We start from the raw sequence: 144,179 nt of genomic DNA, 5'->3' as shown, positions 1-144,179 counted from the left end.
ACACAAACAATAACCAAAAAGGGCAGGTGTCGCTATATTAATATCAGGCAAAATAGACTTTAAATGCAAAACTCTTGTGAGAGACAAAGATGAATACTACATACTAGTGAAAGAGATAATCCTTCAAGAAGAAAGCACAATCATAAACATTTATGCCCTTAACAAGGGCACCTCCAAATATGTGAGGCAAAAGCAGGAGAATCTAAGTGAAGGAATAGATGTTTCTACAGTTATAGTGGGGGATTTTAACATACCACTATCACCATTAGACAGAACATCTCCCAAGGGATCAATAAAGAAACAAAGATTTTGTACAATATATTAGAGGATCTGGACCTAATAGACATATATAGAACATTACACCCAAATAAAGCAGGATACAGGATACACATTTTTCTCAAGTGCACATGGATCATTCTCCAAGATAGACCACAATCTAGGCCAAAAAGAAAGTCTCCATGAATTCAGAAAGATTGAAATCATACAAAATAATTTCTCTGACCACAGTGGCGTGAAGCTGGAAATCTGCAAGGGCCAGAGGCCCAGATTTGGCACCAAGATATGTAAGTTAAACCACACACTCTTAGAAAAACAGTGGCTCAAGGAGAAAATCTCAACAGAAATCAATAACTACCTTGAAACTAATGAAAATAATAACACAACATATGAAAACTTATGGGATGCAGCAAAAGATGTACTGAGAGGGAAATTCAGAGCCATAAATTCATACATCAAAAAAGAAGAAAGAGCTAAACTTGAAGAACTAACTGAACAATTGGAGGAATTAGTAAAACAACAACAAACTAACCTCAAAGAAAGAAGAAAGAAAAAAATAACAAATATCAGAGTAGAACTGAATGAAATAGGAAATAGGAAAGCACTCAAAAAAACAAACAAAACAAAAAGCTGGTTCTTTGAGAAGGTCAGTAAAATTGATAAACCTTTACCTAGACTGACAAAGAAAAAAGAGTGAAGATGCAAATACAAAAAATAAGAAATGAGAAGGGTGATATTACCACTAATGCCAGTGAAATAAAGATTATCATAAGAGGATAATTTGAAAAACTGTATTCCAACAGGAAAACAATTTAGAGGAAATGGACAAATTCCTAGAAACACATAAGCAGCCTACATTGACAAAAGAAGAAATTGATGGTCTCAAGAAACCAATCACAAGAGATAGAATCAGTCATTTGAAACCTCCCACTTAAGAAGAGCCCTGGGCCAGATGGCTTCACAGGTTAATTCTACAAAACATTATGGAAAGAAATAACACAAATTTTGCTTAACTCTTCCAGAAAATTGAAATAGAAGGAGCACTGCCTAATTCATTTTATGATGCCAACATTACCCTAATACCAAAACAAAGACACCACAAGAATGGAAAATTACAGACCAATCTCTCTAATGAACCTAGATGTGAAACTCCTCAACAAAATACTTGCTAATCACATTCAACAACACAGTAAACAAATTATACACCACGACTAAGTGGGCTTCATTCCTGATATGCAAGGATGGTTCAACATAAGAAAATCAATTAATGTAATACACCACATAAATCAACAGATTGAAGGAAAAAAATCACATGACAATATATATAGATGCAAAAAAAATTTTGACAAAATACAGCACCCTTTCTTGATAAGAGCACTGCAAAAGATGGGAATAGAAGGAAACTTCCTGAACATAATAAAAGGTATATATGAAAAACCCACAGCTAACATCATTTACAATGGTGAAATCCTAAAATCTTTCCCTCTAAGATGAGGAACAAGACAAGGATGCCCACTATCACCCCTTCTATTTAACACTGTGTTAGAAGTACTAGCTCAAGTGCTGAGGCAAGACTCAGATATAAAAGGCATCCAAATAGGAAAGGAATGAAGTCAAAATTTCACTATTTGCAAATGACATGATCCTATACATAGAAAGCCCTGAGAAGTCTACAATAAAGATTCCAGAACTTGTAAGTGTGTTCAGTGAAGTCACAGGGTATAAGATCAATGCACAGAAATCAGTAGCATTTCTGTACACTGATGATGAGCAATCTGAGGAAGAAATCAAGGAACAAATACCATTTACAAAAGTGAATTAAAAAATTCAAATACCTAAGAATAAATTTAACCAAATATGTAAAAGACTTATACATAGAAAACTACACAAAACTGTTCAAGGAAATCAAAGACTACCTAAACAAATGGAAGAATATTCCCTGTTCATGGATAGGAAGACTAAATATTATTAAGATGTCTATCCTACCAAAACTGATCTACAGATTCAACGCAATCTCAATAAAAATCAACACAGAATTTTTTAATGAACTAGAAAAGCTAACTATGAAATTTATTTGGAAAGGAAAGAGGCCCTGAATAGCCAAAGATATATTGAAAAAGAAAAATGAAATTAGAGGAACCACACTATGAGACTTCAAAACATACTACAAAGCTACAGTAGTGAAAACAGCATGGTATTGGTACAAAGATAGACACACTGATCAATGTAACTGAATTGAGAGTTCTGATATAGATCTTCATATATACAGTCATCTGATATTCAACAAGGCCACCAGGCCCACTCAACTGGGAAAGAATGGCCTCTTCAACAAATGATGTCTAGAGAATTGGGTATCAATATGCAAAAGAAGGAAAGAGGATTACCATCTCACACCTTATACAAAAATCAACTCAAGATGAATCAAAGACCTAAATGTAAGAACCAAGACCATAAAGACCTTTGAAAACAATGTAGGGAAGCATCTACTGGGCCTTGTAATAGTAAATGGCTTCATGAACTTCACACTCAAAGCATGGGCAGCTAAAAAGCAAATGAATGTGACTTCCTCAAAATTAAAGCCTTTTGCATCTCAAAAGAGTTTGTCATGAAAGTGGAAAGAGAGCCTACCGAATGGGAGAAAATATTCGGTAACTACATATCTGATAGGAAACTTATATCCTGCATGTATAAAAAACTCCTGTATCTTGAATATCAAAAGACAAACAACCCATTTAAAAAATGGGGAAAAAATTTGAACAGACAGTTCTCCAAAGAAGAAATACAAATGGCTAAAAAACACATGAAAAAATGCTCAAAATCACCAGCTATTAGGGAAATGCAAATCAAAACTACAATGAGATACCATCTTACTCCCATAAGACTGGTAACTTTCAAACAAACAGAAGACTACAATTGTTAGAGAGGATGTGGAGGAATGGGAACAGGCATTCACTGCTGGTGGGAATGCAGAAGGATCCAGCTATTCTCAAGGACTGGCGGTTTCTCAAAAAGTTAACTGTAGATTTGCCATATGACCCAGCAATTCCACTGCTGGATATATACCCAGAAGATCTGAAAATAAGGACACAAACCGATATGTGTACATCAATGTTCATAGCAGCATTATACACTATTGCCAAAAGTTGGAATCAATGCCCATCAATGGATGAATGGATAAATGCCCATCATTGGATGAATGGATAAATAAAATGTGGTACATACATATAATGGAATACTACTCAGCTAAAAGGAGGAATGCAGTACAAATATATGTGATAACGTGGATGAATCTTGAGGACCTTACGTTGAATGAAGCAAGCCAGGCATTGAAGGACAAATACTACAAGAGCTCTCTTATATGAAATAAGCAAACCGAGCTGTCTCAGAGAGCTAAAGAATGCAAGATAGACTTAAAGGAATCTGGGCGGGGGGGGGGGGTGGTGAGGAAGGTTGTGAGCTGACACCTACATGGGTGAAGTCTATGAAAAGCTGGAGGTAAGTATCTGTACAGGGAAAGGATAAGATGGGGACATGGGGATACCTTTGGGTGGGGCTTTGTGGGCTTGAGGGGGGCTAGGGTTGGGAGGATGGGTCAGATGTCTCAAAGAATTGGGGGAAAGGTTGGGGGAACTGTTGAATATGGGAAAATGTGAGGTATATGTTTGAAACTATACTGTTGAGGAAACTCTTTAGAAAATATAATCAGGAAGGATAATGTGTTTAAGGTGCTGGGGGGAATCTGGTACACGGGCAAGCTTCTGGGGATGAGGGCTCATTTTGCCATAGTGTGTTACATCATTAGGTGGAAACCCATACAATGAGTGTGAAGGTGTACCCACATCCTGGGGAGACCTGATGTTCCCAAAGAGAGGGAATTGTGTCTCTCAAGAGGATTGAGAGGATCATTGGCTCCCAATTAGTTAGGGCAGTCTAATATGTCAAGCCCTCAACATTGTTGCACTATCTGTAAATCTGGTTCCTCAAGTAGTAGGGATTTAGGGTCACAGTGTGCCCTGAGGAGAGGGGGAGAGAGGTATAGCATGGATGGAAGCAGGGAACTGGGAGGCAATGGAAGTGCTCCACAAGATTATGCAATGATGGACATGTCAACTTACATCTAAATGTATAAAAGTGTATAAATTAGAATGTAAACTATAATGTAAAACATAAGGTTACTAAAAATTTAGAAATTTGTATAGTCTAAAATATAAATAATAATTTAGACCAAAATGGAACCATGTTTGATAGCTATGTTTCAAAATCTGTACATCAGTTGCAGCAAATATAACTTGAACATGTAAAATGATCATTCCTGGGGAAAGGGGTAAAGGATTTAATGTTGGATATCTGAGCATCCCCTATATTGTGTATGTGAATTACTGTGATTTAAAACTTTTTTGAAGACAAAATTAAAAATTAGAAAAAAAAAGAAAAAAAGAAAGGATATAGACACCGAGGAAGAAATGAAAATGCCTTGCCACTGTACATACAGGGCAAAACCTGTTACAATGATGAAAGGCAAAGTGTTAGAAACAATGCTTTATAATATTTTTCATTTTATTAATACACCAATTTATTTTTACTTTATTTTAGTATTTCTAAATTACTATGTATTCTATTTCTAAACTTTAAATCCATCGCTGTATTTCAATTTTCTATTAATTGAATTTGGCAATATATTAGGATTCATTGTTGAAGAAGTTTTGGACCACAAAGAGGTTCAACTATGGCAGGGGAAGAACTCTGGTGTGGGGTGTTATTGACTGGTTGGGGGGAGTTCTCCAGGGTATGTATATAGGGGACATAAATATGTTAGGATATATGTTGGGTATTTTCCTAGTAGTTATGGTTACAATGTCAACTGAGGGAGTGCTGAGTTCCCACCCAGGGGAGCTCTGGCACACTCCCCAATGGAACAACAATAATCTTCCCAGTGCAATGGCAAAGATCAACAAGGAAGGATGGTCCAAAATGAGCCCTTGATACTGATGACTGTCCTTAGGAGTCTGTGTGGCTGAAACATGAACTAGGTCTAGAGCTGTAGGGTGCCTAAGAGTTACCTCCTGAGAGCCTCCTTGTTGTTCAAATGTGGCCACTCTATAAGCCAAACTCAGTATGTAAATGCATTACCTTCCCCCCAACATGGAACATGACTCCTGGGTATGAGCCTCCCTAGCGCCGAGGGATTACTACCAATCACTAACTGGAGAAGCAACTAGAAAGAATAAAAGGGTCAACTCAGACCAGCCGAATATCTCAGCCTACATGTTGGATAAAGTGTTGAAACCTGCTCTTTGACCTTGAATAAAAAAGGTAAATGGCAAAGACAAATAAGTTAATATAGTTAAGAATCTTCCAAAAATAGTCGAGAGGTAATCAAAGGAGCTGTGCCTATGCATAACTCAGCAGGACCCGAGAAAAAGCCAAAATAGATACAATCCTAGGTACTGTTCTCCTAAAGGCTATGGAGATTTACAGGGTCTATAGTCATGGCGGATGGATTTGGAGTTCTGTGCCATGTCAGAGGGCCCTACTTTGGAGTTTGTGCTCCTGAGTTTGACAGAGCTGGACTCAGATGTGATTTTCTATACATGCCTCTTCTGTCACTTTTACTGAACCAGTGGTTAGCACTAGGGATGGTCCATACTCAGGAGACTTTAATCTCTGGACTGCCCAAGTGCCATCTGGACCCTGAGCCTCAGCAGAGTGGCGACTCCTACTCTCTGGTTTGTTAGTCTTACCCAGGTCAGCTAATGGGGAGGTGAAGATAGTCAACCACAACACCAGGGAATCAAGAGTGCCTACAACTGTAAGCAGAGGAATTGGATCCATCATCCATGTAGAATCTAAGCCCCCTCTTGATCTAGAGGTGGAGGGAACATCGCTATCCCAGGGTCCACAGAATAGAGGAACAAAATATGGACTAGAGTAGATTACTGATATTCTACTATAAAACTATTGAGTAATGGAAGAAATTTTAGCATCCAGTGGCCACAGTAGTTGCTGAGGGCAGGGAGAGCTTAGAAGAGATGTGATGCGGGGGTATTTTTGGGATTTTGAGTTGTTCTAATGATATTACAGGGTCAGATGCTGGACCTTATATATCCTGCCATAACCCACTGAATGTACTGGGGGAGAGCGCAAACTACAGGATAAACTATTATCTGTGTAGTGCAACAGTGCCCCAAAATGTGTTCACTGAGTGCTATGAGTGTGCCGCAATCATGAAGGAGGTTGTTGGTGTGGGAGGACTGGGGTGGGGGGGTAGGGCGTATACAGGAACCTCATACTTTTTAGTGTAACATTTTCTGTGAGGTGTATATCTTCACAAAATACAATTTACAAAAATGATGTGGTGGGGGTGGGAAGTGGGTTATATGGAGACCTCTTACGTTTCTTGTTTTTTTGTGTTTTTTTAATGTAACATTCCTTGTGACCTATTAACTTTAATTTTAAAAAATTAAAAAAATATATATATATACAAAAAAATGGATAGATTATTCTCTGAAGCCAACCAAGAGGGATCCATAAATATAATGTCAATAAAGATGAGGATTCAAGAGCATCAATCCACAATCTTGGGTAAGGAAAATCTTCACTGGGATCTATGTACCTTGAAATTTAAACAACCATATATATTGTATCTATTTTGCTTAGTTTTTGAAAAAAATAAAACAATATAATAATGCAAAAATTATAATAGTAAGCAAAGGTTTGTCAACTAAAAATTCATAAATACTTGCATCTCACCTTGAATTAAATATTTCCTTAAAACAAATTAAAAAATAATTAGATATAATAAGAATATTTTTCTACTTTTCTTTTCCACCCATTTTGTTCTTTTCCATTTTAAATGTTTCTACATTTTGCTTGGTTTTCATTTGTAACCCTAATCAAAAAGCTTCTGTTTTCATTTCAATTCAAATGATAAATTTTTGTTCCCTTTATTTATATTGCTCTATAATTGGATAACTTTTTTGTAATGTTTTATAATAAAAAGTAGTTTTATATTTTATATTAAAAAGTAAATTTATATTAACAAATTGGGAGTTAGAAAAATAAGTTTATAAGGAGGTAAAACATCACATGATGGGTTTAAAGGTTAGATATAGATTACATAGAAATTTAGAAAAATTAAATAAAGGAAAAATAAATTGGGGTATCAAAGAAATGAAAAAATGAAAAAGCTTTGTTGATGGACTCAGATATAACCTTTCTACACGTGCCTCTTCTGTAACTTTTACCAGACCTGTGGTGGGCATTTGGTTTGGTGTATGCTCAGGAGACCTGGATCTCTGAACTGTCCCTGTGACAGCCAGGCTCTGGGCCTCAGCAGACTTGCAGCTCCTACCCTCTGGTTTTTGGTTTTACCCTGGCCAGCTGACAGGATGGTGAAGAGGGTCAATCACCACACCAGGGAACCAAGAATGCCTACAGCTTCAAGCAGGAGAATTGCATCCACCATCCGTGTGGAATCTATACCTCCTCTTGATGTAGAGGGGCACTGGATGTAGTCATCCCAGGTCCACAAGATGGAGGAATAGGGTATGGATTAGAGTAGACTTAACTGGTGTTCTGCTGGGGAAGTATTGTGATTAGAAAGGGAAAAAATTGTAGTAGTGGTGTGGAAAGGGTGACCACAGTGGCTGCTGATGCTTGGGAGAGGGAAGAAGAGATATGGTGTGGGGGCATTTTCAGGATTTGGAGTTGTCCTAGGTGGTGCTGCAGGGATGGATGCTGGATGTTGTGTGTCCTGTCATGGCTCACTGGGTGGACTGGGGGAGAGAGAGGACTACAATGTGGACCACTGTTTATGTGGTGCAGCGGTTCTCCAGAATGTATTTGCTGGGTGCAGTGGATGTGTCACAATGATAGAAGAGTTTGTTGATGGGGGGGGTGTGGTATGGGTGGGATGGGGGAATATATGGGAACCTCTTATTTTTTGAATGTAACATTTAAAAGAAAATTTAAAAAAATAAAAAATTTACACCAGAAATGTATAGGGGCCTATAGGCTAAAATGTAAATCATAACATAAAACATAAGATAAATAAAAATTTAGAAAATTGAAAAAAACATTAAATGAATAAATGATTTCTTTAGGCCTCTGAAAGTAAACTTAAGGAAGACAGAATAAAACAGAAATTAATGATTTATAGTGTTTCTTATTTAATTTTACAACATTATTTTTAAGAAGTCTTAAAATAAGGCTTTTGTAAGATTACTTTTATGGGTTGCATTGTGGTTCTGGGACTTTATTCTTGTCCTGTAATGGTAAACAAAGATTTAAATGAAGGTACAAGTCTTACTCTTTTTTTTTTTTTTTTTGCTGTTGTTCATATTGTTTGTTTATTTTTGGAATAAAGATAAACAAAAATTTTTGGTTTATTTAAACAGCTTCAAGTATGAAAGATTTTACCTTGCTTTGGAACTTTCAGTGAGAAGGTATTCCAAATATAAGTAAATATCACAACTGAGACCATTTCTTTACAGTTCCTAATGCATTAAAAGTCTCAAGTTTGGAAAACCAGTCAGATGGCGGTGGAGTAAGGAGCTCCTAGAGTCAGTTTGTGCTACAGGGCAGTTAGCAAACACCCAGAGCTCTCTGGAGCTAGCTGCAGCACCAGTTTGGGGGCTCCAAGAGACCAGAAGAGCATCCTGCAACATGCTTGAAGGAATGGAAGGAGAAGACTGCCCATCTGCTGAGAAGACTCATAAGTACAGCGCTCCATGCCCTGGAGGCTAGTACCCATCCTCCACTGAGGCACAAACCACCTCAGGAGCTGTTCCATGGCTGGAATTGAAGGCTCCATTTCCCAAAAATTGGGGAGGAAGAGACAGTTGGGCACCAACATGAGCTACTCATGAGTAAATTCAGCAGGCTACAGTATAATCCTGAGACTAGCTAAAGTTTGAGCCTGTCCAACTCAGAAAGAGGCTGGGAGCCTCCATCTTAACTCTGTGCCTGACACAAGGGAAAGCAGGGCAGACTGAGAATCACAGTGCTGGTGGGGAATGGCATTTTTCCATCCAGAACAGATTGCAGCTCTAGCTTAGGGCACAGTGCCACCTCTGACATGAAGGAAGCTGCAGAAACCTGCACCAGACTCTCCAGAAAATTACTGGCAAAGCCACAGAGGCTGGTGATTATCCTACTCTGATGGTGAAAGCTGCCCCAAGAGCTATTCTGTGGCTGGAATTGGAAGCTCCATTTCCCAAAAACAGGGGAGGAGGAGGCAGTTGGCTACCAGTTTCAGCTACTGATTAGTAGACTCTACTAGCTAAGGTATAACCCCAGGAACTCCTGGGTTGTGACTCTGCCCAAGTTGGGAAGAGGCCAGTGGCAGCCATTTTGACTCCATCCCCAGCTTGAGGGGAAGCCGGCTGACCGAAAATCACAGTGATGGGAGGAAATGATTTCTTTCACCCAGATTGGTCTGCAGCCCTAGACTGGGATTCAGCCCCCCCGGGCAGGGAGGAGGCTGTCAGGGCCTGCACCGGCCTATCCAGGTAACTTTAGGGACATTTGAATGGCTTACCAGGGCAACTGCAGTCATCTTGGACCCACACTGCTGCCCACACCTGCAGATCTTCCCTCATCCCAGGTAGGGGATAAGGAGCATGAAACTTCATCTGTCTCTCTGGGCAACTACAGTCTAGGCCTGGATGACTTGGATTATTCCACATAGCTGTGACTCTGTCCCTACCTCTTGCAAAGGTGAAAGTCGGGAAAAGCTTCATCAGTCCCTAGGGCATTGAGGGCAGCTTGAGTCTCCACAGCTTATAGTACCAATCACATCCTTGGTTCCTACTGCACAACCAGCAAGAGTAAAATGGCAGGTAACCCCAAACTAAAGAGAAAAATTGCACCCAGAATAAATACTCTAGTAAGCCAGATGCCAAGATACCAACAAAAAATTACAATTCACACAAAGAAACAGGAAGCTATGGTCCAGTTTAAGAACAAGATAAGCCTCCAGATGACATAAGGGAGCTGAGACAACTAATCATAGATGTTCAAACAAATCTCCTTAATAAATTCAATGAGATGGATAAAGAGATTAAGGATATTAAGAAGATATTGGATGAGCATAAAGAAGAATTTGAAAGCATACGTAGAAAAATGGCAGATCTTATGGGAATGAAAGTTGCAATAAATGAAATTACAAAACATTGAAATCATAAAATAGCAGATTTGAAGAGGCAGAAGAAAGGAGGTGTGAGCTTGAAGAAATGGCCTCTGAAAGTGAACATACAAAAGAACACATAAAAAGAATGGAAAAAATGGAACAAGTTCTCAGGGAAGAAAATGACAGCAAAATGTATGCAAACATACATGTCATGAGTGGCCCAGAAGGAGAAGAGAAGGGCAAAAAGGGAGAAGGAATATATGAAGAAATAATGGTAGAAAATTTCCCAACTGTAGTGAAAGGCATAGATATCCATGTCCAAGAAGCATAATGTACTCCCATCTGAAAATTTCCTGATAGACCAACTCGAAGACACATACTAATCAGAATGTCAAATGCCAAAGACAAAGAGAGAATTCTGAGAACAGCAAGAGAAAAGCAACGTATAATATATAAGGGATACCCAATAAAATTAAGTGCTGATTTTGCACCAGAAACCATGGAGAGAAGACGACTGTGGTCTGATATATTTAAGATACTACAAGAAAAATACTTCCAACCAAGAATTTTATATCCAGCAAGATTGTCTTTCAAAAATGAGGACGAGATTCAAATATTCACAGATAAACAGAAACTGAGAGAATTCCTTAGCAAGAGACCAGATTTTCAGGAAAATTAAAGGGTGTACTATATCCTAAAAAGAAAAGACAGAAGAGAGGGGTCTGGAAGAAAGTCTTGAAATGAAGATTATACCAATAAAAGTAACTAAAGGGTCAAAAGAGTGGTGAAAATAAAATATGACAGATAAAACTCAAAAAGTCAGGAATAAACTAAACCAACAATGTAAAACACTTGTATTCAGAAAATTGCAACTCGATGTGAAAAGAAATTTTAAAAAGGTCTAATTAACTGGGAGAACATTCCATGGTCATGGATTGGAAGATAAAATATCAATATGTCAATTCTACTCAAATTGATATAAAGAGTCAATGCAATCCTGATAAAAATTCCACCAGCATTAAAAAAAAATTGAAAACATGATTATCAACTTTATTTGGAAGGGTAAGGCATCCTGAATAGCCAGAATCATCAAAAAAAAAAAAAGGAAAAGTGAACCCTCATCTCCAGACTTTATATCATATTACCTAGCTATAGTGGTAAAAACAGCAGGGTACTGGCATAAAGACAAACACATAGACAAATGCAATCAAATTGATGGTTCAGAAACAGACCCTCACATGCTAGGTCAAGTGATTTTTGACCAGCCTGTAAAACCCACACAGTTTGGGCAGAACAGTCTATTCAACAAATCATGCTGAAAGAACTGATATTCATAGCCAAAAGAAGGAAAGAGGACCTCTGTCTCACACCTTATCCAAAAAATTAACTCAAAATGGATCAAAAACCTAAAAATAAAATCAAGAACCATAAAACTTCTAGAAGAAATTGTAGGAAAATATCTTCAAGACCTGGTGGTATGTGGTGGATTCTTAAAGGAGATAAGAGGAAGACTGAGATGGACCTCTGATGTTTAATGTATGTAGAAGTTTTAATTAGCTTTACTGTGAAAGTATGGAAATGTATAGAGTGGATTGTAACAAATATTGAGTAACAGCTAGTTTATAAATGGGGATGTGGTTGAAAATGTTAGTCTAGGGGTGTAAATGCCAATTGACAGAATGCTAGAGATAATCTAGAAACTGAATAGTGCTGTAATCCAAGAGGTGGATGAGAATTGTGGTTGATGGCACAGATGCAAGAGTGTCTTTTGTGAGCTAGAGCAAATTTACATCACTACTGCAGGGTGTTGGGAATGTGGAGAAGCATGGGAAAAATACAACTGGAGTTACCTATGTACTGTAGTTAGTAGTAATAATATACTATTCTTGCATTTATGCCAAAGATGTACTGTGTTGATCATGGGGCATTATGGAAAATATGAGCCAAATATACACTATGGATGTGGTAACAATCAGATGATATTATCTTATCTGTAGCAAATATTCCACCACAGTGTGGTGTCTTGATAGAGTGGTGTATTGGGAATTCTGCACATGTTCATGATTGTTTTATAAGTTTACTCTTCTGTCATAAAAAATATATTTAAACTATAATAATAGGTGCGTTGGAGGTAAGACACACCAAATATAAGATAATGACTATAATTATTAGTAAGATATTGACAATATTCTTTTGTCAATATTCGATTTGTAACAAAAGTCTCATAACAATGCAAGGTGTTGGTGGAGGGTTGATGTAAGGGACCCCTGTATAATGTTATGCATGTTTGCTTTGTAAGATTACAACTTTTAATGTACACTTAATTGTTTATGTATGTTCATATATAAATGATATAAAGATTATAATAATAGGGATTGGTTGCAGAAAAATACTTTGTTTAGTAGTAGTATTTTGACAATGCTCTTTAATCATTAATTAAAAAGTTTTAACAACAATGCAAGGTACTGGTGGTAGGATGAGTTATGAGAGTCTTGTATGATGTTATATATGTTTGTTTTGTAAGTTCACAACTATTACTATACATTTATTGTTTAAGTATGTTTATGTATGAGTGGAAAATTTAAACCTACATATATCTGCAGCCACAAAGTCAAATATTACAACACAAAGTAACAAAGCAATCATTTTGATTTTGAAGACTTTTCCACTTATGCAGAAACTAGGAATTGATGATGTTTGTTAGAACATCTTTTTAAATATTTTTAGTATACCTTTATGAATAATATAATGACTACATTATGCAGATTTATTTTGAATTGTGATGATCAATTAATTAAATAATCAAAAGTCTCATCAATTCATTTATACTATTCTGGTTCTTAAAGATGAATTTTTGACTGAATCCAGCCACACAGATTAAAACATAATTCCACTCAGAATTTAGTGCATTGTGGGGAGCCACCCGCTGTGAAATCTATTTACAGCCTCCAACAACATGGGCGGATTTCACAACTACCTCAGCCCTGCCCCTCCATTTCCTTCTTTTTCCTCCTTGTTTCTTTGTTCTCCCCTTCCCGCCACAACTCTGGTGACCACAGCAAGCATGCATGCACAAGGCGCGAAAGTCTGCAGACCCAGCACGAACTTTCAGCCAATCCCCTCCTTGGACATCTGCCACCCACAAGACCAGCCTACCACCCGTGGACACGTTCCCTCCCCTCAATATAAATCCTCTTGTTCTACCCCCAATAAACGAGGCTTGATCAGAACCCTGTCTTGCCTCCATTCTTCTCTTGACTCCTGCCCCTACCCCTGTTTCTTCCCACAGGCGCCTGGACTCGCCCCTGCTGGTTTCAGGCAAGTGGCACCCTACGTGAATTGGACCCGGGGAAGAAGCAAGCCGATACACAGGAAAACCTGCGCAGGTGGTTTTTGCGAATAAGGAAGACCTGAGAATTCTTGGGTGGAAAACCTGAGCCTTCAGCTTGGGAGGAAGACCTAGGCTGTCGGCCTGGGCGGAAGACCTGAGCTTTCAGCTTGGGCAGAGGAGACCTTCAGGGGACTGCCTATTCGCTGGAAGATGTCTCGGTAAGTGATCGGCTACAATGGGGCAGGGCTCCTCTAGTAATAGTTCCCTTTTCCTATCCGGCCTGCAGGCCGCGCTTAAGATGAGAGGAGTAAAGGTTAATTTTAAAGAACTCTCTAAATTCTTTGCCTTCCTGAAAGAAGTTTATTCCTAGTTTCCACAGGAAGGGAGCATTTACAACTCATAAAGGAGCTAGAGCAGCTAAAAGAATTAAAACACCACTAATGCAGAAAGGCAGTTAACCACAATCCTTTTATCACCTTCCCGCCCACCTGCCTGCTTAGAAAGGCCACCCAGGCCTGCATCCCCTGTCGTGATAAAAAAACCCCCCTTTTTTGCATAACCGGTCACCGAGAGGCAAACCGAGGGGCAAAACAATGAGGCAGATGGTGAGGTGAAGGTACTTCGTGTGCATTCCACTTTCCCCTTTAAATCTTTAAAAGAGTTTAAAACCGCTGCTTCCACCTATGGGCCCACTGCTCCGTAACAGGCTCGGGAGATTATGAAAGCACTGTGCAACAAGCAAGATATGACCCCACCCTTTTCTCCCAAATTCAAACTGCAGCTCTTAGGGCTTGCAAAAGGTTGCCCACAAAGGAATGCTCTGCTTCCTCCCTCACTAATATTAAGCAGGGGCCAGAGTAACCCTTTTCAAATTTTGTAGGCAGATTGTGCACAGCTGCAGAAAGACTGTTTGACGATACCAACACAGAAACAGACTATGTAAAGCAAATTGCCTTTGAATATGCAAATGTGGCTTGTCAGGCCATGGTTACACCTTATAGAAAGGAGAACTTGTCTGGTTACTTCAGGCTTTGTTTTGAAATTGTCCCCGCCTATCAACAAAGCCTTGCTCGGGCAAAAGCTTTTACAGCCACAGTAAAGTGGCTATCAGTCCCAAACCAACATGCAGGGACAACCTCTCCCTCCCCATCAGGGAAACGGGAGGCAGGGCCAGCCACAGGCCCTGAAATCCTTTCACAACTCTTCGGGCTTCCTGCTGTCTACATTACAATGTAGCTCTCGGCTAGTGAAGGCTAATATAGTTAATCCACTGGAAAGAGAGAAACGTGGCAACATTTGTGTTTTGTTTTGTTTCCATTCTTCCATTCTAGTTCTGATTGGGCTTGCTTGACCAAGATAATAAAATTGGTACCAAGTTTTTATCAAGGTCTAAAGGAAGTTTTCGGTTTTGAATCAGTAGTTTTCTCCAGAACTTCAAGTCTCAGTTTAATCTTACAGTAATAATCCAAAACTGTGTGTTAATGGTCTGTCTAAACTGCAAAATGAAAACTACATTTATGCTGCTCAAGTTATTTTAACTGATTGCTGATAACTAATAAAAATGCTTCCAAGCACAAGCTTGCATATTACAGGCAACATGAATTCCAGAAGAAATCTTAAGAGGTACAATCTAAGATGTGCTATATGACAGAATTTAAAAGCAGCTATACCAAGAAAGTAAGAATTATGAGTCGATTGTAAATAAATTCTATGTTTCTGTTAATGTGTTGTAATTGTTTTGTGTTTGTCTCTCTGTTCATTCAATGTTAGTGTATATTGTGATACCTCCAGATAGTAATATAAATTAATAAAAAAAAAGAGTTCTATTCAAATGGCCAAAAATTAAATAAGCACTTATATTAATACTTAAGTTTATTATATTAATACATAAGTTTAAATGTTAATAAGATATCTACAATAGTAAAAATTGTAAGTCTTGATTAACAAAATTACCTATACATCTTCATAAAAGGTTGTTCTTGCCTAGATTGAAATGAATAACTTATTTTTCTTCACAGGATAATATGAAGAATGTAAAACTTAAATGAATATTGAAAAGGTTAAAAGTTTGTGAAAATGCTAACTGAAATTTAATAAGTTTTGCAAAAAGGCTTATTTTGTCCTAAAGTAGGATGGCTAATTTTTCATAAACTCTTGAAACTTAATTTGCATGTGGCAAGTTGTAGAAGGTATTGTGATAACTTTAAGTAAGGGAAGGTGTTCTGTAAAGATAAAATTTGTCTTAAAATGATATAATTATAGTCTATATGGTTATAAATAATTATAAAAGGTCTTATGAAGCATTGTTTACATTAAAGTGTTTAAGTGGATAATTCCAAAAGGTCATTATTAAACAAACCTGAATTAATAATAATAATAACAATAATAAAAGGTAATTCCATAACAGGAAAGATTGACAGCAGCCAGCCTCCCTTCACAACTTGCTTCTAGAAAACTGTTTCTGATATTGCATGCTACTAAGTATTTAAAGAAAAGTTCATTATTTTAACAAGCTTGTTTAGTGTTCACGGTATTATGTTATAAAAGGTTTGCTTGATAACTTTGTATGTGGGCTATATGGAATGTGTTTTTATTATTAAGGAAACAGAAGATGATTTTGTTCTGAGATAAAATGATTGATTACTGGAAAGAGTAGAGTGTGGGACAAAACCTCAGTGAATACTAAAAGTGCAAAAGGTTCATGAAAAAGGAATTTTTATAATTAAAGTTGAATAAGATTTGATAGGTCTATCTATAAAATTTTAAAGGCTTTAGTATCAAGTAGTATGCTGATGCAAAGTTAAAAATTTTTATTCTTTCTCAAGGCTTCTCATCATTAATTTGTTTTGGTAAAAGTTCTTATCCTCAATAATCAGTATACAAAGAAAGTCTGTCTTATCAAAATAGCTTCTTGTGCTTCTTGTGCTTATCATTTCCTCGGTGTTCCAAGAAGGAAACTTTTATCTCTTTTAAAGGAACATAATGTTCAAAACTGCTTTCTCAAAACCAAATCCTGAACAGTGGCCTTTCATTCCAAACTAATTATAAGAGATTTGTTCTTCTACCTTTAAGGAAAAATTAAATAAAATAATTAAGTTCATTTAATATGTTATAAGTTAAATAAAATGTGTTTTACAGTGTTATAAAATTAACAAGTTTTTCTTCCCTTAAACCCTCTATTAAATAAAGTCATATGAATAGAAGGTTCCTATGAATGCTTAAAAGTGTATAAAGTTACCAATATTTCAGCATAATATTAAAGAGAAGTACAATGTGGTTATTTGTGGTTTTAATTATTATAAAAGAGTGTGTGTCACAGAAACAACCTCTTATCATAGATTAAAGTAGCAACACTAGTATGCAGCAATCCAAACACTGCTAGTTTGTTGCAAAAAGTTAAAGTCCAGCTGTATGGCTATCACTTTGTTTTAAAACTTGCTAAGACATTCTTTAGTGTCTTCTTAGACAAATCAAGCCAGTTGCATTCCTCTATCCGTAAAAAACCCAACAATAAACTTTTGCAGTGCTTTTCAGGGCTATGTGCATAGCCCAACCATCCTGTACAGTATTTACTGATAGTAATAGTAATGGAAAAGCAGCATACGTTACTTCTCAAAAAGAACAGGTTTGGCAAACTCCTTATTTGTCTGCTCAATGCACAGAGCTTTCAGCTGTCATTCAAGTTTTACAAATGCTTAAAGAGGCCTTGAACATTGTCTCTGACTCTAAATATGTAAGTCTTACTGTCAAGCATATTAAAACAGCTCATATCTTTGCTACTGATGAGTTATCTCAACTTTTCACTGACTTGCAACATCTCATCAGGTTAAAACAGCATCCTATTTACGTTACTCACATACACTCTCATACCTCTTTGCCTAGTCCTATGACAGCAAATAATGCTCGAGCCGATTTATTAGTAGGGTGTTTACAAAGTGCTCATGATTACCATGCTCTAACTCACATTAATGCTAAAGGCCTGCAAAATAAATATCAAAAGTTAATAAAACTACAGGCACAAAAAATTATTCACACTTGTCCTACTTATGAACCACTAACAGTGGTGCCTTTTCAGGCTGAAACTAATCCCAGAGGCCTAACTCCTAATCAATTATGACAGATGGATGTTACTCACATACCATCCTTTGGTAAATTACAATATGTTCATGTTTGTATTGACACTTATTCTCATTTTTTGTGGGCTACTGCTCAAAGTGGGGAACGGTTTCATCATGTTCGCTCAAACCTCTGGTCTGCTTTTGCTGTAAGGAGATGCCCTCTGAAAATTAAAACTGATAATAAACCTTCTTATATTAGTAAATCCTTTGAATCTTTGTTTTAAAATATGGTACTGAACATGTTACCAGCATTCCTAATAATCCTACAGGTCAAGCCATAGTTGAATGCAGCCATCATACCCTAAAAACTATGATTTTAAAACAAAAAGGGGGAGATGATGGTACTATGACACCAAAAGATTAATAGCAAAAGCTTCATTTACTTTACATTTTCTTAATGTTTATAATTCTTTAACACCTGTGGAATGTCACTTTGAAAAATGTCAAACATCTACAGTGAACGGAGAAAATGAAGATCAACCAATATTGTAGAAGGATATTTTAAGCAATGAATGGGAAAAAAGACAGGATTAAAGTAAGGGAGTGAGGCTATGCTCTTATCATTTCAGAAAATGGAGAACAAATTTAGTTATCTGCAAAAAGGGTTAAACCCCAGAATGAAGAGATGGAGTCTTCTACAACTTCTGATGATGGTGATCGTAAGTAATGAGGAAGCTGCTGGTAATTACACTTATTAGGCCTATATACCTAACCCCCCATTACTTAGAATGTTAACCTGGAAATATCCATTCTTTCATATATATCTGAATAAAACCCATATATTCCCTATACCAATTGATAATCGATTGCCAATTAAACCCTATAAAGAAAAAGAATCGATAATCTCATATTACCATTGGATTATCAACCCTTATGCATTAGTAACCATCCTTCCTGTATGTAGGTTAAAAATCGGGCCATAAATATCTTTAAAAATAATAATACTCAGTTTATTGTGACTTTATTTCCCTCTTCCAATTTATTCATGACCAAAAATCCTACTTATGATTGTCCGCAAAAAGACAGTAGGGATAAAGAAGGATGGCAAGAGTGCCATATAGGAAGAGGATCTGTCATTTTTTAATGATCGCTATGGAATAGTGTGGGAAAGTGCCCCTATGGGGAGTCCCATTGAATATAATGACAGATTTATTTGGCATGGTCTAAATAGTAAAGGACAACAAAAAATAATTTTTACTAAAAATTATATTTGGAAACAGAAAGGGAAATGGATCCCTTCTCCATGGTGTAACATTACATCTATACACAAGCAGAAGAATCTGTGGAAAGTTTTTCTAGGAATAGCTCCTACTATAGAATGGATTGGGAATAATAGTAAGAATGGTCAATATCTGCATTTATTTTTTTTATTGACTTTGTAATAATATTACATTAAAAATATATATGTGAGGTCCCATTCAACCCCACCCCCCACCCCCCCTCTCCCCCCCCCCAACAACACTCGTTCCCATCATCATGACACATCCATTGGATTTGGTAAGTACATCTTTGGGCACCTCTGCACCTCATAGACAATGGTCCACATCATGGCCCATACTCTCCTCCATTCCATCCAGTGGGCCCTGTGAGGATTTACAATGTCCAGTGATTACCTCTGAAGCACCATCCAGGGCAGCTCCATGTCCCAAAGACGCCTCCACCTCTCATCTCTTCCTGCCTTTCCCCATACCCATCGTCCACCATGTCCACTTTTCCCAATCCAATGCCACCTCTTCTATGTGGACATTGGATTGGTTGTGTCCATTGCACCTCTATGTCAAGAGGGGGCTCAGATTCCACATGGATGCTGGATGCAATCCTCCCACTTTCAGTTGTAATCACTCTAGGCTCCATGGTGTGGTGGTTGTCCTTCTTCAACTCCATCTTAGCTGAGTGTGGTAAGTCCAATAGATCAGATTGTAGGTGCTGGAGTCTGTTGAGGCTCAGGACCTGGCTATCACATTGTCAGTCCAGAGATTCAAATCCCCTAAATATATCTTAAACCCCAACATTAACTGCACCTCCAGCACATTAGCATGAAAGTCTTATGAAGGGAGATCCCATCTGAGTCCAGATTCATCACACATAAACACCATTTCCAAAGAGGGGCCATCTGCCCTGGTAGTTAACCCCATCGGCCATGACCATAACTCCCATGGGTCTCTTTAGCCCTCAAAGGAACCAATATCTGGGGGTTGTATCTGCTTTATCTGTCTCTCTGACTCTGCTCAGTTGTGCATGAGGGCAATCCTTCTGCCAGCCTCCAGACTCTTTTTTAGAAACTCGTAGCCATATAAACTCATTTCTCCTTTCCATTTCCCCCTTACTTTAGGTCAAACAGCATTTTAAAGTCATGTTATTTTATGTAGACATGGATATTCTGCTGATCTGCATTGAACCTTCCGTATAAGGTCATTTTCCAGTTGCATCATCAGTTGGTAGTTGATAGTGGTCCCTCGTTGCCAGGGAGGCTCATCCCTGGGTGTCATGTCCCACGCTGGGGGGAAGGCATTGCATTTACATGCTGAGTTTGGCTTCGAGACTGGCCACATTTGAGTAACATGAAGGCTGACAGGAGGAAATTCCCAGGCACAATGTTGCTCTAGGCCTTGTTCTTATTTTAGGTTTATCAGCTCACAAGAATAGTCATTAGCATCAGGGGCTCACTGTTGAACCCTCACTCCCTCCCAGTCCCTGCCGCTGTACCTGGGAGACTGTCGCTGCTCCCCTAGGGACCACGACAGAGCGCCACTGGCCAGGAACCCAGTACCCCCCCTGCTGTGGTTTTTAATTGTTGCCACTATGAGTATATCCAAACATTACCTTGCACCCTGGACATATGTTCTGTACAGCTCCCTGTCAGCCATATATCACCTGTCATTGGTATCCCATACCAGTATCCCTCCATTGCCATTGTTGGAACACTCTGTGATCCAGAACTCCCCGAAATTTGAAGCCCAATATAATATCATGGTCCCTTACTAGGGAATGGCATATAGCGATGGGTTTAAAGGATAGATAAAGAACTTGGATAAAGTTAGATAAAGAACTTAATATCTGCATTTAAATCAAATTCATCTTCAGGCATGTGTAAGAGATCCTTATGTGTTTGTGGTTGGAAAATTAACTATATATAACCCAAAAATGCTCTATTCTATAAAAATGAGGCCTTGCATCCTAGTAGCCATTACCCTGCAACTAACATACTATGGAGAAGGCAAATTAAAACTTTTACTATCCCCATCTGTGTCAAAGAGAGCTGCCTTCCTCCCTATATTGGTAAAAAATTAGCCTCACAGGTTCAGTCGCTGCACTGCCACAGCACGTGGTGCTCTTTGTCATGGCCTCATCAGCTTGCAATACTTTAAACAACAATGACAAATTAGCCTAGAATCCAGTGCGCAGTCTCTTGCCTCTCTGCAGCAGCAACTAACATCTGTCGCCCAAGTAGCCAAGGCCTTAAACTTACTCACACCTGAAAAAGGAGGAACCTGCCTCTTTCTCCAGGAGGAATGCTGCTACTATATAAATGAATCTGATATTGTTGAGCAAAATGTTAAGAAATTGCGAGAATTGCGGGAAGGAATACTGCCCTCCCAATCAACCTCCTCCTTGTCTGCCTGGCTCACCTCTCCCCTCATGACCTGGCTAGGTCCCCTCCTCAGCCCCCTAATCACTCTCCTTTTAATCTGTGCATTTGCACCTTGCCTTCTTAAATTCCTCCAAGAAAGGATGAAGCAAATCTCTGCCCACGTGATGTTTCTTGCCACTGTTCGTCAATACCAGCCTATCCAGACCAAAGAACAACCAACTAACCTTTGAAAATGCAAATCTCTTATGTTGCCTTTGTCAACTTGTACCCTAATGGTGTTTCCTTGCCTGTTCTTCCTGCCCATGGTCACAACTGCCCCTATCGCAGCTAACCCTTCTCTGTTTAATTAATATCGCTGAACAGCTTCGGTAAGGAAAACAGCTTCAGTGAGGAGTTTAGTGGCTCAAATGAGCAGCAGGTGCCCTAGCCAAACAAGACCAGGGTGGGTGTGGCCTCACCCACTAATCTCAGTACATCATGCATGTCATGTGTGGTGTAGAACTCCCCGCTATAGCTTACTTGTCACTGAGGCGCTGGACTTGTTAGCCAATGATGGGCAACTGGGCTGACCCATCGGTCAACCTAAGACAGGGATGGGGCCTTTCACAGCCATGATTCCCAATGACGGGTAAGACTGATCACTTAGCAGGTGCAGCACCTACCTAAGACAGGCACAGCCCCCCTCAGTACGGGAGCACCTTGCAGCCGCACGTCACCACTGAGTATAAACCCTGCCCAATATGAGCCATCACCAGCTGTTCTTCACTTCAGTTCCTAGCATATTAAACAGAGAAGGGGGACCTGTGGGGAGCCACCCGCTGTGAAATCTATTTACAGCCTCCAACAACATGGGCAGATTTCACAACTACCTCAGCCCTGCCCCTCCATTTCCTTCTTCTTCCTCCTTGTTTCTTTGTTCTCTCCTTCCTGCCACAACTCTGGTGACCACAGCAAGCACGCATGCACGAGGCATGGAACTCTGCAGACCTGGCACGAACTTTCAGCCAATCTCCTCCTTGGACATCTGCCACCCGCAAGACCAGCCTACCACCTGTGGACACGTTCCCTCCCCTCAGTATAAATCCCCTTGTTCTACCCCCAATAAACGAGGCTTGATCAGAACCCTGTCTTGCCTCCATTCTTCTCTCGACTCCTGCCCCTACCCTTGCTTCTTCCCACAGGCCCCTGGACTTGCCCCCACCAGTTTCAGGCAGTGCATAAAGTTTATTGTTTTGTAATTTAATCATACTAATGGTTATAATTCCATTTCTGTGAAATTCATCAAAAGGCAAAACCATAGAAGTAAGTAGCAGGCTGAATAATGCCCCCAAAAAACATCAGGTGTCCCTGCAACCTGTAATAAGTTACCAAATTTGAAAAAGGGTCTTTGCAGGTATAACTAAATTAAGGACTTTGAGATGTGATTATCCTGGAACACCTGAGTGGGTTCTAATGCATTGCCATATGTCCTTATAAGAAGAAAGTTCAGGGAGATTTGACAAAGAAACAGAAGAGAAGAAAGCAATGCAGTGATGGAAGCAGAGATTAGAATGATGCAGACATCATGCTAGGAATGCTGGCAGCTACAAGAAGCTGAAAGACACAATGTATGGGGATTTCCCTAGAGTTAAGGGTGTGGTGCATTCATTGCACTTGATGAATAAATTTTGGAACACTGCTGCATAGCAAGGATTATAGTTTATATTGTAGTGTACACTCTCTCCCAGTCCGTTCAGTGGGTTATGGCATGATATATAATGTCTTGCACCTTACTTGCAGTATCATTCAGGACAACTCCAAGTCCTGAAAATGCCCCCATATCACACCTCTTTTTCCCTCTCCCTGCCTTCAGCAACTCCAGTGGCCACTGTCTCCACATCAATGATATAACTTCTTCCATTGCTAGAGTCACAATAATTCTATAGTAGAATACCAGTAAGTCTACTCTAATTCATATTTTATTACTCCATCCTGAGGATACTGAGATGGTGATGTCCACTCCACCTCTAAATTGATACAGGCTTTGATCTCACATGGCTGATGAATGGGTTTCTCCTGCTTACAGTTGTAGACTCTCTTCTTTCCTTGGTGTGGTGATTGACCATCCTGACTTCCTTGTTAGCTGACCTGGGTAAATCCAATGAACTGGAGAGTAAGTGATGCAACTCTACTGTGGCACAGGGCCTAGCTGGCACATGGACAGTCCAAGGATTCAAGTGTCCTGGCATGCGCCAGCCCCAATGCCAACCACAGGTTCAGTAAAAGTGGTGGAAGAGGCATGTGTAGAGAAGTCACATCTGAGTCCACCTCCATCACACTCAGGAACACAAGTTCCAAAATAGGGTCCACTGGCAAGGCACTGAACTCCAGAACTATCTGCCATGACTGTCAGACCTGGCTGTCTCCATAGCCCTCAGGAGCACCACTACCTGAGGTTGTATCTACTTTGGCTGTCTCTGAGATCCTGCTGAGACGTGTGTAAGTGTGACCCCTCTAATGACCTCCAGACTCTAAGAAGTCTCTTAGCCAAATGAAGTCAAACCACTGATATTCACTTTGGACTTCTGACCACTCCAGAACTGTGAGGGAATACATTACTGCTGTTTTAAGACACCTAGTTTGTGGTGCCTTATTACAGAGAAGCCACATGAAACTAATAGGAACAGGAAACAGAACAGTTCCTGCCAGACTCTGGAGATGGAGAAGGAGTTCATTAAGAGTAATATGGGCAACATTCTTTGTTAATGGCAGTTTTCTATAAGTTGATAATAGTGTTAGTTATGTAACTATGCGTTTGTCAACATTTCCATTTTGGTATCTAAAAGGGAGAATTTTATTATAAAAATTATGCCATAAAAATGGAAAAATGTTGATGAAATGGACAAATTCATAGAAACACAAGAACAACCCACAGTGATCCTAGAACAAAAAGAAGAACTCAACAAACCAATCACATGTAAAGAAATTGAAATAGTCATCAAAAACCTTCCCAAAATGAAAAGTCCAGGACCAAATGGTTTGACAGCTAAATTCTACTAATCATTTAAAGATTTGATACCAGTCCTGCTCAAACACTTCCAAAAATTGAGCAGGAAGGAATTCTATCAAATTCATTCTATGAAGCCAACACTACCCTCATACCATAGCCAATAATGATATTATGAAAAATGAAAATTACAGACCAATTTCTTTAATGAATATAGATGCAAAAATTTTCAACAAAATACTTTCTAAAACTGAATCCAAAAGCACTTTAAAAATTATTCATCATGATCAAGTGGGCTCTATAACAGGTATGCAAGGAAAATAAATCAGGGGAATACACCACATTAATAACTTTAGAAGAAAAACCACATGGTCATCTCAATAGATGTGGAAAAGGCATTTGACAGCATTCTTTCTTAAAGAGCATCCTGAGAGACAGGAATAGAAGAAGACTTTCTCATTATGATAAAGAGCATATATGAAAAACTCAGAGTTAATGTTGTATTCAATAGTGAAAACTGAAAGCTTTCCCACTGAAGTCAAGAACAAGAAATGGATGCATACTGTCTTGACTCTACTGTTATTCAATATTATGCTAGGCATTCTAGGTATAGAAATTAGGCAAGAAAAAGAAATAAAATGTACCCAAATAAGAAAGGGAATAAGTAAAACTTTCACTATTCACTGATGAAATGATCCTATACATAGAAATCCCAAAATATTCACAATGAAACTACTAGAACTAATAGAAGATTTCAGCAAAATGGCAGGATACATTATTTATGTTCAAAAATCAATAGTGTTTCTATATACTAATAATGAGCAATTTGAGGAGAAATTCAGAAAAACAATCTATTTACAATAGTGAATAAAAATTAAATATTTAGGAAGAAACTTAAGCAAGGGCATAAAGTACCTGTGTTGAGAAAATTATAAAACATTGCTAAAAGAAACCACAGATCTAAATAAATGGAGAGGTGTTCTGTGTTCATGGGTTGCAAAACTAAATATCATTAAGATGTCAATTCTACCTAAACTGATTACTGATTCAATGCAATCCCCCTGGAAAAATTCCAACAGCCTTCATTGTAGAATTGGAAGAGCCAGTACCAAATTTATCTGCAAGGGTAAGAGACTCTGAATAGTCAAAAATATCTTATAAAATAACAAGTTTGGAAGGCTCTCACTTTCCGGCTATAAAGAGTATTATCTAGCTATAGTGGTATAAACAGCATGGTACTGGCATGAAGATAGACTGACAAAAGAAATCAAACTGAGAATTAGGAAATAGACCCTCACATCTATGGTCAAGTCATTTTTGACAAGGCTGTCCAACCCACTCAGCTGGGTTGGAACAGCCTATTCAACAAATGGTGCTTGGAAAACTGGAAATCCATATCTGTGAAAAGAAAGAGGATGCCTATCTCATGCACTGTACAAAAATTAACTCAAATTGGATCAAGGATCTAAATATGAAAACTAGAACCATAAAACACCCAGAAGAAAATGTAGTAAAATATCTTCAAGAACCTGTGGTAGGTAGTGGTTTCTTAGACCTTAACCAAAGCATGAGCAATGAAAGGAAAAAAGTAGGCAAATAGAACTTCCTCAAAATTAAACACTTTGTGTTTTAAGTCATTTTCTTAATAATGTGAAAATGCAGCCAACTCAATGGTAAAAAAAATCTTCAGGAACCCCATTTTCAACACAGTTTTGATTTCCATGTTACATAAAGAGATCACATAATTTAATGACAAAAAGATAAGCAACCCATTTTAAAAATGGGAAAAGACCTTAATGGACATTTTTCCAAAAAGTCAATACAAATGGCCAAAAGACACATGAAATGATTCTCAACATAACTAGATATTATGGAAATGCAAATCAAAATGAGAAATAGATATTATTTACAATTTATAGAATGACCTTTATTAAACAAAACAAAATCTGAAAACTAAAAGAGCTGGAGAGGATGTGGGGAAATAGGAACACTTCTTCATTTTTGGTGGGAGGGTAAAATGATGTAGCCTCTGTGGAAGATGAAATACAGAACTGCCATGGGATCTGGCAATCCTGCTACTAGGAATATACTTAGGAGAACTAAAAGCAAGGTTACAAACATTTTTGCATACGGTGTTCATAATGGCATTATTCACAATTGTTATAATATAGAAACAACCCAAGTGACTGTCAAATGATGAATGGGTAAACGAAATGTGGAAATACATATGATGGAATGCTATTCAGCTGTAAGGAGGAATAGAATATGGATTAGAGTGGACTTACTGATATTCTATTCATGAACTATTGTGATTAGTAATTGAAGAAAATGTGGCATTGGTGTGGAGAAAGTGGCCATGGTGGCTGCTGGGGCTAAGGAATGGGAGGAAGAGATGAGATGTGGGGGCTTTTTCAGGACTTGGAGTTGTCCTGCGTGGTGCTGCAGGGATAGTTACTGGACACTGTATGTCCTCTCATGGCCCACTGTGTGGAATGTGGGAGAGTGAGGGCTATGATGTGGACCATTGACCATGAGGTGCAGCGGTGCTCAGAGATGTGTTCACCAAATGCAATGAATGTCTCATGATGATGGAGAATGTTGTTATGGGGGAGAAGTGGGGTGAGGGGGGTGGGGGGTATATGGGACCTCATATTTTTTGAATGTAATATTGAAAAAATAAAGACAAAAAAAGAAGTAACGAATTGCTGAAGTACATGAAAACATGGAGGAACCTTGAGAACATTATGTTATGTGAAATAAGCCAGACACAAAAGGATGAATATTGGATGGTCTCATTAATATGAACTAAATATAATGACTAGATGTACAAAGTTGGACTATGGAGGATAGGTTGTTGGAAAATGGATTGTGGGTTGGGAAGGGGAAACAGATGCTGGATGTATGTAGAATATTTAATAATGTTAACTGTAAATATGTGGCATTGGATGGAATTAATGGTAACATATTACAATGAATGGAATAAACACTGCTCATTTATGGATGTGATTGTGACTGAAATGGGTAGTCTAGGGAGGTTAATGTTATTTCAGTGGCAACTGAAGGATAACCTAGGAACTGAATAACAGTTATTTGGTGGTATATGATGACTGCAATTAATAATATAAATACAGGAATGTTCTACTACAAGGATTTAAGAATGTGGTGCTATATGGGAAAAGCGTAACTAATGTTACTTACAGAATACAGTTAATAATAACCTTGTAATATTTTTATGGTAAGAGCTAAAAAAGTATAACAATACTAAAGGTTAAAAAAAAGAATATGGGATTAGTTTTATGAGATATGAATATGATTAACCAGTTTTTTCTTCTTTATTTTCTTCATGAATAAGGAGACCTTGATCATGTCACTGAACCAATCTATGCTCATCTGTGTCTCTTTCTGAACACTGGAGGAACAACTAAATCATTTTCAGGATTAGATAAAAGTGCCTGGGGAAGCAGACTTGGCCCAGTGGATAGGGCATCCGTCTACCACATGGGAGGTCCATGGTTCAAACCCTGGGCTTCCTTGACCCGTGTGCAGCTGTCCCACGTGTAGTGCTGATGCACGCAAGGAGTGCCCTGCCATGCAAGGGTGCCCCCCAAGTAGGGGAGCCCCACGCACAAGGAGTGCACTTATAAGGAGAGCAGCCCAGTGTGAAAGAAAATGCAGCCTGCCCAGGAATGGCGCCACACACACAGAGAGCTGACACACAAGATGACGCAACAAAAAGAAACACAGATTCCCATGTTGCTGACAACAGAAGTGGACAAAGAAGAACTTGCAGCAAAATGAACACAGAGAGCAGACAACAGGGGGGTTAGGGGGGGAAATGAAAGAGAAATAAATAAAAAATAAACCTTAAAAAAAAAAAAGTGCCTGAAAAGAAATCTTTGGAGTAATGCTGCTATAATTTAAGCTGCCTTTTGTTTGACTTTTTATTTTTTGAATTTGAAATAGTTTACTTAAAAAAATGGAAAAGGATTTCATACCATAAATCATTATTCAATACTTTATATAATAATTTCTCTTCTTCATATGCATTACTTAATATTATCATTCCTATTTTTGATTAATTGATTAGCAAGTTGTTTCATATTTATTATATTACTTATCATTTCTATTATTTTCTTTTTGAAACAATCATGTTATGATTGTATGGTGTGGTCAATTTTAGTCTTTTTATATTGTCTAATTCAATTTTTTTTCTTTTTATCTATATTATTGCTTCATGTCTGAATTTCAAAATTGTTTTTTCTAATTCTTTTTCATAGCCTTAGCAGCCCATTTTAAATTAAGTGATGAAAGTATCTAAGGCTGTCAATTTGCCTCTTGCTACAGTGTTGCTCACATACCTGATTTTTAAGTATAATATTCTAATTTTTCTTTTTTCTAAATAATTCATTGTTGTAATATTGACATCACATTTGATCTGTTAGCTTTTATAACACTATTAATTTACAAATATGGTTTCTTGATTTATTTATACTTTTTCTTTAAGGTTAAAATTTCATTTAATAGTGGTCAGTAGAGCTTTGGAATCTGGAAATTTATTAGATTGGTGTGTGTGTGTGACTTCATCGAGGTAAGTTGCACATCAATCGTCAAAGAGTCCCTTTGATTTTACATTTTAAATTTATAAATAAAATGATATTTTATTCATGAACTATTGTGGTTAATAATCAAGAAAATGTGGCATTGGTGTGGAAAAAGTGGCCATGGTGGCTGCTGGGTGCGGGGAATGGGAGGAAGAGATGAGATGTGGAGGCATTTTCGGGACTTGGAGATGTCCTGAGTGGTGCTGCAGGGACAATTGCCGGACTTTGTGTGTCCTTCCACTGGATGGAACGTGGGAGAGTGTGGGCTATGGTGTGGACCACAGGCCATGGGGTGCAGCGATGCCCAGAGATGTACTCACCAGATGCAATGGATGTGTCATGATGATGGGGGAGAGTGTTACTGTGGGGGGAGTGGTGGGGTGGGGGCGGTGGGGGTGAATGGGGACCTCATATTTTTTGAATGTAATATATTTTTAAAAATGAATAAATAAAATTAAATTTAAAAAATTTATACAAAGCATGGTTTTAAATTTCTGCTCTTCATATTTAATATCTACTCTTTTATTAGTTTTATATTTTTGTATCTTTCCCCTTAATTATAGGAAAGCATCTTAATGTGTGTTTTCTATTCTCTGATTTAATTTTTGTCAATAGTAAAATGGAAGGTAATCATAATAATAATCTTTAAAGAGTATACAAATGCAATATTAATAAAAGAACAGATTACAAAAAACCCAAACCAAGATAGCAAACTTAGGAGATGGAGAAGTACATGTTAAAATATGGTAGAAGTCTCATTTCTGTGATAGATTTTTGCAAATCAAACTTTTTTTTTGGTAAATGGTAAAATTATGATCTTTCCAACTTTCCAAATAACACAAAGAATCAAGAGGTCTCCATATTTTGAAGTATGAGTAAAATGTACAATTTTTTGAGAAATCAAGTTGCCAAAATCGACCTATCAAAAAATAGTCATTCATGATGATTTGATGTTTACAAATATAGCTAATACATATATTCCTTCTAAAATGTGTCCTGTTGCAATGAGTTTTCAGTTTTGTTCCAGTTCAGTATTTTCTGGGGTCTTCTCCTCAGTTAGCTTGCTAGGCATTTTTTTCTTTCATTTAAGTGGACAGTTTTCATACTGTATCATAAAAGGTTTTATAACTTGAACATTTTCCACCCAGTACAAGGGCCCACACACTTATGAGGCAGTGCTTATAAGAGTAGGACTAAAATATGTTCCTTTAGCCTCCCAAATGCAGATTTGGTCTTTGGTAATATATATGTAGGTTAAAATGGCCCTAAAAATTCTCAAAATGTGGTGAATGTGAGTATCAGATCTGGACAGCATTTCTGGGTTAAATAGTAGTTTATTGGATTAGAAAATTTCTGAGTTCAAAATGCCTTTTTAGCCCATATTTTCCTTTAAAAAACTTATATTCATGAAACTATTGCTCTCATAGGTGAATAGTAAAATGAATCTTGGAAGATGTTTGTTTTAATTTTGATTGAAGGCTTAGAAATATCATATTGTATAGATTCTCATTTATAGGCCTACTTCATTTTCTTCACAAAATTTGTGTTTAAAATTATTTATAATTGTCTTTTAGTAACTCCCAGTTTAATTAGTAAATATTCTGTGAATTAATTTATAGGAGTGTGGAAATGAGTATTTATTCCTTGTCTCATTGAGAACCTACTGTCATTTGTTAAAGCCTTTATAGAATTAGAATAGAAAATTTGTTAAACATGGAGTCCTAGACAGGTTTACCAGTTATCATTAACACTATAGAAATCTCATAGGAGTTTAGAAACAAAGTTTTTAGCTTATTTGCCAAGTAAATATGTCTTTATGTTTTCTAGTAAATAATTAATTGAAAGTAGGTACATCCTCAACTTTTAGTTGTTTGCCCAGGGAAGGCCCTAGAACTGGAGTATAGAAGTTGACTGTATATCCTCTAGATTTCAGGGTTCAACCAGCATCTGAGCAATCCATAGCCTATTAGTCTCTGAGAACTATACGTAACAGGTAAATTGAAAATTATAGATTCAAATAAAAGGAGTAGAAAATCATGATTAGGGAATTTATAAATGGGTATATCAATGTTCTATTGGGGAGAGAAATTTACATAAATTTCCAGATAGGGCCCACTAAGGCGGTATTGATTTGATGAGGCCCTGTTGCTTGCCTATGGTGTTCCTAGGGCCCTCAGGAGCACTTTTGCTTGAGGCTTTGTTTGCTGTGACAGTTTGTGAAATCTGGCTTCTATGTGATCTCCTGACTCACTTTGAAATCTCCTAGCCATAAAATTCTATTTTTTTAAAAATATTTCCCCTTTTCGATCACATCCTATTTCCATAAATGATGAGAATGGACCAACCCCACAACAAAAACAAGGGGTATTTTAAACAGCAAGCAAAACAATTCCCTTCTTCTGTCCCATAATATCTGTGTCCTTCTCAGCTGGCAGTCAGAGCACACATTGTTCCAAGCCCTCAAGACTGAGGCATGAGCAAAAATGTGAGAGGTGGAGTGCAACCACCTCCCAAGGCAGATTTATTGTTATTGTAGTTATTGATTAACTTCAAATATTGATACAAGTAATACTTTATTTAAAAGTTTTAAAATGTGGGTAAACCTTAACAGTGCTAGTAGATTCAGTTTAACTTCAGAGCAGGCTCTAGTCACTTTATTTTTATATTTGTTTACTTTTATTGGTGAAATTTCTATTTCAAGAATGAATGAAATAGCCATTCCAAAGAAATCATGGTCTATTTTAAACTCCTTAATCCTTTTTATTTATTTTTATTGTTTATTTATATGATAAAAATTTCCATTTTTACTGTTTTAAATGTATAGTTCAAAGCCATTAATTACATGGTTCCACAATATTGTGTAACTATCAGCACCAAACCTTATAAAAATTTGTCATCACCTCAAAATGGAACTCTATACAGTTTAAGCTGTAAATCCCCATTCCTTCCTCACCCCTAGTCTGTGGTAGTCCCTTAATCTACTTTCTGTATCTATAATTTTTCTTGTATTTCTTTTATTTCATATAAGTGGAATCATAAATACTTGCCCTTTTCTGTCTGGCTTATTTTACTACAAGATTTGTCCATACAGCATATACTAGAACTTCACTACTTTTTACAGCTGAATAATATTCCATTATATGTATATTCCACTTTTACTTTATTCATTTATCTGTTAATGGGCAGATGGGTTGTTTACACCTTTTAGCTATTGTGAATCATGTCAACCACTGAATTATAAGTTTCTGTTTCAGATCCCTGTTTTCAGTGTTTTTGGCATGTATCTAAGAATGGAATTGCTGGGTCATAGGATAATTCTATGTGCAACATTTGAAGAATTTCCAAATATTTTTCCACAGTGGCTACACCATTTTACATTTCCATTTTGCATTTCTACCCTCGATACTTAAATTAAGGGTCCTCATTTCTTCAGATCCTTGCCAAAATTTATTACTTTTTTTTTTCTTTTTATAATAGTAGTCATCCTAGTGGGTGTGAAAGGCTATCTCATTGTGGTTTTGATTTGTATTTTCCTAATGGCTAATGAGGTTGAGCACCTTTTCATGAACATGTCGGCCATTCATATAGCTTCTTTAGAGAAATGTCTATTCAGATCCTTTGCCCATTATTTAAATGGACTGTGTGTTTTTTGTTGTTGAGTTGTGGCAGTTCTTTATATATTTCACAGATTAAACCATTATCACATATAGTATTTCAATTATTTTCTTCCAATCTGTTTGTTGTCTTTTACTTTTTTATATGTCTTTTGATGCACAAAAGTCATCAATTTTGATGAAGTTCAATATATTTTTCTATTTTTTCCATGTGTTTTTGATATCATGATAAGAATCCATTGCCAAATACAAGATCATGAAGATTTTCCCCTATGTTTTCTTCTATATTTTCAGTTCTTATATCTAGATTTTTGATTCAGTCTTCCTGTTTATTGATGAGTTCCAATATGTGATATAATATTTCATACTTCCAAAGTGATTTTCACTATGATAAACCCTTTAGAATAAGGATGGAAATAGAATAAAGAAAATCATTAAGAAGTTATAAATTTTAAGACTGTTTAAAGGAAACAGATGCATTTTCAGTGATATTTTTAATGGTAATTACAAAAAATGTTCTCAGACATTAATTTTTATTAGTTCCATTTTATGTGAACTCATAATAGTGACAGTTTTTACAAATAAAAACCCTTTTTATATATCCTATGATTAAAATTTAATGGGTAGTTGTTTTGCTTATTTGTTTTGGTGAGGATTAAATTTTGAAAATTAACAGCTACTAGGAGTTCTATAAGTACTTCAGCTTGAAATGAAACATCCATTTCCCATCCAAGTCCACAATACACATATCAAGAATGCAGATTTGACAAAAAGAAGCAAAATATTTCCTATTAAATAGCAAAGCATATATGAGACTCCTTTTCATTTTCCACTTCATTTTATGATTATTTATAGTGATACTATTGGAACTTTAAGATTGAAAACATCTCGAGATTTTTAAAAATTATTTCTTATTAATTAAAGACAAAGTGGCAAAATGTTTCTCACAAGACAATCTATAATTACTTATGCATACCATATAAATATGTATTAAATATGCTATACATGCAGTATATTTATCTATCCTTCATATTTATATAGTGCATGTAGTTTCCTAACTTGTGAAAATACTTGACAAGCAACACAGTAAAAGATCAAAATAGGTAATAAATTATGCATATTATCCACCAAGCAAACTGCTTGAGCATAGATTCATTTACTATTGCAACATTGGAATTCTTAATTCAATAGCCAACATCTGTTCTCAGGATCTGTATTAGATGCTATAATAAAGATAGCCAAATGATCATGGCTCAAGAAGATAAATTATTTCTCTCTCATTTAGTAATTTAGAAGTTGTATGATCTGGAGTGGATAGGTAACCCTGGTTCACAAATTGATCCAGGAATGTAAATCCCTTCTAACTTGTTATTTTACTATCCTCAAAATTTTATTTTTGTCAACATTTCCAAGGCTGATTTACATAATTTTAATTGTGTTTGGCCCATAGAGAGAATAAAATAGGTTTGTGGGGGGCTAATAGTTTCTTTTTAAAAAATATATAGTGCAGAAGTTGCATGCATGGATTCTGGTCTCATCTTATTGACTAGAATTTAATTACATTGACAAAGTTAGCAACATGAGAACTTGGATAATATAATCTGTAGTTGTATAGTCATGGACCTTTTTTAATTTAGGGGAATCTTTTACTAAAAGAAAGAGAAAGAAAAAGAAAAATTAGACCTGGTGGTGGTCAGCTTGTAAGGCAAGTCTAGAGTGATGAATCCCTCAGCTTTGTTTATCTGGGACTACCTTAATATGTCCCTCATCTTGTAAGTCTATCCTGCCAGATTTAAACACTTCCTTTGAAATTATTTCCTTTCAGCCCTTTAAATGCCACCACTAGACCCTGAAGTATCAACAATGCTAAACAAAATTCTTCAGATTGAAATCAAGGGACACTAGATAGTGGTTCCAGAGGGAAATGATTTCTCATCATAAACCACTGAGACAAAAAGGCAATGGGATCCTGCTGAGATGTGCATATGTGTAACCTCTGGAATGACCTCCTGAGTCACTTTGAAGTCTTCAAGCCATATAAACTCATTTGTCTTTACCTTTCCCCCTTTTTGGTCAAGGTCTATATCCAGTTGCATTGCTAGTTGGTGCTTGGCAGTAATGCCTTGGTACCAGGGAGGCTCATCCCTGGAGTCATGTCTCACACTGGGGAGAAGATAAGGCATTTATATGCTGAGTTTGGCTTAGAAAGAGGCTACATTTGAGCAACATGAAGGTTCTCAAGAGCTAACTCTTTGATACTATGTAATACCAGGCTAAGTTTCTATTTCAAAAGTAAAGGTTCATAAGTAAAACTATCAATATCAAATGCCTGTCAATGGACCATCCTCCTCCACTAGTCATTGCCCCTGTACTCAGGGGTTTCTTGCTGTTCCATTAGAGAAGGTGGCAGAGCTCCCCAGCATGGAAATCTGATATTCTTCTGGTTATTATGTGAATCTCCACCCACTGTAACAATGCCCCATGAACACTTGAACGCAATTATATGCCTCACGTGTATGCCCCCGGTGAACCTCCTCCAATGTATTCCCCATCACTGACACCCTGCACCAATGATCCTCCCCTGTCATGGATGTAACCCTTCTGTGACTCAAAACTTCCTCAAAAATGAGGCCAACAAAATAACCAAACACAATTAATAAGAAAAAGAAATAATAATGAGTTTTAAAAATAAGAAATAAAATACAAAAAAATAAAAAATTTGGAATAATTAAAAACTAATTAAAATATTTTTAAAAATTTTAAAAAAGCACTATGTCTTTCATCACTCTAAGATCTATTGTCTTCTATGTACAGTGACATTTCCTTATGTTTATTCTCCCAGTGTCTTACTTTTTTCATTTTGTCTTCAAAGAAGTTTTAGCTTACAGAAAAGTCACACACAAAATATAGGGGATTCCCATATATCCAATATCCTCTCCCTTTTTTCCCTTTCTCCTAATAATAACATTGTATATGTGGATGGTACATTTGTTACAATCGATGCAAAAATATTGAACATAGCTATTAACCATCACCAATGGTTTACATTATGGTTTACATTTTGGACCATACACTTTCATGAATTTTGATCCAACTTTAACATGGCATGTATCTATCATTGCATGACCATGTAGAACACTTCCATTATCCCCAAAATGCCTGATGTTCTATTTATTCTATTCCTCCCTCCTTCTCCCCATGGGGACCACAGCAACCAAGAGGCTTCACTCCTTGAACAACAAGATTCATAGTTACTTGCAACAACATTGAGGGCTTGACATACTGGTCTGTCCTCTATTAGGCACTGCCTATGTTCTTGAGAGCCTTCTGCCCCTCTGAGAACATAGCAGGACAACCCAGGATGGAAATCCAAAACCTTCCTGCTCATTATGTGGGCCTCCACCCACTGATATAACACACTATGACAAGATGAACACTGACACACTCCCTAGAAACCTGCACATGTGTGCCTTGTCCCAAGTGTGCGCCACATCCAACCCCCTAAACCAGTAACCCTCCCCTGCCATATTGACAATAGAACATCCCCAAAGTTGTAGTTTCAACCACATACCTACAGATCCCCAGTGTTCATCTGCTCTCTCCTCCAACCCTACCCCAGTTCCATGGACAGTCCAACAACCAGCTCTGCCCAACCCGATAATATCACTGCACCACTGCTGTGCCCTCCCACTGCACAGCTACACAATTCCACCTTATCACAGATTTCATCCACATAGACTTTGGTTCACAGCCTTCTTCTCCTTTTCTATCTCCTGTTACCCTATCTTTCAGACCCTACCTCTGTGAGTTTCCTCAGTTTGCTTAATTCATATCAGTGAGGTCATGTAATATTTGTCCTTCATTGCCTGGCTTGCTTCACTCAATGTAAGATCTTCAAGAGTCATCCATATTATCCTGTGTATTAATATTGCATTATTTCTTTTTTTAATTATTAGATTGTCTTTTTTAAAAAAGATATGTAAATCACAAAAGATGTTACATTAAAAAAATATGAGGTTCCCACATACCCCACACCACACACTCCCACTCCTTCCACATCGACAACTTCTTTTATCATTGTGGCACATTCCTTGCATTTGGTGAATACATTTTGGAGTGCTGCTGCACTTCATGGATTATAGTTTACATTGTAGTTTACACTCTCCTCCAGTACATTCAGTGGTTTATGGCAGGATATATAATGTCCTACATCTGTCCCTATAATATCATTTTGGACAACTCCAAATCCCAAAAATGCCCCCACATCTCATCTCTACTTCCCCATCCCTGCTCTCAGCAACTACCTTAGCCACTTTCTCCAGATCACTCATTCTTTCTTTAGCTAAGTAATATTCCATTGTATGTATATACCACAATTTGTTTATCTATTCATGTGTTGATTGGCATTCGGGTTTTCATTGACTGCTAGGGTAATTATTACCTCAAATAACAGAGCTCCCGAGAGCTCTAGAGACATCAGACATTATAGTCAGGGCAGACAACTCAGGAATTTAGTGCCTTGCCAGTAGACCCTGCTTTGGAATTTATGTTCCCCAGTATGACAGAATTGGACTCAGATGTGGTTTCCTTACACCTGGATCTTTTGACCCTTCTATTTGAACCTATAATTAGTACTAAAGTTGATAGGTGTATGTCCAAAAGACTTACAACCTTGGGCTCTCCATGTACCAGCTGGCCCCTGAATCTCAACAGAGTTGCAACTCCTACTCTTGAGTTTATTCTACTCACCCAAGACAAATAACAAGGTGATGATGATATAGACAACAACCATCCTAAGGAACTGAGAGTCTAAAATGCAAGCTAAAGAATCCCTGCATTCACTCTATGAGACTGAAACCCCCTCTGAGTTGGAGGTGGAGAGGGCATCACCATCCCCCAATCCTCAGGATTGGGTAATGAACTATGGACTAAAGTAGACTTACTGGTATCCTCCTATAGATTTATTATGATTTTAGCAATGGAAGAACTTATATCAGATATGGAAGCCATGGCCACTGGAGGTTCTGAGGACAGGGTGAGGAAAAATTAGGTGTAATATGGGGACATTTTCAGGGCTTGGGAATTGTCCTAAAAAACACTGCAATGACAGATACAGGCCATTATATATTTTTCCATAACCTACAAAATTGTGCAGGAGAGAGTGTAAGCTACAATGTAAACTATAATCCTTGCTTAATGACAATGCTCCAAAATGTGTTCATCAATTGTAATTAATGTACCACACTAAGGAAGGATGTTGTTAATGTGGGAAGATGTGGGTGGTGTAGGGAGTGGGGTATTTGGGAATTCCCTATATTTTTAATATAACGTTTATGCAATCTAAGTATCTTTTAAATATATATATATTTTTAAAAGGTAATGGGCAAGATTCTCTTTACTATATCCTACTTGGTATTCATCAGGTTTCTTATATGTGTATATTCATATTTTTCACTAAATTTGGGAAGTTTTCAGCCATTGTTCCTTTGAATATTCTTTCTGCCCCTTTCTCTCACTCCTTCTGGGACTTTCTTAATGCATATATTAGTATACTTGGTGGTGTCGCACGTATCTCTTAGACTCTGTTCACTTCTTTCTTTTGTTTACTTTTTGCTTCTTAGTCTGAATCATTTCAATCATTCTTTCCCTGAATTTTTCTTCTGCTTGCCCCAATCTGCTATTGAATCCCTCTAGAGACCTTTTTATTTAATTTATCATGGTCTTTAACTCCAGTATTTCTGCTTGATAACTTTTAAAAATTTATCTGTCTTTATAAGGTTCTTATGTTGTTCATTCCTTGTTTTTATGATATACTTTAGTTCTTTCTCTGCCTTTTCCTTTATCTTCTGGAGCATGGTGATGATCTTTCTAAAGTCTTTGTTGACAGTTTCCCAAGTTTGGTCTTTGTCATTGATTGTTTCTGAATTTTCATCATGTTCCTTTGAATGGGCAATCACTTCCTGTTTACTTGTCTTGTAAACTTTTGTTGCCTTTTGCACGTTTTAATGTTTTAAGGTATTTACTCTGGGAATTAATCCCTTAGCAGTCTGTTCCATACATTTGTATCCAGATATCCTTAAGTGCTAGGAACTAACAAAAACAAGCAATGTTATCTGAAAACAAAACAAAATAACAACAACAACAACAACAAAAATCTTTCATGGTCTCTGCAAATTGAGTGTGTTGGCTTGTGATCTTGAGTGTTCAGCTCTCCTATCTAGTAGATCAGCCTGAGAAGTGAAATGTAGCATCCTCTCAGTCTTTTCTTTGCCTGAGCTTTGTCCTATCCTTGTGCTTCCTCCTATCCTTAGGAATTCTTAATTTACATGAGCCTGAATATCCCTTTACTCCTTATGAAATAGACTTTCCTCCTTCTGGGAGTGCTGTTGTAAATTTTAAATCCTTTGCCCCACATTGCTTTGAATGTACTGTTTCTTAACTAATTTACCTGTTGCAAGCTTCTGCCAGTACAGCAAGTTCTGAGAGTTAGAACCAGAGGTGAATCTCCAGGTTCAGTCTTTCATACTTCCTCAAGATAGATTGGCAGTGACCTACAGTTATGTCAGTATGCTCATAGGGGCAACGCCTTCTGGAACAGGGGCAGGGACCCACAATGGGAATATAGACTGAGTCTACTCAGCACTGAGGAAGGTGTGGGGGAGAGGCAACAAGTGTACCAGGAGCTACTCTTGCTGTTTTTAAAGCTGTTTTTGCTTTGCTTTGTTTTGTTTTTTGACACTCTCCCACTTACTGCAGTCTTTTATAACTGTTTTCTGAAGTTTTGAAGAAGATGGCTTTGCTAATTTTTGCTAGTTGTTAAAAAATTCAGTGGGGTAACATCACCCTGGAGTGTCTTATATTGCCATCTTGGTCAATGGATGTCTGCATTCTTCTTTTTTTTTTAAAGGTTTATTTTATTTATTTCTCACCCCTCTTCTCCCTCCCCTCCCCCCATAGTCTGCTCTCTGTGTCCATTAGCTGCTTGTTCTTCTGTGTCCACTTGTATTTTTGTCAGGTGGTACAGGGAATCTGTGTCTCTCTTTGTTTTACCATCTTGTTGCATCAGCTCTCCATGTGTGCAGCACTACTCCTGGGCTGGTTGCACTTTTTTCACACAGGGCAACTGTCCCTACATGGTGCACTTCTTGCATGTGGGGCACCCCTATGTAGGAGCACCCCTATGTGGCACGGCACTCCTTGTGTGAGCTAGCATACCACATGGGTCAGGAAGCCCTGGGGATTGAACCCTGTACCCTCCATATGGCAGATGGATGCTGTCAGTTGAGCCATGTCTGCTTCCCTATATTATTCTTTGAGGGAGACATAGTTCTATTTACATTAAGGAAGAAAAAAATGTAATAATTATGATATGAAGACCAGTTAAGAAACAATTAAAATAAAATAGACTTGAATGAATAAAAGACTGAAATACAGCAGTAGCAGTAATGTGAAAAGAGGAGATCACATATAATAGATATGGAGGGAGAGCACTTGCAGAATTATGAGCCTACATATAATGGTGAAAAAGAAGGAAATGAACATTTTGAGCCCCAAATGACTAGGGAGAAAGTGATATTAACTTAAATAGATACAAAGAATGGTCTTGATGTAAATGGTGATGAGTTCTGTTTTAGTTCTTCTGAAGATGAGTCTTGTGGAGAACCTATATGATTATCTAGTGGCTGGAAAACAGGCCTGAAGCTTGTAAGACTGGTCAGATATAGGGATATATTTTGGAGATCATCCATCCTTTTTGTCAATGAATGGCAAGAGTGGAATTCCAGTACTTGCATATTTCCTATTTCATGGACATACCTCAGATATTATCCATCTCTTGGTCTTTCTGATGGTGCTGTCCTCTAGTTCCTTGTTTCTCTTCTTCTAAATTCCTTTGCCTCCCTTATTTATATGGGTACTCAGGCAGTAGCTTTGGTATCATCAAAGTGATGCTTTCCTCCCAAAGACTGATATTCTGGGACAGGCTGCCTGTGATCCTTGGTCCTTGACTCCTCCATCTTAACAATGCTCATGATAGCCTCTCCAGCCTTTCCTTTCTCTATCATGTTCCTTTGACCTTAGCTTCTTGCTTCCTGTGGCTTTCTCTGTCTGAATTTTGCTCTGCTTATAAAGGACTCTAGTAATAGGATTAAGACCCATCCTATCTGAGTTGGAACAAACCTTAACTGAAGTAACTTCATCAAAAGGTTCTACTTACAATGGGAACACATCCACAGAAATGGATTGCATTTAATGGAATGTTTTTCTGGGGTAAATAGCTCCTAACCACCACAGAATCCTAGGGCCTCCATCCATCCTTTCTTCCCTCAACATGTAGCCATTTCTTTAGAGATTTTTACAGCCCCCTGTAAGAGTAGGGGAAATTTTATGTGATTTAGTGTAGTCGGAATTTCTCTAGGTTCTTGGCTAAGCTATGAGAAATGAATTTCAACAGCAAGCTGATTAGTTAGGCCAGTAATTTATTAAGGAATGATGAAAAAAGAAATGGGAGAAAAATAACAGTTCATGGACCCCAGGTAGAGAGGAAGGGGCTGAAAAGTGTTAAAAAGGGTCAATTTATAGACTACAATTCCTCAAAATAGATTATAAATGCCCAGATTTTACTTGCAAATTGTTCAAGGTGAGGAGAGAGGGGAGTGAAGAAGCGCCAGAGCAGAGGTGTTTTTTTTTTTCTTTCCATTTTGCAGTTATTTTTTAATCATTAATTATTCTGCCCCTTTGCTAATAACAGGGAGGAGTCCTAGCTATTTGCCACTTTGATTACTCTGTGATTCAATCCCCCCGGAGGACCCAATGATAAGGTCCCTGGAGAATATCTGGGGCTTCTCCTGGCTTCCAAAGGAAATCTCATTCCAAATGGAAGATTCTTGCACATTCTTCCAGCAGCCATCTTGGGGGTACCTAAGAACATGTATTTAGCAGCGTTTGTTTTCCCACCAGGTTCCAGATCTGTCTATCGTTTCTCTGTCTAGCCTGCTTCATTAGTGTTCTGCAGTTCCCCTCCATCACCATTTTGCAAATCACTTACTTTTCCTCTTTTCATCTGTGACATTCTGGTGGCTTTATCTAGTTCTAAATTTTTTGTAAGTTTCTATAGTAACAATTGATATTTAATGAGTTAATTTTTATTTTTAAAGAAAAACAATATATTATACATGAAAATTCTTTCTTTCATTGTTGTATGTGATTTTTTATGAGTATAACTGAGTACCTTTATATCTTGGTTTTGTATGAATTTACCTTCTAAGAAATTCATGAATTACTTCCCTATTGGTTGGGGCTCATGGAACCAGAACTGGGATGTATGGAACAAAGGGGAGGAAAGGAACTATTTATGGCAAAAGCCAGATCACAGCACCAGGCAGGGAGATGGGGGATGAAATAGATGATGTGAAAATTTCAAATCACACAAGACTTTTCTAAATGGAGAGGGCAGAGATTATTATGTAAAATATGTATACACACTTAAGAAATCTAAAGGAAAACTAATTAAAATCTGATAAAGATTTTTTGTTTCATCCTAGAGAACCCATCACAGAACTTGAATTGCAGAGGAAAAACTGACCTGAAATTTCGTGTTCATCCAGGTGTTGTATTAATCACTAGTAGTTCATATCATTTTATTGCTTCACCGTATGTCTTTGTGTGGATATACCAAGTATTGAAGAATATCTTAATTTTTTTTCCAGTTTGGGACTATTTTTGATAAATTTGCTATAAAACATTATCAGTTTATCATTATCTACTAATAAGCTCACTGGGATTTTAATTGATATTACATAAATCTATAGATAAAATTGGGAAAAATTTCCAGCTTAACAAAAATGAATCTTGCAATCCAAGATTTATATACCTAAGTACTCATTATTGGTGTTATTACAAATTATATATATATATATATATATATGCACAATCTGTATGCAGACACAGATTGTTTTAAAATTTCAGTTTCCAATTGTTTGTTGTTGCTTTCTAGGAACATGCTTGACTTTTATATGAAATTACGTGGTCTACAAATAGTGAATCAATCATAATTTCTTTTACTTTTGGCTTAGTTCTACCCATTGGGGATTTTCTAGAATAATTCCAATCTTATTTCCATATCACTTTTCTTTTTATACTGGAAATTTTCTTTTATATCTCTCTTGAGTCTTATTGCATTCCAGGCATACATTTCTTTTTTGTTTTCCTTTACCCTATATTCAGGTTGCCTCAAAAGCTAGTTTGCTTATTTTTTATGACCACATTATTTTGATATATATTCCTTTAAAAATAGTGCCCAAATTGGGAGCAGAACTTAGGTACAGGGCAATTTACCCTGATGATATCATTTTTGTGATGGTAGAGCTACAATACTGATAATAGTAGACTATATAATGTCATGTAATTCTCACAACAAACCTTTGGGTAAGTATTTGCGTATGCATTTTATAAATAAGGGAACTTAGTCTTAAATAAGTTAAGAAATGGGCCCATGTTTTCTCAAGTATATGCAGATCAGTTGTGATTTGTATCTAGATCTCTTAAATCAAATCCCTTTCTATTAAACATTATACTAGTTTACAGCAGTAGTGCATTTGATAATATAATTTTTACTATATGAAGAGATAGAATTTACAATATGATTTTTGAGAAATTAAATTAGTGCTGTAAGTAATAGATTAATAAAGTGATTTTAATTTCTAAATTACCTGTGTTTATGTCTCTTACTTTTACAAATTATTTTACTGTTTTGGTCAAATCTTCAACCTAAGATTAGTAATCAGATGCAGGGAATAACTTTTATCTAGTTATGAATTTGATGAAATATTATCTTCTAATTGCTAGTTCTTACAAATGTTTTCCAAATCCTAGCTTTCAAATATGTTTCTACTTTCCAGTGAGAAATTAAATTACACACAGTTATTAAATCTACTTCCAAATAATGAAAGAAATAAATTCTTGAAAGGAGAAAAAAAAAATAATTGAAGTAACTACTTTCATATTCTTCAGAGAGTTTGTAGTTTCCAGAAATCGAAGACTATCCTAAGAGCACAGTTGTTAATTAACTTGGATTCCCAGTGAGAAATGTTTATGCAAACTATTTTCAGAGTTACAGCTTTTTACAATGGCATTCTGAGCCAAAGTTTATTAAATACTGATAGGCTGGTGAGGGTGCAATAAAATTTTATAAGTAACTTAATATATAGTTGAGCAGTTTTCCCTGATCATTGCTTTGGCAACCTTACCCAACTGTGTTATAACATAACAGACAGAGCAGGCTATGCAATAAGGTAAGTCTGTGGATCATATTTCTTTGTTACTTTCAAGTTTCCAAGTAATTGTGCATCCTTTTAATTCATCTTAGCAAAAATGAAGGTCTATCTGAACTTGTTTTAAACAGCAAAGATAACATATTTCCATTTCCATTTTAAATATATGGTCTTTTGTTCTAAATTAGGTGAAACGTTTCTATTCTTTAAGACATGGGAATATTTTGTGGGCCCAGCTCTTCATTATAATTATTGTCAACTTAGAATCACAGCAGGTTAAGCTGATTGTTTTATAGTGAAGAAAATAAAGATTGAAAATATTTTGAAAAGTTCTTGGAGGAATACTCTAATTAACTATGATTAAATATATTTTAGTTAAAAATCTATGTAGGCAGAGTAGAGTGCTATATTTATAAAACTTTCCACCTTCCCTGAAAAAATCTTTTGAATATCGATTACCAAGCTATAATCTAAGAAAGTGCTACTGGTTTTGAAACCAAATATGCAGAGAAAGGGCATCAACATAGTTTCCAAAAAATATTTTGCTTAAAATTATTGTAATAAAAATATCATAACTGTAATTACCACTTACAACTATGAAAAATTATTGTATTTTGTTTATGAATACTCGCATGAGTAATTCAATTTTGATACATTAATTTTGTTATTTTTTTAGATAAAAGAGGGTTCACTTCATGACCATATGCACATTATTTTTATTTTAGACTTGTCTTGAAATGAGAAGCACAACCTTTGTTATTGGCTTCTTGATATCTAAGTAGGATAGTGCTTTGGATGAGACTTGTATTAATTCAGTGTTAAACATTAAATGTGATTCTGCCATCCTTCATGTAAAACTGAGCAACTCTTTTTCATTTTCTAAACAACTTCATTTAGCATGGGTCTTTGGTTAAACTAATTTTACATTCAGTTTCTCTGAAGATTACCAATTCAATTAACAGTTTACGTATCAGTAACAGGAAATCATATGCTAAAATTTAATTCTAATCTTGAAACATTCATTCACATAGAGTGTATCTATGTGTGAGTTCAGTCAGTATCAGGATCCCAACTACTGTCATGATTTTTGCTGTTAAAAATAGAACAATCTAATGGAGGAGATGGGCATACACATTAAAAATTGCACTAGAATTTGCTATGTACTATGATAAATGGAAAAAGGATAAATTAACTCTGCCTCCAAGAGTTTAGAAAGATTCAAAGATAATACGGCATTTGAACTGGATATAGTTTGGAAACTGACTTGAAGAGTACATAGTGAGGGAGTATAGCAAGTATGAACGTGCTAAGGGAACATGTTATCCAAAAAAGATGCTCTCATAGTAGGGAATGAAAGTCGATGTGCTTTTGGGAATATTTTAGAAGTATAATCAACAGGACTTGTTCAATGATTTGATGTAGTAGAAAGATAAGGATGTGAGAAAAGAGAATAACCCAAGGATTCTAAGTTGGGACAACTGACATAAGAGTAGGTACAGGAAGAAGAAATGGTGTAGGAGATAAAAACTTGATTTTAAAACTGATACTTTATTAGAGCACTTGCCATGGCAATTACAAATTCACACATGTTTTGAAAACAGGAAATACAGGATGGTTAAAGATGCAAATCAGGTATTAATTAGAATAGAGATGATGGTTAAAACTATTGGAGACAGTGAGTTTTTCTAGGGAGATAAATGCCAAGTGCGAAGAAAAGCATTGTGAAGAAGAAACTCATGGAAATAGCAATATTTAAGAGGCACTAAATAGCATTAATAGTTACAGAAGTCAAAGGAATGTGTAGTGTGAGGATGATGATTAATGGCGTTAGATGTGGAGAAAATCTATATAAGAGGAGAGATGAAAGACCCATCTTCTTTCATCGGTGATCTTTGACAGAACAAGCTTTCTCAGTAGAAAGGTTTTGAGATGAGGAGTTATAGGGAGATAAGGAAAAAGAGGTGAGAGGGAGCTAGACTTTGAAAAGGAGAAAGCAGTAGAATGTTGACTAAAAGTCTTTCTTTTAAGGTGATAGAAATGAAAGGGCTTTCAAGTTGAGGGGAAGTCACCTTGGCACGGAGGAGATATGTAATAAATAGTACAAATATTAAAGGAACCGAGGATATGGGGCAGAAAAGCAAGAGAACAGGTGGAAGGGTTCAACCTTGCTAGAGCGTCGAGATAACCAGAAATTATACTTCAGGCCAGTGAGCAAAGTGTCCATTCTTATAATGCAAAAATCTATATGGACAAATTTTTTCCATCTCTATGGATAAGTGAATCAAAAATAAGAGCCCGGGGTGAGGCAGTTTTTATGTTTTGGGGTTTTCAATATTGTTAATTCACAGAACACTGGAAATAATATAAAGCACATTATTAAAGATAGTTTCAAACAGGTATAGTTGAAATGCTAAGTATTAATAAGTGCATAATAGTATTTGAAAAAGTGAAATACTAAATATTCAGTGCAAGGAAGAATGGAATTAATTAGGAAAAATTTACTGGAAGCTGTAAAATATGAGGCAAAGTTTCAAAGGGAAAAAATAGACTTACTTGGAAGAAAAATAGGAGGTATAAACCAAACTACATGACTGATTTACTGAAGTCCAATTTAGGGAGAGCTTGTCATGCAGTGGTGGAGGTAATGACATCAAACACACTTTCTTGGATGAGATTCCACCTCAGTTACTTATTAACTGTGTGACCTTGAGGAATTAACTGAATATTCCTTTGCCTCTTTCACCATCTGTTTAATGAAACATGCCTAGGTAGGAAGGACTGGAAATTTAAATTAGATCAGTTGACAATGGACAATTAATTTGGAAATGTGTAATTGTTAGGAAGGGGAGCTTGACACATGGACTAATACAAAATCACCAGAAACTAAAGGAGAAAATATACCCAGGGAAACTAGAGCAATGAACCAGCAGCACGTAAGGAAAATCTGGAACAAACTTCAGAAACAGAAAGGAAAAAGCATATATAACATGTCTCTTGGGGGAAAAAAGCCAGATATTTAGTAAGTGACTTTGTGGTAGCAGCAAAGTCTCAAAATAATAAAATGTACTTGGTACAGATAGGTTTCAAGGTTTCATTTAGGAGTTAAGATAATGAAATATTTAAAGTTCATGGAATGTAAGTTACATTTCTACTACCTAACCGTTACTGTAAAAATACAGCCCTGTATAGGGAATTAAACTGTCTTATTTGTAATAAGTTTCTCCAGAATATGTCTCTTACTCAGAAATTGTTCATTAATTTCTCTGAACACTAACTTTGGAGGCTAGGATATCATTTAGTCTTCCTACCTGGGCATATGTTATGGAATTAAGATTCATATGGAACACAGAAAAGCCATAGAAACTGGAAGATTAGGAGAGATGAGCAGTACATAGTCGAAGTGAAATTAAATAGATAAGTTTTCAGATTCATTACTGGAGAAGGAGTATTACAAATCCACATTTAAGTAAACTATGAATGCTAACACAAGTGTATAATGTTAGCCAAAAAGAAATGTGTATATTTGATAGGAGAGTTTTATAAATTTTATTTGCAATTTCAGGAAGGAAACTTGGAGATCATATCACTCAAATCTATTTTTAAAATATTGGCTCCCAAGTATATACTGCCCTCCTCCCCAAATGACTTATAACCCTTTTCACAGTATTGTTATGAGAGGGCAGTGCTGGAATTAGGAGAGACTAGAATCAGAGTACGAAGACATAGGAGTTTTGACTTTGAGAAAATAGTTTAGTCTAAATTCAAATTTCCTAATCAGTAAAATGTGAATTGTTCATCGAATTGTTATGAGAACTGAGGGGCAGTGCAAATAGAAGGTTTCTTTGACTTTGAAAATGCTCTAAAATAAGACGGCAAGACATACTTACGTGAAGATTTTTTTTTCCATTATGTTTTCATCTTTGTGTACCACTTTAATGTGCATCACTAATCCACTCTTTTTACTAAAGGTGTGTGTTTTATTTACATTTTTGTCAATGTTTATTACTTGATATTCTAAACTGTTGGATATATCTGCAGCTCTGCTTACAGTATGCTTAGTAAAGAAAAGGAGTATGTATTATTTAACGATAACTAGTGGGTGGTTTATTGTAGTTATATATTTTATATTTGAAACATGTATTTCTATTTTTCCCTTAGATGGCGAAATTTACCAGATTAGAAATCATTCTGATTGTCCTCTTCGTTATAGTTACTATAATAGCTATTGCTCTAGTTGCTGTTTTAGCAACTAAGACACCTGCTACTGAAGGTAAGTAAGATTAAAAATATTTATACATTATAGAGCAGTTAAGAAAAAGTTACTCCACAATGTTACACATTTTTTAAAAATTACCTGTATGAGATGAAACACGTGAAGAAAGTAATAGGACAAATTTTAAAATTATTCCAACTTTTTCTATCCAGCATGCTCCAGTTACTACAGTAAAGAGCCTTGTATTTAAGGAATCTATATGTTTTGGCATTAATGACCTCCCCTATGTTATGTTGCTTGAAACAGCAAAGAGGTAAAGAGATCAAGTTATTATTTAAGATGAAATAGTAATCTATTCATACTAGAGATGTTCTTTTCAGTAAGAGGAGTTGAGATTTTTGTGGCCTTCAGATACTCGCAAAGAGGTTGGAGAGTTCCAGGAAATAACTTCATTGCTTTAGGCTCAATTTTTTTTTTTTTTTTTTGAGGAAGTAGAGGTTGTATGGGGAAGACAAATGAGAAGGAAGGTGAAACAAGATTTTAGATGTTTAATTACCTTTTTAAAAATATTTCTATCTGAATTTAGAGGTGCATACTGTTCTGGATTACCTAATCTGCTTTCCCTTTCTTTATAATTCCCCTTCCTTGATCAAATCAGAATCGCACAGATTGTTATAAATTACCTTTTAGTCTAACATTATACCTTCATCAGCATTTCTACTGCTATTAGTTTTTCTTTTTAAACTTCTTCCAGTAACTGAAGACTTACCACATCAAGAAACAACCAACTCTATCTTGACTAGATCTGCCTGTTAGAAAGTTCCTATTTTATATAGGGTTGAGTTTTATTTATCTTTGCTAGTCAAATCTTTCTCTTCTCTATACGTTAAATTCCTTCCTTCAGTGTACCTCTTTTCACCTATTTTTTATTTTCTCCTCTAATTACTTGTCTCTTTCTCTATGCTCTTTTGCTATCACTTTTCTTCTTTTTTATTACTTTGTACAAAATACAAATAGATGTGTGGTGTAAATGTACATTTTATTTCCTTTTGAATTTATCTTAAAACTGCCTGTGAATATATTTTGTTTTTCTGAAGAAACAGCAGGGCTCTACACTGTCAATGTTTAATATCATTGGGATATTTCCTTTCATGATAAGAGCTTGATTTTGTGACTTAATTGTTAGTGTAAAATTTAATTTTTATTTCCTTATATGTAAAGTCATGTATTCTTTCAATGTAAAGTATAGGCTACTTAAAGAAACTGAAAAAAAAATTAATACCATGTTTCATTTTGGTGACCCGTTTTTCAGAACACAGTGATTCTTCCTCATCTCCACCACCTACTACCCGTTCAACCACTGCAAATCCTTCTGGTCCAGGAAAATGTCCAAACGAAATAAATGATCCTATCAATGAGAGAATAAACTGCATTCCAGATCAATTTCCAACACAGGTCTACAATAAAAATCCCTAATATTTTTATGACTATATACATTATTATTATTATATATTTTATAATGTATACTCTAATAATCATTAAGATAATTGCTAAGTATTGAATCAATTCCATATTCCCTAATATCTAGCTATAAACACGCTAAATTTATTTGTTTCTTTGCAGTGGCTTTGTAAAAACAGATGAGAAATAATAAAAGTTACAGAGCTTGCTTTACTGTGTACCTCTATTAATTCAAATTAAGAAGTATATATTTATTCATGCTTAAAAAGCTATTCTTATCTACATAAACCTTGGTGAAATTCTGTTCTTTTGAACTTATTTATTAAAATGGTATAATCTTTGACAAAGTAGAATTTTATGAGAAAATATCTCTGCTCCATTATATTGTCTATGGGAAATAAAATAACACTCTTTTAGAATGCATTGTTCTTTATGATTTGGCAATTGAGAGGGAAGAGGTGCAAATATGAAAATTTAGAGTTAACTGAATGGGTTCATACAACTCAAGTTGACTCTTCTTTGTTCTTCATAAATCTGCATGGGAGTAAAGGTCAATGAACTTTTTATATATGTATCAACCTTTTGAAAAACTTTTACTATGCATGCATGAATCTCACATTTCCCACACTACCACCACATACAAATTAACTAAATAAACTACAAAGTTATTATTGGCCCCATCCTGCAATTACTATAGCATAGTTTATAAATGATTTTCTGATTAAATTGCCATGAAAATTTCCAAACAATTAAAAAGCTCCTTTAGATCAATTTTAGGAAGAGGGAGTCCTATAGCTCACCCACTGATAAAGGAGCTGGATAACATTACCTTTGCTGTAACACACTGAAGAAAGTGTCCAGATATTTCCTTTAGTAACCATTTTCCTTAAGGAGTGACTAATGCTGAACAGAAGAGTTCTTTAAGAAACAGGATGGGCTACTAGGATTTTATAGTGTTACAACATTTAAATGTCCTAGGTTTGGGTATTTAATGCCTACTCTTAGCAATTAACGTCAACTTCTTAGAATGCTGAATAGTATTTTCATTGTGAAACAAATTAAATTTATGGATTAAACAAATATTTATAGAGTAAATAGGAGCCAATATATTTGTATTTGTCGCTTAAGAAATGATCATTAACTTATTTTAAAAATATAGGTTAGAACATCTCTTATGTGTTTAGTGCTTTTTTTCCTTTTTTTACATTGTTAAATATAAAACGTAGAATTTATTGAAATAAGTTTGAAGAGATTTTAAAAATTTTAAATGGAATCTCATTCAAAGAGTTTTAGTCTTATATGGGGCCATGGAAAGTGTATCAAGGCTAAGTGAATATTTCAGAGTTAATTTGGTAGTTTAGCGGTAATGTTGTGGTAGCTTGGAGGCAAAACTGTGATAGTTGTGCTCCAATGACCTCGATTGCCATTCTATATTTTAAGATGATAGGCAATATACATTTTAAACTAATACTTTGGTGTGTATATTAGATAATAAGTAGATTTTCAATTCTACCAGTGTTAATACACACCACCACCATATTGCTCAATTTTTACAAACATTTATAGCTTTTCTTTCATTTCACATAATTTTTCCATATTGATTACAAAATTATTAGAATTCATGATTTTGCCTTGTTCATTGAATGTAATCACAGCAATGAATTGTAATACCTGGCATATAAAGTAGTTCAAATAGTTAAATATCAAACTAATAATTACTTAGAAATAACTATCTGAAACATTTTATGTGGGCTTGACTTCAGAGTCATATCTCTATCTTCATAGACTAAACTGCAGTTTGATACAAAATTGGTACACAATACTTCAGCTCTTTGCATCAACATCATGATGAAAGAAAATATTATAATTACTCAGAGGCCAATTCACATGCTTACAACAATATATATTGACATATAAATTTTTCTCCCCCAAGATGGCTCTCTGATTTGTCTGCTCACTGTATCTGCTCATTGTCTTTGCTTGATGTGTCTGCCCGTTGTCTTTGTTAGGAGGCACTGGGAACCAAACCTGGGATCTCCCATGTGGGAGGCAGGTACACAATCACTTGAGCCACATCCACTCCCTTCATTGTATCTGCTCATTTTGTATGCTTGTTCATAAGCACATTGCATTAGCTCAGCACATCAGCTCATCTTCTTTAGGAGGAACTGGGAACTGAACATGGGGCCTCCCATGTGGGACATAGGTGTCCAATTGCTTGAGCTACATCCATTCCTGCTATATAAATTTGATAAATCAAAACTGAGAGCATCAATCTCTGATAAGGTGTAAGCAACTCAACTTAATAAAATATTTATATGTCTTTCAAGTGAAAGGAACAAAAACAAGTGATATTTCAGAGTATTATAATTTTATGGAAAGAAATTTATTTAATGAACAATCATTCATTGGAATGAAGCATAATTAGCAGTAGAGACAGACACCTCTGATAACAGTAATAATCATGTAATTCATTTTTTAAATGTTTTGACAGGTGCTTTGTGCACAGAGAGGCTGCTGCTGGAGGCCATGGAATAACTCTGTTATTCCTTGGTGCTTCTTTGCAGAGAACCATGGCTATAATGCTAACGGGCGTAACTCAACAAGTACTGGTTAGAAGTGCTCTATTTTGATAATTCAATGATATATTTTTAGTGTAATATAGAAAATATGCTTTCTATTTTGATTTGGGAAAGATATCCTAAATGGAATCAAAAGAGATGCTTGTATACAAGAGTCTTCAAATTGGTTATATCAATCATTTCTTTTTTGCATGCTTGTATTTCTCCAATTAAAAAATAATTCATTATTGGTAATAAAGGTCATAAAATTATTAAATAAGAAATATTAATCATTATGTTTTAAAGACACTCATACCAGCATTTTTCCTTCTTTAAGGACTTGAAGCAATGTTAAACAGAATACCTTCACCTACTCTCTTTGGAAATGACATAAATCGTGTCTTCTTGACAATTCAATCTCAGACTACCAATCGTCTCCGGTTCAAGGTTTGGTTTTTGAGATTTCTGAAAATGATTTTAAAGTAAAAGGCGTTTTATGAAATCGCCCTTCATCCAATAAAGACATGTTCCGCCTTGGGTAATAATATTTATTCCAAAGCAAAGGACCAAGTGACCTAGTTATTCAACTTCAAAGAGCCTTGTATTCAAATACAGCATAAGAATAATAATAGCTCCTCATGCAGGTATTTTTGGAGAATTTAAATAATATAATCCATGTAAAATATTTAGTTCAATGCCTTGAGAATAATAAGCACTTAATAAACATTAGCAATTGTTATTATTTCAGTCACACCCTATGATGAAGCATCAGTTTAAAATTTAATTTTAGAAAGGTGTTAACAGTGCCATTTAAAAGCGTCTTATATTTACTATCATTTTCCATAATATCACTATATATGATACTAGATTTTAGTCATGATTTTAAGAACTAATTATTGTGCTTTTGTTTTTAGCAAAATAGTTTATTGTTACTGTCTTTTAGGTTTTAGAAGTAAAAACACCACCATGTCAACAATAATGTCACAGGAATAAAGAGATATTTTTCACAAAATTCATAATCCTCTTTGAGCTAAAAGAGTATCACTGAAAATCAATGATTATACTTAAAGTCACAAAATACTAGTATTTGATAATCAGTGTTTTATAATGCAGTAAGTAATTTTTATATTAGTAGATTAAAATACAGTAATTTTATAACCAATTAATTCTTTTCCCTAACAGCTTATACAATTTATTCTGTGAATAACCATTCAACAATAGTAAATATATGATTTTCTATTTGGAACATGTCTTTAATATTTAATTTAGATTTACAAGATTAAGTAGTAGTTTTGAACCAACTAATGCTCATTGTTTACATCTTTGCAGCTTGATGATCTAAATACTAAGAGGTTTGAAGTTCCTCATCAGTATGTTAAAAAATTTAATGGACCCTTACCTTCTGATACATTGTATGATGTGAAGATTACAGATAGTCCATTTAGTATCAAAGTTATTAGAAAAAGCAATAACAAAATTTTGTAAGTAACTATTTTAATTTATACAAATATAAATTATTGGTAACTTTTATTCTTTTTATGTAGACTAAGGATGGTCTTATTTCAAGGCATTATGAGAAAGAACAAACTGCCTTCCAATATAGGGTTGGAGGGTGTCTTTTTAAATATTACGATGATGGGGGAGGTGTTTCCTATGGATTTGAGGTGCTAGGAACTTGAATGAGAATATACGAATTAGGGCCAACCAGAGATGAAGGAGGAGAATGCCAAAGACATGTGGCTGAAAACCACAGGCTAAAGGAATTGAGTCATGGTTGAAAATATTGGAAGATGTCGCAGACTGATGGCCATTTTTTTCCTTTTCTCTTTCTAATTTTTAATGGTATCAGTAGACTTAAATAAAATCTGCTTATATATATATAAGATTTTATATATACATAAGATTTTATATATATAAATTATATATATATATTTTATGAGATATATATATAAGATTTATATATATATATTATATATATAAGATTTTATATATATATAAGCAGATTTTATTTAAGTCTACTGATTTATATATATTTAAGTCTACTGATATATTTATTTATATATATATATGTATATATATTCACAGGCCTTCTGCAGCTTTTCATGACTGTGTACTCCAAAATGATACATTATAAAATCTGCCCATTATCCTGATGTTAACTTTTCTATAAATTAAAGTAATTTCTCTGAGGCTACAAAGTCAACAAGGCTGAATATAGTTTTCAGGTTAAAAAATGTTTCTTATTAAATACCCAAGAATGTCTAAATTAATTTTTTTCTTTTACAGTGAAATTAACAGAGAATATGTATGCTATTTATAGGTAAAACTGTCAAGTTCTTATGGTACAAAACTAGTATATTGACTTGGTTAGAGATAGATAATATCATATCCCTTATTAAACTGAACTTCATGTTTTCACATATCTTTAAGGAATGTTTCCACTTCCAATACCTCCATGATACTTCCTAAAAGTGTTGTATTTCTTTCAATCAGGCCTAGAAAGTTTACCCTAAAATCCCTCCACTTTTTTTTTAGCTCTGGAGAACCCTATTCTTAAGGCTAAAATTATCACACAAGTATTAAGGTACTCAATACCTGATACCTGGGTCTTACGATGGAGGAACATTCAGGAGATGAAATTCCTTTCCTTTGGTGTTAATTATTAGCTAGGTATCTATCAATATTGACTAGAAACTTGACTAGTGATTGTTTTAATACAATGATTGTCTTGACTGTATTTTTGAATACCTAGAACTCCATTAGCAATATTTTATTATCTGCTGTACTCTTTCCCTAATCATTTATCAGATTCTGTTGCCAATTTATATGATCAAATACTTTTTGTTCAGAGAGGAGGTAATTATCATGGTAATATATAAAGAATTTTTCTAGATGTTTTATTAAATACAAGCTGAATACCTTCATTGGGGATGTATATTGTGGTATTTGTGCAAGGAATTTAGTAATTTCCTGTGAATAGTTTCAAGACATATGTTTATGCATTTCCAAGAAAGAGTAATTAAACAATTTTCAAGGTTGAATCACAGTATTTGCTTGTCTTAGATATATTTTAATTTTTTTTTTCAGTTCGCTTTGTGTCAAATCATAAAACATTAAATTCCATTTAACATTTTGTTGTATTAGATATTTGATCTACATATAATATATAACTTCTTTCTCTTTGGAAAAATGATTTTGAACTTAATTTGAGCATAAGTGTTAGAAGTGTAGAATCAATCCAGTATAACACTCTGCTTTAGAACTCAGTTCCTGGAAAAAGACAGGACTAGATTTGAAATCTGGTTTTGCCTTCTACCATCTGGGGACTTTAGAAAATTCAAATTAATTTCTTAATTTGCGTTGTCATCTGTGAAATGGGATTAGTAACAAGATCTAGGTTTTCAGGCTGTGATGGGGATTAAAAGAGGAAATGCATGTCAACAACTCTATTGGTGATGAAACTGTTGATGCAATTAACAAGTTCTAATGATGGTGTAATTCATGTATTCCTAAAAAGTGGCCACTAGCCAAAGACAAACATATTTAAAATGAAATATTTTGGACGAGTCCTTATTTGGTACATTTTTAATATACTTCTAGATCATTTATTCATTTCTTTCATGGTTCAGGTTTGACACTAGCATTGGTCCTCTGGTGTATTCTGACCAATATTTACAGATCTCAGCCAAACTTCCCAGTGAGTACATTTATGGTTTTGGAGAACATATTCATAAGCGATTTCGTCATGACCTTTACTGGAAAACATGGCCAATCTTTACTCGGGATCAGCTACCTGGTGATGTGAGGAACTATCTTTCTTGTTATAAATAAAATCATTTAGTCTGTTTTAAACTATCATTTATTTGAAATGATCAGTTATATTATTTAGATATCAGAGCTGTGTAATTAAAAAACTTGTTTAATATGGCTAGAGAATTTATAGCTGAATAATAAATTAAGCCAATCAGCGGCCACATGTTTTGGTGAGTGTTAGAATATACATTCTCAGTAAAAAAGTTCTCTTGTGACTTAATTTTTCATATTTTATCATTCCCTTGTTAGGTCAAGCAATTCTTTCTTGTATTTTAGTATGGCAATCAGCACAGCATACTATTTGTGAGTGTATATATTGTTTCTCCTTCTAGAATGTGAGGTTCTTGAGGACAGAGACAGTACCTTTAAACATGTTGAATCATGACTTATTTGGGCCAAATTTTGCACATTATTGCATTCCATAAATGAGTAAATGAGTTGCAATTTTAAAGAAGCTAATGTAGTACAGTACTATCAATAAATTCTACAATCTTTGCTCAAAGCATCATTCTTCTATTAAACAGCAAGCTGAGAGCTTTGTAACAGTTTTTCACATATTCTTTCTTTAAACTAGCATATCAAATTACTCAGGGAGTCTTTTTGCTTTCAGCTTATCTGTATCATTCTAAATTGTCCCTACAATTTCAGTTCCTCATTAAGTCTTAATCAACTTACTACAAAAGTTCCATGAGGGTGGGCATCATCTTGGAATCCCTGCAAAATCTTGGCATATATATGGCATAATAAATAAACATGTCACTGCCCTGTCATGAATAGTCTTATTAAAACTCACTTAACCATCAAAAAACATAAATAAAAGTAAACTTATCCAAGAACCACGTAATGCATATTTTATACAATATTAATAGAATAATGAAGTTAGATATTGTTTATGCTACAGTGTTTTATATACTATATCTAATAAGAAAAATTAGTATAGAAATGGGAGATGGTAAATTACAGAAACAAATTGGAATTTGTAAAGGAAATTTTAACATGTATAATCTCTTCTATTTTGAAATTTTAATTTTCAAAATTTGTGCTTTGTAGAATAATAATAATTTATATGGCCATCAGACATTCTTTATGTGCATTGAAGATAATTCAGGAAAGTCATTTGGTGTTTTCTTAATGAACAGTAATGCCATGGGTAAGAATAATTTATCTGATATTATACTGATATCATGTTAAAATAAACTCTACTATTAATTATTTTAGTCTGTTGATTATTATAAGCAGGTTTTGAAGTTAGCAGGAAAATTTATTTTTGAATAGCAATGCTTCTATTTTGGGAAAAGTATCCTGTATTATGTCATTCAATAACTTTCTTTTCCTTTCATCCTGTATTATGAATTTTCAGAGCATTGAAAAACATCTGCACAAATAAATACTCCTGCTCCATAGCCTCTTTTGTCAAGAATAGTTAAAATGCCACTATAAGTGAAAAAGAGAAAAGTCTATACGGGGATGGATATAAGGAAGAATACTTTTTTAGTGTATCATGATTCAAATAGTGTAAAATCTTTGTTTTAAAATATTTGTGAGTGTAATACCTGTTTAATATGCAAATAAGTGATATTTTAAAGCTGCAAAAATTAGTAATATCCCAGCATGAGCAGTTTTTACATATCCAGGCAATTATTATGTTACAGATAGAAAAATTAAAACTTTTCTTTATCATTTATTTTATTCTTAGAACTTAATCTGTGATAATATGATTTTTCAGTGAATCTTCAGTTAAAATGACTAACTAGAATGCAATTTTATATTAAAAAATGCATTTATGAGGCCATCTCAGTTTTCTCCAATATCTAAACAAATAGTTGAAAATAATATGGTTAATGCAGAGTACTTTAAACAAGATAGTGCAATTATTTTATTTTCATGACGTTTTTACTAATTACATATGCTTTTCTGATTTCTATTTGTAGAGGTTTTCATCCAGCCTACTCCAATAGTAACTTACAGAGTTACTGGTGGCATTCTGGATTTTTACATCTTTCTAGGAGATACACCAGAACAAGTAGTTCAAAAGTATCAAGAGGTGTGTTTCAGATCTATTTTATGAAATTATCTCCTGTCATAATTTTCTTCTTCTAACGTGTCCACATATTTAAGTTATTTTATGTAGAAATCTAGGATTCTTAGGTAAAAGAACTTCAAAGTTTTACCCTTTTATTCAAATATGAGTAGGTGTATGCTTTTACCCCCTATACAATGAAGACTGTTTAAATGTCCATACTTCTGATTTCAATTTTCTTAGTTTCAAGTAGATGAATTCTGGAGTTGGAAGTCTTTCAGATGTTGCATATAAAATCTTTACCTATTCAGGACCTACTTTGGTGGCTTAAAGTGACTGAAGATGGGCCATGGATGTACAGATCAGAACTCCCTTTCACCAAAATTTTAAGAGATAAATGCATTTAGAGGAAGACCAGTAAAACTTGCTATAAATGCATAGTAGGAGAACTAGATAAAAACTGACTCTGACACACAGGCCTAGAGTGAGTAGAGTACAAAGACCAGAGTCCTGATCTCAAGGTTACTACCTAAGCAACTCTCAGATTTATGATTAGATATATCTTGGTGTATGCAAATCCAAGAGGGGCCTTGGAGAGGTAAGAAATCCAGGACTTTCCTTGATCATGATTCTGAATACTCCCCATATGTCAGTGTCCTGTAACTGTTAGCATATAGGATTACTGGTGTTATCATGGAAAAGAAAACATATTTTGACATAGATTCAAAGATCATGCTTATTTTTAAATCTTGTACTGATTTATCTCTTTTTTACATTTTCTATTTTTTTCTTTATTAGAAAAAAAGTTGTCATCTACAGAACAATCATGCAAAAAAGAAAGAATTCCCATATACCATCCTTTCTTTAACACCTTGCATTGGTGTATAATATTTGTTACACTTGATGATAGCACATTTTAATAATTGTGCTCTTAATTGTAGCCTATGGTTTAACTTTGGGTTCAATGTTTGTATAATGTAGTTGCATGGATTAAAACATTTTTTTTTACTGTTAACATACATATAATCTAACATTTCCCATTTTAATCACATTCAGATATATATATTCAGTGCTGTTAATTATGTTCACAATGTTGTACTACCATATAATTCCCATTCCTAAAAATTACCTCAAAGTAAGTAATTACTATCAAAACATTCTTTGATTAGGATCCAAACACCTGAAATTAGAGTAGCTAGGATTTTACATAGCTGGATCATGCACAGGGGTTATAATTTCCCAATTGCTTTCCATATATATGAATTTAGAAAAGAGGCACACAAAATTGACAATGACCATAATGCAAAATCATAATTACAGTGCTGGGTTGATCTATGTATGGATTTCCCACTTTATTATTACCCCAGCAAAACAGGAAAAATCTATTTATTGAAACAACTTGATATTCAGTTTATCAAATATTAGTTGGCATGGTTATCTGTTACATGCTGAGAAAAGTCTATGGTCAGCTATACTTGAATAGATGGTTAGAGTTGAGCATGCTTGAATTTAAACAATGGACAGAATATAATACTTTTAATCAAAGCTATCTTTAAGAGAGTTTAAAACCATATTAAGTGTAGGCAGAAGAAACTTTATTTCTTATTTGAAGAAAACAAATTAGGCTAACATGTTAAAATTTAAAAATTAATTCTTTGACTTGGCCTGAATATATTATCAGTTTAATAGACAAATTATACAACATAGAAATAAGTCTAAATATATCTGTAGCCTATATGTAAAATCAATAACATAAAACAATCAATTATATAAATATTTATTATATGAAAAATAAATTGTGCTTAATTATATTCATTTACATATATGAAAATAAATTTTAATCAACTGTTCCTATCTTTAAAGAATCTCTACAGAACATAAGGCACTTAGGAATGTAGTTGGAAAAATACAGATTTTTGTGAGTTTTATTTAATTCCAAGTTATATTTAAAATAATTTTCATACTAAGTTAAAATATAATAACCCAACATGGTATAATTTCTTTTTAAGAGTCACTTAGTTTTTTTGGGACATGGATCATAGAAAGATAATGGATTCAATAAATAAAAGTCCAAAACAAAGAAAATCCAATGTGCCAAATGAGTTTGTTTCCTAAGATAAATGAATACAGAGTTATTAGTGAAAATTTTAATTTGCTTTTGGTCATATTTCCATGTGCAAAATCACATCATGATACACTTATTCTGGAAAGACAACATGTGGTCTCTTGCAATTGTGCATAAAGCACAAAAGAACCACCATATTCTATTCTAAAGAATAGAAAAGAGGTTCATTTGTCCCCAGGGGCAGGGAAGAAACAAAGGCTTTGCGAATGAGTTTGTGAATCAGTTAAAGGCCCTATGAAATAACTAGATGGGAACTACATGAGTAGCATACACATTTTTATTAACACTTTTGAAAACCAGAGGAGAAATGAGTGCAAAATCGAAGAAATAGAAATTATAAATGTTTTAACATTTTTCATTTTTCATGGTAACATTTTTTTTTTCCTTTGCTTATCTAGGAGTATGATGGGACAATTTCCTTCTTATCCTCTACTGTTTATTTACTAATCTTTTATTCTTTCCATGATGGAAAAAAATAGTTCCTAACAAATGCTACCTTCTTTAGGACTGAGCTTCTTAATTTTTTAACTTATAATTTTTTAATATAAAACAAGGGATAAATGACAGTGCATAAACTTCTTAAACATTTCATAAAAAAATTATTTACAGAATATCCACAGAACATTTTAGAATTCAGGTGCTATTAAATCTTTGTGTAAAATATGTAGTTAAAATTATATGAATATTACAGATAGAATAGGAAGAATATTAATATAGTTTCAAATGCTAAATGTATTTCTCTTTATTGAAACTAATTAAAAATTCATTTTCTTCAAGCTTATTGGACTACCCTCAATGCCGGCCTACTGGAGTCTTGGATTCCAACTGAGTCGCTGGAATTATAAGTCACTAGATGTAGTCAAAGAAGTGGTAAAAAGAAACCGGGAAGCTCGCATACCCTTTGTAAGTATCATGAACAGGTTGTGGGAAAATACGTCAAGTTAAATATTGCCATGTAATAAGGAATGTAGGAAATTGTTAGGATTATCCTCCATATTTCCATGAATTTTCAATGTTTTCCAGATGAGTTTTTCCAGGTTTTTGTTTTCCACAAAAATGAAAGGCCCCCCTCCACTCTCTCTCTATAAATAAAAAAACAAACACGTAGGTTGATCATCACTGAACAAAATATGAATACTCAAATAATGCTTTTATTTTTATTATTGATTTTTAAAATTTTATTTATTTATTTCTCTCCCTTTCCCCCCACCCCAGTTATCTGTTCTCTTTGTCTATTTGTTGCGTGTTCTTCTTTGTCTGCTTCTATTGTTGTCAGCGGCAAGGGAATCTGTGTCTCCTTTTGTTGTGTCATCTTGTTGTGTCAGCTCTCCGTGTGTGTGGTGCCATTCCTGGGCAGGCTGCACTTTCTTTCTCGCTGGGCGGCTCTCCTTATGGGGTGCACTCCTTGCCCGTGGAGCTCCGCTAGGCGGGGACACCTCTGCGTGGCACGGACACTCCTTGCGCACCAGCACTGAGCATGAGCCATCTCCACACGGGTGAAGGAGGCCCGGGGTTTGAACCACGGACCTCCCATGTAGTAGGCGGAGGCCCTAACCACTGGGCCAAGTCCGCTCCCCAATTAATGCTTATATACTTAAAGATTACAAATACAGTTTGGTGAACAATTCCATTGCTTCTATAGTGAAATAGAAGGAATCTAAGTTCATTTATCTTTTACTAATTTTATATATAACACAAATTCATTGAACTTAAAGGTTGAAGTGATTGCAGAGTTCTTTCATTACTTTATTTATTGAAAATTTATTGAAATTTTCTGTGCTAAATTTCAGGATACACAGGTCACTGATATTGACTATATGGAAGACAAGAAAGCCTTTACTTATGACACAGTTGCATTTAAAGGGCTCCCTGAATTCGTTAAAGATTTGCATGACCATGGACAGAAATATGTCATCATCTTGGTAATGATTGTTTATATATTAACACATTTTTAGTAGTTACATTATGAATGAGTCAATAGATTTTCTAGTTTCTTCTCTCTATTACTAGGATCCTGCAATTTCTATAGAAAAACGTACTAATGGATCAGCATATGAAGCCTATGACCGAGGAAATGCAAAGCATGTGTGGGTAAATGAGTCAGATGGAACTACAGCACTTATCGGAGAGGTAAATTATAATATTCATTAAAGATGGGTTGCTCAGATTTTTCATTCCACTACAAAGTTTCTGTAAATGTGTAGTGTATTTGCTTTCAACTCTGGATTTGTTACTTTAATTGTGGAGAATAATATTACATAGGCAATATTCCTGGAATCTCTAAAACACTTTTTAACAAAATGGAAAAAGTAAACAGACACTGGATTATTTTTAATGTTGCAGCAATTAAAAAAGAAGATAATGAAATATGATAAGTGATGTAGATTATTACAAAAATGCAGAAAAATCTATGCAGAAATTTAATGTAAAATAGTTAACAAATATAAATTGACTACTTATACACTGGGCACTAAATTACATGCTTTACATGTAATCCTCACAGTAAAATAATGAGATGACTGTGAATAAAAATCTTTACAATTAAAAAAACCCGAAATCTTAGAGAGTTGAAGTAACTTTCTTAAGATCACAGAGCTAATGAGGAGCAGAACTAGGAACTCTGCCTCTCTCTCAAAGGTATAGTCTTAACAAGAATAAATATTCTTTTAGAGGCAGCTATGTAACACATAAAAAACCATAATAAAAAACATTCAGATACATTTGCTTAGTAATTCCACTTCAACAATTTAGTGAAAGAAAATAATACAGAAAGAAAAATGTTGAACTTTAAAAAATGTTTATTTTAGCAGTATTTACAATGAAGAATAACATAATCACCAGTTTTTGTCACGTTTATCAAATGTAAATTCCTGTTGAAAGTCTTCTTGAAATAATTGAGAGTTCCACAGGAAAAACAACAACATATTTTCCACCTTTTAATGCCTAGTAGCATTCCACAGGATATATTTTTAAGACCTTCTCTGTTGAATATGGGCAGATTTTACAGCCACTTACGCATAATTTGGATATAGAGTGATATGATTTGTCCCAATTTATCTGAAATTGTATTTTTCTTGTCTGATATCATTACTGTAAATAATAAGTAAAATAATGTCCAAAATATTGAAGAAACATGAAAAAGGTGACATAGTGTAATGTTTAATAGTATGGGCTCAGGAGTAATATTCTATGGATTTGAACTCCTCCTGTGTCACTTAGGAGTGTCACCTTGAGCAGCTGATTTAACTTCTCTGTTCTTCACCTTCCCTATCTGTGAAATCAACTTAATAAGAGTATCTATCTTGTCTGTAAAGTGGTGATAAAAATAGTATTTACACCTTAAAGTCATAATGGAGATTAAATGAGTTAATTATAAAATGTTTAGAACAGTGTCTAGCACATATAATAAAGTGTTTATTGAGCAAAAAAATAAATAAACAAAGATAAAAGGAAGTTTTCTCCTTGAAAATCTTGGGAACAAACATTTTTGGCGATGAACTAATGTGCTTCCTTTTATCACTCAAGAAATACCCAATGTACTACAAAGCTCAGAAATAAATTTTGTTGCCAACAAAATAGTGGAATAATCACATGTTCTTAAATTTTTCCATCCTAAGTGCTTTCTGATCTCACTCTTTTATTTTACCTGCTATATTTTAAAAGCATTTTAAAGTAGCACTAAAATTTTCAGTATAGGTGGTGCATAGGTCACACATACTGAAAGAAGTAAAATTTTGTAACTTTAATATAATTTTACAATTCTGCCCCACTCAATTAAGTTGGAATTTCCTTTGTGTATGTGTGTATGTATGTTTGTCTGTATTTATTTTATGTATATATTTAAATGATTTATTCTTCTAGGTATGGCCAGGATTTACAGTATACCCTGATTTCACTAATCCAAGTTGCATAGATTGGTGGGCAAATGAATGCAGTATTTTCCATCAAGAAGTGAATTATGATGGACTTTGGATTGTAAGTAACTTTTTAAACTGTTGATTTTGATCTGTGAACATAGAATTATTTATGAATAAAATTTTAAGTATCAAGATTTATTTTTACTAATACAATCAGCTTGAAATTAAAAATTCTTATACTTTCCTAGAATGCTTTAATATCATACCTATCATTTTCATGGGCTAGAAAGAATATGAAGAGATAAAACTGAGAAATGAAAGTGAAAATTTTCTGCTCTAGTAGTACAACAAACTTTTAATTCTGTTTCCATAGGTAAGGTGTTGTACCTTTATGGCTAATAATTGATATTTGAGAAACAATGGTCAGGTTTAGAGATAAGCTCATAGGAGTAAAATTCGGGAAACATTTATGAAAGCTTAGTATATTCAAGCAATTGCAGTTAAATGAACCTGAATAAGCCCCTCCCCTTTAGAAATATTTTTTGGATAAGCAAGGGAAAAGAACAAACTTAAAATGCAGTAGAAGACTGCTTTATTTGCTTTATTTCAAAAAACAACAAACAAATCTTAAATTACCAGTAAAGTTATTAAAAGAAAACACTAGTGTTTAAAAGTGTCTTTGGATGATAGTTCATATCTGTAGCTCTTGAAATGCTGCTGCTAGGTTTTTGGTATGTTAGTGAAGGACATTAGTGCTTTTAGTTATAGTTACTGCTTAAGAAATACCTTGAGTTCATAAAAGCAGAGTTATAAATATTGTAAGTATATATGTATTAATGGCACTTTAGGGCTAGTGATGGAGAGTGTTTTTGCTATAGACTGACTGCTCCATTTCCTATATCCATTGAAGCCTGAAATTCCTCATTCATCTTCAGAGAGGGAAAGGAGAGGGAAGGAGGGGAAAGTATCTGAGAGAGGTAGTGTTGTTTTCCATTCTAATAAATAACTATTTTTATTAATTCTTAGGGGAAAAAACATGATATTCAATTTGATTTCAAAGTTCACTAAATATCATACTGTGTGTAAACAGTGAATACTCTGTTTCCTGCTCTTACCTGAATAATTGCCAAGTCCTGTTGCTTAAGCTATTTCTTCAGTTCTCATTTTCTTTGGATTATTTTTCCTGATTGAATGAATATAGTAAAAAGAAGTATTGCTATTTAACTGATGAGCTACTATTTTTAGATCAAGAGTTTAAAAATAATTTTATAATTTGCTAGATTTCTAGTTTAGTTTCCCTAACAATGCTTTTGATTTTAAAGTTTAAATATTAAAATCACTTTGGGAAATAACATGCAAGCTCATTTGTCATTGAAAGTAGATTTTTTGCAGATAGAACTATAGTACACTTGTTTTTTTCTTAATAATTCATTAGATAATATCCAAATTCTTGAGAAATAGCCTATTGTAGTTGGGATAATTTAAACTTTCATTGTGATTTCAAGAAAAAGTCTCAGTCAATATTTTTTAAAATTTCAGAGCCAATTTCCATTTTTATGAATAAATATATAGTAGATTATGGTTTTTTTTATTATTTTATTATTAAAAACCCAATAAGCAGAATTCTTTAAAGAAATCTAATAATTTAATATATAGTGTTTGGAAACAAAATTCCTGGAGAGGTTACATCCAAACATATTTTTTAACTAAAAATAACTGGGGAGTGATATTCTTCTGCATTTCATGTGATCCATATAAAAATAAATTCTTTAAAAAATTATTTTTTAAGAATAAGGTTAATTTTATTTAGATTTAGTTTAAATACAGATGTATGATATGCTACAAAACTATTATATGGAATTTTCAATGAACAGTAAAGAAAAGAACCTTAAGAAATATCCCTCAAATAGGTGTTGACTATTCCTGGTAATAGTCATTACTAAACTTAATGTAATTTGAATGATACTTGAATATACTTAATTACTGTAAATCCACTAAGGCCTTTTCCACAAATTACAGGACATTGAATCCACTGGCTATAGTATTGAAAACATTACTTGAATTCACCTTTATATGACATTAAATAAATGTAATATCACTTAAGTTATTTGGATAAATTAGATAAAATATTTCAGAATTTTAAAAATGCCCAATTGATAAAACATATTAAAAGTGATACAAATTTTATTAAAATATTAGTAATAAGTTAAGCCTTTCATTAATGCCATCTTGCTAAATAGACATGTTAGATATTTTAACAAAAGTAATCATATATTAAATGTCTAAAATATCATTAATCATGTAAGCATGGGTTTTCCCCCTTAGTAGTGTTGTGGAAGCAGAGAGATTTAATGATCACATATTGAAGACCAAGGCTCAGGAATATTCTTGAGAAGGAAAAATTTATTAACAACCAGCTAGGCCTGGGGACTCCTATCTAAAAACACAAGCCCCGAATAGGATTTCTGGGTCCCTTTTACACAGAGGATGCAGGTGCAGGGGAGTCAAATGGTGCTTTTATGAAAAAGGGACTTTTCTTTTTTAGTTTCTTAGAGTTTTAAGTATTGTCTGAGTACCAGATAGGTTTTGAATTAACATATCCCCCACATTCCAGGTAAGCTTGAATTAACATATCGCCCACATTCCAGGTAAGCTTGAATTAACACATCGCCCACATTCCAGGTAAACGTCAATTAACATTCATCCACCTTCCCATCTTGATGTAACTTTGAATACACATTCAGTCTACATCTTTTCTGAAAACTAAAGCCTATATAGGGTCTATATTACTTAATTGGCATTCTAGTAACTAGGCACACTTGGATACAGAATTAGATCATTTTGAATTCATGCACAGGCTATATTAACAGGTTAATAATTTATCTTTTTGAATAAAGAAGACTCTGTTCTCTTAACTTTGTGAACTGATGAAATTATCACATGCTGATTATCCCATATGAACATAGTTATATGATGAAACTTTTAAATAATTTTTATCACTTTTTCACTTGAAAACATTACAGTTTTTTTCTGGAAAATTCATTTTTAACTTAAATTACATAATATTATCTACATTGTAGGATTATTGAAAGATCTTGTGAATTTTATGGCAAGTTTGCACATATATAACTCAAAGAGAAATAATGTTAATTTTATAGTCAAATATTTTACCCACACAATTCCTGAATGAATATTAAACACAGGAGGTATTAAGTGGCTATGAAAAGACTCAGTTAAAACTTAAAATAATGCAAATATATAAATGCATAATTTAGCAGGTAAAGTTATTTCTGAAGTTTTTTCAATTGATGGACTCTTAAAGAAAAATTAAATAGAGTCTAAACTTAATTGTTTAAAACATATAGTTGCTCTTTATATTAATTTTGCTTTACATAGGAAAACAAAAATTGAATGTAATATTCCAGATAAAATTCAAAGAAATAACCCCAATGTCACTTTAGATATTTTTATACTATGAAATATATTATTTTCTCTCCTTCACAGCTACTAAGAGAAAATTTGGGAAATACAAAAATTAACCCTTTAAAAACTGCATCACAATGAGAAATTTATACTTTTCTCCTTGGTCACCCTTAATTCTCATTTTAATAACATTTGACAAGTTTTCTTAGGTTTGCTTTTTATCTATAATATGGACACTATAATGAGAATGGTTTGAGGATAATAGAGATCAGTAAGTTTTCAGTGTACTGGTAAAATATTTGGGGATAAGAAAAAAAGGTATTATTCATAGATCTCAAACAAACCACATAACTTTGGTAGTTGTTATGGTGAAATTTTTATGAAAGAAGTAATGTCTAGTTATGTTGCAGGTGATTAGTTTTTGCAGTTTGGAAAAAATGTTTAATTAATCTCTTTTAATGGCTCTGTCAACCTTATAGAATATTATCAATCTGCTGACAAATACTAAACTAAGCATTTGGAATAATTGGAAAAGTGGTACAAGAAATGGATCCACTCATTGCAAAGCTAACACAATAGTTTAGGGTTAAAGGAGATTCATGAAAGCTGGAATAAGTGGGGAAGCCTCAGGTAAAAATTGGTTTGATGTGGATGGAGAAAGGGAGGAGTAATAAAGAAAACAGACTTCTGATGAAATGAAAAGAACAGAGACAAGGGGCATATCTGAGAATGATGTCTTTATGAGAGCAAAGACAACATATTACAGACATGTGGGTAATGACTTGAAAATACATTGAAAGCTTTCAATGTGATTAGCTGAAAAGGACAAAGAAATACAGATTTCTTGAGCATGCACTGTGTGATGCATGATTTTATATATGTGACCTTATTTAGTCCCAAAATTTTACATAGTGGGTGTGGTCACACATCTAGTAAATGGCAAGACAAGATTTAGATCTAGGTTTTACTTGGCTTGAAGATCCGTGAACATAATACCCCACCACTCCTGTCTCCAAGAGATGTATAGGCAATGGTATATTAGGTCATCGGCTTTTGTTATGTGGTCCAGGCAGCCCCAGGGTTCCCTGAGACTTTTTTCAGCTCCATGAATTCATAGTTATTTTAATTAAAATATTAAAGTGATTTTTTAACTTTTTTTTGGTACTTCATTCTCTCATAATGTATAGGAAAAATGGGCTGGGCAAAGACTGCTGTTCCTAACTTCTGACAGTGAGCCTAGAACTAGAAACTAGATAAATGAAAGCTGATAAAACAAAATTTATTGAGTAAATAAATGTGCTAAGGATGTGTACAATTATGGGCTTATGATAAGAAGAAAAACACAGCTATTTAATTATAATGTAATCAAACTTTTGTATGTATAATTAAAACTAGGTAAATTGAAATACAGTTTTTGTTGTTTATAATTCCTCAATCTTCTCTACACTTTAGATGTGGGCCACATCTAAACTAAAAGTAACATCTTCAAAAAGTCCAATTTACAATGGAGTCATACCCCCAGAATGGGTTAAGAACTGGTTTGCTTGTTTGTTTATTTTTTCTTATAGTATACATTTCAACCTGTCACACTCAGTGTGATGACTTATTCCTACTTAAAGGTAGTATCAAGAGTGAATATAGGTTAGCAAATTCCTTCGATTATATTTGTATCCTAGGAGTGACAAAACAGCATGTATACCTCGATAAGACATTTTCAAACAACTGTAGAGTTTCTGTTCTGTGTTTTATAATTATTTAAAAACTGCTGTTCTTATTTTGCACCAATTCAGGATATGAATGAAGTTTCCAGTTTTGTTCAAGGTTCAAAGAAAGGATGCAATGACAACAAATTGAATTACCCACCTTTTACTCCTGGTAAATTTCATTTGGTTATTTAATTACCATAACTTCAGAACCAGAAAGTTCTAACATGTATTTCAAATGATAAACTTTTTAAAATGTTGAGGTCTTGAAATCAATGTTTTTTTGAACTTCAGCTGAAATATTTAATGCCTAGAAAAGGGAACATGGTTTTAAATGTTGGTGGAGTATATTGATTTATCTTTACATTGATAAAATTTCCATAATTAAATAATTAATTAAGAGAAATAAAATTCATTTGAAATTATAATTCATGTGATCAAAAGTTTTTCATGGATACCTTGCTGTAAATATGTGCAGTTATTCAAATGTACTTAATATGAATAGTTATATCTCACATTTTCTGAAAAACATGGTTATCCCCATTAAAATGGATAAAATAATTAAGCAAAAAAAGTTGAAGAAAGATGTTAATTACTGTAACACTACTAAGCCTACAGATCACACACAATAGAAACCTGAAAAGCCGAAGTTTGGATTATGTAATTTCATGAAAACACATTATGGTTTGTAGTTGTATAACATATGTCTACATGTCTAGAATTAGGTTACATATAAATAAACCATTTATAAAGCTTTAAATGGGCAAATAATTATGTAATGTGCAATGCGGATGTGTATATTTATATCTACCTCGTAAAAGCTATTTTCCCTATGGACATAGTTATTATTGAAGCTATGAAGCAGAGTGTTTATTAATGTAAGTGCAGATCTAATGGTTTTTCTAAGCTCATTTGAACTTACTTTAATTACATTTCCTCTTTCATTATATTTTATTATATATGGCATTATATAGGACATCATATAAAGAAATGTAAACTTTAAGATTGCAAAATATCTCTTAAGTGTTTCTTCTATATTTTCTCTAAGACATTCTCGACAAACTGATGTATTCCAAAACAATTTGCATGGATTCTTTGCAAAACTGGGGGAAACAATATGATGTTCACAGCCTCTACGGATACAGCATGTCTATAGCCACAGAGAAGTAAGTGCAATTTCATTCAAAATTCATTTTATATATATTGTCTGAAAATATATATTTTTGTAACATATCTATTTTCTTAGAAAATGGTAAGAGAAAGAAAGAAAGAAAAAACAACCCAGGATAGCAGCATGCCTTGTTTTCAAGCTAAAAATTTGACATTCAAAACATCAGTTCTTTTACTAAAGTTCATGAATTTGAACCTCATTTGAACTACATGATCTAAATATTTAACAGAATCTCTTTAACTGATTCCTTTTTTAATTTTTGGAATTAAATTTTTCTTCAATTTTTTAATTTAATTGACCATCTCACACTATAATTGTGCTCTAAGTATGAATTTAAAAATTGGCCGAGGAGAATGATGATCCTAGAACAGGTCTTTATTTTTATCTAAAACAAAATTTTCAATTAAAATGCAATTTTCTAAAGGATATCTTCCCAAAGTAATTTTTGAATAAAATGAGCTACCTGTGCATAAAAAATCACCATGATACAAAACAAAGAAGGTATCAATCATATGTTGATGGCAAAATTTGAGGTATTGCATATGGTTCTAAAATTCAACGGTTAATAAAATCCACATCCGGGTTTCAATAAATTTGCCATTTTCTCATAACCAAACGACTATGATCTAAATTGAATACCCATGTTTATCTGGTGCCAAATTATAACATGATATCAAAACATGTATTTTCTTGATAAAGTGATTCTGCCTTTTAAATGCAAAGCTTTGTACATTGAAGAACTTAAATTAACAAATTCAAGGAAAGAAAAAACAACACTCCATGGTCCAATAGGATACAGAATATAATATTGGTAAAATAATTGAGAATATTATTCTATTTTTAATAAGATAGTATGGATAATTTTATATTTTTATATTTTTCCCAATTATTTCCCATTTGAGAAAAAAATTGTCAATCAGAACCAAGTATCTATCAATAGAGGTGAAATGAGTTGATAGATTTCTAGAAACCAGCCAACTAATAAATACTTTAAAAAATGTTCAGTAAGTGTCACTCAAATATTACTTGGTAATAGTTGAATAAAACTATTAAGATATGATGAATGTCATAACACTCCAAAACCAAATGTATTAAGTTCAAATTTAGATTACTAAATTTTATATTTCTAAAAAGATTTCCAATAAGTTTAAGCCATATATTTCATACCCAAATTTTGAGTGGGTACCAAAAGCTTGTTTATTTATTTTGCCTAAGGAAATTATTCAAAATCTGGATCATTTCTAAAAAATATTTCCTTCCTCTGTGTTTGATAAGAATGTATTTAACTAAGCAAATATACATAGGCAAATACAAAATTGATTTAAAGTTTTGAAAAAATGGTTGCAAATATTATATGTTGGCTATGGGAACTGTAATATAAGCTTTAGAATTTATAAAATAAATTAATATTTAAAATAATATTATCTATTAATTTGGACATTTTTTAGAGCTTTAGAAAAAGTTTTTCCTAATAAGAGAAGCTTCATTCTCACCCGGTCAACTTTTGCTGGAACTGGTAGACATGCTGCACATTGGTTAGGAGACAACACTGCTTCATGGGAACAAATGGAGTGGTCTATCACTGGAATGCTGGAGTTTGGTTTGTTTGGAATGCCTTTGGTAAGCAGTTGCATCAATGTTATTTATTAAAACTCTCAATTATACTTTACTTTTTGGTATTATAATTTAATGATATTTTAAAATGATTAAAATGTATTCTATAAAAATTCAATCTCATTTTTAAAGAATTTATGAGAGAAATAAGAATATCAATGAAATGTAAACATTCAAACTATTAGAAGGAGAAAATGGACATTTAAACAGTCAAGACTAATAAGTCAGGAAATAAATATAAAAATAAACAAAGCATAGTATAATCTTACGTAACTAATATGAAGCAAAATATATTGGTATGGAAAATAAAAAAATATTCTTCATAAGAATAAATTTCAATAGACTAAATGTAATTGAAATACTACATTGCTAATGTAGGTTTAAAAAGAACGAAAATCTATTTCCATTACTTAAAAGATGAAAGATAAGGATACAGACTGGTTCAAATTTAAAAAGGGGAAAAAATTTATACTTGTCAATTTTAAATATAAGAAATCTGGTGAGTCTCTATCAAACAAAAAAGAATTATGCAAAGTTCATATTCAAGATAAAATGATACAACATAACACAAATATTTAAAATATATTAGGGAGTTATATTGTTTCATTTATTCTTTCCTTCACATAAACTGTACAAAATGAAAATCAAGAAGTAAAAAAGATAAAAGCTACCTAGACAAAATTTTGCATTTGGAAATTTAAAAACACATTTACAAATTACTCAGAGGTGTTAAAAAAAAAAGAATTGAAATAAGCAACTTAAAACCAAATGATAACAATAGTACTTCATATCAAACTTAGTGGGATTTCAGCTAATTAGTATTTAGAGGAAAACTGATAGCCTTAAATGACTAGATTAAAAACAAAGAATGGTTGAATATTAATGATTGAAGTCATGAATGAAATATTAGAAAGACAAAACAGAATAAACCTAAGCATCAATGTAGATTATGAAAATAAGAAATTAATGCAATGAAAGCAAAGTGTCTATAAAAAACTGTCATAAAAAAATTGGTTCTTTGAAAAATTTGATAAAATAGACCAATTTTTGTAAGATTCATCTAAAATAAAAGAAAAAGATATATTGGAATGTGTTTTAATATGAGATGATATTTATCATTACAACCAATTAATCAAAAATACCCTGGAATAATACTTAAAGTAAAGGTAAGACTTTTATGATAGTTTTAAATGAGAGCTAAGTAAATCACAGATATGCCATGTTCATGGACAGGAAGAATTAGTATACCAGGAATATACATTCTCCAAAAAATATTATCCAAATCCAGTGGAATTCTAATTTATACAATAAGCATTTTTGTGGAACCTATTATTTTAAACTTTATGCGGAAGCAATTATTGTTTAGAGAAGAAAAGAGCATGAGGATTTGTCCAACCATATGGGCAATTAACAATTAACACAATGATATTGGCTGCTGATGTGAAAATATTCTAATATACCCTAGTGTGGCAAAATTAGAGCTCAGAAATAGGCCCATCCATAAATTTATGAAAAATTGTTTTAGGCAGAGATCAATGATGAAAGTATCAACTATTCATATGGAAAATTAATTAGACATTTAAAAAATAAAATAAATTAGATCCATTTATCATAATATACACAAAAATCAATTCCAGGTTTATTCAGGATTTATATGTGAAAAGTAAACTTTAAACATTGTAGAAGAAAATTATAAGAGGAAAATATAAGGCCTTGGAGTAGGGGAATATATTTTTACAAAAAGCAAGGCTCATACTGGGAAATAGTATCTTCAAGGCATATAGCCAATAAATTATTATATTCAATATGAGTATATTATTCAATGTAAAAGGTTCTATATACTTTTAGAAAACAAGAAAAATAGAAAAATTAACAAGGAAACAAACAGGCAATTCTATAGATAGAGAAACCCATTTGGTCCTAATAAAAATATGAAAAAGTTTCATCTTCCCTAGTATTCAGAGAGGTGCAAGTAAAATCTTCAGTGAGATATATTTCACATAGATTATACTGATAAAAATTAAAGAAGTGACAATTCCAACTATTGGCAAGAAACTGGAGCATTAGGAATTTTTATGTTGTGTTTATAAATTATTATGACCTCTTTTGGATAGATGATGTATATTTTCAATAACCAGAAAATTAGTCCTATGTATATATGTCATAAATAAGAGTACTGTAATTTTTAAACTATTAAAGGAACTCTGCATATAATGGAAACATTTTTTATCATAGTGGGGATTTGTTTGTAGCCCAACTATCCATCAATAGAGAATGAATAAGTAAACTCTGGTATATTTATATGTGGAGTCCACAGAATAGGAAACTAGAGCTATATTAGCTTAACTCAATCTCATAAAAATGATGCTTAGAGAAAGAAGTAAAATGCAGAGCAAAGCATGCAACATGGCAGCTAGAAGACTTATAAAGATGCAAAGCAATACTATATATTATTTAGAAATAAATGTTCATATAAGAAAAACTTAAGAAATGCATCTAAGTAGTAAATACTACATTTAGGATTGTAGTTATTTCTGGAAAGACCTTGGAGGAAGAGGAATGCAGTATAATGTTGGCTCATATGAGGCAAAGCTTTGATTTTACTTGGAATAATTTCTTCCATAAACTCAACATGAATATATAGGTGTTTATTATATTGCCTGTACAATTTTTTGTGTCATAAATATTTTATTATAAATGTGAAAAATCAAATCAAGGAAACCAAGTTTTAGATTGAGAAGCAACATATTTTGAAAAAATAATTTACCCTTTATGCATTTAATTAACATTTTGTTAATGTTAATGTCAAACAAAACATTTTGTTAATGTTAATGTCAAACAAAAAATCAAATTAAAAATAAAGACACCGCGTAAGAAAATAAATAATGAGAAAACAAAGAGTATGTTAAATAAGTTAGATACAAGCAAGAGAGGAGCATAAGATGGAAACAAAGAAACTAGGTTAAGGAAATGAATATGATGATAGTAAAGAATAAAGGATTGTAAATAAAGCAAATTAATCATCAGCATAAAATGTGATGTTCTGGGAAAGTTTGAGAATCTGTACAGTATAAATTACAGTATATATATTCTTTAGGTTGGAGCAGATATCTGTGGATTTGTGATTGATACTACAGAAGAGCTTTGCAGAAGGTGGATGCAACTTGGGGCATTTTATCCATTTTCTAGAAACCATAATGCTGATGGATATCAGGTAAACAGCTTAACTATTGTTCTCCATATTTTGAAATAAAATACATCAATATTTTGGCAATATTTTGGCAATATTAAGCTTAAATCTATGGGAAACATGGTATGAAATATTGTAGCATAATTCTTAAGGAAAGCTACATGTCCTATTTTCTCAAGGCCTATACATATAAAAAAGGTTAAATAAGAAAATCATAAAACAATGTATTAACCACATGAATATTTTATTTAAGCTTAAATCACATATATGTATGTTAAATCACTAGTATTTTAAATTGGAGCCAAACTTTTCTTTGAGTATGGATTCCGCTAATAGGAGTTCCAGGTGATTTTGCTTTCCTAAAAAATGTTTAAGATTTCCGGTTTTTATTTTGTGGAAGCAAACAAGAAATTAAAGAATCCCTCAGTAACAAATAAAACTGGAATAAACAGATTCAGAGCAACAACAATAAAAAAAAAGTACACTTTTAAAACATCCATCTGAATGGTAGGAGCCGAAGTACAAGAACATACTGAGCTATTTTACCAGCTCTGAGAATTTGGCATGTTTGGGAGTATTTTCCAGAGGGAATGATGAAATTCAGTTAATTCACTAAATCATTTAAGTACTTGGTAGTTAAGAAATACTCTACTTTTATACAGTGGTTACACACAGGCCCTTAATTACATTTGAGAAGAGAGACAACCACTCAGAGTTCAGCTTGGAAAGAGAAATGATAGAAGATAATTAAAAGGCACATTAGAGATTTGTCACTTCCTAATACACATAAATAGTGCTTTCTAGAAAAGCGGTGTGATAGGAGATACCGATATGAATTGTATCACATACTGTCCTAATATGTGCCCTCCAAGAAGCAGATATTAAGACAGAATTAGAAGTACAATGAAAGAGACTTACTGGGGAAGCAGTTTCAAAGGACAAAGGGCAGGGAGCAAGAGAAAATGGCAAAAGCCCTCAGACAACAATGCAGGTTCGAACCCATGAAGTAGACATGTAAGGGAGGAGGTTTGGGAGGGAAAGCCCCAAACCACAGTCCCGTTTTAACAGTTACAGTCATGCCAGTGGGAGTCCACAAGGCAATGTCTCCTGTTGGAAGAGTCTGATATCTCCTAAGAATGAACCTGCATACTACTCCCACCATGCTCATTCACTGGCTGGGAGCAACCTAAACGAAGTGTGGTCTGAAAATGAACATGGTGATGGATCTAGGGTAGCAGCAACTGGAATTTTCAGTTAATTTTGTTCATCCAAACTGAAGATCTGAGCAGAGTTGCTCCCATCACTGCCTCTTGGCTGAGGTCAGCTAATCTAGGCTGAACTCAGGAAGTAGACTGTATTTCAAGTTGCAAGTCTGCAGGCTAGACAGGCAGAACTGCTTCCTATGTCTCTTGGCCAGCCAACTATCTGAGGATAATTCTTCTAATGTCAAGAAGTGAGACAGCAAGTTGTCATGCTACCACATTTCAAGCCCTTGCTTGAATGTGTCACATGTGCTAACATTCTATTGGTCACAGTATGCTACATGGCTGAGTGCAGAGTTACCCACTTTCTACCTTTGGTGGTAGGAACTGCTAGAAGGTTACCCAGCAAAGAATGTGCATAGAAGGAAGGGCAAAGAATTGGAGTCAATAAGTCAATCTAACACAATTAATATAGGTGAAAACTCAGCTTTGTTAAAATATTTTTCATTTTTTGACAGTGTACATGAAATTTCCATTTCAAAATAAAGTTTATTTAAAACACATATCCATATCTGAGTCCAACTCCATCACACTCAGGAACACAAACTTCAAAGTAGGGCGAACTGACATGGCCCTGAACTCCAGAGCCATCTGCCATGACCATAGAACCTGTGGGTCTCTGCAGCCCTCAGGAGAACCAGCACCCGGATGTCCATCTATCTAGGCTGTCTCTGGTACCCTGCTGAAGCATGCATAAGCATCACCCCTCTGATGACCTCCCGACTTTTTTTTGGAGACTCATAGCACTATAAACTCACTTGTCCTTGCTATTTCCCCATTATCCAAAGTCAAAAAGCAGTTTTTAACACCTGATATTACATGTAGGCTAAGATATTCTGCCAGTCTGAGTTGACCCCTAGTTACATCATCATCTGGTGCTTGGTAGTAATTCCTTGGCACCAGGGAAACTCATCCCCAGGAGTCATATCCCACATTGGGGGGAAGGCAATGCATCTACATGCTGAGTTTGGCTTAAAGAGTGGCCACATTTGAGCAACATGGAGGCTCTCAGGAGGTAACTCTTAGGCACCATGCAGCTATAGGCCTAGTTCATATTTCAGGCACACAGGCTCATAATCAGAGCCATCAGTATCAAGGGCTCATCATTGGACCATCCATCTTTGTTGGTCTTTGCCATTTCACTTGGCGGATCTACACATCACTTCTGTTACTTTTACTGGACCTGTGGTTGGCATTTGGGTTGGTGTATACTTAGGAGACCTGGATCTCTGGACTGTCCATGTGATGGCCAGGCCCTGGGTCTCAGCGGACTTGCAACTCCTACCCTCTAGCTTGTTGGACTTACCTTGACCAGCTGACAGAGAGGTGAAGAGGGTCAACCACCACACCAGGGAGCCAAGAGTGCCTACAGCTGCCAGCAGGAGAATTGCATGAATCATCCATGTGGAATCTAAGCCCCCTCTTGATGTAGAGGGGGACTGGACATAACTATATCGGGGTCCACAGGATGGAGGAATAGAGTATGGATCAGAGTGGACTTATTAGTGTTCTGCTGGGGAACTATTGTGATTAGTAAGGGAAGAAGTTGTAGTAGTGATGTGAAAAGGGTAGCCACAGTGGCTGCTGATGGTAGGGAGATGGAAGAAGAGATATGGTGTGGGGGCATTTTCAGGATTTGAAGTTGTCCTGGGTGGTCCTGAAGAGATGTTATGTGTCCTGCCATGGCCCACTGGGTGGACTGGGGGAGTGTGTGGACTACAATGTGGACCACTTTCCATGTGGTGCAGTGGTGCTCCAGAATGTATTCGTCAGGTGCAATGGATGTGCCGTGATGATGGAAGAGGCTGTTGATGAAGGAGGGGGGGGGCATGGTGAGGTGGGGGGTATATGGGACCTCATATTTTTTTAATGTAATATTTAAAAGAAAATAAAGAAGGAAAAAAATTTAAAAAATAGAAATACATATCCAAATGAAAACACAAAAACTTGAAATATCCATGCCCTTTGATGATGAAATGGGCAATTTGAACTCCTATAAACAAGTTAAGTTTTAATAGATTGCATTTTTAAAACAAATTAAAATCATTCCATTTTAATTTTCATTTATATATTAGCTTTCTTATTTTGATTTCTCTTTTTATTCCCACAGCATCAGGATCCTGCTTTTTTTGGACAGAACTCTCTTTTGGTTAATTCATCGAGACACTATTTGAATATCCGCTATACATTATTACCTTTCCTCTATACTCTGTTTTATAAAGCCCATAGGTTTGGAGAAACAGTAGCAAGGCCGTTTCTTCATGAGTGAGTACAATATTTAGGAACATTAATATTTTTAAAGATGTATGGTGACAACTGCTGAAAAGATTAGTGGGGATAAGTCAAGATATCAAGTCGATTTCTGATGATTGTTTTCATATTTGAGTAATGACTTTGATGAACTGTAGAATACTAGTAATAAATATAATTCAGCATATAGGACAAAATTAAAATAAAAATGTGAGAATTGAATAGAATTTACAAGGAAAAAGATTTATGGAAAATATAAGGGAAGTATTGTAATAATAAACATTAAATACAGAATTATTGAAAAACATATCAAGAAAATATTGTGAAAATAAACTAAATATTGATCAAGAATATATTGCAGTCACACAAAAAATGTGACTTGTGCACATCTTTGTACTATAGACCAGAGTAGGTCCTTTCCTCAAGAAATGACTTAAGACATTTTCAAATTCAGATGAAAACTAGGGTTTATAAGATAAAAGTTTAAAGGGGAAGAATGTAGACTATGAAATATTTCTGCTACTTTATGAATCTACCTCACAGGAAAATATAAGTTAAAGAGAATGATTGTTGATAAGTAACTTTATCATATGTGGTAGGCTGTTTTTTAGTACCAGATGACCTCCCTCCCTCCCTCCCTCCTTCTTCCCTTCCTTCTTTACCTTTCTCCCTCTCTTTCTCTCTTCCTCTTCCCTTCCTCCCTTCCTGTGAGATTAACTGTGTAGATAGTAAGAACTATGTATTAAACTTGACAAATCAAGCAAGTAAAAATTAATCTAAGAAACAATCGAAGGGAACAACCCAAAATGAAACAAATAAGGAAATTAAAGTAATTTATTGTTATCATTATGTCTTAAACATTGTTATTACTTTTAGGTTTTACGAGGATGACAATAGCTGGGTTGAGGACCTTGAGTTCTTGTGGGGCCCCTCACTACTTATAACTCCTGTCTTAAAACCGGTAGGTTTTACATGTCTAAGAAATTTATTGCTTGAAGGGAATTACATATAACCAAATCCTAACTAAATCACTAAACATTCCAGTAATGGATATTACTCAATCAACTGTTTCAACTGATAAATGTTTAATCGAATTCTAAAATGTAAAAAAATTCAAATAATTGTAAAAATATTAAGTACATGTATACTCATGAAATGTATAATGTCTAACTGCAGACAGGAGAATTGTATAAAATTAATATTCTCCTTCAATCAAGTCTAAAGGATAAAAATAGAGGTGTAGAGGGGGTATGGGATTTTTCCTTGTGAATGATGAAAATGTTCTAAAATTGATTGAGGTGATGACAGCACAACTGTGATGAAAAAGAGAGCCACTGCGTGTGTACATGAAATAGAGTGTACAATGCGTAGGGCTGTATTACACAGGGAATCCATTGAAAGATGGCCTGTGGTTAACAGAACAAATATCAGAATGCTTTTTCATAGACTATAATACATAATACTAATACAGGATCTTAATAATCTGGTGAAGTGGGGGAAAAATACACTAAATGTAAGGTCTGGGCTAAAGTTAGTAGTAATATTTTGATGGTGCTCTTTCATAATTTGTAACAAATGTTTCACAACAATACGAAGTGCTGGTGGTAGGGTGATATATGGGAGGCCTGCATGATGATATGCTTGTTTGTTTTTAAGTTCACAACTTTTACTATACACTTTTTTAATGCATGTTCATATATGAATGGTATACTTCTATACAATTTTATAAAAACAATATGGCTATTGGAAGCAGATATGGCTGAACTGGAATACTAAGTTGGCTTAAAAAGAGAATGGAATATAATTCTGCTGTAAAAAAAGACAGAAATTCTGATACATATGACATCATAGATGAACCTTGAAGACATCATTTGAATGAAATAAGCCGGACACAAAAGGAAAGATGTTATGTGATCTCAGTGATATGAAATAATTAGAATAAGTTAGTTTATGGAGTAAAAAACTAGAATATATGTTACCAGAGACTGGGTTGGAATAGGGAATGGAGAGTTAGTGTGTCAATTTACAGTTTCTATTTGGGTGATGAAAAAGTTTTGGTAATGGATGGTAGTGATGGTAACATAATATTGGGAATATAATTAATAGCACTGAATTATGTATTTGAATATGGTTAAAAAGTAATTTTAGATTGTATATATGTTACTAGAATAAAAATTAAAAAAAAAACAGGACTATACAACACAAATAGTGAACTGTAATGCAAATGATGGTCTATAGTTAATCATTCAATTATAAAAATGTTCTTTCAGGAATTGCAACAAGTGTACCACATCAATGCAAGGTGTTAGTAATAGGGCTGTATATATGGGAATTCTGTATTTTATGCATGATTTTTCTGTAAATCTACAACTTCTCTAATAAAGAAAAAGTTCCAGCTTAAAAAAATCTAATCTTAGAGTAATAGCATTGAATTCTCATTTAAAAAGATGTCACATTGAACTTTTGCTAAATTGTAAATGAAAGGGAATTTGAAAAACAGGTATTTGCTGATCACATGAAAATGTCAAAAAAATAGTGGAGTCAGTTATTTGGTTATTATGTATTATTTAAAACTCAATGTGTCCATGCAATATATAAAAAAAAAATTTGGTCACATTCACAATCAGCATGTAGTTTGTTACAATATAAATTCATGCATGCTACCAAAATTAATTTCATGTTTGTCTGTTAGCATTTTTTGATTTGCATGGTGACACTATTTAAAATAGGTAAAATAGCCTTTTAATTAGTATTTATAGGAAATATTGGAGTGTTACAGTACAGAGGAAGGTTTTTGTTCCTTGACTCTGAAAACACATCTTAATATTTGGCTTAATTCTCTTCTGCTAAGAATTGAAATGGAAAATAATGTATTTCCTTCCCTGCATTTTAGGGAATTGATACAGTGAGTGCATACATTCCTGATGCTACCTGGTATGATTATGAAACTGTAAGTAACCTTAAGATACTAATAGACTCACAAGTATTACATTTTCAAATATCTGTACACAGAAACCTAACAAAATACATATACATATCAATTCCAGGGTTTCTATCACTATTATAAGAAAGATACTTTCAAATTTGAGAAGCATGTAAAAAGTTTTGTATGTCTATTTATGTTGCACAGGATTAGATTTTAATATGAAATCATATACTTTAATATAAAGAGTTAAGCTCTCCATTTTAAAACTGGAAACTAAAAGGTCAGCAGTAATTTTACGGAAGAGTTGTAACTTATTTTAATACTTTTTCGTATTTTACATATTTATCTTATTGTCAAAAGTATGAGATATTTAGCTAATCTTAAACATTTACTTTTATAGATTACATTTAAACATTTCAATATTGAAAAGATAATATAGCATCATTATACACACAATTCAATTTTTATTCGACCCCAAGATTTTGAGAAGCATTTATTTTGAAAGCCATTATTTTGCATAGAACTTATATTTGCTAATCAAGACCATTTGTTTTCAAAACTCAATGATTTTTTAAAAAGACTTTTGTAAAGATAGGATGAACTTTAAAACAAACAAAGGAAAAATGTAGGTCTAATACAAGATATTGCCTATTATTAGAGCAGAAAAATGGATTTTTTTGAGAAAACATCTCATTTTTAAGTAAACTAAAAAAAAAATTTTTCCTGAAAAGTTATAAAATACTATATTAATATTCATTTAGATGCCATGAATGCTCATAATAGTTTCTATGTATAAATTTTTTCAAGATTTATTTTGATTACTTATTTTCCCCCTCTTCTTTGTTGTTTGCGCTTGTTGTCTGCTCTCTGTGTCTGTTTTCTGCGTGATCTTTGTGTCCACTCTTCTTCCTCTTAGGAGGCACCCATGAACCGAACCTAGGAACTCCCACAAGGGTGAAAAGTGCCCAATCACTTGAGCCACCTCTACTCTCTGCTCATAGTGTCTCCCATTTTGTTTCCTTGTTGCATTATCTCATTGTGTCATCTTATTGCATCATCTTGCTACACCAGCCTATCACATCAGCTTGCTCTCTTGCCTGTCTTCCCCAGAAGGCACTGGGAACCAAACCTGGGACCTCCCATGTGGTAGGCAGGTGCCCAACTGCTTGAGCCACATCCACTTATCTCTATGTGTAATTTTAATTCTTGTGAAATTGGTTTTGAAGTTTTAACTAGTAAAAAAAAGTTTTATCTGTCAAATATTAGGGTGCAAAAAGACCATGGAAAAGACAGCGTGTTAATATGTACCTTCCAGGAGACAAAATAGGATTACATATTAGAGGAGGTTATATTATCCCCATCCAAGAACCTGCTGTAACTACAACTGAAAGGTAAAATGAAAAATAATTAACTGAAACCTGATGTATAATTCAAATTTTAATATTTCTTATTTTATTAAGAAACAAATGTTGCTGTTGTTGTTTTTACCAGAAGATACTGACTCATTGAAGGAATTCTTAATATAAACATCCTGGTTATTTTTTTAAATCATATTATGTGTATGGTTACAAATTTCTTGATTTAAACAACTGATTTATTTAGATGAGAAATATACTTCCTGTACTTATTAAATATAGTCTCTGATATTTAATGAAATATGAAATACTATATTTGTTATGCAATCAATAATAATATGTGTACATTTCTACATATTTGGGCTTTCAATATATAAATAACTTAAATATATTTTTTCTGCTAAAATGTTTTTCTTAAGATAATAAATGAGGTCGATATTTCAGGTTAGGTAAAGAACAAAAAAGAAAGTTTTTCAATAAGAGTCACCCTCATAAATATTTAGAAAAAAATAATTCTGATGCTTCATGTTGCCCAATTCATTCTGATTTCAAGGGCATAGAAGGTATCATATTGACTTCATGTAACTTCCCATATCCTGCAATATCACAACGAAGAGTCGCAGTCACTGATGTGCTGTATTTTCTGCTTACTTTTTCTTGCAGGTGGTGTAGCTACTCCCCTAGACTGTAAGCTACGTGAGGGAGGGGGCTTGGTTTATCACTGTTAACTTCCCAAAACCTGTAACAGTGTATGACCCTCAATATGCCCCCTATTTTCTAACTATTAATTGAAAAAACAAATGAAGGAGTGACTTGATAAGTGCTAGTAATTTAATTATTGTATCATTCAATGAGTAATTATTCTCATAATGTAACTTCTATGAGTATACTCTCAAATTGATTCTGCTCCAGAGCTGATTTGAAAAGGACAAATGCACACTTTGGTAAATACATGTATGAAGGAATATTCCATATAGGGCAGTTGCCTAGATCATATATTCTTAAGGATGCTATTTTAGGTTACTAAGTTTATGGTGATATATAATTAAGAAAAATATTTTTGATCATGTCTCATTTTTCCTGATACCATTAACTTCATTTTTAAAGCTACTAGAAGTTCCACTAACACATTGCTTTAAGATTATATTGTAGTAGTTATTTTGCATAAAAAATATTTTAGTAATGTGTAGACATGATACATTGCAATTTTAGTTGCTAGGTGTCAAATAGAGTTTGTATTGAGTATTCATAAGATGCATTTGATTCTTCTTGTTTGAATTAAAATATCATATTTTTAAAATTTCACAAGAATCTTAGTTTCCATGAAATTATTTTATTTATTTTATTCAGTCTTTTCACTTAAGTATACATATGCTTTATATCATTGAAAAATTATTAATAAGCAGACATTAATTTTACTATTATAAATGTTCTTATGTGAATACAGAACTACCCTATCATACTGTTAGGGTAAGATGGATTTATTTTTAGCATGTTCACTATTACTAATTTATTTTAAATCATATATGCACCCTGACTTATTTAACAGTCGTAAGAATCCCCTAGGACTTATAATTGCATTAAATGAAAATAACACAGCAAAAGGAGACTTTTTCTGGGATGACGGAGAAACTAAAGGTAAGTCTCCAAAGCATAGCCTTCTAAATGTTCATTCTGATGATGGGAAATTTTGTTCCCATTTATTGATACAAAGTTGCATCCATTTAAAAATTTACAAGTTTTAGTCTTTATATTTTAATGCTTTTATCTGTCTTAGGCTTTTAGATTGTTTATAAAATTGTTATTGGAATATATATTTAATTATAATATCTAGTTTTGTCCATTGGTTCATTTTAATAGTCTTTGCCAAATTACAATATTTTTAACTATTTTATTATTATTTTAAATTAAAATATTTAATTGATTCCTATATGTACAAATTACACTATATATTCAATTTTTTAAAAAATTATAAGTTGGTTGAAGCAAACATTTATTACTGTAAACAAAAATACCCCCAGCATTTAAACTTTAGTTAACTAATGTTACATTGTTTAGATAAGAGTGTTATTCTAAAAATGGTTCATAATTTATTTTTCCAGTTAAGTCTTTTTAATTTTATTTCATGAACCCCAAACTTGAGAATTCAGTACACTGAAGGAATAAAAATAATCTTCATTTGCTAACACCTAATTAGAGCATAGGGAATTTTTCTGTTGGTTTTAATTATTCAATTACAAGTTTCCTTATAAATTTATTACAATTATTACACCATTTCTTTTAATAGAAAGTTCTTGGATATGTGTTTTATATATGTGAATAAAAATTATACTTTAATTTCTGTTTTACTACTTTTCAGGTGTGTTAAAGAATATCTTGCATGTCTTTGAATATGTTTAAACTATATACAAATATCTCTAAATTTTTCTGCGTTGGTATGATATCATGTAGTCTGAAAATCTGGCATTGATGAGAAAAATATTCATCTTTTTCAGTCTTATCTATCTTTGAAAATATTGATGTTTAAAAACTACCACAGGGATTCATTCAATAATTCCGCCCCCCTCAAGACTTCTAATATTCATATGTAGGTAGCTAGAATTTGTTCAAATAAATAACATTTATTTATGGCATTATATCAGTGTATTAAAAATCAAACATCCTACCCAGCAACAAATTCACTGGAAGATCTCTTTTGATGCAAGCTCGATGTAAGAGATAGCATTCACAGCCAGTTTTCATAAATGTTCTCGTTTCTAGTTAATTCTCTGTGTTCTTTCCTTTGATGAGTGTAGTGTTTTTTATTATTTACCTAATTCCTAATTTACATCTCCAGAACAGACCTCTGCCTACTTTATGTCTTCATTTGTGTGTCTAGTTTATATCTAAAGCACAACCAGAGAAAATGGAACTCATTATTTTGTCACTCTGCATCTGCTTCACCTACAGTCTTCCCCTTCTCAACTGATGGCAACTTCATCTCTACATATGCCAAAAACCTTGGGGTTGACTATTCTCTCACAACCTAGAATTTTCCCTAGTTCTACACTGACCTGGATCCTGTCACCATCTCCACCACTATCACCACTACCTTTTACCTAAACTACTGCAATAGAGCCTTGACTTGTATATAGTTCTGTAGTTACTGTCAACCCCCCTTCACATTCTATTTGTAATACATCAACCATAGTAATCCTTTTAAGAGAAGACTGAAAATGTCACACCTCTGTTCAAAACCTTCAATTGGTTCTCAGTTTCACTCAATTAAGAGCCAAAGTCTTTCTCCAGGCCTAGGAGGAGAGCTTACCAGGATTTGTGTTTTTGCACCCATGTGGGTGCACACATACACCTACACCCATACTTGCACATAATCTTCTACTGCTCTCCCTTTCTAACACCACTCCAGCCACCAGCTTCCTTGCTCTGTCTCAAGCAGCCTAGGGCTTAAACCCCCTGGAGTGAACAGTCCCATGAGAAGTAGCTCCAAGAACTTGCCACATAAAATTTCCTACATGTAGATTCCTGCAGATGGTAAATTATTTGTAGTCGTCAATCAAATAATGTTGCTAAGATAATTCCTCTATTGGTAGCATGTGGGAATTGATTGCTAGTTTACTCTTATTCCTGAAATTATATAAATATCCCCCAAATACATCCTTTCCTTCCTGCCTGTACATATTTATATTGACTATTTATTACGTATAAGCAGATGGTTGAGAATACTGAAGAGATAAGGTTTAACAGGTCATCTAATATAGAATCTATAGTTCTGTGCTTTAAAAATAAGAAAGTAAATCAGAATTTGCTAATTAATGAATTTGTGTGCAAACATGCAAACAACAAATTACATTCAATTCAGGTCCAATTCTAATTTTATTTTCTGAGAATTAACATTTTAAGTAGGTTAATGCTATTGAAATATTGCATTTAAAACTTTGTTTCTATTTGGATTTTTCACTCCTTGTTCTCCAAATTAATTGAGACCTAATCTTCAGTTCTTCATTAAGAAATATGTTGATAAAAAGTTTTATTACATATATGGTACAAAAAATAATTGTTTTCTTCCATTTTCAGTTAAAGTTTATTTCAATCTTTATCATATCCCCAGATTTATCTTTTCCCCCAAAATAAACATATTAAAAATTTAAATATGCAAAATAAAATTTTGATGGGCCAAGTTTTCCCAAAGTAAATTCTTATGTGGTTTAGTGGGAAGAAAATTTAACATATCATTCAAAAACATACATTTCCATTCATATATTTTATTATAGTTTTTTTTTTCTGAATGTCTAGAAATATTTTAGCAGTCTTTGAAAAATAAAAACTAGGCAAATATGCATTTACTGGGAAAATAAAATACCAAGATTTGTTTTGTTTAGAGACAATTCAAAAACTTAATTTAAAAGGAAAACCTTTTTACTGTGCTTCATCAATAAATAGTTTCTATTATTTTTCAAATGTCTTGAGTATCATTGTATAAATATAAAAGATCAGAGTATTAACATTATATTTTGATCTGATAACATTTTTTTCCCATTTCAGGTACCATAGAAAATGGCAACTACATATTCTACACATTTTCAGTTTCTAATGTAAGCATTCTCCTAGGACACATAATTATACTCTACCAATATTTATATTATGTATTTTTCATTGATTTTTTAAAAGATGATTACTTTTATATCAATTGTCAATGACAGCAATGAAATAGTTACATAAAATTGTTAAATTGTAAATAAATTTTTACGTTAAATTCTGTTTTTAATTGTTCTAGATGAGTTTCTTAAATTATATGTCTGTTTTAAGAAACGAGCCTGGCAATATGTAAGCATTATAGAAAATATTTTAAGAAAGCAGTCACAGAATTAATTGGTGTGGATTTTAGGTGAAGGTGAAAAACCTGTATACAAGGTTAAATTTAAAAAAATAATTGTATTAACTTTGAAATTATCCAGTGGAGGAGAAGATTACTATTCTTTTCCTATTTCATACCTCTATTGTTATTTCAGGTTTGTGTCCAATGAACTCTTCCTTAATATGTGATTTTGTGTTTATATACATATATTTTAGAACAGCTTATTTGTTTTTTATTTATTTTTTGTTATTTTCATTATTTTAGAACTGCTTGGACAGTACGTGTACGCATTCATTATACCCAGAAGGAACAGCTTTATCATTTGACACTATAAAAGTCCTTGGATTGATGGAAACTGTTACAGAAGTTACAGTGGCAGAAAATAATCAACCAATGAACTCTTACAAAAATTTTACTTATGATGCTTCCAATAAGGTATCTAAAATTTTAAAAATATTTTTGCTATCACATCCAGTCACTTTTAACATTATAACTCCATTCAGGTCCTTGGTCTTGTGTCTTTTTTTTTTCTCTCTCTCAGAACATGAGTTCCTTCTCTTTCTTCCTTTCCAAATTTGCTGCCAGCATTCCATTTTAGGACATTACAATTTATGTTTATACGGCAACACTATGGGGTCACCATGCCCCTATTCTCTCCTTATTTCATCATGGCATTTATTTGCCTTCTTAATTATTTTTTCCTTTTGTGAACTCTAATTTACTCATCTGTTGTACTCAATGTAGATTCCAAATGTTTTGGCTACTCATTTAAGGCTCGTTAAGATATTGCTTTAATCAATAACTTCATTCTTTCTCCTTGTTCCCCTCATACACTCTCCTTGTGTTCAGTATATTTCTTGTACATTTCTGATTTTAACTTTTTTTTCTCTCTTTCCTTCCAGTAGACCTTCCTTACCATGTAATCTTCCTTACCTTATAATCTTTGTCTCTTTTATGAGATGGAGTAGAGTAGAAGTCACACAAATTTTGGCTCTAATCCAGCCTTGCTGTCTGTGCATTTAAACACATTAAATTAATCTTTTGCTGCCTCACCTTCCTTATCTGTAATATGTAATATTCAAATCATAAAATTGCTGTGTGTAATACATTAATGTATTTCAAATATTAGGCGATAATATATCAAAACAAGGAGGCTGTTTTTATGGAATTTACTTTTACTATTCCCAGAAAACTAAATTATTAGTACTCTTAGCATAAATAAATTTTATATCATTTGAGATACAAAACATTGTCTTATGCTGAATTTTTCCATCTCCCAAATCCTATGACCCAGTGTCCAATGTTTTTCACTTAGTGAGTTTAAGAAAAATATGTAATGGTTAATTTTTTTTTACTTAATAAACATACTGTAATTTATTATTCTTATTACTGTTAGAATAAGTAAATATTGATAAAATAATATATGGGCTTTTTGAGAATGTCATGAATATAAGAAAGACTTTCAAGAAGTTCAAGAAGGCATATGCAAAACTCATTTTTATTTGATTATGTGTGCAATCTTAGTTTATATCTGTGTGTATTTCATGCACATATAAATATATACACAGATACTAGTAAGTAATATGCCTTCTTGATTCTGCTATGCTTAGGTAATTTTATAAGAATTTTAATTCTTTGAATATCAAGTTATGAAATTGAAGTTTCAGGATGACCAAAAGTAAGCTATCTGAAACAAAGTTACATGAGATTAAATATTTCCCATGTTATTCTCAAGGGAAATAATCAATAACCAAACATAACTTTTCAATATCCCACTAATAAAAATAATTGTATATTAGAGAAGTAATTGTGTATTAGAATATAGATCCATGACTCTTCTTTTTTTTCTCTTTCGTATATTGCATATCATGTTTCCTTTAACATCTGCCTCTAACATTTTAAGCAGTGAATAAAATAAAGGACAGAAGGAAAGAAATATGTCTTCTTCTCCTTTGACTCAGGAGCCTCCATATCAACCAAACAGTCAGACTATTCCTCTCTGAATATTCCTTGGAGGACACAAATATTTATTTAATACTTAATGTGTCTCAGATTTTATGCTAGATGTTCTAAATTTCACATCTCATTCATTTTATGTAACAACCCTTTTCAGTGGGAGTCATTATCCCCATTTTACAAGGAAGGAAATTGTGAAAAATACATGATATGAAATTTACCCAAGGCTAATCAGCACTAAATGACAGAACTGAAAATTGAACTTCTCTCTGCATTCAGAGATAGTGTTTTCCTCAGTACTCTACAGTACCTCTCATAGCTTTCCTATCCAGGCTCTATTCATTTTAGCAGCACGGATATTTTTTTCTCCTTTCCTTTCTTTTCTTCAAGTATCATATCAAAACTATTAATGGTTTGATTTAAGAAATATTAAGTATTTTTTAAATTGTCCAATAGCAGGAAATAGTCTTTAACAGTATTTTTCTCTTCAAAGATTCTCCTAATTTACGGTCTCAAGTTTTACCTTGGAACAAACTTCACTGTACAATGGAATCAAGTTTTTTCAGAAAATGAAAGGATTGCTTGTTATCCAGATGCAGATGATGCAACTGAAGCAAAGTGCAAAGAACGTGGCTGCTTATGGCAAGAGGTAAAAAGAATTTTAATTACGAATCATGATCTGGCTTTTACATAAGCATACAATAAAGGTTAGGGAAGAGTTGAAGAAAATAAATGAGGAGAGGTCGAAGTTTCTCAATCAATGAAAGTCAAATAGAGAGGTATGTTTCAGTTCTCCAGTATCTTTACCTTAATTTGCAGCGCTCTGGTCACATCCATAAACATCCGCTATTATATTCGGAGCATGCTTGTTGTGGAAGCAGAGAGATTCAATGATGGCATATGGAAGGCCGGGACTCAGTAATATTCTTGGGAAGGAAAATTTATTAATGACCTGCCGGACTTGGGGACGCCTTTTCAAAAACCCAAGCCCTGAATAGGATCGTTGGGTTTCTTTTATACAGAGGATGTAGGAGTGGGGAGTCAAACGGTGCCTATATGCAAAAGGACTTTTTGTTAGTTTTTTAGTTTCAAGTGTTTCATCTGAGTATCAGATAGGCCTTGAATTAACACATAGTCTCTAGGTAACACATATTTAACACATATCCCCATATTCCAGGTAAGCTTGAATAAACACATTTAGTTTACACACACAGCCCAGGTCATTTGTGAAGAAACATACAGCCCCCCCACCCCCACCCCAACCCATATCATGCTCACTTACTTCCATTACCAAAACCAATCAAAAGGACGGATGTGAATAATTAATTTTATCAGCACAAATACATTCTAAAGATGAAAACATGGAAATATTACTTTTCCCACAACTATCAGTATTTTAACATCTTACAGATTCTCAGGTCAACTAAATGTAGCTTAACATTAGCATGTTAGGCATAAGACAGCTATTAAAATTGATGATTTAGATACAGATGTGCTTCATTCCTTGTGTTTCTTTAAGCCACCTCATTTATTTAATTGATTTGCTTAACAAATACTTATTGAGCCCTACTATATTCTAGGTGTTGTTCTAAGTGAACAAAATGAACAAGTACCCTTTCCCAACAGAGCTTATATTTTCACAAGGGAAAACAAATGAATAAGTAATAAGAAAATTCTGTGTTCTGTTAGATAAGTGCTATGGACAAAAATAAAGCAGGAATGAGAGACGGAAAGAATGTCATTGGTGTGACTTTAAAGATTAGTCATGGAGGGTTGCCTAGGAGAGGTGATATATGCTAAAAGTCCTGAAGAAAAGAAATGAATGGAATAGTCCGAGAAGAAGAAATATCAACCTAAAGTGAACCTGCACTAAAAATATATCTGGCATATTCCACAAGTAGCAATGAGGCCAGTGTGACTGAAACAGAATGCATTGGGAGTAGAAGCAGGAAATTGGTGTCCTTAGCAATATGGAAACAGATAATGTAGATCACTTAGGCCATTTTTAGGGTTATTATTTTTACTTGGATATAAAATGTAAGTGGAGAGTTTTGAAAGGACAAATGACATGACTGGACTTCCATTTTTCCTAGATCAAAATGTTTGCTATGCTTAGCATAGACTATTAGAGGACCAGGTCATGGAGATCAGATAGGAGGCTGTTGCCTTAATCAGGGCAAATTATCATTAGTAATTTGAGTCCTATGACTAATAACAGATGATTATCTTTTGTGAATATTTTTGAGATAAGATCAATAAAGATTGCTCCTTGATTAGATGTGGAATGTAAGATAAAGAGAAGAGTAATGACTGACTTCAAGTTTAGGACTTGGACCACTGCCAGAAAGAAGTTGACATTAACAGAGACAGGGAAAACTGAGGGGAGCAGGCTTGAGGGAGAGTTATGCTTAGGGAAAATTAAGTTTGACATGGCCGGCAGAAATCCAATTGCAATTTTCCAATTGTGAGTTGTCTTCAAATTAATGAAGCTCAGAGTATTTTACTTTATTTTTTTAAATCACAAGATACAAAAGCAGAATCAGTATACATAGAGTGTTAAAGCCAAGTGACAGGATAAAATCATGACTAGAATGAGCTTGGATAGAAAAGGGAGGAGGTTCACAGACTTAAGACTTGAGTCATTTCAGTATTTCCAGACAGGGTAATGATAAGGAATAAGAAAGGATACTGAGAAGAATGGACAAAATAATTAGTCTGAACAACAGCAAAAAAGAACTTTGAATACTGGAAGCCAATTGAGCAAAGTATATCAAGAAGGAGTTGATCAACTGTTCAAGTTGTTCTAGTAAATCAGTAAGATGAGGCTTAAGGGCTAACATTTGGACTTGGCAACATGGAAGTCTTTGGTAACTTTGACATGAGAAATCCTGATGGGGTGCTGGGTGAATTCAACTGAGAATAAAAGGATTAGTTGGAGATAGTGAATATAGTGAACTCCTAGGTTTTACTGTAAAGAAAGCAGGTAAATGGGGTAGAAACTGGAGAAGTTAGTGAGGGCTCAGTTTCTCCTCTTTAAAATGGGAGAAAGCTTGTATACTGTTTATAATTATATAAAATAGTTGAAATTTTGGTTATGCAAGAGAGAGAGTGGAGCTTTGTGGAAAAGAGTTCATTGTAGGCAAGAGAGAATGGAATTGAGTGCACAAACGAAATGGCTCACTTTAACACAGAAAAGAGTATATATATATGGAAACAGGAGGTGAAGAAGCAGGCAGGTAAGAGATATGGTGGTTTGTTCTGATTTATTTACTGATTGCTTCCTTTTCATAAATAACAAGGAAAACTATTAGGTAAAGGTGAAGTTAGGGAAGGAATTGCTATAAGTATGTGAAGAAAGAAAAATGTCATGTAGGCCAGTGTAATTGTGTATGAAGTAGGGAAAAATAGTATGATTTTGTCATTAGGGCTTATTCTGACTTTTCTCATTAAAGGAAGTAAGAGTAGTCAGCACAGTTTTGTTTTTTTGCCCAAGTCACATTTGACCACAAAATTACAGTCATTGAGAAAATAGAGCACAGATTTTTTTCCGGGACTATAGTTTTGCCAAGTGACTATGAGAATGCAAGCAAAGGACACAGGAACTGAAGGTATATGAAAGGCAGACATAATGATTGACCAAAGAAGTAAGTTTGACAAGGTGGGAAGTGAAGACATCAAGCATTGAGGTATAGCTAAGGACTAGATTGTGTGGTTATTCTGATTGTGGTCACATTGTGCATGAACCTCTCTGAAAGGAAGCAAAACATTAAAGAAAAAATGTTAGGTTCCAAGTCTTTATATGGCAAGGAATTATTGACACTTTCCAAATCCCTGATAATTTAAGAAAACAATCTCTCTAGAACTTTTTGCACTTCTCTGATTCTTCTATTCATCTAATTCTGCATATGTACTTGAAGTTGATATCAAATCACATGACCTCTAAAGATCTTATAAGTCTAATGTCATCTGGGACAGTGGTTCTCAAAACTTCAGAATTGATGTTCCAAGTTGTCACCTCTGTACCTCTAAAATATATAGATATATGTGAAGCGAAGGTTTAATAAACTACCATATAAATTATTGCTCAAAAACTTGAAGATACTCAAATCTCTAATTCAATCAATATATATTTGGGAGAACAAACTTAAAAATATCTGTTGACTACTTAGTCCTTAAACTATTCACTAAATTAAGTGACCAGATTATTTCTCCCATGAAAAGTAAGCCCAGGTCTGAAATGCTAGCATCTCATTGTCTGTAATGTCCCAGGTTCCTCCATAATTACCATTTGGTTTTCATCCTCAAGGTTCCATCATGAATTCAACCATTGTATTGACATTCCAAGCATTTAGAACATGGAAGGAGGAAGAGCAAAGGCACTGGTTTGATCAGTTTATACAGTTTTATTTTAAGGAGTCTTCAGGGGTCATACACAACTTCTAGAAAAGAGGTTTTAGATGAGCACGTTTCTGAACGCAACAAGAAAATAATGCAAACAATAAGGAAGTTGTGGAGAATGGATTGCCCTTAGGCAATAGCTCTCAATGCCACATATTATCATTCTTTTTCTTAGGGCCTAACTCCTACCACTGTGTAAACCAATTAGCCCTAATCCTTGACCAAAGTTCCTATTTCAAATCCTGGTCAGGATATAATTGACTAATATAAAGACTAACTGAGGAAAGAGGAATAAATACAGTTTCAATTACCAAGTGAAAGAAAAGAATTAGAACCAAAAGGCCTTCTGAGGGAAGTTATAGAGACATTCTTATACACAAAAAAGTAACAGTCAATCTGAAGAGTAAAAACAAAAATGGAATCAAACATTCATAGAAATATTTGTAATTTTTACAAATACAAACCAATCTATTTTCCATGAGTTGAAAAGCTATGGCATTTCATCCTCTGCCTTACAGGAATACCATTAGAGGAAAAGTATAAATATTTTGTATAATATTTTGGTACACGTTGCCTTGGGTTGCATAATAGATATTTTGTATTATGATTTCCAGTCCATTTTAGTATTAAACAATAAAATGTGTAGTTCATCCAACATGTGACTAAAAGTAGGTTTACTTTTTTTTTTTGTCAAATATTACAGTGCTTATACTTTCTGGCAATTAACATGTGTTTTATTTTTTAGAATTCTTTATACAGAGCACCTGCTTGTTACTTTCCTAGACAAGACAATCCTTACTTAGTCAGCTCAACTCATTATTCATCAATGGGCGTAACAGCTGACCTCCAGTTCAATACTAGGAATGCTCGAATTAAGCTACCTTCTGTACCAATCTCAACTCTTCGTGTGGAGGTGAAATATCACAAAAATGATATGCTGCAGTTTAAGGTACATTTAATGTAAACTATGCCAATACTTGACTCATCTGAGATGAGATTTTCAGTAGATTACAGCCTTGGAGTTTTAATGTAGCTGTTAAGCCTTTTTAATTGGTTTGATGACCATCTGATTCTATAAAAAATAAAGTTTTTTGGATAAAAGCTCATAACTTGGCACTCAACAACTGAACTCATTTTTAATGATTTCTTAAATTTATATTGGAATTTTTTTGAAGTTGAATATTCTTTCTAAATAGATAATTAGTAATCACTTAAAATTGAAATATATTGATAGTCTCACTAAAATGATCAAAACAGGATGCTTATTATTTCTATTATTTTTAAATAATGATCTGATTTTTCTGACCTGGGCAACTAGACATGCAAAAGAAACAATTTTTTCAACATTCACAATCAACAAATTTATTAGTAAAGAACTCTAGGGAAATTCATAAAGAACACTATAAGAAAAAATAAGAAGGATAAAAAAAATGGCTGAATATAAAATGATACCTCTAAATATTTTTTTCTGGTATAACATCTTTTGCCAATCCAAAATTGAAATGGTGGCCAGTCCATCAGCAAAACAAATAAAGAAACACCAAAACATCAAGCATCATAGGATTGTCTAAAAGAAAGATATAGCTATTTAAAAAATTGACAGATATTAAATAAGTTCTAAAGAAAATCTGAAATCAGGCTAAATATTATTTTTAGAAGTTAATTTACTTTATATCAATTGATATAAAGTATCTTCAATATGAATTGCAAGGGAATTTTTTAAAAATGTCATAAAATAAACTTTATCTGGAAAGATAAACATATAGAAATGGTGAAAAACTTCCAAAGCAAAGGGGAGAGTTGATAAAATTTACAAATTTAAGCCAGTATGGTGCTGAAGCAAAATTGCCTGCTACTTTACGCTAACAGCCTGGCTTAAAAGCATAAAACTCTCCCTATTTTTCCTCCCTTCTCTATCTCTGTCTCTTTGTATATGCATATAAACCTCGATACACTTTCATATTATAAATATAAAGGTTTAAATATATATTATACATAATTTATTATTAGAGTGCCCATTTTAGTGAGGATATAAATTAGTGCAGTAATTCTGGAAAGCAAGTTTCCAATGGATATCAAGAACCCTCTAAGTATTCATACCCTCTTACCCAGTACTCTCACTTCTAAGGAATGCTCTGAGAAAATAATCAAAGATGTAAATAAACATTAATGAGCATTAACATAAATTGCAGGATCATGAAAATGACAAAAGTATATTGGAATAACTTCACTGTCTAAACATGAGGGGATATATAATTTTTGTATGACCCTATAATAGAATACTCAGCTCTAAAAGTTTTGGTTTTGAAGATTTTTCATTTGTATGGAAATAAGAACTAGAAAATATTTTTTACAAAGTACAAAAACTTAATACTAAAACTTATCCCTTTGTATGTGTAAAAGAATTTTAGGTACCAATATGATTCTAGGATGTAGAATTAGTAATTATCTGGACAACAATCCTAAGCATTCTGGTTTGGATCATTATTTAAAATATTTAATGATATTTTAATATGTCAGCAATAAGAGCAAACCACATCTATTTCCATGCTCTTTCTGCAATAGATTTTTGATCCCAAAAATAAGAGATATGAAGTTCCAGTATCTTTAAACATTCCAGCTAATCCAACAAGTACTTATGAAAACAGACTTTATGATGTTGAAATCAAGGAAAATCCTTTTGGGATCCAGATTCGAAGGAGAAGCACAGGAAGAGTTATGTAAGTGATTGAATTATTTGATAAGAAGGATATTTCTATCTTAATTTAGGAAAGGGAAAGTAATAGGATTACTTTCATGGCCTTCATTCTGTACACTAAAAAGAGTTTTAGTTGCATTAAGTAATTTAGCCTATTCTAATGTTTCTAAGTAAAACAATTAGTTTTTCAGTGGTATACTAATCATAAAGGATTGATATACATTTCATTTGTACTTTGGATGTGTTTGATTTTATTACTAAATATCAGACACATTCTTCTAATCAAGTTGAGAATCAAAACCAAAGCTCCCCTGGAAAAGAATGATAAGTATTGGCAAAATTAAGTAATTGGAAAGTGAGGTAAGTAAATATTTTATTAGAACTGTTGAAATTGGAATTTATTAGAACTGGAGTCTGATAGAGTTAGAGAGTATTGATCAAAGGAATTAAGACACATAAATCTAGATACACTTTTATGTTGTAATAAATAAATTTATATTTTTATTTATAAATTGTGAATAAAATGTCTTTTAGTCACAAGCTCTCCAAGCCATAGTAAAATAAAAGATGCTTTTATATGATTTAAGCTTGCCATGCTTTCCTTTAGACAATAGTATTATTAAGATGGATAAAAAACTATGTCTATATTGTTTAAATGATTTGTTGTTATAACAATATTTTTGTTCAAAAACAAAATTTAGTTCGTTCAAAACTAAGTCCATTTGTAAAGAATATTCCTGGAGCAAAGGCAGGTTTTATTTATTGCTGCTTGGGAAGCATTATTCTCTAATAAATATTTTTAAGAAATCCTCAGTATAAAAAACTGCACACACCCTCAACTCTTAGTAATACTCATGTTTCCTCTCCCTACCATTATTACTTCCTTTTGCTCCTCTCTTATGTTCTTGAAAATGACTAGAATACATTCTCTGTAAAACATTTCTTTGATTTCTTAATAAATTCTGGTTTTCATAAACATAGTATCAAAGAAGAAAAGCAATCAGTGGTAGTTATTTGGCAGAGTTTGAAATTAAAATATTAAGTCTTAAATTTTATATGTTTATATTTATTTCCTTATATTCTTTCTGTATATAAAATATTACATTTATTGCCTCCAAAGAGGAAGGAAATAGAGGAATTTCACTTTCTAGGTATATGTTATAGAGTCATGTATAACTTAATTAGTTTTCAGATGATCTAAGAAAGAATTCCTATTATTATTTGCAATGCTCTTCTGTACATAATTTATAAGAGTAAAAGTGTGTTTTTTTTGTTTGTTTCCAGTTGGGATTCTCATCTGCCTGGATTTGCTTTTAATGACCAGTTCATTCAAATATCTACTCGTCTACCATCAAATTATGTATATGGATTTGGGGAAGCAGAACACCCAGAATTTAAGCATGATCTTGACTGGCATACTTGGGGAATGTTCACAAGAGATCAGCCACCTGGTGTAAGTCCAACATTTGACTACTCTGTGAGGCAACTAATATGACCATGATTAGAATCCAATCATGGTCATTTATTTGTAGGTCCCTATGTAAGGATTGAATTAAGGCTAAAGGAGTTTCAGAAAATCTAGAGATCTCCAGGGCTGCTATAATGATTCCCTGGGGAAAAAAGTCACTATAATTTACACATGTAAGTAGAAAAGTGGATAGATAACAACTCGCTGGATTACAATGAGAAGATATGACCTAATGCCTTAACCCTCTCAACCACATGCAAAGAGCATGCTGATTCAATATTCCCTGTCAAACCCACCTTTACTCCCAGCTTTTAGAAAATAACTGTCTAAGATTCTCCTTGAAACATTTTCTACTTCTTAGATAATGACTTGATGCTAACTTTTTTCATTATCACACACAGCTTCAGTTGTGTGTTATATCTTTCGAAAATGCTTTTTATGCTTGATACTTTCCCCAAAGTTTTTTTCTTGCTAATGGAACACATTTCATGAGTATTTAATATACTCCACAGCAAATAGTATTAACTATAATTATTTCAAACACATTATGACAAAGAACATTTTTGGGGGGAGGGGAGATTCCAGGCACTTCACATCTTAGAAGACAATTACTTCAGTTTCAGCAGCAGAAAAGTTTATGCCACTCTTCAGAAACTGTCCTTGTGATTTAGTTTGCTGCCATAAAATATCAGTATGCTACAGTGGGTGATTTTCTTAAAACTAAAAATAGTGGTTCCATATTAGAAATGTCAAGTACAGACTTTTCAAATTCATTATACATACAGTAGATCTCTTGAACCAAAATAAGTTTCTGCAAACATTAAACATATGTTCAGCACAATATTTTTAAAATTTTTATTTTAAAAGTTTTTCATGCAGAAAAGATGCTAAAATAGTATAGTGTCTATATACCTTGCACATACTGATAAACTTTTTTGTTCACATATATCCACACTCATGCACACTGATTTCCTTATCAACATTTTACATAGTGTGGTAACTTTGTTACAACTGTTAAAACAAAATTATTAAAATTATACATTAGCTCTAGTCCATAGTTTACATTAGTGTTCATTCTTTATGTTGTACAGTTCTGTTTGTTGTTTTTAAATTTCTATTCAGGTAACGTATACGCAACCTAAAATTTCCAATTGTAACCATTTCCAAATATACAATTTAGTGGTCTTAATAACTTTTACAAGTTGCGATACTATAATCACGATCCATTACCAGAAGTTTTCTATCGGCCTAAACAGAAGCTTTATACCATTTAAGCATTAATTCCCCATTCCCTATGCTGACCCTGATCCTTGGCAACCTGGATTCTAGTTTCTGACTCTATGAATTTGCATTTGAAATTGTTTCATAGAAATGAGAACCCACAATATTTGCCCTTTTGTGTCTTGTTTATTTCACTGAACCTGATGTCTTTAAGGTTCATTTATGCTGTATATGTGAGTATATACCACAATTCATTTATCCATTCATCTGTGATAGACATTTGGATTTCTTCCACCTTTTGACAATTGTCAATAATGTTTCAATGAATATTGTTGTACAAATATCTGTTTGAGTTTGTGCTTTCAATTCTTTGGGTTATACACACAGTAATGGGATGCCAGGATATATAGTAAATCTATATTTAATTTTCTGAGAAACCACCAAAATGTGGTCCACAATGGCTTCACCCTTTTAATTTCCCACCAACAATGAGGAAATGTACCATTCACACCCATTAGAATGGCTAGTATTTTTTTAAAAAGTAAAATTACAAGATGTGATTTGAAATCATTAGAATAAGCAAACTCATAAAGTCAGTTTCTAGAATATAGGTTAGCAAGGAATGGGGTGAGGGTAGAGAATTGGAAGCTAAAGTTTAAAATTTACAGTTTCTATTTGGAATGATGGAAAAGTTTTGATAATGGATGGTGGTGATAGTAGCACAACATTATGAATTATACATTTGAATGTGGTTAAAAGGGAAATTTTAGGTTGTTCCCATGTTATAAAAATAAAAATTGAAAAAAAATATATAAAGAAATCCTACAACTCAACAGCAAAAGGACACCCAATTAAAAAAATGGGCAAAAAACTTCCATAGACATTTCTCTAAAGAATTACAAATGATGACTAAGCACAGAAAACAATGCTGAATGTCATTAGTGAAATGCAAATCAATACCACAATGACATACCATTTTTAATGGATATCTATTAGAAAGGCTACTATTTCAAAAAGCAGAAAAGAAACTGACAAGTGTTGAGGAAGATGTGGAGAAAAAGAATATTTTAATAAAAACCTAACTCATTTCCATTTTCACATGTATATTAGTAGCTTCTTTTAAAGGTGTAAATTACAGCCACTTTTTACTGTGTTAACCACTGAAACAACTTTTTATTTGTATCAACATAGTTCAAAATTAGGTTATTAAAAACTATTTTCTATTTAACTAAGTTAAAAGTATACCAAAATATACTTCTTAAAAACCCTTACAGATTAGTATTGATGTTATTTGTTAAAATTAAATTGATTTTCAATATATGAAATTTCTTTCACGTGCTAATCAGTTACTGAGACTCAAGTGTTTTGAGAACATCCACTTAAAAAAGTTTTGTGACCTTCAGCAAGTCATTTCATGACACTGAGCATAGATTTTCTATTCTGAAAAATATGTAATAATTGCCAACAGAATTAAATGTTTTATAAATATTCAATATTATATTATACACATTATATTATTGTGATTTTATGGGAGTTTGAGTATTCTTGTCATTTTTATCATTTTTAGGATATTAGAGTTTTGAAAAATAAGTGCCAACATAAACATATTAAGACATACAACCTATAAGCAGAAACCCAACTACTATAATATCAATAGCATTTTATATCAGTAAATGTGGCACTTTTTGTGGGTGTTACATATTTGTGTATTCATTTGCATGTTCAAAAGTGTTTAGCAATTCAAAAATGGAAATATGATTTTTGAACGGAAATGTATGTGTTTAATCTCAATTCAAGTATAGTTTGAGAATACAAAAAGGGACATTTAAATATTCAATCTTATAATGAATTTAAAAATTACATTGATTAAGTTTGCATTATTATTATTTAAAATATATATTGTTTTCCATTTTCCTTCTTTCAGTATAAACTTAATTCCTATGGATTTCATCCCTATTATATGGCTCTGGAAGAAGAGGGCAATGCTCATGGAGTTCTCTTACTCAATAGCAATGCAATGGGTAAAAGAATTATTTGATAGATTCCTCATATTTCATGTACTTTTAAAATAAACTAATATCTCATATGTAAATAAAATGTAATCATACTTTGTATTTCCAGATGTTACATTCCAGCCAACTCCTGCTCTAACTTACCGCATAATTGGAGGGATCTTGGACTTTTATATGTTTCTGGGCCCAACTCCGGAAGTTGCAACAAAGCAGTATCATGAAGTACGATTGCACATTTCTTTGAAAAACAAAAAGTTAAAACAAAGTTTTCTTTATAACAAAATAATTCTTACTTCACAAGTAACAAAACTATTTTTTCTTAAAGGTAATTGGACGACCTGTCATGCCAGCTTATTGGGCTTTGGGATTCCAGTTATGTCGTTATGGGTACAGAAATACTTCAGAAATTGAGCAATTATATACTGACATGGTGAACGCCCAGATTCCCTATGTATGTATATCAGCTTTTATTATGATGTTAAGTGTGGCATCTATGAATGCAGAATGATATAATTAAACTTATGTACTTTAAAATTGCATTACTTTTAAATTATTACCAATTACATTGGTAATAATCAATGCTTAGTTTTTTAGTATCTTCATGAATTGCATAGGAAGTTGTTGTAAAATGTCTTAATCGGATTGGTGACGGGATAATACTGTCCCTTTTCCTTCCTTCACCCCAGTTCCGTGGCCATGACCCATATTACAGTCGCTGGACACTAGTTTTTCCTCAGAAACTTTGGGTTGCAAATAGAATGAGATACATTCTGTGTGTTCTCTTTAACTTAGAGTAATAGTCCATAGGAATCGATATCACCAATTTATGTGGCAAATTACACAGGAGTTGGAAGTAAAACCTGATGATTTTTGCCCTGAACAGATGATAGTTGTAATGCTAGAAACTAATGAAAGGAGCTCTAAAATATTGTTTCCCTTTAATGTCTTGGGAAGTAAATAAACCACAGTATCCAAAAATAATTATTTCCCATCATTTTAGTTTTTAATGAGATTAAGAAAACTCAGAAATTCCCCTGGTAACATTTAAACATTGAATCCTAGAACGTTTAGTATATAAGAACTCCTTCTAAGAAAAATCAGAAAGATCTCATTATAAGATATCTGTACCTATAATAGAATCTAATGTATAACACCTGAATGCTTTTTTATGGAGGGACTTAATTGTATATTTGATGATATAAAAACATGTAAGTGGAAATTTATGACAAAGAAAGGAAGTTTTCTATTATTAGACTTAGTCTTTTGGCAATAATTTGTGTAACATCTAAAAGAAGAAATTGAACTAATGTCTATGAACAGAAAATACTTAATACATTACACATAAATTGGCGATTCATGATAAAATTCAAATACTTGTTAGTATAAACATTTTTTAAATACTTATCTGTAACCAATACTTTGCTTATTTAAGTTTGGGGTGTTATTACAAAATGACTTTGGTGTATAATACAAGAAGAATTTGACAATAATTGATGGGTTTACTAATCATTCTTTCTCATCTTTGCAAATATCAGCAATAATCTGAAGTTACGCAACATTTGCTTTAGTGTTCCCCCAAATGAACATCTCTTTCTGTATACACTGAACAAAAATATAATTTGTTATTTAACATAACTTCATAGCATCATAAACCCTTTTACTCATGTGCCTTCCTGTATGATGAAATATAATGATTCGGAAAAAAATTTGCTACTAAGTCAAATTTACTGTATAAACTATTGGACTATTAGAGCATTATGTGAACTTGTTTTTAGAATGCTTTGCATCTTTTGCATGCTATTTTTATTCCTTGAACACTGCATCAATTGATTAATTCTCTTTGGATCAAGTGAAGAGGCATGGGAGGGTGGGGGGTTTAAAGAAACCTCATATTTTTTAGTGTAGCAATTTTTGTGAACTATGTATCTTTAAAAAAAAAATAAATTTTAGAAAGTAAAAAAAAGAGACATTGAAACTTTCATATTACTATGACTTTTATAATTATGATAGAATGTGATACACTCACTATTTTGTGTTCTTACCTACCACCACAATTCTCTTATTTTTCAGGATGTTCAATACACAGACATTGATTACATGGAGAGGCAATTAGACTTTACAATTGATGAAAATTTCCGTGAACTTCCTCAGTTTGTTGACAAAATAAGAGGAGAAGGAATGAGATACGTTATTATCCTGGTATTTATATTGCATATTTTATCTAAGTTCTAGTATCTTTTCTTTTAAAATTAAGATTTCACTCCTAGAATGAGGGGAAAAAGTGGTGTTCCAAATAGGAAATATGTAACTTTGTGTTCTCCCATATCTAAAATTTTCTTGTTTTAACATTTATTTCATTTTATTTATATAGACTGCCACCAGGCTACCTTTGTACATTAAATATGTATTTAAAAATCTAAGACTAAAGTTTGCGAGTCAAAGATCATCTCTTCTCTACTAATCATCCAAGTTGCAAACTGGCATGAATTTATGGCAGCTATCACAAAGTGATTGTGGATTTTCTAACCCTGTAGAATTCTTAACTCATTCTTTGGGATTGCTTCTTATGTTTAAAAATTTGCCTTCATGTTAGTGATGCAGTAGTGATCATATTTTATCAATAATTTATAGAAAGCAAGGAACCTTGTGATAGAAATTAAAGCAAAATAACCCTAATAATCTTGATTGATATAATAGTTAATGTATTTTCAAAAGTCATTAGAATTTCCTTCCAAAAGAATTTAAAGAGCAGTCTAGCTAGAGCATTGATTTTTGTGTCATTTGTGAGCCATACTGTATCACAATATTCTGATGACTGAATCATGGAAATTATGATGTTTCATAATGCCTCCTCAGGTGGCTCCACTTTTATTCCATATTTACCTGGTTTGTTTTATTTTTTAAAATTTTAGGATCCAGCAATTTCAGGAAATGAAACCAAGTCTTACCCTGCATTTGACAGAGGACAGGAGAAAGATGTCTTTGTCAAGTGGCCTAACACCAGTGATATTTGTTGGGCAAAGGTATTGGATTGATATCTTAAAACAGAATAAGTATAAAAATGCTATTTCATTGAAAGTTTCCATCTAATTTAAATTTGTTAAATGATATTTAGAAGTAAATAAATATGCTATAAAGAAATATAGTAATTTAATAGCTAATAAATTACTGTTTGAGATCAATCCAAATTATTAGAAACAAAGAATTCACACAAAAGTCATTTGTCCAAATACTGTTTGTTTCACTTGTAAATTCTTTTTTTTTGTATTTTTTGATCCTGCTTGCATTTTTATTAAAAATCTACTGTAAGATGACTACTCATTATGCTAAACAAAGCATATTTACTTAAATGTTCATGCTTCTCTTAAAAACATTTCATTAATAAAAGCAACAAGCAACAATGTCTTTCATTAGCCATACCTATAATCCTGACTTAAATAAGATATGTAATTCATTGATGTCATATAAGCAATAATATTCAGACCTGGGTATATGAGTATATTATGGAAAATATCCTTCCCTGACTTTCATAGAAAACATGAAAATAAAATAGCCAATGGTCATGAAAAACAAAACAAAATTCCATAATGGGAGACATAATTAAATGCAATGTGGGATCCTTGATTGGATTAAGAACCTAAAATAGGATATTAGTAACAAAATTGGTGAAATTCAAATATAATCTTTATTTTAGATATTATTACTACATAAATGTTAATTTATTGGTTTTGATAATTCTGATTATGTAAATTGTTAACATTAGAGAGCTGGCTATATGACATATGTGAATTACCTGTATGTTTGCAACTTTTCTATAAGTCTAAAAATATTTGAAAGAAAAAAAGTAAGAATAAAATTAAATAGAAAAAATTTTATGATGAAATAAGTGAAGCATCATATTTTAAAGAACATACAAGTATATTGTATGGCTTATGATTGATGGAGAGGGCCTTTTTATTTCCTTCCTACTTCTTCCACAGTCTTTAAATATACACATTTTCTCAGGTTTCTAACGTATGTTCCATTCCTTTAGAGCACTCTACCCTAATACTGATTAATTATTTTTGAATACTTAGACTTTTGGGGGTTATTTACATTTTTGTATAAGCCATTTTAACTTTAACATCATAGATTCAAATTCCTAGAGTATTTTGCATGGCTAAATTAGAGCTCTGTTTTGTGTGCTTGTGGTTGAGCAAGTGAGGTGGGCAGGGGTTGGTAGATTTAGTACTACCTATGAAAACCAAAGGGATATTTCCCCCAGATAACATCTTCCAAAACAGATCTTCAATTCTTTCAAAGAAAAACATTTTGTTTTACTGTTTTTATTTTATTTATTATTTATCTATTTATTTATTTATTTCTCCCCCTGCCCCCACCCCAGTTGTTTGCAGTCACTCTCTGCTCTCTGTATCTGTTCATCGTGTGTTCTCTATATCTGCTCATCTTGTTTTAGGAGGCACCTGAAACCAAACTCAGGGCCTCCCATGTGGGAGGTGGGTGCCCAAATGCTTGAGCCACATCCACTCCCCAATTTATTGTTTTTAATATTTAACCAAGAAATAATTACAGAAACAATTTTAATATGTCATGTTAAATTAAATTTAGTATATGCTTTTTTTTGTCTTTATTTAAGTATATGCTTTTCATATTAATTTTTTATCAGACTTTTTGGTTGCATGCATTGTTTTAAAAATCACTGCCTACCATAAAGGCTGGCAACTTTTTTTCTTAATTTTCATATCATACTGAATTTATTTTGAGTCGTTTTCCCATTTCTCTCTTTGTAGGTTTGGCCAGACTTACCCAATGTTACCATAGATGAAAGTATAACTGAAGATGAAGCTGTTAATGTAAGTTTTACAATGATTAACTGTTTAACTGAAGGAAATATAGCAATTAGATTGATGGTCATTGTGACTAAATTAAATTTGACTAATATTTTCTTTACAAAAGTAGATGGTTTATTTTCTGATACTCTATATAAAAACACTTAAATTAAATTTACCTAATTGTCCTGAATACCAAAAAGTATATTAAGGAATTTTACATATTATCTCATTTAATTCAAGCAATCATTCTTTTAGTTGGATGGAATTATAATAATTAAATAAAAGACACTTCTTTACAGAGAGATTGTGTAATCTGCCTTATGATACATAGCTCATTTAATATATGGATTCAATATGCAGATCTCATGTATGAATTTGGATCGTCCAAATCCAAGTTCATGTAAGTGTGAAATATTGATGAGCATTCTTACTAAGGCTTACCAAGTCATTTCTGAAGTAGAGTAAGAGAAATACTGAAATGATGTTGTTGAGGTACAAAGTCAAAAGTTCTGTCTTGTTTTGGGGTCTACTGACTAATCTTGGGTAGTGGTCGCAACACTGAAGGGAAATTCACACGGCCTCCATATAGGTGAGGCATGGTGGCTTCAATTTGTGATGGCTTATGTAGAATCCTTTGGGATCCTCTTCCACACGAGGAATGAAAAGTGTTGGATTAAGGGTTTGAATTAAAGGAATAAAAGCAAACACTTAAATGAATATAAATAAATAAATGAGTACATTAAGGAAAGTGCTGAAAAGTTAAGAAAAAAGTTCTTGTGTTACCTTTGTTATTAATTCTCCTGTGATCTGGGGAAGAAAGTAGCATAGAAAATATGTTGTTGTTTTTTTTTACTGGTTCCTCTTTCTTTCCTGAGTAGTAAAAGGTAATTTTTAGGTAAGGTGATAAATCAAGTCCTTTTCGAACTCTAAAAATAACCATGGTGCCCTTGTTCTATAAATCCCTGTATTCCCTAATTTCTGTGTGTTTTCTATGCCCACTGCCCTCCTGTTCATGGAGAAGACTCTTCTGGCAACTAATGCATAGTCCTAAATTGTGACAGGGAAGCATTAATGAGATGCCATGTTTTTCAGGCATTGCAAATGATTTATTTGCGGAAGGTCAGTACTCTACTAATACACAGTTAACTCTGACCTTGGAATTCTTGACCTTGAAACTTGTATACATAGGTTGGCATACAGGGTTTTTCATGGAAGGAGAGGAATATTTAAACTCCTTCTCTGCAGGGATGGAGGAGTAAGTAGTTAGATGTGAGAGAGAAAAAGAAACAGTTCATGCCAGTGGTGCGATGATTTATTAGTTCTGGGAAGGGCAAAAGGTTGTAAACATACTTTTATCAGACAATCAAACTAAACTATATTCCTTCCCCATCAGAGCCTACCATTGTAGGGCTCTGAGAATAGAGACAAAATTCCCTATCAGTTTGGGAAGAACTGAAAGTATATTTCTCTGTGCTTTGAAACTGTTTCTATATAATCCATGACTGCTCTTTTCTCTCTCCATCATTTCTCTTCCTTTCTCTTTTCGTTCCCCACAATTGATGGCATGGTTAGAGGAAAATCACATGAAGCTATGTAAAAAAGTTAAAGCCAGATTTTCTTCATCATTATTTCCTTATAACCTGGGAATCCAGGAGAAAATTTTCTGATTTACATACATATGGTCTCTCATCACTCCATGTGGGCCTGAATTTTGTTTTTCTAGGCTTCCAGAGCTCACGCTGCTTTTCCAGATTTCTTTAGGAATTCTACAGCGGAGTGGTGGGCAAGGGAAATTATAGATTTCTATGAAAACAAGATGAAATTTGATGGCTTATGGATTGTAAGTAAACTTCAACTAATATATCTTTTAAGTTATTTATTAGGCAGTGATTATGTAAATATTTACCAGACTATAATATCATTAGCAAAGTATTATTTGTGAAAATTAGTCTTTTCATTTTTTTCCCATAGTACTTTCAAACACAAAGGAATTCTGCATGTAGTTTCAACAATCTAATGTTTATGTGTGCTTGCTACTTATTTGACATTTTTAACTTGACCAAGGAACTAAAATAATATCTTTTTCTAGCTATCTGTTAATGTCTGTAAACATTTATTTTATTTCATTCAGTGTAGGAATAAATCCTTGCATTCATATAACTTTTCAGTCTTTTGGGTAATAAATCATACCTTTGTCAAATTTAGCAAAAAATAACTTTCAAATAATATTCAAAATCGTATAGGCATAACTAATATTTTTAAATATTTATTTATTTTTTATGTTGGCCTTATAGATTCTTTTTTTCTCTATTTTTTAATGTTACATTAAAAATATAAGAGGTTCTAATATTTTTATTTTTTTTCCAAATTCTACTCAATTTATTCATTTTTTAAAAAGATATTACATTAAAAAATATGAGGTCCTCATTCACCCCCACTGCCCCCACCCCTGGCATAACTAATATTTTGATTAAAGTTTGTTTTCATGAATAATTTTCAAATGGCATAAGACAAATGCCCTATTATCACAAATAAATATTTAAAACAGGATATTACATAATACTTCTTTAGGTTTGTAAAGTGATGTCTTAGTGATTTTTCAACATGTATTCATTCATTTATTTATTTCTGTATGAAGAAATTGCTACTGTGGTGGTGCTCTGTGTAAACCTTGAAGATATAATGTTGTTTAAGAGCATTGTTTTTATATTTATTTATTTATTTTATCAGAGAAGTTGAAAGCTTGCAGAACTATCAAGCATAATGTGTAGAATTCCCATACATCTCCACCAACGCCTTGCATCGTTGTGGAACATTTGTTGCAGATTATAAAAGAACTTAATTAATGAGAAATATAGATCCATTTTATGTACAAATTTACATACATAGGAGGTTTTACTAAGTATTTCCCTGAAATTGATATCTGAATCCAGATTGTATCTTGTTTATACTTGGAGAAAGTCACCTTTAAATGGAGCTGGTTTATATATTTATATGAAGGTCTCTGTATATTTAGCTACTGAGATTCTAAGACATTTGCTCAACAGAGCTACTCTTTGAAGTATTCTATATTTCTCTTGTTATTTTCATAATAAAAATAATTCATACCAGGAAGTGATGTGGCAGAAATATAAAGAAGTATGCAATATTTTCTCAGTTATTTCTCTTATTTTTTCCTGACTGCATGCCCTGCATAGGAAACAGTAGTCTGAATTTTGCTTCTTTAAGTAAACATAAGAAAAGGCCATGATAACCAAAAAATAATAAACTCAGTAACCAACATAACAAAGAAAATAAAACACAATTATAATTTAATTATATGTCAGGGAAACCAAAAACAACTCAATTTTATATGTATAATGCACTATAGGGAAAAATAGGACATTTAACGTTTCTCAAAATGAGCCATAGATTGTAAAGTTAAACAGTGAGTAAACTAAAATCTTCAGTATCATTGAAATTCATTATATTTTTGTTTTATGGAATAGTGAGTAAATTTACTATTGTTCAAGTTTATTACCTTATTTTCTGGTTCTTTGAATTAGTGCTTTGCACAATATTTGTTCTAAATTTGTTTCTTTCTTATATTTTCTCTCTCTTTTTCTTTATAGGATATGAATGAACCATCAAGTTTTGTAAATGGAACAACTACTAATCAATGCAGAAACAGAGAGCTAAATTACCCGCCTTACTTCCCAGGTAGTATATTGTTGCTTTGCCTTCATTGTTATCATATATTTTTATTTATGTATTAATCAGGTTATATATAACATAAAATTTAGGGGATGGAGTTCACATTCCCAACTTTCACTATCAAACCATGTACATACACTGCACATATTACAAATTACAAAATGTTAAAACTATTTTGAGAAGAAAAGTCAGGAAACATGTCCTACTTATATGAGCTCGCTTGTAAATTTGTTTGAAATCACAATTTTGGCATAAGAATTTCCCAGATTTAAAAAGGTTAAATATACTCAAAGATTTTTAAAAAATAGTAAAATCTTTTCTTAAATGTTAAGTTTAACTATTTTTCTTACAATAATAGTAACAACAATTTTTAAAAAATAATAGTAACAATACTTCTTTGCTTGTCCTTAACTTAGAAATGAAAAGGCCAGTCCTTCAGCATTAATATTTACTCTCCTATGTAGGCATAAACGTCATGAACTGTAGTAGCAGTTAAGGTAATGGGAAAGCTTGTAAAACAGCCCCATTAACCTGAGAAAATGTGAATCAAAAATATGGTCATAGGGAAGCAGATGTGGCTCTAGTAACTGGGCATCCACTTCCCACATGAGAGGTCCTGGGTTTGGTTGCTGGTGCCTCCTAAAGAAGACTAGGGAGCCATGGGGGAGAGGAGGGATAAAAATAATATAAGAACAAAGAAATCCTTAAAAAAAATACAGTTACAACATTTACCTGGCTTTTAACCCCAGGGCTTCAAGTCACCAAACAGATTTTTTATTAGAAATCTATTTGATCAGTATATTCCACCTAATGCATATTAAATAGTAGACCTTTAGGAGTGCACTTTTTTTACAGGTTATATTAATCCATATTAATTAGTTTGTTACTGAATATAGTGTTTTTTCTCATGCTTTTCAGTGGTTAAATTTGCAGACATTTTCTTCATTGAAATTTGCATAGACAAAGTGTACAAGTGAGGAAAGTTTGTTGACTATTTTAAAACAAGGATTAGTATATTTTCCAAAACAATATATAGTTATGAGCTGTGCCTTTCAATATAGGGCACTTTATAATATGTAATAATATTTTTTCATTGATCCTCCCCAGAACTCACAAAAAGAACTGAAGGGTTACATTTCCGAACTATGTGTATGGAAACTGAGCATATTCTTAGTGACGGATCATCAGTTTTACATTATGATGTTCACAATCTCTATGGATGGTCACAAGTTAAACCTACATATGAGTAAGTAACATAATTATCTTCTGGTCCTTCTTATACCGCAGATATTAGATTTCATACTATCAACTTTGAGTCCTTCCCTACTGAATTTATCAAGTTGCCCTTTCCTTCCCAATTGTTCTCTATCCCTCACTGTTTCCTTCATCACATTTAGAATAATTGCATTCATCTAAAAAGTATGTGTGTATGCAGTTATTATTATTGTTAATTTTTATCCATTTCAACATTCCATAAGGAATCCTAGTCTATGTTTATTTTGTTCCCCACGCGTACCAACTCAGAGTAGCACAGTGCCTGGCATGCAGTAGGTGTTCAATTAATAGCTTTAGATGAAAAAAATGAATATGTAAAAAGGAATAAATAACATATGTCTTGACGTCTTTAATTAAAACATTAAAGTTTGGCAAAAGCCTCTGTTTAAAACCATTATTAGCTAATTCCCACACTTGCGTACTATTTTGGGAATTTCATATTTTACTGTTCTTGCAAATAATCTGCTTTATCAACACACTCCTATGTGTGGCCGGTGACAATGGAACACTGACAATTCTTTAAGTTTCAAGGTTATATCAGCACCATTCCATAAAAACTTTCTGTAATGATCAAAATCTTCTGTAATTCTGAACTGTCCAGTATGGTAGCCACTGGCTGCATGTTGCTGTTGAACAATGTAGCTAATATGACACAGAAATGTAATTTTAAGTTTTATTTAATTTAAATTTAAACAGCTTTATGTGGCTAGTGGCCTCTATTTTAGACTACACAACTATAAATTACTGGCTCTTGACTGCATGTTGTAATCACTTGGGGATTTTTAATAAATGCCGATTTAATTGGTCTGAGTGCATCCTAAGCATATGGATTCTAATAAGCAGTCAGGTGAGTCCAGTGTGCAGCCAGTATTAAAAACCACTGCTTTAGCATAAGACAGAAGCCTGTAAAAGATTGACTATCATTTTGGCATGAAGAGTATGAATCAAATCCCTCATTTACTGAAGCACATTTGTATGACTTTTTGCACCTAATTCTCAGTCTGGAACTGAATAAGTATTAAGAATTTGTTACATTAATGTACAGCCACAGACTTGTTCACCAAATCCCAAAGTAAGGACACTAAGGTCATGTAGAACGACTAGGAAATATCATTCTTAACACCAGTGAACAAACTGGTCTTCCACAATGCCTTTTAATCAAAACAAAAGTTGTTTCAATTAACCTCACTGGAGAATAATATTAGGGCAGAATTATCTTCAGTTAATGTTGCTTTAACATAAATCTATGGATAGTAAAAAAAAGAGAGAGAGAAGCGACTGATGAACCCATTTGCAAAAAATTATGCATATTTTGAGATGAAAGTATGAGGATTAAGGGAAATTCTGGCCTCCCCTGAGGTTAATCAATTAAACTTCTGGATGATTGTCAGAGCCTAGCATGATTCCTGATACACTGTCAGTGTTTAATAAATTTAAATGAATCAATTATTGTCCCTCTAGAATTTTCAAAACTGTGTAAATAAATTCAAGAAGATTTAGGCAAATTACTAAATTGTTGATATAGAAAGTTATTTAGCAATGTTTAGAGTACATTTCCATTCTTAAATAGAATTATAAGGAAGAAGACAATGTACTCTAAACTGTAAACATCATCTACTGTAAGAACAGAATATTTATTTAATAGTGTAACTTTGCTCCTGTTCATAAAGTTTTCAGTAAAAGAAGCAATCATTTGTTATTTAACCTGATTGATCAGTTTTAAATGTTGGGCTAAAGAGCCTGATTTGCACATAGTCATAGAATTTTCATGTTTTAGATAGTTTCCTCATATTCAAAATTTTCAGTTATATGAGAAAAACAGTTGAATTCTTCCCCAAAATTTAGAGTTTAAATATATTTTTTATGTTTTAAAACCTTGAAAAAAGTAAAAGGGCACTATAAATAAATTACATTTTATACATTTAGGCAAATGACAGAGAATAAAAACTTTTTATTCTCTATTAGAGAAAACTGAAAGGATTAAGAACAGTTTTGTTTGTTTGTTGTATTTGTTTTGTTTTAATTTTTTACTTACCTTCATGCTATTCAGATCTTAGCGTTTTGTTTTTCCCTTTTTGTGACTCATGTCCTCTCTTTAAAAACTGCCACATTTAACACATTTGCTACTGTGCTCTTCATTTAAAAATGAAACAAACCAACAAAAGAATAGAATGAATGACTTCAGAAACAGTGCACAAATCATTATTCTGAGAATTTACAAACAGTTTTGGAGAAAGAACGGTGGATATTAATGACAAATGGAATGGTTTCACAAACAAAGTCTATCAATTTCTTTTTTAATCTTAAATTGATATCTTTCTCTAATTTAAAATTCAATATTTGTACTGAAATATAGTATGTATTTCAAGTGTTGGCAGAAATACATTTAAAAATTGCCCGCGAGTTGGGTATCATAATTTCAGACAAATATTAAATGCTATAAGATTATATATCCCCTATTTTCTTTTCATTGTCAACAAAACCTTGAAGGACTTTAGATAGTACTCTTTACTTTTCATTAGACAGAACTCTGTGAAATCATTGGATGATCAGGTTCTGTTTTACTATATGCTTTTTAAGTTAAGGCCCAAGATATTCGTAATCATTATTTACAATGGAATGAAAAAAGTGAAGCAAGAGATCTAAATTCCTTCCACAGATATTCTTATAGGCTAAGGCAGACTAGTTAGCAACATGAACATTATACTATTCTTCTATGTTTAATGTATCTACTTGGATATCTAAGACTGCCGTTTTGCTGTGAGAGAATTGTGTACTATAGGAATATTCTTCTTGCAATATTTTTTAAATAAAAAGAAGACTGGCTTAGGTATGAACAAACATAATACAGCCCACTCATCTTTTCACTAATTTGAAAGTTTTCTTGGTTACTTAACAATACTCAGTTGTAACTGTCTATTTATAAACTGATTCAATACCTGAGTAGATACTGAATACATATATCCTAGATATTATTTTTTGAATTATATGGCTGAGATGAACATATATATATCTGGTTAACTGAAAAACAGTTGAGATCTGAATCCATAAAATTCTTTCCACAGTTAAGCCTTTTTTCTTTTTGGAAGAACTTCTTTTGTCAATAATCAAATATATTTCTATAGTTTACCTAAAGATTTAAAAAAATGTTCATGTAGCAACAAAAAGCGAGTAATAAAAATACCTTTATAATTCAACACTGAAGTCCTTCCTATAATAGCTGAATTTTTCAAAATCTGCTGGTAACAGAGAACCAGCTGTCTTGTAGTTGAAAAATATTTCCTAAAAATTAAAATAAATTACTGTGTATTAATAAATTATTAAAATAAATTCTGATCAAGCCTGTGTAAAGTTGGAACACTGTCAGAAATTTTTAGAAAATATTTATAGTGAAAGAATTTTAGATTATTTCTTTAGTGGTGGAAAGTGACTTCTCAAATAAGAAATATTCTATATGAAGGGTTACAGAGAAGATTCTTCTAACATAAGAGGTAAGATTTCCCTTAGGAGGAAATTATTGTGAAAAATACTTTATGCAGAATTCATCTTAGAAATTTGACAAGGCATATATTCAGTTATGAATTTAAAGTCTTGGGGAAGAAATTTTGCAAAAGTACGGCATACAATGGAACAATAGAAATCTTTCAGGACATAAGCATTACTTGAATGTGAACAAACACATTATGAATTTGGGACAATGTTGCCCTTGTAAATAATTTTTATATTAAGTAAAATCAAATCCAGAAAATACAATTTCATATATACATATATTTTCTAGAATGAAAAAAATTTATTTTTATTAATATGAATTTATTTCTTGTTAAATAGCAAGAAATATATGTGAAGCATATTAAAGACATTAATGTTCCTCAATAGACTAGCTTCTTTATATTTGCTGTGGAAATTGGCAGCAAAGGTGGTTTTTGTACATGATCTTTTTTAAGAAGGACATTACATATTGTCTTTATTGTTGACAGATGGTTCAATATATCATGTTATGTCTGTTTAATACATTTATAGTTTCCTATAATATTTATTTGAGATATTCATTAATTCAAAAAATTTTAAGCTGTAATTACAAGCCAAACACAAATATTAGGTATTGGATATTGAAATACAAAGATGAAAAAGACAGAGCCCAAGATCTCAGGGATCTCAAGGGCTCATGAAAGAAGCTTTATATATAAACTGATAGTGGAATGTGGTCCATGTTGTAACAAGAAAATGAGTAGATATTATTTATTGCATGTGAATGAGCAGTTAAGAATGCCTGATTAGATATTTGAACTATTTTAACCTGTGTTAATTCTGAAGACCTCATCCATAGCCATATAACTTGAGTATATATAATCTCTTAATTTCCAGTTAATTTCATAGTGAAACATTTCTCTATTTTTCAAACTCTTAAAATATACTCTCATTTTACAGTCAAAGAGAGCAATAATACAAAACAATACATTATTATTAGCTCTAGAATATATTTAAAAATATATAATTAAGTCATGAAAGTAACTTTCTGGATACTGAGAAGGAGAGAAAAGAAAAAAATAAAGACTCAAATTTGTACAATCCATTCTCCTGATGAAATCTGGCTTGGGATAGACTCTATGTTTGAGTGAGAAAATTATCTTTATTTTTAAATTATTTTTATAATCCAGGAAAGTCTTGTTCCCTTTAACTGCCCCCTGAATCAGGGAGTATTATAGTAAAGACTTAGTGTAGAGCAATACCTAGGGTTTAAGTGTTGACGAAGTTATAATTGGGAAGGATTGGAGTAATCAATAGTTAGAACCTAAGACTTTTTTTTCGAACATAAAACTTTTAAGTAGAGTATCCTAAATTTATTCTAACAATTGGATATGATTTTGTAAGTTGATTTAATAAAACTGAAAACTTGTATTTATTATTCAACTATTTAAGGCCACTTATAATTTGTGTGTCACTCTGATAAATGTTGGAAGGGAAAAACAGATGACTTTCATTCCTGTATGGCTTTTATGGCATGAGGTAATGTAATATGCATCTAGAAAAAGCTAGTTTAGTAAGAGACAACATAGATGCCATAATCAGGGTGTTTTTGTTTTTGTTTTGCCATAAAGTGGTCACATAAAATAAGTATTTGAAGAAAATACCGTATGTGTGAACTCACAAATTCTTCTCCAAATATATTAGTGCATTGCAGAAGGCAACTGGCAAAAGAGGGATTGTTATTTCCCGCTCCACATATCCTACAGCTGGACGATGGGCAGGGCATTGGCTTGGAGACAACTATGCACAATGGGACAATATGGAAAAATCGATCATTGGTATGTGAGAATCACCGTATTGCCATTATTTCTTTGAGTTTTTCACTGGGTATTCTTGTTTTTGCTAGTGTTAATTCATGTATTTTATAAGGCCATCCCAGAAATATGCCTTGGGAATAGTATTTTATGACAGCATAGCATCATGAAAAGGCAGTGTCAAGGAAGCAAGATTAGTGACGCTATGTAGAAACAAATGATAGATATCTGACTAGTTTTGAGAAAATAATTTTCCTGGTTGGAAAGGGTAGAACTTGGCAAATACAACATCTAGAGCTAAGAAAAAGGAATAGGGAGAAATTCTTGCTTCTAGATAATAAGAATCACTGATGGATGCTAACTAAAAAAAAATTTCAAATCAAATTTTGAAAGTTTTATGGCAATGGTTGGAAAAATAGGAAATTAGATATTATCACCTTAAAGGGGGGATGGATAGTTTTCTTTTTCATATCTAGTCTTAAAAATTCTTTATGATTGATAAATGGATTCAAAGAAAACACTTAATGTTTAGAAATATTCCTTTAAGAGAAAGAAGTAGGATATCTATGCATTCTATTTCATTTAAATGATCATTACTCAGAAGATTTTATTTAATAAGGATAATCCAATTTGTTTCAAATGATAATAATGTGGTTAAATAATTGCAGAGACGTCTTATTTTCAGAAAACAAATCAGTGAAACCACCCCTAATTTCCTGTCACACTATAATGTATTCAAACAGATTTGTGCTCTAAATATGTCATCTTGCAAGTGTCAACGGATATATAGTGTCCTATATTTAAAATGCCAATAACACTATAAGTAGACATATGTGAATGTGATAAGAAGAAATGATATGAGAACATTATTAATCTGAAAATTATTTTATTTAATTAGAGGTTGATATTAGAAATAGAACATCTTAAAAATAAAATTAAGATATATGAGATGGGAATTTTCTAAGATTATTTTTCCTAATTTCTTCAAGGTATGATGGAATTTAGTCTCTTTGGAATATCATATGTAAGTAGCTCTATTCCTTTATCTTCATATTTTGTAAATATATAGGAACATACTATTCAAAACTAATTAATTATAACAACATATTTTAGACTGGAGCAGATATCTGTGGTTTCTTCAACAATTCGGAGTATCATCTCTGTGCCCGCTGGATGCAACTTGGAGCATTTTATCCTTACTCAAGAAATCACAACATCGCATTTACTAGAGTATGTAATTACTACATTTATTTTCAATCCTCTACCATTACCAATTTTAGACGTTTTTAATAGCAAGCACTTTACCTGCCTGACTTCCAGACAAATACTTTAAATCTTCTGTTTTTATATTTACTAAGGACATATGAGCCCATCCCTTTGACAATTTTCTGACCTGGACTACTATTTTTCTTAGTTTAAGTTAGATATCTTGCTTTGCTAACATGCATACTGCTATTCTCTGTAATTTTGGCATTTCCAGTGAAAAGAAATCTGCCTCTCGAACTTCCAAACTGTATGAACATTAAAAAAAAAATCGGTTTAAACCATTCAATTAGAAGCAAAAAGTCATTTGAAATAACAGTATCAATTCAAGAAATGGGTAAATTAAAAAAGACAAATGTTAAAAAACAGAGTTGAGATTGAGAACTAATTTTTATGAGGTGGCACAACTATACATTTCAAAACCTTTATTAAATTGCCCACAGAAACTTTTGGGGGTGATTGGGTGATCATGAAAAACTATGAAAATTAGAGGCAATATCAAGCTAAGCACCAAATTTTGTGAATTGACTTTCAGTGAAGTGCAAAGGCTAGATAAATTAGCAAAACACACCTCATGGAAGGACTGAAGATAGAGTTGGGCTCTGAAGGACAGGCCGGATTGAGGTGGGTGAGATGGAAAGTAGGAACTTTATAGCCATAGAATCTCCACAGATGTGAAATAGGTCTAATGGGCACCAGTTCTGCTGATAGCCACAGAAAACATTGAAAGTATTGGCCCCTGGAGGATGCAATCTGGAGTCTTGTTTGTTCTCCTGGTACAAATAAGAATATAAAATAATAATCAATATCCCTGTGTATTATTTTTATACTAATATGTGTGACAACATTTTTTTTTTTACAGGCTTTTAATCCTCCCACCATCAATTTCAGTCTGTTGGCATAGTGTTTTTTATTCCAAAGCAAATCTGGACATATTTTTTTTTTTTTATCCAATGTTTGGGCTTTTTTTTCCTTCTACTGTTACATCTTTGGTACCTTAATCTATTCATTTCTCATGGGTCCCCACAATGTGCAGGCTCAGTGTGATGGGCTCTACATGCATCTGCTTATTTCTGTTCACTTTTTTATAGTGTAACATTAGATTTCTTTCCTAGACTTCTCATCCAAATACTGAGTATCACTGTATTTGGCAGTGTAGTCACATTATCTGTTAAAAAGTAAACCACCCTTCATATATGTTCACCAAAACAAATTCAGATCATGTACTTAATTTAAGGAATTCCTATATCAGATTCATATTTTCACTTATCTTATTGAAAGATTAGCATTTTGTTCTATTTTTGCATGGGATGATTGTGAAGAAAGCACATGACACTGAATTATATAATTTCCTACTTTTAATTATACAAAGAGTTATTTGAATATTATGACTTTAAAAAGGACAAGAGCTCATAATTATTAATGTACTATTTCATTTGTTCATTTCGCTTTGTTTCAGAGACAAGACCCTGTTTCCTGGAATCAAACCTTTGCTGAAATGTCAAGGGATGTTCTAAATATTAGATACACTTTATTGCCCTATTTCTATACACAAATGCATGAAATTCATGCTCATGGTGGAACTGTTATCCGACCTCTTTTTCATGAGTAAGTGCAAAGTTTTTTTTTTTTTCCCTACCATGGAACGCTTCAATTTAATTTACTCAATAATCTCTTATAGTGCAATATGGAGCACTTTAGATTGGAAATATTTTTCACTGGTATTTTAGCATATATTAATGGTTAATGAAGTGTTTACTTATATATTTCTACCAACAAGCAGACTAACAAATATATGTCATTACAGAAATGAAACACATTGATCAGTTCTTAAAAAGTAGTAATTTTTGTATAAGAATAGCCACTATGTACCAGGTATTTTCTCATGCTCTGCATATATTATTACAATGAATCTTTACAAAAACCCTCAGAGGTACGTACCACTATCCATATATTATTATTAAATTAATTGAAACTTATGATTTAAGTAAATCTACCATATTTACAAATACCTAACTGAAAAGGGCCATTCTAACTCTTCTCTGAAGTCAGCAAATAAGGAACCCTCGAACAATTCCATCATTCTTCTTACCAACTTGTTTTGGATATAACCCTTAAAGCTCAAATGAATACATGACCAACTGTCTGATATTCTAGTCCATGGAGCATAGTAGCAAAATTTTTAGGTTGAGTTATCTTTGATGTATATACAAGCAGATTTCTATTGTTAGGGTTACAAAAGCAATACAAACTAATAAATAAAAAACCAACAAAATATCTTAGTAAAACAACCAGAGTATGTTTATTTTCTTGTATACCTTACATTACCAGAGTAATGGAATGAGGTGACATGACAGATTGTGTTATTGATAAGCCATTAATAATATGGCTAATATTTATTCAAACTGAAAAAATACCACTCAAAGTAAAATTACAAAAATTAGATAATCAGCATGGCTTCTGTTTTTTTTCTTTATTAGAGAAGTTGGGAATTTACAAAACATGCATAAAATATAATATTTCCTTATACCACCCTACTATTAACAATTTGCATGGGCGTGCAATATTTGTTAAAATTGATGATAGCACATTTTTATAATTGTACTATTAATTAAAGTCAATGGTTTAACTTAGGGTCCACTGTTATATAGTGTATTTGTATGGATTTTTAAAAAAATTTATTGCTACCATATGTATAATCTAGCATTTTCTTTTTAATCACACTCAGATACATATTTCAGTGCTGTTATTCATGTTCAGAGTGTTGTGGTACTATCACCACCATCCATTATCAAAAATATTTCCATCATTCCAAAATGAATCCTTTATATTTTAAGCCTTAACTTCCCATTCCCTATCTCCATGGCATCCCCTGGTAACCTATCTTCTAGATTCTTACTTTATAAATTTGCTTATTCTAATTATGTCAAATCAGTGAGATAACACAATATTTGTCCTTTTGTGTCTGGCTTATTTCATTCAACATGATGTGTTAAAGGCTCATCCGTGTAGTCACATGTATTAATGTCATTCCTTTTTAAGGATGAATAATATTCCATTATATGTACAAAACATATTTTATGTACCCATTCGTTGGTTGATGGACACGATAATTCTGTGGCACTTTCTGTAAAATGGCCAGTCTTCCACAGTGATTGCACCACTTTACATTGCCACAAGCAATGAACAAGTGCTCCTATTTCTCCACATCTTTTCCAACACTTGCTACTTTCCATATTTTTATTAGCAGCCATTCTAATGTGTATAAAATTGTATCTCAATGTAGTTTTGATTTACATTTCCCTGATGGCTAATGACATTGAACATCTTTTCATATACTTTCTGGCCATTTGTATATCTTCACTAATCAACAACAATGATCTGTGATTGGCTATGCCTACCTTTTCTCCTGGGGAAGAGGATTTTTATGTCACTTTCTGTCACCTTGAGCTTGTGAGGGAGTGGACTCCATGGTGACCTGCTGCAAGATTGGGGAATGGGCACTGGTATCCCCCTCAAAGATAAAGCAATTTACTGTTCTATAATGTGGTTTATCAGTCTTTCTTTCCACTCTTCCCTGGATGCTATACAGTTGTTTCAGCCTTCAGAGATTCAAAACAGTTGTTTCAGACAGTTCCTGCCTACTTAATAGTTGTTCTTATAGAAGGATTGAGTCCTGAAGTTCCTTAGTCTGCCATCTTCCCACAATCTCTTCTCTCCTTCTGTTTGATAATAAGCCTAAAAGATCCATTTTTCTCTTCCTAAATTAAAATTATCCTCTAATTGCTTTATCAATCTATATACCATAATTCCTTCCCTGTTTCTGGTAACACTTTGGTGATACTTTCCTCTTTAATTTCCATACTTTTCTACTTTGTTTTATCATCCCTATTAACTCCACAGAATAGTTGTAGTGTCTCAGCTCTGGGTTGAGTCCTTAGAGCAGAAATATTATTAACTATGCACACTCTTGCTTTATTCTGTGCTTGGAACTTTGCTCTCTCAAAGTTTCAAGGAAAGGTGAGAGAGTAAATCCAACAGTAAAATATGTTATTAATCTCAGTTTTTGGGAAAATAAAATAAAACAAAACAAATAAAAAAGGCTTTGCTCTTTCATTTCAATTGTAGAGGACATGTCAACATTTAATAGTAGTTATTCTCAAACCATAAAAAACAGATTTTTACCAACCATTTATATCTCAAATTCAGATGTCTATTAACATATGGAAGAACTTTAAAGAGCTTTTAAATCCACTATTCAGCAAGTTCTAATTTAAGAAAGCTAAGAAAAAAAGACTTTAAAGTTTCCAAATTAAAATTCATATAGCAAAAGTCTCACAATATTCTTCTAGAGGGATGATAATTTTGTTTTTTAGTTTGTTGAGCACCTATTAGGCAACCGGATTTTTATTCAGTTGGTCTCACATTTCTGTCACAATTCTCTGCATTTTTGTCAGAAAATTTAAAAACAGGCAAGATTTATTCATGAAGTATTATACTACTCCATACTGAATTCTAAGTGTTAAAATTGTCTTTGATATTATTATAGATTGATTTTCATTTTAATCCACAAATTTCCATATTACAAAATGCAATTTGAACCATTTTATGGTATTGAGAAGATAAAATTCTTTGATTTAATTTATTTCTAATTATTTTGTCAAGGTTTTATAATGACAAGGTAACCTGGGATATATTCAGGCAGTTCTTATGGGGTCCAGCATTGATGGTCACGCCTGTGTTGGAACCTGTAAGTCCTCATATTATTTTACGCAAAATATTTTTCTTTGGTTTATGTGTTTTTAATTAGTATATCTTTAAATTCCAGAATGCTAACTTTGTTAAAGGCTACATCCCTAATGCACGGTGGTTTGATTACTATACAGTAAGTATTAAAGGATTTTTGGGGGAGTTGACTAAGCAAAAATGGGTGACAATTTGGCCCTAGTCATTGCATAAATGACATATTTGGCTTACTTGCCACTTAAAAAGAGCAAGATATTTCCTGTTAATTATGGCTCTGAACCAAATGAACATACAGTGGGGAGGGAGTAAAAGGAGAACTAAGTTATTCTGCTATAGTTAGTTACGTAATTGTTGATGTATTTTAGTAAATAATGATGGAAGGTGTGCATTGCACACAAAAGGGTCATTGCCCTTTACTGAATATGCAAAATTATAGTTAAATGTGATGCAGTCCTTCCAAGAATAATGTATATGACAAGTCAGGGACAGCTTTTGTAATCTTTCAAAAATCCACAAATCTTCTGCATGCAAACACTGCAGAAATAAATGACTTTAAATTAGTTTAAAAACTGCTATAAAAGCAAGGACTAACTATATGCTTTAAGTAACATGTTTTCCTGAATAAATGTTTGTGTTTTTATTATGTTTAAATTTTAAAATGTATTATTTTGTTTTACAGATGGATTCCATCAAATAATTAAGTATATCAGTATTTCTTATAATTCTGCTTATTGCTGATCTTGTTCTTCCTTCCAACCTTCATTTTCCTAGGGCCAAGATATTGGTGTCAGAGAACAAGTTTACACATTGGATGCTCCTTTTGATAAAATAAATCTACATGTTCGTGGTGGTCATATCCTACCATGTCAAGAGCCTGCTAGAAACACATTTTTCAGGTAAGCAGAGTATTTATGGAGTTCAATTTAAATTTTGAGACATATCATGCCAAAATTGTCAAGAACTGGGAAGGTTCTGAGATTTCACCCTACTTTCAAGCTAATAAGTTAGCCTGCCTCAGTTTCATAGATGCTGAGTCAGAGACAAAGAACCTGATTAGTCACAGCAGAGCAAGAAATAAGAGCTTCATGTTTGTTTCAGTTTTCCATTTCCCCCATATCTCACAAGGATGACAGAGAGAGGCCCAAGCAAATACTGTACATGTTTGTGTCACACCTGAGGAACCCCAGGCTTAGAGAACTCCAATGTTTATAATGGGTTACTAGCAAGCTTATTTATCCAATTCTTCAATGGATGACATAATTTATTATATTGGTCAGCAAACAAACAAATAAAACAATTCAAAACTTACTTTCTGCTCTGCTGTATTTGCTTTAAAAAACATCCTCAAAAAGTTCAGGAAAGCAGATGTGGCTCAAGAAATTGGGCTCCCATTTACAATATGGGAGGGCAACGGTTTGATTCTCAGGGCCTCCTGGTGAAGGCAAGCTGGCCCATGTGGGAAGCTGGCCAAAGTGGAGTGCTGGCCCTTGCAGAAGTGGTGGTCCATGCAGGAGTGCTGGCCTGAGTAGAGAGCTGGTGCAGCAAGGTGATGCAACAAAAAGAGACACACAGGAGAGACAATAAGAGATGCAGCAGACCAGGGATCTGAGGTGGCACAAGAGATGGAGCTCCTCTCTCCCACTCCAGAAGATCCCAGTGCTGCCTAAAGAGGAGACAAGCAGATAGAAGAATATGCAGCAAATGGACAGAGAGCAGACAATGGGGGAGGGGAAGAAAAATAAATAAATAAATCATTAAAAAAAAGAGTTCAGAAGAAAAGCTATTGATGAGGTCCTGATGTGAGAGTTTTTGCCCTCTACTCCCAGGTCTCTCAAGCAGCCACCCCCTTGGGCACAGGCCCAGGAGGGCAAGGGACAGAGAGAGAAAGAACCAGACACAATAAATGTGAGTTACAGAACCCCCACAGCAGCTGGGAAGGGCTACCATCCCCCACCTTCAAAACATTAAAACTTGGATAAAACCCCTGGCTTACTACAGCTGAATGAGAGGAGAACAGACATCATCCTTCCTGACAGCTGTTACATAGGAAGAGGGAGGGTGACTCAAAGTGCATCTCTTCAGTGAATTTGACCAGCAGAGCCCCCTTTGAATTTCAACTCTGGCCAGACAAAAAACATGGAAAAGGGGAGGTTGAAAGAAGCACCTCCATGGAAAGGTTTGCTGATGATTGCCATCTGCTGGTTGACCAGAAAATTGCAAGAAGAAAAAAAAAAACTGCTTTTACATCTCCATTTAGCTCCACCCCTGGGAGAATATCTATGCCTCATTAGTGAGTCCCTGGCCTGGTTATGATAATTTAAGCTGGGCAATTTTAAAGACTTAGAAAAAGTTGAACCAAAAAACAAAGAAGAGTTGTGGAAAAGAAAAAAAAAACACTAGGCAAAAGAGAGAAATTGACTATCTGAGTAAATTCACAAACATATTCAGATGCCTAGGCTTCAGTATAAAGTTTCAAGCCATACTAAGAAACAGGAAAAGATGGCTTAGCCAAAGGAAAAAAACAAATATCCTTATGAGATACAGGATTTAAGACAACTAATGATAATCAAACAAATCTCCTAAATCATTTCAAATAATTAAAAGAAAGTATTTCTAAAGAGATAAAGGATATTATGAAGACACTGGGTGAGCATAAAGAACAATCCGAATGGCTGCAAAAAAAAGTAACAGAACTTTTGGGAATGAAGAACATGATAGATGAGATTTAAAATATATTAGAGGCACATAAAAGCATATTTGAATTGCTTGAAGAAGGAAATATTGGTTTCAAGGACAGAACACACAAACTGGGAAATATAGGAGAACAGAAAGAGAGAAGAAAAGGAAAGCATTACATACCAGGGAAGCTCAATAAGACACTTCTCACCAGAATCATGGAGGTGAGAAGAAAGTGGTGTGATGTATTAAAGGTACTGAAGAGAAAAACTGCCAGCCAAGAGTTCTATATCCAACAAAACTATCCTTCAAAAATGAGAGACAGTTGAAAGTCTTCACAGACAAACAAAAAGTGAGAGACTATGTTACCAAAAGATCAGAATTACAAGAGATACTTAAGAAAGAGCAGAAAACTGAAAAGAAATGACAAGGGTGAAAGACTTGGTGAAGAGTGTAGAAATGAAGATTATTAGAAAGGGAAAATTAAAGGATGAAAATACAGACAATAGTAATATATAACAACAGAAAACTAAAGGACAAAATGGACAAAGTAAGTAATGCCTTTACAGTAATAACATTGAATGTAAATGGCTTGAACTCCCCAATCAAAAGAGAAAGATGGAATGGATAAAAATATGAGCCATCTATATTAGGTCTTCAAGAGACTCATATCAGATGTAAGACACAACCAGATTGAAAGTGAAAAGTTGGAAAAATATATCAGATGCAAATAATTACCAAAAAAAGAGCTGGACTAGTAATACTAATATCAGACAAAAGAGAATTTAAATATAAAACTGTTAAAAGAAAGGAAAAATGTCATTGTATATTAATAAAAGGCCCAATTCACCAAGAAGAAATAGTTCTAATAATTACTTATGCTCCTAACATGGGTACTCCCAAGATTTATGAGGCACTCACTGGCAAACCTTAAGGGAGAAATAGATGTCTCTACAATAATAGTTGGGGAATTCAATATAACGCTCTCTTTATTGGATGGAACATCTGGAGAGAGGATAAATAAAGAAACAGTGAGTTTGAATAATAAGATAAATGCACTAGTTCTAATAGACATCTATAGAGCATTGCACCCCAGACAGCAGGATTTGCATTTTTTTCAAGTGTTCATGGATCCTTCTCCAGGATAGACCACATGTTGGGTCACAAGACAGGTTTCAATAAATTTTAAAAGATTGATATACAAAACACTTTCTCTGATCATAACAAAATGAAGCTGGAAATCAATAATGCATAGGTAAAGGGAAAATACATAAATATATGGAGATTAAACAACACACACTTAAGTAATCAGTGGGTCACAGAAGAAATAGAAAGATATCCTGAGACAAATGAAAATGAGACCACAATATATCAAAACCTATCATGAGAGAGGATGTAGCTTAAGTGGCTGAGTACCTGCTTCCCATGTGTGAGGTCATGGGCTCCATCTCAGGTACTTTCTTAAAAAAAAAAAAAGAAAAAAAATTTCTATGGGACACCACAAAGGCAGTGCTGAGAAAGAAATTTACAGCAGTCAATGCTTACATTAAAAAAGTAGGTAAAGTTAAAACTGAAGATCTAACCAAACATCTTGAGGAACTAGATAAAGAACAGCAAAAGTCTTCCAAATCAAGGTGATGGAAAGAAATTGTAAAGATCAGAGAAGAAATAAAAGAAATTTTTAAAGAAACCTGTAAGAGAATTTACTGTCACCACTGTTGTTCATTATAGGGCTAAAGGTTCTAGGTAGAGCAATCAAGCAAAAAAAAAAGAAACAAAAGGCATCCAAATTGGAAAAGAAGAATCAAAATTTTCACTACTTGCAGATGATATGATCGTATACATGGAAAGTCCAGAAAAACCTACAACAAAACTGCTAGAGCTAATAAATTATTTCAGTAGTTTCAGGATAAAAGATCAATATGCAAAAATCAATGGTGTTTCTATACACTAGTAATGTGCAATCTGAGGAGGAAGTCAAGAAAAACATTTCATTTACAATAGCAACTAAAAGAATCAAATATTTAGGAATAAACTTAATCAAAGAATGTAAAGCAATTGTATTCAGAAAAATACAGTGCATTGCCAAAAAGAAAACAACCAATTTTAAAAGACCCAAATAATTAGAAGAACATTCCATGCTCATGGATTGGAAGAAAAATGTCATTAAGATGCCAGTTCTACTCATTTATATATAGATTCAATGCAATCCCAATAAAAATATTTTTAAAATATATCTTTTATTTTTTAAAGGAAGCCTATTACATAAATGTTACATAAAAATAAAACAGATTCCCACATGCCCTGCTCCCTAGCCCTCCCATATTTTCCCACATTAACAACATCCTCCATTAGTGTGGTACATTTGTTACAATTGAACACATTTTGGAGCATGCTGCTAAGCATGGATTATAGTTTATACTCTCTTCCACACAATTTTGTTATGGCAAGAGATACAATGGCCTGTATCTGTCATTGCAGTGTCATTCAGGACAATTCCCAAATCCTAAAAATACCCCTATATTAGACCTGTTTTTCCCTCTCCCTACCTTCAGAACCTCCAGTGGTAACTGCCTCTGATCCATTATGTGAGTTCTTATATTGCTAGAATCACAATAAGTCTATAGTAGAATACTAGCTAGCCTACTTTGGTCCATAGTTCTTTCCCCAATCCTGAGAATTATGGAATGGCGATGACCACTCCACCTCTAATTGAGACATGGCTTCAATCCCATAGGGCAGATGGATGGGACCCTCTTGCTTCCAGTTGTAGACTCTCTCAGTTCCTTGTGATGGTCATTGTCCGTCATCATCTCCTTGTTAGTTGTCCTGGGTGAGTCCAATGAACTGGAAAAACTGTTGCAACTCCATTGAGATTCAGGGCCCAGCTGGCACATGGGCCACCGAACATTTAAGTCTCTTGGATGTACACATACCCACTGGTACTAATTATGGCTTCAAATAGAAGCGTCTGAAGAGCCATGTGTAAGGAAACCACAACTGATTTCAACTCTGTCACACTGGGGAGTATAAATTCCAAAGTAGGGCCCACAGGCAAGGTATCAAACTCCTTACTATAGTCTCTGGAATGGCCTCCCAACAGTTTGAAGTCTCTTAGCTATGTAAACTCATTTGCCTTTACTTTTTCCCTCTTTTGCTCAAGGCCTTTCTCCAATTGTATTGCTAGTTGGTGCTTGGTAGTAATCCCTTGGTGCCAAGGAGGCTAATCCCTGGGAGTCATGTCCCATGAAGTGGGGAAGTTAATGCATTTATATGATTAGTTTGGCTTGGAGAGAAGCCACATTTGAACAAGAAGGAGGTTTTCAGGCAATAACTCTTAGGCACCCTATAATACTAGTCTAAGTTTCAGTTTCAAAAGTGGAGTTTTATAAGTATAGTCATCAAAAGCTATTTGAACTAAAGAAAACCTTCAGCAAAGTGGCGGGATACAAGACTAACACAAAAACAAACTGCCTTTTTATATACTACTGTTGAGCACTTTGGGAAGGAAATCAGAAAAAAATTCCATTTATGATAGTGACTAAAATAAACAAATATTTAGGAATAAACTTAACTGAGGACATAACGAACCTGTGTTCACAAAACTACAAAACATTGTTAAAAGAAACTGAAGAAGACTCAGATAAATGGAAGGACATTTCATGTTCATGGATTGGGAGACAAAATATCATTGAGATGTCAATAATACCCAAACTGATTTACAGATTCATTGCAATAAAAATCCCAACAACCTTTCTTGTAGAAATGAAAAAGCCAATTTTTCAAATTTATTTGGAAGGGTAAGGGGCCCAAAATAGCCAAAAATGACTTTTAAAAGATTAACAAATTTGTAGGACTCTTAGTGCCTGACTTTAAAGCATATTACTTAAGTACAGTGTAAAAACAGCATGGTACAGGTATAAAGACAGAGATATTGACCAATGGAACCAAACGGAGAATTCAGAAATAGACTTTATCATCTATGGTCAATTGATTTCTGACAAGGCTGTTAAGGCCTCCCAGCTTGGCCAGAATAGTCTATTCAATAAATAGTGCTGGGAGAACTGAATAGCCATATCCAAGAGAAAGAGGACCCCTATCTCACACTTTATGCAAAATTAACACAAAATGGTTCAAAGACCTAACTATAAAAACAACTATGAAACTTCTTGAGAAAAATGAAGGAAAACATCTTCAAGATCTTGTGGTAAGCAGTAGATTCTTACACCTTACACTCAAAGCTTAACCAACAAAAGAAAAAATAAATAAATGGGAATTCCTCAAAATTAAACTCATACCTCAATGGTGTTTGTCAGAGAGGTGAAAAGGCAGCTGATTCGATGGGAGAAAATACTTGGAAATCACATCTCTGATAAGGGTTTAATGTCCATGATATATAAAGAGACACTACAACTCAACAACAAAAAGACAAACTACCAAATTTAAAAATGGACAAAAGACTAGAATAGACAACTGTCTAAAGAAGAAATATAAATGGTGAAAAATGAGAAAAATGTTCAACATCACTAGTGATTAGGGATATGCAAATCAAAACTTCAATGATATATCATTTCACATCTATAAGAATGACCACTATTAAAAAGATGGAAAACTACAAGTGTTAGAGAAGATGTGGAGAGATGGAAATGATTATTCACTGTTGGAGGGAATGTAGAATTGTACAGCCGCTGTGGAGTACTGTTCGGCAGTTCCTATGAAAGTTGAATATAGACTTGCCATGTGACCTGTTAATGCCACTAATAGGTACATACCCAGAAGAACTGAGAGCAGTGACATGAACAGACCTCTGCACAACAATGCGCATAGTGATGCTATTCACATTTGCCAAAAGATGGAAATCACCCAGTTATCCATCAAGTGAAGAATGTATAATAAAAATTGTGATGTATAGGCACAATAATATTATGCACCTGTAAGAAGAAATGAAGTCACTAAGCCTATGACAACAAGGATGACACTGGAGGTCATTAGGTTGTTTGAAGCCAGATACAAAACTACAAATATTGTATGGTTGTGCTATTATGAGCTAAATATATTGTGTAACTACATGGAGTTAATAGTTTGAAAATAGATCACCAGAAAATAGAATGAGGGTACAGAATGTTTGTAAATCTTTGGAAATGTATAGAAATGGTGAAAGCATATCATAGTGTGTGTAGCGAGCAGAGCTATTATATGGTTATGACGGTGGTTGAAAGAGAAAGTCTAAGGATATGTATATTACTAGAAGGAAAACTAAAAATATGTAACACGGAACTGAATAACATAGTGAAACTTCATGTGAAATACGAATATAAGAGTGTTTTTACAAAATGTAAATGCAAATAAACTAGAGATTCTGAAACAGCAGCTATGTACAGCAGGAGAAGCACAAAGACATTAAAGGTGATGAGTTGTTTGTCTTTTGTTTATTAATTATTATTGGAATAATGAAATTGCTCTAATAATGACTGAAGTGATGAATGCATAACTGTGATTGTACACTGATTGTACACATGAGATTGATTTATGCTTTATTAGTATGTATCAGTAAAATTGATTTGTTAAAAAATAAATGATCTATAAAGTGGGACAAAATGTTATATGAATCTGGCAAAGTAATATCTAAAATATATAAAGGACTTCCAGAATTAACATTAAAAATAATAGAAAATGGCAAGACATGTAGAGTCATTTCACTAATGGACATACAGCCTACAAATAAACCCTTAAGATATTTTAAGGTAGTCATTATGAAAATGCAAATTAAAACTATAAGATCTTATCTCAGACATATCAGAATAGCTAAAATTTAAAAAATACACCAAATGTAAGATGTGGACTACAGTTAGTAGTAATACTTTGACAACGCTCTTTCATAATTGGTTACAAATGTTTTACAACAATGCAAGGTATTTGTGGGGGGCGATGTAGGGGAGAATTGTATGATATTATGCATGTTTTTTTGTAAGTTCACAACTTTTACTGAACAATTATTGTTTATGTTTGTTTATGTATGGATGATATGCTTCGATAAAGTATATTCATTAAAGCGAGACTCATGAAAAATTCTTCCATCAATATATCCTGTCTTCCATCAATATATCCTGAGTGAAAGTAGAAAGTTTTCCAAATACAAAATACAAACTAAAACTTTATTTCATCTCTCTCCTATGCAGAGGAATTGAGAAATGAATGTATTTATTTTGAACAGCTGCCACAGCTAAGTCCTCAACTCTCCTTCCATTTCTTATATTGAGGAAAGAACTAATATTTACTCTATGAAAACACGATTTTGCCCTTTATGGTCTTTTTTATAAGCTCTATGTCAATGCTGCTGTGAGGCTTCTCTCTTTTATGTCTCTTCTTTCTCCCTTTCTCTGCTTACCTCTGTCTATCCCATTAAATATTACCTTATTCACTGTGGTTCATGAAAATGTAGATACCCATTGGCATTATCACTACTCTTTCAAACTAATAGGCCCCCTGGTGTCCACAGAAGAACCAGACGTGCTTCGTAACAGTAATGGCCTTATAAGGATGAAGGATGGCCCAAATTTTCTCTCCATCACAATTCATAACATATCATCTGACCAGGACCTTCTCCTTTGGCTAGGACCCCTTACATGATATTTCCATTCTGCAGTATATCTCACCTACCAGAGACCATGAGTCCATTTTGTCTCATGTCACTAATTTAAGAGTGAGTCTTCGATCAGTCTCAGAATCTCTATTTCCACTTTCTAAATTCCCAGCTTACTCAGATTTTAGAGGAGCCATTCGGTCTTTGTTCCTCTTCTTTCATGTTATATCCACCCTTCTGATGATTTTTGACGTTGCTAATAAGATATATGTGTCTTTTATACAACGAATGCAAACTAAAATATGTATATAAATTTATGCTAATAGATGTGAACATCTGTTATTTGGAAATTCTCAAGTTACTGTAGAGATTTGAACTCTAAGTATTATGGAAATTTAGGACATGCTTATGAGAACATATCCTTAAATATTTGTGATTGGAAAAGATATAGGTGAGCTAAACATAATTCGTCTAAAAAATACTTCCTTAGAAATATGAAGTTGTCAAACGTAGTTGCTTCCCACAAATTGCTGCACAATGAACATGGAAGCAGGCACTTTAATTCACAGATATGTCTGTATAGGCACCAGCTTGAGAGAGTTTCCTTTCCAAGGATCAGACTTTGAACTTGTCAGCTACTCTGTACATTCTAACAATCACAATGATAACTCTTATGAATTTATAAATGGAAATATGAGGAAAAATTAAGGTATAAGGGATTAAAATATACTATTAAAATGTAGTTAATGTTTAATGGTCAGTGAGAGAATTACCAGAGGGAAGAACAAATATATGTGTATATCCATAAACTTGATGTGGTTTTAATTATTACAAATGACATCAGTTCTGCTTTGTTACAGTAAGTTAACTAGTGATATCAGAAGACATGCACAATATTTTCTATTGAATATGAAAAATTTGATGATTCATATCATTCCCATTACCTCATTGAAAAAGTAATCCTTTCATTACCTTTATATAAAACAATCTGCATTCTCTTTAGTTGGTACATTTACTTGTGTTCCTTTGGCTACTGATCCAGATATTGTGTCATCCCAAGACCCTGTGCTATTCTACAAACATGGATAAAATAATATATTCCTCTGTTACAGTCGCCAAAATTACATGAAACTTATTGTTGCTATCGATGATAAGCACACGGCACAAGGATCTCTGTTTTGGGATGATGGAGACAGTATAGGTGAGTGTTCCATTTAGTAGATAAAAGTAATTGGTGGCATACTTATTCTCTCATATTACCTTTATGTTAGCTACTCTAATACTTTGGAAATTGGATAAAAAGTTATTGAAATTACTCAAAGCTAAGAGAGTTGATTACATAGTTGTCAATTTGAAAAATAGTTTGCAAACAGTCAAATACTTTCCTCTTATTCTAAATATAGTTCATTTTTATGGTCAAATGTCTGGATCCTAAAAGATTTGTGTGGGTAGGGATTCCATATTGGTCATCTTTGTGCTCTCAGAAGCTAGCACAGATGCTATTCACATAAAAGACAGTCAGTATATGTAAGGCCAACTGAGCTGAACAGCCACATTCAGTGTATACACATACTGATGTGAGAGATGTCTCTAAAGCAAGGAGATAATCTAGAAACTAATGTGAATTTAGTCTCTGTAATTTATTTCTATGTTAAAATATATATTCAACATGATTTTTACATGAGAAGATATCCTTAAACTCAAATATTTGGCTGCTCCTCCATGACAGTCCCTTGAGATTGACTGAACTGTCATGCTCCTAGCAGTGTGTGCTCTGCTGACCATCTGGAAGAATCACAATCACTGGGTAGTTTGTTAAAAATGCAAATTCTGTGGTCTGTACAAATTATACTGGTTTGGGGGAGAGGCAGAGGAATCTGCCCTTGGCAAAATATTCCCACAGGATTCTTAAAACGTGAGTAAGCAGCAAACAGGTCCAGGTCTAGTAGAGATAGAGAAATCAGAAAGTTGATATGATAAGAACTGTATGCTAATTAAAGCAACTTCTAAAATAAAAAATTCTTCCTAACATTTTGTGATTTAAAAATTGAAGAAACTAATCCCTATTAGTTATAACCCTATGCTTTTAGAGCTCTGACTTCCATTAACACATTAATTGAGGGTCCACATTGAAGTTTGCAGGCCTCCTTTCTCTTGGGGCACAGCAGGAGACACTTTAAATTTTCCTTCAGTTTCCCTGGGGTATGAAGATGCTATATACATAATTTGCATCTTTGGCTGGATCTTTGAATCTCACAATTTAAGAAACTGGGTTAATAAAATCGAACAGTCACCAATCTTAAATAAGCTAAGCATATCTCAGTATAGAGAGAAAAAGTTTTGGTCAGAATATCACTTAATCTTAGTGTAGGTTAAGTGAATAGCAAATTAAAGTAAATTCTCATTGCATTAATGAATACAATGCTGACGTGTAAGAAGAGAAGGAAATAACAAAATTTATTGTTTTTTTCAATGTTCTTCCAATATTGTTTCAGTAATTCTTTTAGCTTTACCTTTCACTTTGTGTGTTATACATGCTTCTTTGTTTTTACTTATGAATACAGCTTTAGAAGGAATGGAAACAAACTGAGCTTGAGTCCAGTCCTTGGCAATAATTAGTTGTTTCACTTTGGGCAATTCATTTAACTTCTCAGGGATTCATTTCCTCTTTGATACAATGGGGAAATTAATAATTCTTATCTCTTGTAGTAGTTAGTATATATTGTAGCAGATAGTGGTAAAGTACATAGGGTTTGGCAAATAGTATGCACTCAGTAGCTTTTTGTTTTAGAAGTATACTAAAATCTATTTTTTAAATGACAAGATTATATTTAAAATAAAGAGATGACTGTAACCCACATATTTTATTAATTTGACTTTTATTGACTTGTAGCAATCTCTAACAGTTGAATATTTTCTCAAATGACACTAAATGAGTTATTTCCGTATTACTTTTCCTTTTTAAATATTAGTTCTCAATTATTGAGATGGCAAGTGTCCAACACTGGCACCAATGAATGCCTTTTATTCCATGACTTCTCACCATCCCAGAAGCTGTGTGTTAGGATGCTTATAGACCTTTCATTGATTTAGTGTAACCCCCTGACACATAAACTCACACACCCTACCCCATCCTTCTAGAACCCTCTTTGGTGACTCATCCTTCCTATATCAGTGCTTCTTGGATTGTATGAACTAGTTATACAACCATAGAGAAAAAGCAGATAAGCCTTGATATTATTTGGTGATCTATATACTGGTAAAGAGAAGCAAAATATATCAGTATTTACTTTCATTTTTCCTTGGAAATAAAAACATACCATTTCTTTCTCTACAGACACCTATGAAAGAGGCCTATATTCCATGGTGCAGTTTAATTTAAATGAGGTGTGTATTCATGTGAGGTTATTTATATGCAATTATGTTAAAAAACATTTTATGTTTTTTGACATGTATTTTATGACATGTTTATTTTCTAAAATACCTCATATCAAAATATATAGATAAATGATTTACTATATACTATAAAATATTAACTGTCTTGGTTAATAGATTATATATTTCAAATATTCAAATATTTTTGCAAATGACGGTTTATACTATTTATGTTTCTTATCTTTACAGACCAACTTGACAAGCAGTATATTGAAAAATGGTTATGTGAATAAAACTGAAATGAGGCTTGGATTCATCCATATCTGGGGGAAAGGGCCAATTCCTGTCACTGAGGTTAATCTCATATACAATGGAAACAAAGAATTACTTAAATTTACCCAAGACACAGGCAAGGAGGTAAGTTATGCATGAAAATATTTATCATATATAGCTATTGAAAATACTTGCATGAACTTACATTTCTCAGTCCTAAAGAAATATAATTATTGGTCACCTATGATCTTTCTCATTTATTCAATTTTATTAAAATTGCATATTTATTGTCGTATCACCCCTATTACTTCTTATATAAAATCAGTCCATGGCATCTATTTTATAATTGTCCTAACATAATCAAATCAAGTTTAAATTTACAATAAACTCTAAAGCACTCTTTACCCTATAAAACCCTCAAGTTTTTTCAAAAATAAAATGTCAGAAAGGAGAAAAAAAGACAAAAATGAAATATCTACTCCAAAACATTGAATATGTTGTAGTATAATTTTATGAAAATATGAAATTGAAAAATGAACAGAACTGTCTATTAGCACTCACAAATACAGGCATGTAAGAGCTGTTATACAGAAAACTAAATGAAGAGTCAGGATTTTGTGTTAAATTTCCATTGATGCTAATAATTAGCTTTTTACTTTGAATAATTTTAGACCTCCTTTTTTCTCTCCAAATGAATAAAAAGTATGCAAGTAAACAATTGCTTATGCTCCTTCCAGTTCTAAATCTGTGAAACTAGTCTTGTAAAGGTGAACTTCAACTAAATATATCTTCTAGAAAACACTTAACTGCTATAAGTCCCTGATCCAAATTTAAAGCTTAAACTATGTAGGAGTATGTGTGCACATACATGTTTGTGTTTAAAGTTAAGTAAAAACAACTATTAATAAATCACTTTAGAAATTAAATGAATTTTAAAGGAACTTAATTTACATCTGCAAAATAGGCAGTTGTTTGACTGACTTCAACTTCAAACATATTCTATCTTCTACACAGTATTAGGTCCTTACAGATTTCATAGTATGTTAGAGTTGGACAGGACTTTCCATCCAGGTGAAATTCAACACCTGTCCTACTATTACTGTTGTTCCGTAGGAAAGCAGGACTTCCTCTTTTACATGAAAAGATGCCTTTCTTGCTATTTTGACATTAAAATATTCTTCATTCCTGAAATTATAGCAAGATTGGGAATTTAGAGTTTAAAATTTTAATGTCCTTCCTTGGTAAAAAAATCTTTTAAAATTTTACTTGTTTATAAATTTCCAAAGTAAGGGACTCTTTCCTAGTCCAATTATCTTATGTAACAGAGCAGGAAACTGAGCTCCAGAAAACGGAAATTAATTCCCCAAGGACACATAGCCAATGGTTACCAATCACAGTTAGAAACAATTTTGTCTCACTGTCCAGTGGTTAATCAGGTAAAGAAAGGAAGGGTTTGCTTATATATTTCCTTGCTCTTTATTAACTGCTGCAGTGGTACAACAACAACAACAACAACAAAACCCCTCACAACTTTATTAGAAAAATTAATTAAATACAATCAGTCGAACCATATAAAAATTATTTTCACATGTAGCCTATCATTTCAAGTTCATTGTTACCAATTACTTGATGCAAAAAACACACCATTTATAAAGAAAAGTTATTAGACTGTTTTTAAACAAATTCACAAGGTATTTTAACTATTAAGAAAAAAATTTTGATAATATTTATTACCTCATGGGTTCCAGAAGAAATATTTACTGCAACTACTAACAATGGAATAGTTACTTCCAAGAACATTTAACTTCAACAAATACTAGTGAGCACCTACTGTTTTCTCAGCCCTCATAGATAATGTGGGATAAGGAGAGAGTGGTCGATTTCTTTCTCTGTCCTGTTTGCCCACCTCCATAGCTGTGGGATTATAAGCAAAGACGGTTTAATTGTTCTATCCATAAAAACTTGAAAACATATTCTTAGCAACAATTATAACTAGTTGGTTTTTATATGTGATATTAAGAGCTCTAAGATGTACTTGTTGCTATTCATTCTTGACATGAAAGAACTAGCTGAAGTATTAGTGTAGGTTGATCAAATTATTTAACTTTTCTGTTTTAAAATCTATTATAATGTGTGGCAAATAAATCTTAAGTTTCTGTGCTTTTTTGAGGAATAAATTTTGTAAAGTCAGTGGGAGAGGGTCTGGTATATGGAAGGCAGGCAGTAAAAAAATGTTGCTACTCTCCCTCTTTCCTTGCGTATTTGGTGGTCGAATCCAAGTTTTCTGAGCTAAGGCACAGACATTTCAGGTACTGTTTAAACAGTAATTGGCAAAGTATTGTGAAATCATCATATAATAAAGTTACTACAGATAAATGTTTGACTAAAGGCTATAGCTGCTTAATTGATCATCTCCATGACTAGCTTCTACATGGTCTAATTGAGATTCATTCCAATGAAAGAAAGTGATACACACAAAATTGAAAATAGTGACAATAAATTCAGCATTATAATGCTCTGATATTGATATAAAAGAAAACATATTTCTAAAACTAAACTTGGTTGTAGATGACTGGAAAAGATTTAAGGGATTGAGACTTAGAGATTCATGTATTCCGATTATAAATAGCTCCCTATTTCAAGAAGTCATGTGGCAGGAGTAAAGTAAAAAAAATCAAGATAATTGGTTAATAGTCTCAATTTTTCACTGTCCTTTGACAAGTTGCTCCAACTCTGAGGGATTAGTTTTTCTTATCTATAACATGAGTGGTTTGGATGAGATTATTGGGTAAATGCTTGTGAACTCTAAGGAATGAAAATTAACTCAAATGAAAAAGAAGTAAAATGATGTCTTTTTAACTTTGAGAATATATTTGTTTATGGTAATAAACTTCATTAAAATATATGTTTTTCTGATTAAACAACCAAGTGCTTTAAATCTTTTTTTTTTTAGATATTAAATATTGATCTGACACCAAATAATGTTACTCTGGATCAACCAATAGAAATCTCCTGGTCATGAAGATCACTATCAATTCCAACTGCCAAATGGAAATTAACACCTGGATTTAAGTTTCACAACTCTTACAATTTTCCCTTTTCACTGGCTTCTTATATTCTATAAAAATATATATATAACATCTACCTAAAGGTTATTACATAGAATACAATGATGTTAATACTTGTTATGTTAATATGGACTTGATTCAAATTTTTATAATATGTATAACAGGATTTAGATTTTTCTATGTACACTTGTTAAGTATCAGCCTGGCTATTGAATATATCTGTGTGTATAACTAAAATATAATTGAAACAGGTAATTTGTATATAATAGTAATGTTTGTAATATTGTAAATTGTATACAATATTTTCTTCAGTATTTATTTAATTATTTCTGTGTCTAGATTTAATTAGAAAATAAAAAATAAAATATGTTAAATAAATAGAGGAGTAAAAATACCCTTTATTTTCTTAAAGGAAATCCAAATTTCATGTTCAAATTTTGTGTTATATACAGAAGAAAAAAATATGACTGGATCATTGTGCTGCATCATTCATTCAGGTTGAAGTAGTCTTAGAATTTTGACCTAGAATAGTTTTCACTGGTCTTTTTAATATTTACTTTTTCTGGAATTGAGTTAATAGACTAGATATCTGTGACTTGTTATAATTCTTTTAGAAAACACAGATTGAAATATAGTCATAATTGAATATTTAATATTCAAAAGTCAGAATACAAGGAAAGGGAAAATAATGATAATACTAATAATAATACTTTTAATTTACTTCCAATGACTATTATAGCAAATGAAGGGAATTGACAAAGTAATTATAAATTATAAAACCAAGTGTTGGCAAGGTAGCCAAAGGCTCTATTGATGAGAATATAAATGAGCACAGCCATTTTGGGAAGGTGATCATGTAGTATTCAGTGACATTAAGACTATGTAATCCCTTAGAATCCCTTACACCCAGAGTTCTAGCCTTGACTTGGTGTATTAGTCAGCCAAAGGGGTGCTTATGCAAAATACCAGAAATTGGTTGGTTTTTATAAAGGATATTTATTTGGGGTAGGAGCTTACAGATACAGAGCCATAAAGCGTAAATTACTTCCCACACCAAAGTCTATTTGGGGCAAGATGTCTGCCAACATCTGCAAGGGTTCAGGCTTCCTGGGTTCCTACATTCCTGGGGCTTGTTTTTTTCTGGGTTCAAGATTCCTTCCTTCCTGGGCTGGCTTCTCTTTCCTCTGTGTGCTGACTTTCTGGGACTCCAGCTTAAGTCTTCAACATCAAACTTCAACATCAAGACTCCAACATCAGAAACCCTTAACTCTGTTCTTTGCCGTGCCTTTTATCTGTGAATCCCCACAGATAGGGGGTGGGGATTCAAAGTCCTTATCATAACTCAAATAATGGCCAGGTACAGATCAGATTACAAGCATAATCCAATATTTCCTTTTGGAATTCATCAATAACATTAAACTGCTACACTTGGTCTCATAGAGGTGCTACAAACATCATTGCTTATTGAGAAAGAAAAAATTAATCACTGATCAGTGTCATCTGGGAGTTGGCTTGGCTCTAAGAGATAGAGCCTATGGTCTTTTTCTGTGGAACATCAACCATTTCACAGAACGCTAGCATCACACAATATCATTCTCTAACCACAGTGGAGCAAGATAGAAACAAGAATGCCCTGTAATCAAGTCTGAGTACTGAAAACCATGAGAACACCCTACAAATCACCCAAATACCAAATACTCTCTTTTCCCCTCTATTAGGACTTCTGCTTTTTTTTTTTTTTTTTTTAAATCAGTTGCCGTTTTAGGTCTATTTGATTCTTCCCATGTCCTAGGGAAAAAATGAATATGGCCCTTCAAGTTGCACTACTTTCTGAGAACACCCAATCCAAAGCAAAGCCATGCTTCTTTGAACATTCCCCCAAATCACATGACCAAGTCCCAAATCCTTTAGCAAGCTCATCCCCCCCGCCAACTTTCTGTCATTGACATTCCATATTTTTCCAAATTTTTATCTCCCTTCTTGAAATGAGCCAATGCCCTCAACTTTATTTAATTAGAGGTGTGTTTCTGTTAGTCTTTGAGTAACACACATTGATTTTGTTTATTGTAGCAAAGAAAGGGAGATGACTTCTCCTGGTAAGGCTCGTGGCAGCTTGATATTATTACTGAATTCCAAAAAAGAAATATAGATTATATTTATAAACTGATCTGTTCCCCTGGTGTGATAGCCCTTTGATTTTATTAGATTCAGCTAAGATATCTGAGGAAATTATGTTACTATTAGGGGTTTGATCCAAATACAGTGTGACTCAGTATTGAGTCCCAGTTCCCTTGGTCTGATGAAACAGACTTTCACATGGAAGTAGACACACAGGAAGAGAGAGTGCTCCATAGACACCACCCCAGAAAGACAGATGAGCTTGATGATGTACAGCTGATCTTGTGGATAGAACAGAGTAGCTGACCCTGGAAAGAAACAAGCCCTGGGAGAGTGATGAGCTTTATGTGAGCTTACAGCAGAGATCAGAAGAAACTGGGACCATGGAGTCTTAAGAGGAAAGAGCCCTTGCCCACATTGCCCACCATTTTGCTTCTACATATGGTCATTGACTTTGGATGAGAAAGTACCTCTTACGTACCTTGAATTGGACTCTTTAGGGCCTTGTGACTACCCCCAATAAATACCCTTTATAAAAGCCAATAGTTCTGGTACTTTGCCTCAACACCCTTTTGTCTAACTAATACAGCATCTTACTGAAAATACCCTTTGTGGGGCTTAAGTTTTGTAACAAGAAATTTTGGCTCCCAGTCTGACCTCCAAAGTGGTTAAAACATTTTAGCCTTAAACATAAACTAGTATGATTATTAATATATCAATTATTGAATTTAGTTTTCAATGCCATGTTTCAAACATAAGAATGTGAATGACTTTAAATTATACATTTTAAGAGGGAATGGTATATTGCTTGTGCTTGCGTAGCTATCCACATAATGAGATTTCTATATTTGTATCTTCCAAACAACCTGAGGCAATCTGTACCACTACTTCTATACCTGATAATACCTTGAATAGACAATAACTTTCCATTTTCTCGACAAGGAAGGACTGCCTTATCTTGAGGATGGCAATACTAGCAAAGTATTTTCCATCCCGCATTTGCTTTCTATTTCTGTATAACAAATTACTACAAGCTTAGTAGCTTCAAACAGCGCATGTTTATTATCTCAGTTTCTGTGCGTAAGGAATCCAGTTATGGCTTACCTATTCAGGTTCTCACGGCCACAGTCAATGTCATCCTAGCTTTGTTCTCATATGGAATTGGACTGGAAAAAAATCTGCTTCTGAGCTCATTTAGTCTGTTGGTAGAATTTATTTCCTTGCAGCTGTAGGAATGAAGGTCCTGCTTCTTGCTGGCTGTTGTCTGGAGGCCACCTCAGCTACTAGAGGCTACCCTTACTTCCCCAAGGTCGCTCACAGATCCTTGTTAAAGGCTTTCTTAACACGACCACTTACTTCAAAGCAGCAAGAAGAATCTCTACAACAATTCTACCAATAGGATGGAGTCTTATTTAATACAATTTTATTGAGGAGTAACATTCCATTAACTTTGACATTTCTATGGGTTACAGCAAGTCATAGGTCTTGCACACCCTCAAGGGGAGGTAATTGCAGAAAGGCATAAAAACCAGATGGTGGGGTTAATGAGGCCCCCTTAAAACTTGTCTTTCACACACTTCCAAAACTACACATGTGTCAAACTGTGGTATAACTGAGTTATAACAGAACTCTTCCATTTGGTAACTGATTCTTCCCTTTCTTTTTCCTTGCATCTTTGGTGGTTGGGAGGCAGTTGTAAATCATGCTGGATTTTATTTCCACTTGTGGCATCTGTATTTATTTGGAAGAGAATAACATGATTTTTCTTTAATAATCTCAGCTCCAAGGAAAGTTAGATTTTAATCATACTGAAACAATATCTGTCACTAGTGAAGGGATAAGCCAAATGTATTATATGCACATGATGGAATAGTATACAACAGTTTAAAATACTAAATGAGATATTGCCACATAGCTAGATTTACAAATATCATGTTAAGTAAAAAATGAAGTGGAATGATATTTGTTGCTCGATTTTATGCAAATATTATGAAAGCACTCATGCAAAGGAAAAAATATATTTTCCTAGTATGACATATAAGTATGTAAACATGAAAAAAAGCTGAATTGAAAGGACTTCAATACACAAGAACAGGTACTTGATTTTTGAGAAGATTGGGGTTTGAGGATAGGCAATGAAAAGGAGAGAATCACTAAATAAAATATAAAAAAATGTGCCTTACACAGGAAATTATAGCATGCCACAAACTATGGAATATGAACATATCAGTTCTTTGCATGTGAGTTTAAAGAGAGAGGGAGAGTGTACTATGAAAATGATGAAGAAATTGAAACTTATTATAAATACTATCCAAGTAATGTGAGGAACTAGGGTTTGAATCTGGGTATGTTTGACTCTCATAATAGAAGCTAATATCCTCTATACTTACTGCCTCAATAACAGTCAAATCATATTATTCACGTACATAAAATCTATCCTTATTATTCAGGATTCTCTAGAGAAACAAAAGAGGCAACAGAAAGATTCGTTGTCTTTCACTTCCATCCTCAGTATGGTTGGAAATTGGTTGGAGCTGTCCTTGGCTATATACGTATATATGCTTACAGAGAGAGAGAAACAGAGAGATTATAGGAATTGGCTCACACAATCATGGGGGTTCACAATTCTGAATTCTGTAGGTCAGGCTGCAAATTGGTAACTCTGGTGAAGATTTTGGACTTCTTTAGGAGAAGCTGGCTGGCTGAAGAAGAGATAGAAATTTTTTCTGAGTACTGAAATAATCAATTCTCCCTATAAGGTCTTCAACTGTTGAATGACACTTCTCTCATTGCTGAAGGAAATCTCCTGTGTTGAATGCAGATGTAATGAGCCATAGATGCAATCAACTGATCAATGATTTAAATCCATAAATTACCTTCACAGTAAGCATCAGTCCAATGCTTGCTTGACCAAACAACTGGACATCATAACCTAGTCAAGTTGATACATGAATTTAGCTGTCAGACTGACCGTGGCCTTCATTGCAATTAGAAAAAAAAATAATTCAAATACCTCACTTCTGCCTAAATGACTCTATATGATCTGCCCTCGGTCTGTTTTATGAATAGTGTTTTCAGCTCCAGGGAGCAAAAACCCTGACTAAAATTGGCTTACATGACTTACAGACTTTATTATCTCCATTACGTGTAACAAGAATTAATACGGGCTTATTCCCTGACTTTTCAATGTACCATGGGTCTAGATTTTTTCCATCTTCCACTCCCATTCCAGTTTGGTATAAAATTAGTTGGAGCTGCCTTTGGTCCCATATTCATATCTGTGCCAGATAGGCAAATAACATTGCTTGCCATAATACTTGCTGAACCTCATATTCAATATTTCTTTGTGTTATTCATGATGGTTCTTCTTTCATTGATTATGCCAAGATTTTCTATTCTAATCATATATTCTTTTCATTCTTCTTGGGAAGATTTGCAGAGATTAAAAAATATATATTTTCCATTGATTCCTCTGTGAAATTCTTGAGTAATTTGTTTTAAGTAGCCATTCTCCACCTTCCATTTT

General features: G+C 33.4%; 1 protein-coding gene across 1 annotated transcript; it reads left to right on the top strand.

The window, feature by feature from the left end:
• Positions 1-43,884: 43,884 nt before the first annotated feature.
• On the top strand, positions 43,885-138,782 carry SI (sucrase-isomaltase). Its single transcript, XM_058295221.1, has 48 exons — positions 43,885-43,938; positions 48,076-48,187; positions 49,443-49,585; positions 52,086-52,203; positions 52,490-52,599; positions 53,482-53,633; positions 55,782-55,953; positions 57,016-57,115; positions 57,897-58,009; positions 60,888-61,013; positions 61,901-62,032; positions 62,121-62,240; positions 63,972-64,085; positions 69,181-69,265; positions 70,142-70,259; positions 71,713-71,884; positions 74,976-75,092; positions 78,441-78,595; positions 79,457-79,541; positions 81,474-81,530; positions 82,773-82,897; positions 84,411-84,499; positions 87,404-87,453; positions 87,981-88,151; positions 90,166-90,321; positions 94,816-95,019; positions 96,636-96,790; positions 98,053-98,221; positions 101,382-101,478; positions 101,579-101,691; positions 101,795-101,920; positions 103,540-103,668; positions 104,382-104,492; positions 106,260-106,322; positions 108,025-108,141; positions 109,913-110,000; positions 111,102-111,240; positions 116,442-116,575; positions 117,541-117,575; positions 117,665-117,781; positions 119,274-119,422; positions 122,480-122,564; positions 122,643-122,699; positions 123,332-123,456; positions 132,932-133,020; positions 135,157-135,206; positions 135,444-135,611; positions 138,421-138,782. The coding sequence occupies exons 2-48, from the start codon at positions 48,076-48,078 to the stop codon at positions 138,487-138,489; spliced, it is 5,481 nt and encodes a 1,826-aa protein (XP_058151204.1). The 5' UTR covers positions 43,885-43,938; the 3' UTR covers positions 138,490-138,782.
• Positions 138,783-144,179: the final 5,397 nt, after the last annotated feature.

The sequence above is a fragment of the Dasypus novemcinctus genome, chromosome 4 (genome assembly GCF_030445035.2).
Source record: "Dasypus novemcinctus isolate mDasNov1 chromosome 4, mDasNov1.1.hap2, whole genome shotgun sequence".
In the NCBI taxonomy this organism is placed as follows: Eukaryota; Metazoa; Chordata; class Mammalia; order Cingulata; family Dasypodidae; genus Dasypus; species Dasypus novemcinctus.
The sequence above is the reverse complement of the archived record's forward strand: the minus strand, read 5'-3'. Positions and strand labels throughout refer to the sequence as shown.

Excerpts from the sequence above, each read along its gene's own strand:
- SI (XM_058295221.1), top strand. The coding sequence starts at position 48,076 with ATGGCGAAATTTACCAGATTAGAAATCATTCTGATTGTCCTCTTCGTT. Across the intron at positions 62,033-62,120 it reads AGAAATATGTCATCATCTTG|GATCCTGCAATTTCTATAGA; the intron begins GTAATGATTGTT and ends CTCTATTACTAG. Across the intron at positions 98,222-101,381 it reads CAAGAGATCAGCCACCTGGT|TATAAACTTAATTCCTATGG; the intron begins GTAAGTCCAACA and ends TCCTTCTTTCAG.